At 40.3% G+C, this 144179-nt stretch overlaps 7 protein-coding genes across 11 annotated transcripts in view; 4 read left to right on the forward strand and 3 right to left on the reverse strand.

The window, feature by feature from the left end:
- Positions 1–20072: 20072 nt before the first annotated feature.
- On the forward strand, positions 20073–82736 carry si:ch211-130m23.3 (uncharacterized protein LOC558547 homolog). The gene is given in 16 exon segments (XM_039803297.1): positions 20073–20282; positions 45148–45220; positions 48898–48959; positions 49312–49396; positions 74894–74983; positions 76499–76558; positions 76673–76736; positions 78094–78164; positions 78265–78332; positions 78830–78878; positions 78963–78998; positions 79095–79149; positions 79336–79509; positions 79658–79686; positions 79800–79898; positions 80697–82736. Coding segments are annotated over 16 exon segments (1101 nt in total). The 5' UTR covers positions 20073–20226; the 3' UTR covers positions 80727–82736.
- A 5983-nt stretch (positions 82737–88719) lies between these two features.
- LOC120560622 lies at positions 88720–91311 on the forward strand. The gene is made up of 6 exons (XM_039803300.1): positions 88720–88918; positions 89744–89886; positions 89992–90059; positions 90319–90447; positions 90595–90690; positions 90799–91311. The coding sequence occupies exons 1-6, from the start codon at positions 88808–88810 to the stop codon at positions 90885–90887; spliced, it is 636 nt and encodes a 211-aa protein (XP_039659234.1). The 5' UTR covers positions 88720–88807; the 3' UTR covers positions 90888–91311.
- Positions 91312–91449: 138 nt separating this feature from the next.
- Positions 91450–93595, forward strand: LOC120560621. Of its 2 annotated transcripts, none has more exons than XM_039803298.1 (6): positions 91450–92087; positions 92202–92347; positions 92508–92569; positions 92725–92835; positions 92910–93011; positions 93180–93595. In XM_039803298.1, the coding sequence occupies exons 1-6, from the start codon at positions 91752–91754 to the stop codon at positions 93332–93334; spliced, it is 912 nt and encodes a 303-aa protein (XP_039659232.1). In that variant the 5' UTR covers positions 91450–91751; the 3' UTR covers positions 93335–93595. The 2 variants fall into 2 exon arrangements, with proteins under 2 accessions (XP_039659232.1, XP_039659233.1); XM_039803299.1 differs by having other exon boundaries at positions 93290–93358.
- f2r (coagulation factor II (thrombin) receptor) lies at positions 93066–96943 on the reverse strand. 2 transcript variants are annotated; one of them, XM_039803295.1, is made up of 2 exons: positions 96695–96943; positions 93066–95030 (listed from the first exon to the last, which is right to left on the reverse strand). In XM_039803295.1, the coding sequence occupies exons 1-2, from the start codon at positions 96762–96764 to the stop codon at positions 93856–93858; spliced, it is 1245 nt and encodes a 414-aa protein (XP_039659229.1). In that variant the 5' UTR covers positions 96765–96943; the 3' UTR covers positions 93066–93855. The 2 variants fall into 2 exon arrangements, with proteins under 2 accessions (XP_039659229.1, XP_039659228.1); XM_039803294.1 differs by having other exon boundaries at positions 93066–95075; positions 96695–96940.
- Positions 96944–97157: 214 nt separating this feature from the next.
- On the reverse strand, positions 97158–134130 carry iqgap2 (IQ motif containing GTPase activating protein 2). 2 transcript variants are annotated; one of them, XM_039803292.1, is made up of 39 exons: positions 133812–134130; positions 130931–131030; positions 124240–124396; positions 122974–123051; positions 121684–121760; positions 119399–119466; positions 118459–118572; positions 118159–118337; positions 117185–117272; positions 116802–116965; positions 116025–116112; positions 115592–115755; positions 115273–115433; positions 114803–114927; positions 114457–114620; positions 111327–111353; positions 110936–111026; positions 110115–110282; positions 109822–109964; positions 109503–109673; positions 109052–109135; positions 108720–108791; positions 108558–108627; positions 107711–107919; positions 107364–107513; positions 107078–107241; positions 106652–106876; positions 105743–105883; positions 104661–104745; positions 104260–104492; positions 103389–103521; positions 102057–102159; positions 101827–101968; positions 100414–100501; positions 100061–100273; positions 99782–99942; positions 99467–99610; positions 98110–98218; positions 97158–97749 (listed from the first exon to the last, which is right to left on the reverse strand). In XM_039803292.1, exons 1-39 carry the CDS (start codon positions 133855–133857, stop codon positions 97636–97638), a joined length of 5013 nt encoding a protein of 1670 aa, XP_039659226.1. In that variant the 5' UTR covers positions 133858–134130; the 3' UTR covers positions 97158–97635. The 2 variants fall into 2 exon arrangements, with proteins under 2 accessions (XP_039659226.1, XP_039659227.1); XM_039803293.1 differs by lacking the exon at positions 111327–111353.
- f2rl2 (coagulation factor II (thrombin) receptor-like 2) lies at positions 112098–114479 on the forward strand. Its single transcript, XM_039803296.1, has 2 exons — positions 112098–112360; positions 112771–114479. Exons 1-2 carry the CDS (start codon positions 112297–112299, stop codon positions 113811–113813), a joined length of 1107 nt encoding a protein of 368 aa, XP_039659230.1. The 5' UTR covers positions 112098–112296; the 3' UTR covers positions 113814–114479.
- A 3640-nt stretch (positions 134131–137770) lies between the features above and the next one.
- Positions 137771–144179, reverse strand: part of sv2ca (synaptic vesicle glycoprotein 2Ca) — a 33254-nt gene continuing 26845 nt past the window's right edge. Inside the window, exons 6-13 of one of the 2 annotated variants that reach the window (XM_039803301.1) lie at positions 143672–143761; positions 143121–143231; positions 142904–142992; positions 142325–142489; positions 142096–142229; positions 141690–141896; positions 141331–141490; positions 137771–141148 (exon numbers count right to left, since the gene is read on the reverse strand). In XM_039803301.1, the coding sequence (XP_039659235.1) occupies positions 140965–141148; positions 141331–141490; positions 141690–141896; positions 142096–142229; positions 142325–142489; positions 142904–142992; positions 143121–143231; positions 143672–143761 (1140 nt within the window). In that variant the 3' untranslated portion in view covers positions 137771–140964. The remainder of the gene's footprint in view (positions 141149–141330; positions 141491–141689; positions 141897–142095; positions 142230–142324; positions 142490–142903; positions 142993–143120; positions 143232–143671; positions 143762–144179) is intronic. The other variant, XM_039803302.1, reaches the window with a different exon arrangement.

The following is a 144179-nucleotide window of genomic DNA, read 5'->3' on the forward strand; positions in this document are numbered from 1 at the left end:
CGCTGAGGCTCACCTATAGTAGACATAATCTGATAAACAGACCAATCCAAAACAGATATAAGAATTATAATCAGCTTTAGATGTATTTAAAGTAGCAAAAACAAATCCAGCATCATATAGCTCTGCCCTCATCAGACCACCAGACAGTCGTTGGTACCAACCTGAATAAAGTAATTGACCTCCATGATGCTGCAGTTATAGATGGTGAGCATGCTCTCAGTGTGCACGTCAGAGGTGTGAGCTCTGTTGGGCTGTCCAGTCAATGACTGCATATTTTTTAAAGCCACCATCTTTTAGTCTGTTTTGTGGCTGTAGAAAACCTGTTTTTGTTGCAGTATCTCCTTTGGAGTAGCTGTTCGAGATGAAGCATTACTAAACTCGCAAATTATTTTGGCAGTTTCGCATAGAGGAAGAACAGAAACCATTTTTGGATGTAGTTATTTCCAGCAAATTTGTTAAGCTTCAAACATCACTGTTATGATTATACAGATGTGTTGATGGTTAGAAACAGTACCAATGATGAAGGCCACTGAGAAGTAAACTTCACGCAAAAAAGCAAAATGGTTTTCCAAATATTTAATGTTTTATTTATTTAGATTTTGTATTTTAATGACAGTGCCACTTTTCATTTCCTTTCGGACGATGTGTCACACTTAATGAGGCCATGTCTTGAAAAAGGTCACAGTTTAGCAGTGGAATGTAACTAAGACCATTTCCTCAAGTACTGTTTAAGGACAAATGCAAGGTAAATGTACTTTTTTACTGCACTAGATTTGTCTGACAACTATAGTTACTTTTCAGATTACAATTTTCCATCCCCTTCCTGTCAGTAAAAACCACACAACAATTTGGTAAATCTTTTTTTGTGATACACTGAAGGATAAGTGTTCCTTTATGAGTTGAGGAAATTGTCCTACTTCTTAAGCTAAATAAACTATTTAATCAGGATCAGCTGGAAAATGCATCGTCACAAAGCTGGAAACAGCTGTTTTAGTGACACCATGAAAAGTTGACTTTTTAGAGATACGTGGTTCTCACTGGACAGCAACGCTACAAACATATGATGAGCTTATAGAATTTCATGCATTGCTGTAGATTAAACTACCCAACCATATATAAAGGAGATAAAATGATCACAAGTTTGAATATCTACAAGTGCAACATACACATTACTGTAATGCAGGAGTAATATTAATCCAAAAACATAATGCATAATACTAAAATAGGGACAATTTTACTGCAGAATGAGTACCTTTACTTTTCATATTTTAAGTAAATGTTGCTGATAATACTTACCTACTTTTACTAAAGTAAAGTAGAATGTAAGACAGTGGTATTGATACTTTACTTTAGTAAAGGATCTATATAGCCATTTCTTCCATCAGTTGTATGCTTACATATTCCTGAATTAATGCATTTACTTACCTGCAGTCCTGGCTGGTGGGTATTAATGCGGTTTACAAAGTTCATCCCTGTCACAAAGTCCTTGGCCACATGCCAGGGTCTGTTGATGCCCACTGTCAAAGTGTACACTATGTCCATGAACTACACGGAAGGTGGAGGGAAAGTCTCTGCATTGATACAAAATAATAATAATAAATAATAATAAGATACTGATGCAATCACACCGCCTATGGACAGCGCTCACACACAAACCTGTGGGAGCTGCCATGTAAATGGGTACATATGTGTGCCAGGCTGCAATGTTTCTGTCCCACCAGAAGCTGCAAGGGAAAAGACAAACTGATTGACAGTGACTGATTGTTTGCAATGTTGTCGTCCATCTAAAGCGCCTCTGCGAGCGCATACCACGGTTTTCTTGCACAATGGCGCTTTTGAAGTTAAAGAAGTCTAGTTTCGCCGAGTGCAAAAATCTTCTTACCACTGTATGAGACTATACAAGTCTATACAAGCAATTCACTGTTCAGTTTAATACCAGATTTGCATTTAATATTTTTATTTATTTATATTTTTATTTTAATTATATTGATCATTTCATGACAAACTGGTAAATTTGGTATTTTCTACATGAGTAGGTAACAACTTGACAGAGACTGAAGACAGTAAACGTTTCAACTACACTGTATAATATGTGGGATATGTTCTACGGGGTATTCATCTGATGACATCCATGAACATGATTTGTTTTTATCCTTCTATTCTTCGTCTGGGCAAAAAAAAATTTTTAATAAAGAATAATTTTATAATAATAAAGAATAATGTGCTGGTCCGAGGGTAGTGCATAGTATGTTTCTAAATTTTAAAAACTCTGGTAGATTTGGTATAGGCTATCACAAAACATATGTGAATGGGATTTTTTTTTACCTGGTAGACATTTATTTTTATTTTATTTTAACCTATCCTGCCCCGCAGCCTGGTATACAGTATGGGGAGCTGAATACCTTGTTGTGCCAAACATATTTTACTTTAACAAGAGAGTTTTAATATACTCCTTTGTCTGTTTTATTATTTATTTAGTTATGTTATGATTTGTCACCGGGACGGCCAGGGGGACAGAAATGGGGATGGGGGCTACAAACACCACACAAACACACACCACAGAGAAGGGACCATACCTGCAAGGGGGGGTGGGGACAAGAGAAAACAACAGAGGGAGACAACAATTGCACAAAGCAACGAAACTTGCAAAAGAACGGGGAGGGGGATTTAGGGCGGATAAACAGCTGATATACAGTAAGAAAACAACTGAGGGAAAATGAAAGGAACAGTCAAGCAAAAGAAATAAACACTGCACATGAGAACTACAATGAGAACTACAATAATAACAATACATTTAAATAAATAACTTCATGAAAAGCATAAGCAGTAGTTCTACCTGTTGATAACCATGGACAACCTAAATTTGTTTGTGTGTATGTGGGTGAGTGTGTGTGTCTATGTGTGGGTGAATGTGTGTGTGGCAGGGGAAAACAGCAGCTGTTGTGTCTTGGAGTTGCTATGTAACAACAACAAAAAAGTCCAATGATTTACTGCGACGAAGATGAGACACAGCAACATCTCTTAAAGGACTGTTACAGAGCAAAAGAAGTCTGGGACAAGTTAAAAGTGTATGGGGTCAATTTTGATCTTTCATATAAATCTGTAATGTATTGTATTATTGATGAGACTCTACCAGAGAAACACAAGGAACTGATACAAATAATCATATGTATTGTATGCTTTAAATTGTGGAAAACACGAAGCTGTATGATTATTCAACAGCGATGACGTGTGCAAACAAGTGCTCACTGAGCTGAGGAGAAGAAGATCTCTAGACAAAAAACAGCTTCTTCCTTGGAACACTTTGACCCTGTGAATTACAGCACTTTACGAAAGACTCTTTCACTTTCACTTTAATAGCCCATCTTTGCACTGGTACATCTCATTAATTAAGCTTGTTATTATTATTAATTATGTTTGCTTTGTTTTTTTGTATTGTTTTTCTGATATGCTATGTAGCCTACTGTTCATAAATTGAATTTTGTTTAAAAAAACAGCAGTAGCCCCACCCCTGTCAAAGAGGGCCCCGGGCATAAGGCCAGGTTCCTGAATGGCCCCAGCATTCAGCCCCGTCCCCCGCCCCCCTAGGCAAGAGGACGCGCAGACCCGCCCCAGACCCAGAGATCCAAGGCCCCAAACCACAGGCCCCCGCCCCCACCCGAGGCAGCCCAGCAGACGCACCCAGCCCCTAGGACACACCCACGGACTGCACGGGGCCCAGAGCAGCAAGGCCGCAAACACCCACCCTGACTAAGTGATAGAGTTGATCAAGGGGGACCAGAGAGACTGGAAATTTGTTTTGTTGGAAAGCAGACATTCTCTCCATGCTAATGCAGTCTATAACGAAATTCCTGTATTGGGTGATAGTTAAATTCTTTTTTGCCTTCCAGTTCATGAGGATAGTTTTCTTGGCCCGGTAGACATTTCTAAATCACGATAATGATCATTGTGAGAATATTGTAGAACATTTTGTTTTATCATCAAATTTGTTCAAGACTTTGGCAGCACATTTCCATATTTCAAAAGTAATGCCGTTTTACACACATGGCTTCATGGCTTTAAATGATCATAATCAAAATTTAGGTCTTGGAAATGAAAGTTAAGATTTTGGTGTAAACAGTGAACTTCCAAAGCATCTCATGCTGCCAGGAGGCTTACTGAAACAACCACTTAAATATTTTGCTGAAAAGATATTTCTGCTGTTATAGCAACAGGATTCTGTGTATCCAGTGTTGCTAAATTCAACACTAAACCGGTTTCATCCAAATTGCTGTCTACGGTGCCCTGCGATCAGTCACAGGACAATGGACTTTCATCTGCTTTTGATGGAGAAAAAAAAAATGTAATTGTGTTATTGTGGTTTAATAATGAAGTGTTGGGTTTGTTTACCCCAATCACAAAAAAACACATTGTCTTATCTCTTGCTCAAACATTTTTATAATTCAACAGCAATATCTTTTTCCAAAATAATGTCCCTGTTACTGTTAATAATCCACATTACATCCTGTCTACCATTTCCATAGGGACTATTTTTTTTGTAGAAAGAAGTTCCAAAACTGTGTCCAGTGAGGTTTGAGGATTGGGGACATTGATTCAGAATTTTACTCACAGCATTTTTTCCAATGCTTTCAGTACCACAAACAAATATACATTTACATGTTATTGGCATGTCAGAGATGAAAAACAAGGCATACCTTGGTATCACTAGAATATGATTTTTAAAATTTGGGTGAGCTGACCCAGTACTCATTTAACCACTAGATGGCACTCAATACCTTATTCTGATGCCCACTATGCATTATACAGTATAAAACATGACTATACAGAACTTTCTAACAACATAACTTGTCATTACAAACCCAAATGTCATGTCTCTTCAAGATGCAGATCAATTATTTTACAACTACACTTCACGGTGGCATTTTAAACATAATTTTTGGAATGCTTTAATAACAAGTGGTTTAACTGCACTTTGATAGGTTTACAGTGAACAATGCAGCCATAACATGCTGCTAAATACCCATTAAAACTGACAGCACAAGGCATATAAAAACTCCTGGCACAAGTTAACTTGACCACATATCTTTTCATCCCTGCTGTCTTGCTCTATTTGAGAGGGGAATTAGACCTGCCAGCAGTTTCCTCTAAAGTACGAGATTTTCTTTGGAGTGTAGTGAGGCACAACATATTGTAAAAATGACTTGTCAGAGATTATATTTGGGCTGTTACAGATGTATAGAAGCCGTGCATTGCTTACTAGGCTATATTAGACCCACCAAAGGGTGGCATGGCTCTACTGTATGTTGAAACTAACAGACACAGGATGGGGTTTTGTAAACACTAAACCACACAGACAATAGATACACAGCGCTATAAGTAGTAACTTTACTTTGAAAGAATTCAGCTCAAGAACTTTACAAAGTTATTTTGGAACTATTTCCATTTCACCAAACCCCTGGGACAAAGTTTGTAAAACCATCCGTTGTTTTATGGTTCATTTTCTGTTTGCTAAGTGGAAGTTTGTGTGGGAATCTATTAAGTTAAATCTTTGTCATGACAGTTTGCGATATTTAGGTCAGAATCTTATGTAGCACTGTAACTGCATTTTAAAACAGAAATAGCTCAAAGCTGAGGTCGCTTCAATCAACAAACTTTAATCATCATCATCTGTTATTTAATCTAACTGTCCATTAGCTTCACAAAGACTTAACATTCAGGCTTTTAAACAGTGGAAGGAATTTATTGGCTCAGTGGTACAGGGAGACCGATAGCACCATTTACAAGAAATCAACATCCCAGCTGTTTTGCTCAGATGTTGTTAAGTATTACTTGTAACACTCCTGGAAAGTTAAGCCTATTGATATATATTTATATACATTATTTACTCAGGAAGTCACATTGAGATTGAGATCTTATTTACAAGTGAGACCCCAGTCCTCAAAAATGAAATTACATAAAAATGAATACTAATGGTTAGACAGAAATAGAATAGTAAAAAAGAAAAAAAAGAAATAAACATTTATATAGACAACAGCGTGACAAATTATAAATGAATGCTTTCTGAAATATCCTTGGCATGAGTATGCCAAGGAATAAACGTACACATATTATGTAATCACACCTAAAATCTATAGAACCTCTAACTACAGTTTTTAATTCCCTATTGATGGCTGTAATGACACTGTTGCTGCACTTTTTACCTATATATGGTAAAGATGTGACATCACAACTGCACAGAAATCCTGACGGTTCGTTTAAAGGCATATGAATATGGGTTGTGTGCATTTATCTGTGAATTAAGAGTTTTTATACTTTACAGATAAATACATGCATATCTTACTAATAATACTAAATATGATCTTTGAATGCAATAAAACACAAATAAAAATGACATGCATTGATGGACATGCCAACGTTATTAATGTACATGGTGAATAATACTTTAACTAGGGTGGAACCCCGTGGAACTGGAAAAAACTCACATTTAATATGACCTGCTTTTGTACGTCTGATAGTTGCTAAACTACCTCAGTGTTTAAGTCCATGCGAATATCTGATGGTCTTCGTAGGACTGTGAGGCGATCATCAGTGTCAAAAGCCTATGTTTGACAGGTCGAAAAAAAAGAGCTGCACAATGCATCTTTATTGTCTACACATAACCTTTTTTGCATTTATTTACTTGCATTCATTAATAAGGGCAGATTAAGATGTAAGAAACAATTGACAACTTGAAATAATACATTGTGTGATGATATTTGTGTTGTCTTTATGCCTCCATAGCAGATTTTATGTCAAATGACAAATCTTTGACTTTGACAAAACCCTGAGTTGTTATGTTATAGTGTGACATGATGATGAAGTCCTGAAGTAGTGAATGTTTCTTTTTGTGCTGTGAGAACATTGGCTCCTGAGGGGTAATGGGTAGCATGGTTTTGTGAAAGGCTGCTGGTTGTTGTAAATGTGGAAGTCTGATGTTGTTGAGTGTTTGGCACATTTTGCTATCAAGTAAGAGTCTTAGCAACATGATCTTTTGATGCAGATCTACATGCTGGACATTAACGTGTGTGAGTAACTTTGGCCGACTGCACTCACACACACGACCATTTATAATAGGCTTTGGCTTTAGCTGTCTCTGATAAGGGCACCTATCAGGTTTAGTTGAGCTCACAGTGACTTGACTTTGCCTGCCAACTCGGTAAACCAACCACACACAGTATGACGGCTGCATACACACACACACACACACACACACACACACACACACACACACACACGTTTATCTCTTCCATCTATCTCTTTATCTCATAGATATCACATCACATTGTTAATTGGATCATCCAGACAGCAGCGGGGGTATTTTGATCTAGCCGTGTCCAGTACTGGTGGGGTTTAACCTTATTTTTCGGTGTCTTGGTTGATTTCTTCTTCATGTTGTTTGTCTTTATCGCAAATTACCAAATGGATTTTTGGACTTTCTGAATCTCTTCAACAGTCCTCATCAGCTACCATAAAGAGGCAGCTGGTGTGTGCAACATGTTTCCCCCATCGTCAATGTTTCTGTACCTGTCAATTCTTCATACGAGCTCAATTCCTGTTTTTTTCCATCCCTTAATCAATCTTTGCGTAACAATTCATATTTTCACTATGTCACCCAGGTATAACCCTATTGTTTGTTGTACAGGAACAGAGTAAACATTTCACCTTATCAGATCTACATCCAAAGTGAAGTAAAAGAACCCAGAGGATAAGACGCGTTATTGATCTGTAGTTTCTACACACCGCCTCTCTCCTCTAGTTAATCCACAGGGTCAGCTCTAATGACATTGAGGAGCTCCTCTGGCAGTCGGCACTGCTGCCATTTGCAATTTAGATAGAGAGAAAGGAGAAGAGGAGGAGAAGGTGTATGGAGTTGAAAATGAGTGGGGAAAGTGAAGGAAGAGGGAGACGGGAGACGAACAGGAGGGCTGAAAAGAGTGTCAGGAAAGGAGGCAAAAGAGATTATGGATAAAAAGAACAGGCGGAAGAGAGACAGCAAGAGGATGGGTGCACTGCAGTAAAATGGTTTTGAAAAGGAAAAAAAATGAATAAAATAGAGTAGGTGGATTTGAATGAGAGAAAGTGAGAGACTCTACTGATTGGGTAATGCTGTGTCTCACACAATAAATACAATAAATACATTTGAGAGCTTTCGCTTAGTGCATAAATGAATAGTTTGACATTTTGGGAATTAACCTTATTTGCTTTTTTGCCAAGGAATTGATGAGAATATTGATACTTCTCTATGGCCCATTTACTGTAATAGCTATGAAGCTACCAGCTTAGCTTAGCATAATGAATGGAAACAGGGGGAAACCGCTAGCATGGCTCTGTCCGAAAGAAAAAGACTGCTGGCTACCTGCACCTCTTAAGCGAACAATACATTTTTCTTAATCGTCATAGTCAACTTCATGCTCTAATTGTCATTCATCTGGCATCTCAATAAATCTTCCTGGATCTCAAAGTCCGGACACCCTACAGCAGGCCAGTTTGTCAGTTAACCAGTTTATTAAGTAGTTTTTACATTTACCTTATAAGACAGAAGCAATAGTTTCCCCCTGTTTCCAGTCTTTATGCTAAGCTAAGCTAACCAAGTCTGCTTGTGGTAACCTCATATTTACTGTAAGAGTGCTATCAATTTTCCTATTTAAAGGTGCTGTATAGGTAGGATTGCGAAGATCCAACATCGACAACTTCTCAGTCCCTTCCCCCCTTTCTGCTAAAACCCAAAACTGTCTCCTAAGCCCCTCCCCCCACAATGGAGAATGAATGCATGTGCATGAGCAGTGATTGACACGCAGTTAGACACCCCGGCCCCTGATTGGTGCATCTGAACAGGGAGCGGTGGAGTTTTGCAAATCACACTACAGGTTATAGATGGTGCCAGAGGAGCTGGATTATTTTATTTTTATTACCTGCTTCATGTAGTTCTACTTGAACATATGGTCAGTTTACAAATATGACAGAAAATTAGTTTTATAAGTCTTACCTGCTGCACCTTTAACTCTTGACAAGAAAAGAGATAGGCTAAAACATTAAACTATTCCTTTACCCAAGATATGCAGGAACCTTACAGTAATATCTCACTGATGGAAACAATAAAGTTCAGAATGAAGCATCTTTTGATACCCAAAGTAAAACACTATACTATCTTGTGTTTAAATATTCAAGTCTTCCAATAAGGAGTATGTGAAGAGGAAAGGGTTAACTATGTCAGATTTGTGCAGTTATGTGCTTTTTTTCCCCTCGCACCCACTAAAAGAATTCCTGCAGCCAAACAGGAAGCCACAGAGGGAACAGTTGGCTACCCTAATCTTGTGCAGATCCTCTGATAGCTTTCTTCCCCACAAACAATACCAGTCAGGGCTGAGGAGGCTTTAGAGGGGTGTTGAAAGACCTGACAACCAGGCAGAGCCAAGATCTTTGTCACCCTCTGATCAACACTCAGACATGTTCATGTACTATCAGGAAAATATTTTAGTTTCTGTAAAACCGTCATGCCTCCCAATGTTTCACATCCTCCATTGTTTCTTTTCTTTCTCTTCTTCTCTCCTTTTTATGTAAAGTATGTAAAACGATTCTCTTTCAGGAGCACAGCATTTGTAATCTTTCTGTGTATCATCTGTTGAGTGTGTGAGAGAAAGAGTGTCTCTATTATTCTAAATCCACGTCTGTCTGTATGTTAATTCAGTAACAGTCTGTCCATCCATTAACTGCTATATACAAGTAAAACAATAGGAGAAGACATTTTTTTGCCTTAAAAATGTTACCACATGATGAAGTCACAGTGTAAGAATCCTTTTTTAAAAGAGCATCATAGTTAACTCACCCTTCGGCCAGACTTTAAAAGCTAATACTGCCACCATGATGTCATTACCACAGGGCCAATCCTACAGCTAATGAGTCAGGAACAGTATGCAATCTCAAAATATAGTCTACAAATCAGTCTCTGTCTGTCAGTCAGTCCGTCTTTCTCCCTGTGGTTAACACACAAACACCCCGACACACTAACACAAAGTGGAACCGCCAACCCACATGTTATATTCATGTCTAAGTTCATGTCTAAAGTAGTGCTCCATCTCAGAGTATAAGAGTTACCTCAGCCAAACAAAAGAGGTGCTTTGTTCCATCATCAGGCTAAATCCTCCCTCAGCAATTACCGTTCACCTTCCAAAGACCTCAGCCAGGAACAGAGCCACACTCTCTCTTTTAAAGCAGGCAGTGGAGCATGAAGACACAGGCGCTCACTCTTCTCTTTCAGTTGGCTCTACTGTAAGCTTTGAACAAAATGTTATGATTCTGCACTTCTGTTGGTGTCTGCAGCGGGTATTTTGTCCATGGAGAGCACATGTCGCTGTTGGATTAGGATTTTTGTGAAATATAATTGATACTTTGAGACAAATCTGTATTTGACTATGAGTGTTTGGCATTTAAAATAGAACAGTTAATGAATGGTGTGACATGACAGCAGAGAGAGAGAGATGTTGATTCACAGACATACTGGTATGATTTCAGGCATTGTGTAACTCTTAACTGTTGCTTTAAATTTTACACTCTTTCCCCGGATATTATTATTGCCCACTTAAGCCTATATATAAAATGGACCTTTCAAATAAATGTAATGTGAACTGTGATGTAATGTAATGTATGAAATAAAGAATTTATTTTCCTGATGCTGATCTCACAGAAGACCTTATTTATTTTGAGTATATATATATATATATATATATATATATATATATATATTTTTTTTTTTTGCATTAACATGACAATAATTTCCCTTGGCAGCAAAGCTTCCTACTCTGCACTTGCTCCTGATTGGCTACATGAATCTGTGTGCTAAGAGATTTGAGATGCCCACATTCAATACGACTAAATGCTAACATGCTAACTGTGACACTGCTAACTGCTAACTGGTAATATTTACCACGCTCACCTGTTCGCATGTTACATTTGCTAGCATTAAACACAAAGTAGCTATTTTGTCATAAACAAACGTAATGGACAAATAGACATTTTAAAATGATGGTGGTGCTAGATGGAAAGTTATGGGGTCATCAAAGTGATTACAAGTCATACTGAGGGAAACATTAATGTGTGTATGAAATGCAATTACAATCCATCCAACATTTCACTCAAAACGACAAAAGTCAACCTCATGGTAGCAATACAGGTAAAGTCATGAGGATTCTGTTCCAGATTTCATGGCAATCCATCTCATAGTTGTTAAGACATGTCACTCAAAAACAAAAAACCTACAGATGTAAAATGTGTCTGTGCAACTATCCACCCATGTCAGTCAATGTGAAATGTTAGAAAAGGTGTAAAATAAAGAATTATTCGTTAACTCCCTGGACTGCACTGATTGTGTGTGTCTTCCTACAAACACAAAAATGCAAGTGCAAAAAAACATGCACCCCATGCTTTAAAGTCCCAACTTGAAGCATTGCTACTGGAGAATTAGAGAGTTGTCTGTCAAACCTGGGTCAAATATTTGCCTTGAGCATATTTGCCTTGTTTCAAAACAAATCTTCCAGCCTATGACAGCGATCCTTGAAATCAAATCCAGTTGATCTCCCCTCTTAACTCCACTTTATGACCCAGTGAAGAAAGAGACGCCATCCCTTTAAGCCACTGTAGTCCTCCTGACTCTTACTCAACTTGTTCTCATTTCCTGTTTAAGGGGAATGCAGCTTGATCGCATTATGAGGCATTAAAACACCATAAAAGACAGGTTGTAATAAAAACTGAAAATGCCCTTTTTTTCCAGGAAACTGCCTGTGATATATATTTTGTCACATGATGTATGTTTGGGACCGCTCTCCCCTCCTGTCTCTCAACACACAGCCACTGTTCCTGCAGTTGTTTACATCAGGGCCAACGGGAGGCTTCCAGGCGCAAAGGGTCTGACAGTCCATCAGTGGAAGAAGGTAGTTAATATGGGCACACAACCTCTGTCCTGACCTTGATGCAGGACCATTCATCATCTAGGCTTAGAAAAGGGATGAGGTTGAGAGGTGTATCCAGATAGAGGACACTTTAACCCAGGTTAGAGCCTCTGCGTCCTAGCCAGTATACAGCTTCTGTCCCGACTTTCCTGAGTGAGAATCAATTAGTGCTGCTATTGTTATTTTAAAATAACATTAAAAATGTCAACACATTGGTGTAAAATGCATCAGCCCATTAAATATGTATCGGATTTAGTTCAGATTTGCATGCATATGAGAATATTAAAGACATATTATTTTGTAATCAGTTTCATCCAACCTCGCAAAAATGCTTGTTACTTTTTCCTCTTAAAAATGTATCCATAACTGCACTGTAACCTTACAATATAATTAGCATTTCATTTTGCACTACTTGCACTATACCTCACATGTATGTACAGTATAAAAAAGTCCCCCACTTCTGTTAAGTTACGTTAGTTAAGTGTGTGTGTGTGTGTGTGTGTGTGTGTGTGTGTGTGTGTGTGTGTGTGTGTGTGTGTGTGTGTGTGTGTGTGTGTGTGTGTGTGTGTGTGTGTGTGTGTGTGTGTACCACCTGAAGAATGCCCACAGTACTGTCTGTTCTTTCATTTAAGCATCTTTGGAGAAGTCTGGCTCGGGGTCATCTCAGTATTGCAGATCAGAGAGTGTGCTTTTGGCTGGCGGCATAAGAAGTGTTGTTTCTTTTGCTCACATGCACACGCATGCACACATACACACACATCCAATCCCCACGCTCCCATTTTGTTTTTTTGGTAGCACTCATCTGCAGCCTTATTACCCAGAGTCCTCTGCAGCAGCCCAACCGGCGCTCCGCTGCTGGAGTGTTCTGTTAGTCACATCAGCACCCAGCACACGCTCAACCCAGCTCAGATCATCAGGAATTTCACCGATGGAAAAGCTGCCCAGAATTCAGAAAAAGGCTGTGCATACATCTAATTGTGATGGAGTTTTCCACCCCGGCTAAACTGCTCTTTTTTATCTATTCAGTCCCAGGATGAAATGCTGTTTCATCTCACTAGTGTAATTAACTGCCGAAGTAAAATCTTCAATACATAACAAAAGTCTATTTTTGCATGTTCAAATCAGGCTGCTTTTGTTTTCTGCCCTCTTAGGTATATTCAATCATCATGACAAATTTTGACTATTTAGTGATGATTACAGTGGCTATAGGGCTTTTTGAGTTTATATTTACATCTGCATCATAACCATTAACACCACATCTCATTTTATTTATTCAGTGGCATCACTGCATATAACTCATCAAAATAACGTGATATCATCTGTATGATTTGTGAACATCTGTTTAGTAGGAATGCCAGAGGCCTTTTTCGGAATAAGCCATTTAACAGCTGCCTAATAGCTGTATGAATCATCATAGTCAGTAAAATGTCTAACAAATCTAACAAATACAGGGTATGCTCTTCTCTCTAATGTAGAAGTTTAATTTCTTATGTCTCTGTCTTTTAGAGGTGCTGAAAGCCTGCATGTGAACAACCTATTACAATTTTTAGTATGTCAGCCAAATTGAAAACAAATATGATTGAATCAGAGCCACATACGCAGAATCTTCAACACCATTATAGACACTGCTACTGTGTCTAAAAGTGACCAGTAGGCAATAGATAACCACTGAAAAACACATACAGTACACATCATTGCATCTCTGATAAGTTCCTTCTTGAATCGCAGTTCAAGTCAAACACACATCGGTTGGTTGATTCCCTGCAAAGAACTGACAGGCTATTTGCAAACAGGCATTCATCCTTTGAGTCAACTAGCATCAGGACAGAAGAGTAGGCACAGCAGGGCCTACATTTTCAGGACCGCTAAACTTTAGATGTCTGTTAAATCAGCAAAACATAGAATGTTACTAGACATGCTTATTAGGATGTTTGCATCTCTTGCTCTCCTGTTGCATCAGCGGTTGAAAGCAAACATGTTTTTTTTTTCCTTGAATGCCAAGTATATCTCACAGCCTAGCCTGGATGATCTTGAGGCTGCAGTATTTCCATGTTGATTCCTGTTAGATAAACTGTGTGACCAGTTTGTAAGTTGCTTCTCGTTTACACTGCTAATTCGATTACACCCAGAGGCAAGTTGCTTGTGTAGACCATATTAGAAGTGCCATTTTGCTTATGAAAGCAATTTCTAAATTGTGTAGCCAGTCTTAGGGTGGGATTTGTAACTTTTTCCACCATTAACAAAACCCCTGGTTGGGACACCCTCTTCATCAGCAGAGAGGAGGGGGAGGAGACAACAGCAAATGTTGTTTGGAGCAGGCAGTTTCAAGACGCCCCTGGACCAGAGGAGACTGGGACCAAAGAGTTTTATTTATTTTCTCCTGTCTACTATGTATGTGTTTGTGTTGTACATGTGTGAGCCTGCATGCACACATTTGACAATGTGATTCCTCCTTGGCTATGTGTATTGCAACAGCATGTGATGTATCTGTGTTGTGTGTGGTACTGTGTATACAGTGTCTGTCTGGCACTTGCAGGGCTGAGAAGACTGTAAATCAGCCTCTTCTAGTCTTTCAAGGTAGAGCATTTTCTGCAAGGGGGAACAGACGTGGTCCATTTCAGCGCAGGTCGAAGTGGTGCGGATGGTGAGGCGGTGTAAAGATCTTAAGGTGCAGAGGATACTGCAGCTGCATGCTGTGTGAAGTAGAATAACAGAGGGTAGTTTCCATATTTCAACCTGCTTGCAGCTCAAAGCCTGTTTACATATTACCGTATGCTAATAGTGAACCTGTGCTGTTTTATTTTTTTTTACTTTGACTGAAAAATAAAATACATCACATTAAATAAAAGTGGGCCACAGGCATTGTCACCATTCTATCATCACTTCGCCGTCCACTTTAGAGCGCCATTGTTGAACAGTGATATAGCCTCAGTCCTGACATCAAAAATGATTCATCTGCAAACAAAAACACAGTGTGACAAGGTGTACTATTGTTAATGCTAAATTATTTACTGAGCCACAAGCTTTTGTAAACTTCAGCGCCAATTAATCTCAAGAACCTCTTTTGTGTGAGAGCTTAATCGTTTGCTAATTAGCGTCCTTGCTAACAGACACTCTCAGTGGAAATATACGATTACATAGCCCATTGACAGGCTCAGTAAACAAAGGCTGTTTGCCAAACTGCCAAAGCAGTTGTTGTAAAGCTGGAGAGGGGCACATCTATCATTTGTCTGTGTGAGTGTGCATGCATTTAAGTGTAAAATGACTCTGACTCTGTGACAGAAGATACAGCAGAGAGAGAAAGGGAGGAAAACAAAGAAGAAGAGTGTGATTGTTGGGTGCATTTTGATTTCACTCTGTAGCCCAGAGAGATTGTGTGTTAACCTGATTTGAGTGAACGTGTTGGTTTGTTTGTAAGGGACAGTGCTGAGTCCGACGTCTAGACACACTGGAATAGGTGACCTCAAACAGATGGCTTGGTGATGCAAAACTGAGAGTGGTGGGTGGACTGAGAGACGGAGAGAAAGAAAAAGGAGAGAGGAAGAGAAGGAGATGGAGGGGAGCAGTAAGAGTGATGTTATCTGACAGATGCAGGTATGTTGTTTTTGTGACCAGTGGTGGAAAGTAACTAAGAACATTTACTTAAGTATGGTATTTAAGTACCACTTGTAGCCTACTTTTGAGTATTTCTATTTTAATGCCACTTTATTCTTCTACTCAATTTCATTTCAGAGGGGAATATTGGGCTTTATACTCCACAGCTATATGATAATCTTTTTAAATGCAGTGCATTTTAAAATTTTAAACCAGCTGTTACCACTCCTTTTTGATATGCGATATTTAGTAACTATTTGGGGGCCCTTATGTTTCAGATGTCAGTGAGTTGTTAGCACTTCCGCCAAAGAGACATTACCCTGGTTTCATTTAAATTATCGCTCGAGGCCAAAAAAAGGTAAAATGGTCCAAATATTTCATATCAAAACTTAACATTAGTAAATAGTCCAAAAAATTTAAGACAGTTTTGTGTTTTTGCTCTTTCTCTCCCATTTATGATGTCACAATCTCTCAGATTTATCCTTTAGAGGGGGTCTGTCCCCAAGGTTGGAAACCACGGCAGTAAACTACCTAACTGTATGCAAAGTAATCGAAAAAGAGCTTCCCCTTTACTAACTGCAACAGAAAAATGCTGCCTCAGATTGATGCAACAATATTAGTAATGGAGTAGTTTTACTTTGTAGTAATTTTACTGTAGTAAAACAATAATCCTAGCACTTTTTCCATCCCTGGCTAGAATAGTCTTTCTACTGATAAACAGAGCTACAATAACCAGAACTTCTTGCTTGTATCTGTTTCACTCTTCTTCTTCCTCCTCCTGCTGTTTCACTTGGTCCTCCAGTCTTTATCCTCAAGGCTTGTGAGATCGGAGAAAGAGGAAAATTATTAACAGAAACAAAGCATTCACAGTGTAATATACAGAGGTGGAGCTGGAAACCTAGATGTTGTAAAACATATTCTAAAATAACATTTGGAAAAATGAGTGGGATGATTTGTCTCATCCTCACTTTTCTCTCTCTCGCTCTCTGGATCAGATCATTTGCTCTCCTGACTGAAGTTGTGCTTTTCAGTGATGGAGTGTAACATGCTGGGGCTTAGTTCTGATTGTCACCACAGGCCCACAGATTACATGGGGCCACAGTCAATGGGAAAAGAGCTAAATCCCCTATGATGGAGTACATCAACCAGCCTGCCTTCCAGGCATCCAGCCAGTTAGGAAACCTGCTAGTCAGTCAATCCATCAGTAGTCAGTCAGTCAGTCAGTCAGTTGGTCAACGAGCCGGCCAGTCCATCAGTCAGCCAAAATGTCGCCAAGTTTATCAGTCAGTAAGACAGGTTTCACACCGTGAACTCTATAGTACTGCTTCCTTTCCCTGAGGAAAACCATGTTCAGGAAGATAGGAAACTGAAAAGAGAATGGAGAGGATGCAGATTCTACATCCTCTCCTTATTTATTTTCTTATTTATTATTTTTTTCAACAATGTAAAGTATAATGTTGTACAATGTAAAGAAGTATAAGATACTATATTTTATTTACATTGTTGAGCATTATTTTTTTTGTGAAAAATCCATTAGAAAACAGTCAGAAAACAATGCCCATCCCGAATCCCAGAGCTAAAGGTGATGTATTTTATTAAAATAAATTTTAATTTCAAATGTAATTTTTAATAATGATATGAACCATAGAAAGGCAGTGAGCAAGTGATACTAGTAAAAGTTTGCCATATTTGCTTGATGAATGAAAAATAATCCATTATCAAAATTGTTGTTGATACATTTTCTGTCCATCAACTAAACCATTTATCGAGGAATTATTTCAGCTTTTGTGATGTTCATTGATTTTTTAGTATTTCTCCTTGCCAACTGGTGTTGTTATCTGAATAAGCATAATTTGGGAGCAGGTCCCTGTCTTTTCATACCAAGGCAGCATGATATTTGATTTTAATCACAATTTTGCAGACAGGAATTAAGTGGATGAAGGAGTAGCAGAAATACGGGAGTGTGCGTGTGTGTGTGTGTGTGTGTGTGAGTGTGTGTGTGTGTGTGTGTGTGTGTGTGTGTGTGTGTGTGTGTGTGTGTGTGTGTGTGTGTGTGTGTGTGTGTGTGTGTGTGTGTGTGTGTGTGTGCAAAAACAAAGGGGGAAGGGAAGCTCTGTACTCAGTAGAGGCTAACTGTTCATTAGGATCAGAGCACCGTGTCAACTCAGCATAGAAAATGGGCTGGCAAATGATCTTTACCTCCTCCACTTACAACTCTCCTATTATCTGGAGCTATCTATCGATCTATGTATCTATCAACTATCTAACTATCTATCTATCTGTCTACCTATCTATCTATCTATCTATCTATCTATCTATCTATCTATCTATCTATCTATCGATCTATCTATTTATCTATTTATTTATCTATTTATCTATTTATCTATTTATCTATCTATCTATCATCTATCTATCTATCAATCATCTATCTATCTATCTATCTATCTATCTATCTATCTATCTGTCTGTCTATCTATCTATCCATCTATCTAATCCCAGCCTCTGTAATGAGGATGGTGACAGATCATTGAATAAATGCATATATGAATAACATGATATTACCTGAACCATCTGAGACATAACAACAAACAGGTGACCCAATCAGATCAGGTCTGATCTGATCTGATTTGACTTTTTTTTCACAACATAACCTGTTAACCTTTAAATTGTTTTCTCTCTCTCTCTCTCTCTCTCTCTCTCTCTCTCTCTCTCTCTCTCTCTCTCTCTCTCTCTCTCTGCTATCTATCTCTCTTCCTCATTCTTTCTCACCTTCTTTCTCCTCCTCCTCCTCCTCCTCCTCCTCCTCCTCCTCCTCCTCCTCCACCACCATCCTCTGGAACACATGGTTATCGCCTGCTAGTGGTTGTCATGGTGATCGACCCTGGGGGACTCATCCCAAAACCAAAAGTTCTGCTTGTCTGAAATAGAACCTCCGACTCTCTCCAGGGGGAAGGGGGTTCATTTGGCACATGGGGAGGCAGGGAGAGTGAGATAGAGAGAGAGACAGAGAGAGAGAGAGAGAGAGAGAGAGAGAGAGAGAGAGAGAGAGAGAGAGAGAGAGAGACGGAGAGACAGAGGAGCAGGAGGGAATGAGGCAGTGTGCATCCATTCCAACTGGGTCACAGCACGGGAGCATTGCGTAAGCATAAACACTGCTGCCCCTGTGCTATGCCCTTAGCACACGCATGCATGTACGCACGCTTGCACACACACACACACACACACACACACACACACACACACATACACACACGTACACACACACACACTGTGTCTTTCCAAAGCTTACTACTGTCTGGGAATCAAGTGTTTTGTAAGACAGTCTGTAGTGATTTTCAGGTCCTGAATGGCACCAAGCATTGGTCCATCTCTATTCTCTTGTGCTCTTTCTTATAGTGGATTTGCCATAAGTACATTGTGACAGTGGAGTGAACCCTCCTCTCTGTTAGCTGCCAGACTGAGACAGCAGCATGACGTAGCACTTCTTGCCTGCTGCATATCCAAAACACACACACACACACACACACACACACACAATGTTCTGTGAAGATGTTTTCTGCAGTCATGGTGACCTCTGTGTTTTTGTAAAAACCTGTGTCATTCCCATGATCATCAGCACTCCTATCAACGTGTGAGGCCTTTAGAGGATTCCACCTGTTGAAGAAACTTTACTGATCATCCTCAATGTCCTACTGCATTTATCTGAAACTGAAGTATCAGTGGTTTTCCCAAACATTTCCTCTTGGCGGTGGAGCAGCTGCACAGTGGCAGTGCTACAAGCATGTATGTACAGGAAGGCTTCTTTTGTGGCCACATCTTCCCACTGTGCACCCTCCCTGTGCATGCTGGGTATATTGTTTACAGGCCCTTAGTAGTGCTTGTCTGTTCCCAACATGCTCTGCTCCACACGTTTGGATATCTTAACACTTTGGTAAATAAAAAGTAATGCAAATGCACGTCGTATTTGCGAGACTTGTTTGCGCAGTGCGCTGTGTTTGTGTGTGTTTGTGAGTGTTTGTGTGTGTGTGTGTGTGTGTGTGTGTGTGTGTGTGTGTGTGTGTGTGTGTGTGTGTGTGTGTGTGTGTGTGTCGGTAGAGGGTGTGATTGTCTATAAAGGAACAGCCAAAGCCAGTTGTTTCAAATCCTAGTTGGACGGTTTCAAATCGCCCCCTTGCACTGAGAGAGGAGAATAGAGGGAGGGGGTGCAGATTGTGTGTGTGTGTGTGTCAGTCTGACTACATGTAAGGAGAGCTATTCCAATCAGGGAAGGGATGGGAGAGACGCTGACAGACAGACAGACAGATGACAGACAGACAGACAGACAGACTTCAGACAGACAGACTGGGAAAGCAGAGGGAAAGAGAGACAGAGAGACAGAGAGACAGAAAGACAGAGAGAGAGAGAGAGAGAGAGAGAGAGAACGAGAGAGAGAGAGAGAGAGAGAGAGAGGTGAGGGGTGGAGCTATTCTGTAAGGGGCGTGGTCAAGGAGCTGTCACTCACTTGCGGTTGCCATGGCGAGCGGGCGGTCCTGAACAGCGGGACATCCAATGGGAGACGACGCTGCTTGTGTCACCATGGTGACGGGGCTGTGCCCAGGGAGGTTGTGATGGGTTGACAGGTGCGTGACAATCGGAGCTCTCTGCAAGCATGTACGCCAAAGGCAAGAGTAGCAACGTGCCGTCCGACAGCCAAGCCAGAGAAAAGTAAGTTTTATTTATGGGGGAGGAAACCGCGGCTGTGAGGGAAGTTCATGAGCGGCCAGGGGCAGTCACACACGGAGCTGCGATAGGGGAGGGCGCACGGCGCTCCGCTCAGCCTCACGGAGCTCTCTGCTCAGCGCTCTGCGAGGCTGGAAAAGTTGACTGCTTCATTTATTTGAAGGAAGATCGACATTTCGTCGGCGGGTTTTTTACTGTAATTAGACCGAGTCATTTAGACTGTAACACGTCGTTTAACTGCTTAATCCTGCTGGTTAATTGAAGGATTTTCTTCTTCTCTTGTAATGTCTTGCATTTCTGTGCTTGTTGTCTGTTTCATATAAATATTCATTTTAAACACTGATTTGTAAACGTGCATCTGTTTGCGTGTATTTTCTACACGTGCAGACCTATTTAACTGTTCCGACTGAGTAGCCCAACGATTTAGCAGTTTTGGAAACATGCGGAGCGAAACTAGACATTCTCCACCGTGTGTCGGCGCAGTGGAAGCGGCAGCAAAGTCCCCGCATTTGACTGCTCGCAAGCCGCTGCGCGTTTTGAGGTGTCGCTTTTCAAAGAGACGGTGTTGCGTTTTAATGCCACGCTCCTTGAGTCCAGTCACCGCTACAGTAGATGAGATTTGTGACAGCAGACGGTCATCTTGTGTCCACATTTGGCGAGACATGCACAGTCGATTGTTTTTTTAAATAGCCTAGTTGGTCATATAGATGAGAAATCAGCCTACAGCAAATTCGTTATACATATCAAAGATAAGCGTTTTTAATGGAAATGTTTGTCATGGCTGTGCTGTGCTTTCTGACTATTGGCAGGGTTAACAGACAGAGAACAGAGTTTGACCCATAATGGAACTAATTAGGCTTTTTTCATATCAGACAGGAGCTTTTACATTGTAAAATTTAGGTCAGTTTTGGAGATGGACAGGTCAGTGACAGTAGAATATAGTTTAAATTGAATTATAAGGTTATTACAAATACCTAAATTCATAAAAATGTAAAATCTGTATACAATTTGGCACATTATCTGTTTGTGCTACTTTTCAACACTACACCTTATCAGATGCAATGCATGAGATGTGAAAACTAAAACTAGATGCACAGAATAGAATAACAGATCCTGTGTGAGAGCGCTTCAAGGTGAAGCCCCTGTTCAGTTGCGTTCAACCAGGCATGGCTGCTCAGTACTTTTTTGGATGCTCAGGGTCAGCTGGTCAGCGAGCAGGGACCATAGATCAGCACCCGCTGGGAAGGAGGAGCAAGTATTTATTGATGAAATGACTTTGACTGTGACTGATAAAGGATTCAGAGAGGGAGAGTCTTATAGTATGATACAAAGATAAACTGCATTAAACTTGTATTTCTCAGTTGTTGCCATCTATGAGAGTCATTTAAGATTATTTGTCCTGGTAATATGTCCATAAAAATAGATTAATTGTCTCTATTCTACCTCTATTCTGTCTTTTAAATCCAGTTCGCTTTTGTTTATCAACAGTGTGATTGAGTGTTCAGCTTCATCCCTTGAGCCCCATTCTTTATCCCCCAATCGATACGAAAAGGATAGGACTAAGCAGTGTGGCTCTGGAACTCTTCCTCCAGGCCTGGAAGATGCTCTTTATGAACACATGTAAGCATGTGTGTGTAAACATGTACTGTATGTGATAAGCTTTTCTGTTGGGAAACCACAGCAGATACGTATTCTGTAGAAGTGTTACTTAGGTGTCCCCCGACACCTATGATGTCAAGACTTCAGTTAAAATTTTCAGACGTGCTGTGTTAACATGGCCTATAAGTGGGTTGCCTGTCTTTAAAGGAAACTTCTTGTTCAAAGATGATCAAAGATCTGTTAAATGAGCAACTTGGGAGGTTTAACATGCAGGGACACCTGGCTTTGTGTGACTGAAATCATTTTGTGTTATTGAGCATAAGTCTCAATTCATTAAATGAACCATCTACAGTGGTATCTTATAATTTAATATAATAATCCAATAATATATTGGAGATTAGTCTTTGATATCCAAACAGGCGAGATCTTTCCTGCGGACACTACGTTTCCCACTTTCATATCTCACTTTCTGGGATCACATTACATTTAGACTTCTGTGTTGTTGCAGATCATCTTCTTATCTGTGTTTACATTTCAAGGCGAGAGTTGATGTTCCATTAGGTGTTAATGCCAAGGCCACAACAAAAGAAAGGACTGGGTGACAAGAAAACACCAGATAAGAAAGGCTCTGAAAAGGCAAAAATCAGGCGAGGCAGAGTTTCATTTGTCTCTTAACAAGCAGCCCTGTTTATCAGTGGCGTGTATCAGAGAAGCAGAGCAGGCCCAGCGCCGCCGAGTCTTCAGTTGTTTCTCATTTCTGCAGCGCAGCGGGGGATCAGCGAGTGGGAGAGACGGAGGGCAACAGCAGATTGAGGGGAAGAAGGAGGAGGGGAGAGAGCAGGACTGAGGGAATTTGCTGGATCATTAGTTTACATTGTTGTAGTATTGACCTCAGGATGGAACCCCGCAGACACGGGGCTCTGGCAACTCGCCAGTGTAGATGTAAAGGAGCTCTAAATGCAACTGACCTCTGTGCCACTGTTCACTGCTGTGTGTGAAACAGCAGAGATACAGTAGATAGTTGGAAGAGATAGACGTGTGTGTGTGTGTGTGTGTGTGTGTGTGTGTGTGTGTGTGTGTGTGTGTGTGTGTGTGTGTGTGTGTGTGTGTGTGTGTGTGTGTGTGTGTGTGTGTGTGTGTGTGTGTGTAATACAAATCTGTGTCCTTGCTACAGATCATTTTGGGAATGCACCTTTTTGCCTCAGCCGGTTAATATATCACCGATTTCTAAATGTTTATCTGTTAGTTTTGCAGTTTGCAAACTTGGAGATAAAAACTAATATAGCGGGATAAAAATCTTGCCTCAGGAGACTCACAATATCACTTTTTAAAAGATCCCACATTAAACGCTGTATAGAGGTGTTGACTACAGTATGCAGGATCTGCCAAAGGTTACCAAACTAAATAAAGGAAGCTTCATTTTCTCTCTCTGTAGAAACTGTGAGGACACTTCAGTTAAGTTCTTTGTTCTTGATATGAAAAACGTTCAGACATAGGTATAGATATTCTGCATGTAGAATCATTGTAACATACAACAGCAAAACATTCTATTTATGTTATTAAGTTATAGATTGTTATAAAAATATACTTTGATTGTTTTCTCCTTCATAGAAAAATGTTGCATGTTAAAATACACCAAAGGGAATTATGCCTGAAGAAAAAATATTTTTCTTAAATTATTATTAAGCCCATGTACCTCTCATTTCTCCAGATTATATATCCTTTGCTGCATAAATAATGTACTAAGAAAACACCTACTGCACAAAAATCAAAAAAACATGTGTCTATAGACACATGTTTCATGAAGTACACTAAAGACGTGGCTAAAGCTGTTATCACTTATTGATTTCCTTTATTTAATCCGTACCCTCTACAGAAGAGGATGTGCAGATGAAGAGAAGCAAGAATAGGGAAGTTATGTTTTAAAAAATGTGTTTACCCAAATCATGAATGCAAACACATTGTCTCACTTACTCCTAATGCTATCAATGCTACAGAGATAGTTCAGGTTGGACGGGCCACAGTTGTGAGATATCTGCTTCTGAAAAGTGCAGCGGCACATCAGTTCAATAAAGGTGAATGGAATTTTCTTTTTGTTGTTCAAAGCTCTAAAAACTCACCAGAAACATTTCTGTGCAGAAACAATGTCCCTGACCTAGCCATCAGTAGCTTTGATTAGGACCATTTCTTAAGTAATAAAGTAGTTCCAGTCACAAGCAGTTGGCAGCGAGATGTATGGATTATGCTTAGCTAGGTGCTGCACCACAAATATTTATTTGTTGACCCTTTTTAAAAGTCTAAGACAACATAGATATGCAGTCTTTACACCTATGTGCCTGTAGTGAAAACCCTATGGGTCTCAGACTGCAACACTGTTCAGCTCTCTTCTCTCTCTCTCTCTCTCTCTCTCTCTCTCTCTCTCTCTCTCTCTCTCTCTGGCTGTACCTGTGTTACGGTCTGCACTTGATTTTGATTCGGAGTGACAGTACACGACCACTGACTGTGTACTGCAGTTGTTCAGCGAGTGTAGGTTTCAGTCACTGGCAGTAAGAGGACGCATTCCACATAGTTCTGGGGTTGTGGTCCTGAATGAGTTGCATTGCAGCGCATAGTACACATTCCTTATTCTTTCTTTTCTGTGTGTGTAATGAATCATGGAACAAACACTGCCTAAAAATAAAACACACACATGCTTGCAAGTCTTCTCCCTTCTCTCGATTTCTCTTGGATTTAGACATACAGTAGCACAGTTCTAGTTTTGTGGAAGTTTTCCTAGAAAGTACAACCTGTGTTTTATCTGTTTTTTACTCATCAGATTAATATGCAGAAACTGTAAACTCACAGTTATGAAAAGTCCAACTATCATAAGTGCTGTTGTTGTTTAGTCTGTAGTTCAGGTTCCAACTATAAATCTGGTGCAGACTTAAGCATTTATAGTGCTGTCAGAATCACCATTCTGCACACATACGTACACACACACACACACACACACACACACACACACACACACACACACACACACGCACACACACCGCTTCTTCTGAACCGAGACACCTCAGAATCCTGCCAGGAGGCTGCCAATGCAGCATTGCGCAGACTGAGGCAAAGCAGTGCATGCTGGGAGTGTTTATCCGACAGAAGAAATTCAGGCTGCCACTCTGGCTCTGACAGTGAGTCGCATTACAGGAGAACTGCAATAAAAATAGAGCAGTATCTCACACACATGCTCACAATGCCTTGCATCGACTGTGCGGGGAATCTGATTTTGTCTGTGCCAGCTGCCACCTTATGAATGTAATTGATGAGTTTTTTGTTTGTTTACTACATTTCCGTGTCCTTGAGAAATGATAGAGGTGCACTCATTAGAGGAAAGAGAGAGTGGGATCATTTGTTAGAGCATGAACAAAGGAAATGTAGCCAGGGGATAAACACATGTTGCTGGTCAGCTTGGCGGGTGAAATGAGAGGCTGAGTATGGAAAATGAGCATCAAATTAACAAATGTAAAATGTGACTCAAGTTCAACAGTTGAGAGGTTAAAAAAGAAGGACTGAAGAAAGAAAGATCTAAAGGGAAAGGGAGAGGTTTTGTGTCCAGGTCTGACAGGGTCAGGTGACCTCATGGTCTAATGCTCCATGAGATGTGTGTTGGACCTCTGCACTCTACACACATCTCACTCTCTGTGGATCACTTACACTGGTAAGTGGCCACACCTGGTTCTGTTGGCCTAAGTCCAGCGACGGAGTAAAAAGCCACAGCGAGAAACCCTTAACCCAAACATAAGAACCACACGGTGGGCCTCAGCTTCAGCTAAGTCGACAGAAAACAATATAAAAGTGCCTGATAATGCGTGTGTATCTGTACGCTCTTTGCCGCTTTGGGGCAATAGAGAGCACACTGCGAGTATAAGTCTGTAAGCCCATCTGAGCTGTCTGCTTACAGCACTTTCCCCATATGTTTCATCCCTCAAAATCAACCTCCATCTGTCTGTCACGCTGCCTGTGTGAATGTGAACTACAACATCCAGCGATCATTATACGGCTAATAGCCTCTCTGGCTCTCATGGGATGCTTGTGAACAACTGAGAGAACACAGAGAACTGTCACTGCACTGTTGTCTCTCCGCAACACTGAGGGTCAGTAAAAGATATCGACTTAAAACTGCTGTTGATGTATTTAATCCTCACAGCATTTTAGATTAGCATCAGTCTGGGATTACAAGAAAACCGGAGAAGAAATGGAGCTCTGACAGGTTTTCCTTTTTTTCTTTTCAGGGTACAGAGCTGTCTTCAAACGAAAGTGATGATGACAGTTTGACAAGGCCCTGATAGAAAACACTTTTTAACTTGCTGAACACATAGAGGCTGTTAAAAGTCCTCTTTAATCTGCTGGCATCCCTCCTAGTCTCTCTCTTATCCCCGCTGCCAGAGATGTAACTTGCCACAGAACTGCTATCAAAGCAGCAGCCTCTTATTGAGCTGTGTGAGCCGGGGGGGAGACAGCCTCTGATCGACGCAGGCAGAAAGAGGGGTGACGTGTCAATCAACAGAGAGGACCCTGTAGAAGGCATTCTCACAGGACGTCGCCTTGGGGTTCTTGAGAAGGATCGACGTGACAAAAGGCCTCCGTCGGCATCAGATAGCATGTGGGAAAGAAGGGGAAGAGAGGAGGAGAGGGCACAGCATCCTCAAAGTCTTTTATCACTCCCTTCAAAAGACGGAGGGTACGGATGAGTGAGTTTATCACCCAGTGTTGGTCCCTTCAGACCCCATGGGTGTCCCTGAATGCTTCTGTTTTGATTAGGAACACACAATCACATCATACTTTTCTTTTTCTCGCTCTTCTCTTCTCTTTTGTCTTCTCTTCCTTTCAAGGGACCCACTCCTCCTCTCTGCAATAGTTACAGTGTATCAGGTTTATCTTTGGGATTGAGATACTGACATTTGGGGAGTGTGTGACATGAAGCAGAGAAGGGGGGCATTTCATCGTATGCTTTGTCGACCACGACTGTAAAGTGCGATCCATGCTGTCAGGCTTTGTTCACGGTGTTAGTGGTAGCACTTGTGGTTTTGTTAGGTAGTTTTTGTTGTTGCCCCTGGTGACACCAAATATGCACGGCTTTGCTCCAAACCACAGCACAGTGGAGACGCTCCCTCAAAGCGCTTCCTGTAACCTGAGAGTTCCAGCCAAAAGTAAATGCTGTCGGTGGAAACAACACTTACTGTCTACAGGCTCCGTTGAGAAAAGCCCTTCTTACTGCTTTTATTTTTCTCATTACTGAAACATAAATTAGTTTAGCACCCTCATTTATTTAATTTATCTGTCCAGTATGATAGTATGTTTGTGAAATAGTCATATTTTCCCCTATGTTTTTGGCCATAACTCAAGAATTCCTACACTAATTATGACAACATTCCACACAAATGTCTATTAGGATAAAATTATGAAGTGATGCCATTTTATATACAATAGGGTAACGTAGGAAAGCTTTTTGCACACCTCTTTTGTCGGGCATGTGCGTTGGATATGATCAAAAGTAGCAGATCAGAAGCTTAGAGTTTCGGTCTTAGACCTTCATCAGGTAAAAATATACGATAGGGTCAAAGGTCAACTTCACTGGGATATCATAATTCTTTGCAAAAACGCCTTTCTGGCCATAATTCACTGCCAGAACTCAGGAACAGAAGGGGAGACATTTAGTCGGATACTGAATTGGTGATACTAATCTTTGGTGTGTTTGATTGTATCTTTGATTGTATAGTCTTCTGTGCTGCCGGGTTGAAGATCGACATAACATGACATAAGTCAGCTGTCACACTCACTTTTACTGTATGACAGCTGGCCTTGTGTTCCCCAGCGTGGTTTAACTTGCATTGCTACTGTAAGGGCCATAGTGTAAGTGCAGATGCTGCTGTGCCTCCCCTGCCTGCCAAGTGTAGTGGAGGTTGGTTAGAGGCCTCTTTGCTGATATTCCTCCATCATTGATATGCAAGCTGCATCGCACAGGCGCTAGCGCAAGGTTAAGCATGCGTGACGGCCAGGCTTAGGAACTGCTTCAGACTCTCTTTCTCTCTCTGTATCCCTCTCGCTCCTGCACACACACATATTCTCTTAGTGTGCCGTCTCTCTGCATAGCCCTCAGTTCTTCTGTGTCTTGGCCTCAATTGTCCCTTGTCTTTTTTGTGAAGTTAAGCCACAGAGTTCTTCACTTTAATTATCTATAAATGTAACGTCCTTACATGACCACATACAGGCGGCCTGTCTTCTGATCCCTATAAAGTCGTCCATGACATCCCCCCCGCCCTGAATTCAAGGCAGTATATCCTCTCGCTTAGGATTTAAATCTCTGACATTGAGTTCTTGACTTTTTAAGGTCCACTAAATGCCATTTCTTAACCATAGGGAAGCAGGAAGTATACATGAGTGACACAAGGTGCAGAGCAGGCAACAGTGGTACAGTACATGTCTTTTCTCTTTTCCAATTGTGTTTTTTTTGTTATTAAATGGTATTATTAATTTAAAGACCTCTGCATAAATTTTACTTGTAATTTATACTTCTTCATGTTGCAGCACGATGTATTTCTTTGAATGCTTAGTCATTTATTTATACTTCCTCTCGAGCCTCTGTGCAGGCCTTAATAGCCTCACATTCTTCCCTAAATTGCTCTAGATTGCCTTCATCTATATCAGTTTCTTTTATCTTATCTCAAAGCTCTGTTGTTCAAAAGAATAGAGGCTCATTAGAGCCCATAGGAAGGAATTCTAATCCTATAAGATTAGAGCTATGCACTCCTCCCAGTCGTCTCCTTCTCTCTCTGGTTTTGTTGGAGTTGCTGCTGATTGTGGAATGTTGCATTGTGTGAGCTGAACAATGACGCTGTGTCGCTGGCAGGAGAGGGGAGTGTCCCGGGCCGTCAGATCCAAGGTCCCGCATACTACTGTACAGGGACAGGGAGGCGTGTTATGGCAGCTAGGAAACACCTCAGCCCAGGTGTGTGTGTGGTGTGTGTAAGAGAAGTAGATGGTCCTAAAGTAAAACTACTCAATCTACCTGAAAATGGTGTGCACAGCAACATGATTGTGTGAGGTAATCCCTCCCCCAAACAGTCATTGTCCAATCAAAGAACATAAAACTGATCTTACATGGTCCCTTATCAATGTTTTTATGCAGTCTAATACAACAGCCCTGCAGTAAATACTACCTGCATGAAGGTTACACTGTTCACTTTTTGTTGTTTTAGAGAGGTGCTGATTCAACTTGACTTGATTACTTTTGAGATTGTACTGTAGTTTGTGGTGCTCTTTAGTTTAGGTGTGGTTTCTAGTGCTCTGAATCGATTAGTCGATTAATAATAATCAACTTGTTTAAGTCATTTATCAAGCAGAAGTGCCCTGTTTTTTTACTGGGTCAAGCCTCTCAAATTTGAGGTTTTGCTGCACTTTCTGTTTTATATCATAAATCGTCCTCCAACATCATAAGGTCTTATGGCCATTTTATATACAGCTGGGGATTTTTTTTTGTCAATCGTATAACTGCATATACACTCACATTCTGTTAAAGTCCCCTCATCCTGCATAACGCTGGAAATATACTTTAAAAGAATACGGTAATTTACCTCATATGATCGCTTAGTGTTGTCATCAAACTCTTAAGTTCTCTCTGTAAACAGCAGTTTAATATTCTGGGCTTTATGGCTATGTTGCATTCAAGATTTACTGTAATAGCTTGTAGAGAAAGTTGAACAAGGAAAACACTCCTAAAAATCATTGGTGTTCTTTCAGCTGTGAAATTAAACACACTCCCCATGAGAGGTGACTCAATCTAAACAAATCACAGCCAATGAAATGGAACTCAAATTAAGAAAGTGATGGATTTGCCCCTGCTTTTATTTGATTTATCCACTTTACATGTGCTGCAAACAAATTCCACTTGTAGAAAAATCATACTGGCAGAAACCAGTATGTGTAAATGACTTTTATATAAAGGGCACGACTGGATTTCTGCTCAATTAGAGTGTTAGTAAACAGTGAGCTAGCCATCACGCTCTCTCTCTGTTTCTCCCTCTCTCTGATAAGCTGGCATTTCCTGTTATCTCAGCCCTGGGCATTGTTGTCTGCTCTGTGAGACAGTAGAGTCTCTGCACTGCTGACAGAACAAGAACTGTTTCACTTTTTTTTTATTGCCTGTTTCGGGGGGATGCTTCCTTTTGTTGTTTTTCTTGTCTTCAAGTTTTAGCGCGCTGCACTAATTTGCTGTTTCCAAGATGCAAGTGGGGGAGTGTATCCTGCCGGAGCTGCCACCAGTCAGTATAGTCTGGTACTAGGGCTGCTCGATTATGGAAAAAAATATAATCACGATTATTTCGGTCAATATTGAAATCACGATAATTTAACACGATTATTCATTGACTTCTGGAAAGATGTTGCAATTATTGAACTTAAAAAACAGTGGAAAAAGTTAAATAAATCAACAGTAAAAAAAACACAATTTGCCTTAATACTTTTCCTATTTAAACTTTATTTTTTTCATTCAGAACACAAGAGGAAATAAGAGTTTACTTGCAAAACGTAATGAGCTAAATAATTGTTTTTTTTGATTATTCTGTTTTTGTGATCATTGGGAGCCGAAATCATAATCCCGATTAAATTTCGATTAATTGCACAGCCCTATCTGGTACACCCCCCACTGAACCAAACCAATATATTATATATATATATGCAAAGCCAAATGATGAATTCATCAATATCAGAATCAGAATCAGCTTTATTTGCCAGGTATGAGGACACATACGAGGAATTTTGCTTTGGATTATACATTGCTCACAAAATATTCCTTTGCCATCATCAAGGCTTACACATTTGTTTTTACTACAGACATTCCAGTGACATGAAAAAGTACAACTAGAACTGTGAGTAGAAAAAATATATATTAAAGATTAATAATAAATATTACAATATTTTTTTTAACCATAAATACCAAACATGACCTAGTTCCAGCTCCTAAATGGGGAGGATTTCCTGCTTTACTTCGTCTTATGTGATAGTAAACTAAATATATTTAGGTTTTGGAGTGTTAGTTGGACAAAAATAGGGAATATGATGACAAAACGTTGGGCATCACTATTTTCTTATGTTTTAAGGACCAGAAAATAACCAGCAGATTAATAAATTATGAAAATAATGGCCCAAAATAGGATTAACCAATATAGTGAAGTCATATACCTGCTTAGAGATCCCACTTTTTTCTCACAATACTGATTTCGATACCTAAACTTAGGCTACCGATCCAACACAAGCGGTGTGATTATTTGCATTTAACGTCACATGAGACTATAACTACACATCAATTCTAAATTATAAATTGATACACACCAACTTTTAAAGTGGCTTGGTCTGATTGACACCAGTGTCAGGACAGTATCAACACCGTTACAAATCCAGCATGGCATTGTTGCATCTCACTATCTGCTGAACAAGGCTCTGTGCTCTACAGAGTGTTTACAGGTCTGAACTTCTCTACTCATTTTCAATTTCTCTGGATTATACTGTAGCATCAGCTCAGTCATCAGCTGAAGGGAAACACTCTTTCTCGTCTATATTGTGCTACATATTCAAATTTGTATTTAGAGTTATGTAACAATTATTTATTTAAACTGCTTCCAGAGAAATATTTCAGCAGTTTAGCTGAATTAGAGAATGTGGTTTACACAGTAAGTTTACATTTAGTTTACTGTTCTCTCTGCTAGACTCCATGTTCTATCTGTGTACTATTTTTCATGCCCAACATATTTGATGATAAACAGGTTTGGGTGTAGCCGTTAGAGTATGTGCTGTCCTTACAACACAGGGTGGAGGTTTGCAACTGCAGTTGGACTTGTGGTCAGAGTATCTTGATAAGCTGGCTGTTATCAGTCTCCATCCAGTTCACCATGTAGCTTGGGTTACTATGTGAGTTGACGTTTTTTTTTCTCTCAAAAATGATACAAAAAAAGCCTCTTCAAAATTGGCGACCGTTTGTTGCCACATTATAGTGCATTGTAGCAGAAACCGAGTAAAGATGTTGCATTTGTGATCTGGTGGGTATTATTATAAAACGTGTATTCCAAATAAATGAGGAACAACAAAGTATAACTCAACCAACTATGTTAATATAAATAAACAAAAAACAGAGCATTGTTGTTTCTCCACATCTATTGAACACTTCATAACTCAAACGTTCTTTGTTGCTTTACAATTTGTCTCTCAAGTGTGCATTTATGTTCACCTTGTATTGGACTGTCCCAAGGGTGGGGAGGGGGAGGAGAGGATTCTGGGATCTCTAGTTAATGAAAGGTAAACACAAGGTTTACACTGAGGTGAGCCAAAGAACGCAGGAGTCTTCCTCTCCTTCAGGATATGAGCTTCATTCTTTTGACTCATACTTTTACACTTCTACAGGCAAATTCCTTTCTTTGCAGGAGGAACATTTCCCTGAAAGGTACAGCCACATGTGTGATTTCTCGTCTTTATCATGTGAACTATTACAAATATTTTCTCTTAATGTCAGCTGATTGCAGGAAATACCATACAGTACAACGCTGCATGCCAACATCATTATCCCTCGAGTTCATTTAACTCCTGCGACAGCATTTATCAGCCACCTGTGTAATGTCATAGAGATTTTATTTGCGTGGCTGCCGGTCAACCTCTCACACACTTCTGAAGTCAGCCAACTCTGTTCCCCCAGGCTACACCGATCTTTGCCAAGCCCGTGGTGGAGCATTCAGGCCTGTCACCCAGCCAGTGCTCCACTAAGGGCTTTACTGTGTGTTGTGGAAGTGAGAGGGATAAAGGCTACAACAAACATTTGCTCAGCAAAGCAGCATGTAAGACAATCTCGGTGGTGACAAAACAGGGAACACAAGCAGATAAAGCACGGTTTATTTGAGTATGAGTGTCTCTCCTCAGGCTGCTTCCGACGTTGGATTATGACACTTGTTTTGTTAATCTTCAAAGCCGAAGTGAACTTTTCACTGCTCCTCCCAACTCTCAACTGTGCACCGAACCTGCGGCCGAAGTCTACGCAGAGGCCAGTCAGCGTAAGAGAGAATGCACTTCATATGAATATCTCAATGCAAGTGCTCTGCCTTTAGCAGGGGCCATTAGAGAGACCCCAGGGGATGCTGCGGAAGGGTAATGGAGAATATAGATTTAACTTGTGACCATCAGCAAAAATACCAATTAGAAATGCATCAGCGAGCAGCCAGAGATCCCCACAGCACACTGCCAGTTGGGTATTAATTGAAGGCATCTATTTGACTGAGATATGGCCAGGAGTTGAAGGAGTCTAATGGAAGTCTTTTTACAGTCTTGTCATACTTAAATAATAAATCTCAAGGTTGATAGTTATCTTTATAACTTTATCAGGTTTTTTATCATGTTATTTGATGCACTTGCAGTAGTTGTTTTTGTCTTCATGAGTTAAAAGTAGAGATGGTCCGATACCATTTTTTGCTTCCCGATACCGATTCCGATACCTGAGCCGATACTGAGTACCGATCCGATACCAGTGTCATATATTTTGTTATGTTTTAACAATTGTATACTACTATCCCTGTATGGATGTGACATTATTTCTATCTTTGTTGTCTGTCTGGCTCAGGTTAAACTTTTGTAAAACATTAACAAACACAAACAATGAATTCTACAGAACTTTTATTATCCAGTTTGACAGTCAGTTATAACGGAAAAAGAACATAAATAAACTAATTTAACGTAGATTTTCTTTAGGGGTTTATTACATGGTATTGGATCGGTGCATAAACTCCAGTACTTCCCGATACCGATACCAGCGTTTTAGGCAGTATCGGAGCCGATACCGATACTGGTATCGTTATCGGACCATCTCTACTTAAAAGGGGAGAAATTGTCTCATTCACCAAATGCAATTTAGTCTCCCAATTCCCATTCTCCCAAGGCCAGTTCAGTTCCACGGTAAATTTAGCGTTAAAAGCATGCGTCAGCCTAATACCAGCTCCCTCTTTCTCAGAGATCCTGCCTGATAAAGGTGTGTGACAGCAGCAGGCATGTTTATAATGTTGTCCTTTTCAATTTCGCTCACAGGCTGCAGCATCGCTCCTCTTCTGCTCCGTCCTGACCTCCCCTCGCTGCGCTTCCCAGCTCCTTTCATTAATCATTTACTCTCTCCCTCTCTCTGTCTCTCTTCTGTCTCCCCTTCTCTATACCCTCTAGTCCTCTTGTTGCTGCTAGTCTTTATCTCTTTATCTTTCTCTCCCTCTGCTACATCTTTTATCTCTTTGTTGATTGGTAAATTACCTATCTTTGTCCTTCCCTTAATACTATCAGTGTCATTGCCTTTGTGTTCCGTAATCTTCCTCTTTTCTGGCTTTTTCTATTCTATTCTATGAGTTTTACTGTATACGTATCCTTGTTTGTGTATGTATTGTCTGCAGTTAAAAGAATAGCTCAAACAAAGCATCTTCTGTATGCAGCTAACAGCACTTTCAAACAATTAATCCCCTCGCACCTAGCTGTCCAACACCAATCAAAGATGTATTAAAACTGTACTTTGTCCTAATGAAAATGCATCATGCGTGCATTAGTCTACTGGAACCTGATTTTCCAAATAAAGTGATTTGGCCATGATCCTGTCGCTTTACCTTTCCCAAACAAGGTGTGTGCATAAATAGCCCTGTTTTTGAAGATGTTCCTCACTGTATAAAGGCTCCATAATCCCCATGTTTGTTTGGGTTGTTGTTTTCCTGAAGCCATGCGTATAGGATGAATTATTCAGCATTGTAATGGGTCTATATTTGTCGTTGTTTATCTTGCCTCAGTGCCCCCACCATCCTTATCCCTGCCCTACCACCATCTCTCTCCCAGCTTTCACTTGTCTGTCTGTCTTGCAACCATAGCCCCTCTACCCACAGAGGATGCTCCAATTTAATGAATGAAGTGAAGTCATTTAGCAGGGCTCTTAATGGCACATAAAGCCCCGCTGCTAGGCTTGATTAATCAGGGAAAGTGTTTGGCTGTCACACACAAGGCTGTCCTCAGCAGGGGCAGCGGCTAGATCACTGCGCTCTCTTTTATAGCGGGGTCCCTTTCTATTCTCGCCAGAGCTGTCTAGAGCCCGAGCTGCCAGCGCTCTCCTCGTCCACAGGTGGCATCTGTTTGATGGCAGGCTTTCGGAGGCTTTATTGCAAGGCGAGTGTTCCCTTATTGACTGGGCGTGATGATGATGATGATGATGATGATGATAATAATGTTGATGATCATAAATCTGAGTCAAAGACCGATGTCTGGGATTAGTGTTGCTCTTGTGGTCTGCAGCTCTGTGTTGAGGAGTGGAGTCATGAGAGGACAGTGCTGTCAGTGGGCTAAGTATACAAAAATTAGTAAACCACTGTAAACAACGTGTCTTTACCGCTGCCTAGTGCAATAGAAGCCAGTCTCATCATATGAATACTATATGTTAACAGAAACACCTTAGAATACAGTTACATAGCCCAGCAGTGTAATGTTAAAACGGAAAACAATAGGTCCTATAAGGTGAGCCAGGCCAATATAGCAGCCTATATTAGCTTATTGCAGATGTATCTGTATTGGTGTATGTGTCGGCCAATAATTAACAAGAAATTGCAGTACAGCAATCCTAAACTAAGTTTTAGGTCATTTAGAAACACCTTTACGTAGTTTGTCTTGCATAGAGCACTGAAAATGTATTTTTACACTGTAAAACATCTGGATTAGTGTGTTTCTTGGTCACAATTCTTAAAAAAAAGAAAAGAAATTTATGGGCATCAAGATTGATTGCTTAAATTACTGCATTTATGTTAAAATATTACAATTGGCTGTTTATCGTTAAAATTGACTTGTTTAAATGCTGACTGGCCTAATAATGCTGACACATGTTGCCAAGTGATATTCAACTTGACTCAGTTTTGTAGCTGCCTTTGCACTTGGGTTACTGTTGTCACTGCCTGTATTGCATCAGTCAGATGCACAGGTAGATTCTCACCAACACTGAATGAAAGATACATAATGATTAACATCAACACAAAATACATTGAAAATGATGCTGTAAGGAAACTTTATGAGCTTTACCAAATTGGAGTTAACTGCAGGTTTAATTTTTTGTAAGGTGTAAGTGCTATTTCGTCCACTGGGAATGTAAAGGAGTCACTTGATTTCCCCCTTATTGCTTTATTTTTCTGTAGTGTTCCTTTCGCTTAAAAAGCAAAGTGCTTCAAAGACACTATAGCTCTCGGTGGATACTTCACAGTGTCACTTTTACTAACATTATTCTTTGCTGTGAACACACATAGCAGAGATTTAACACAGCAATTTAGTCTTTTTTTAGTAGGTAAGCACATCCAGGATATAATTAAAGTATTTCAACTTCCTGACATTGACTTAGTTCAATCTACAGTAGGATTACTTTTCCATTGTTATTTCCTCTCACACAGAACCCATTAAAATTAATTCATAAAAATGTAATCCAGTGCATACTCGGCATAGTATGCTTATGTATATTTCATCTTTTCTGTATGTTGTGTCAGCGCAGCATGTAGTTATTTGCTTTTTGTCTTAGAGAATGGTAGAAATCAGGTCTACTTTTTTTTTCGTTGCAGGGTTTTGTGTTAATTTGCAGAAGGAGGTCACAGCAGGGGGCTTGGCTAACCCCGACACCACTGAGTGAGAATCCTCAACATTAGAATATGAAAGTTTACAGATCACACGAGTATTCATCTTGGGACTCATCCGCTAGCACCCATCACCTCCATCCTCCCCATCTGCCTTTTTTTCCTGTCTCTAATCCCCCTTCTCTTCTCTTCACCAGAACCTTTCATCTCTCTCTCTGCTACACTCCCATCACCCCATCCCTCTCTTTCTCTCATTTCTTTCTCTTTCTGTAATTTTCTTTCATGGAGGGGGGGGGGGGTATGTTTCCCTCTCTGAGTGTTTGTTCTTTGTTCTTATCAAGTTATACCTCAAAAATCCCTTGTCAATTTGTTTACCAAAATAGGAGAATAAAAGGTGTCTTATGCTATTGTTTAAAACAGGCAGTCTGTGTATACGCACTCCTAATGAACATGTGTTCAACCCTGGTTGACATTCATCCAGAAACTCAGTCTGCACCTGTAATAGATATAACTACTAAATCTGGAAACCTCTTATTGTTTTAGACAACTCAGGCAGTCAGTACATTTCACTTCATTACCAATAATATTTAACAATATCCCCATCCCTTGTATAACTGCCAGTTCACCAGAGTAATGCAGTGATGACACATCAAACTGACCACAATTGTCAGTGTTACACATGTCACTGAAAGGCTTATATAGGGGCACTACATGAGAAATGAAAGCTAATTTGCTCTGGTTTTAAAACTTGGGGGAATGACCTTGCTGATGTGCTGTGAGATTTACAGTATCCTCACAATCTTTGATTTTAATGGAACATTCCCATATTGATAAATCATACTGATCAGGTACTTGGCAAGTAAAGTCACAAAGTAATATACAGTATCTGTATAGTCATAATGATATCATAAGCTTCACTTTGCATGTTGGTTAGTAGCAGCAGGTAACCGCTCTAAATTTATAGCTGCTATAATGAATATTTATATATTGGATGTGATGTGATTGAAGACGCTTGTAGTGATGAACCCAGAGAGAATTATCATCTGACTCAGCAGTTCTTTTTTTTAACCATTAATTGAACACTTGTTTTGGTTTTCCAGCCTGCAACTTGATTGTTGTTGTTCAGGCTCACTGCTCTTATCAGTGTCATTTCCAGGCAGTTGATTTTTAGTGAGAAAGCTATATGTATACGCTACCGTCAGTGACTAGCTGGTGAAGAAAGTTGGGCATTTAGCAGCTAAAGAGCCAGATATTCCTCAGTGGTAGGTGGAGAGCAAAACAGAGCTAAAAGAATTCACCAGGTGCAGAGAAACGAGACTCCAGTTTGTGTTAATGTTAATCCATGTCTGCCGGTTGTGTAACTAAGCAATTCTTTATAAGTTCACCCTGTCAACGTTATAAGGTGTCAATTTTGTGTTTACAGCTTGTTGCGCTGCCCCCAAGTGGCCAGAAAATCAATTATTGCAGGTTTGAATATCCAGAAGTCATTTAATTTGACATGCAACATTTAACAGCCCTCAGCACACTCTTGTACAGTTTACAGTGTGCTATAATTACATACTAAGTACCAAAAGTGACAAGACATCTTTTCCCCCGACTGGATTGCTCTCTAACTGCTGCTTACTGTGTAGGAGGCCATTTGTATTCATCACTTCCTGTGGGTACAGATGAGTTCCTGTCACTGCCCACACCCAACACCAGAATTTAATTTGGGCAAAGAAGGCAGATTCATAGCATCTTACTTAGAGGGGGTGAGACGCTACTGTCTCCCCTGTGGTTCTACTTTGTAGCAGATAACAGACAGAGGCGTCAAAAGTATTCACATTCATTACTCAAGTAGAAGTATAGATACTAGGGTTTGAAAAGACTTCTGTAGAAATTGAAGTATCAACTCAAGCTTTTTACTTAAGTAAAAGTACTGGTTTCAAAACTACTATAAAAGTAAAAGTAATGTAAGGGGAAAAAAATGCCATTAAGGACAAAAGCTTAGCCCGTCCCACAGGGGCCTATAGTGCACTACCCCACCTCCACAGAAAACATTTTTCTAAAGGCCATAATGACTATAATAATAAATATAAAAATCATACCTGCAAACTCAGAAGGGCTGAAAAAGGTGACAAATCTCCTCTGTGTTTTTCAGATAACGGCAGTTACAGTCTAATGTTACAGTCCTCTCCAGTGAAATACAGACACACTTTTACACCGTTTAGCTGTCAGCATTTTAACCGTGTTTACTCCAGCTGCTAGCTAACGGTACCTGCCGTCGAGTGTAGCGTTAACTAGCGTAACGTGCCGCGATGTTTCAGTTCCCTCTAACGTCCGTTTTCGGAGCATCAGAGAGAAAGCGCAGGCATTTAAGTAGCACCAAAATAAGGCACCGAAATCCGCGTTGCTATTCGGTCTGGTAGATAACGGTCGTTAAGGCACCGGTGCCGTATTAGCACCGGGTCTGTGCAGGTGCACAAACCAATAGGGTGTCGGAATGGTATATGTTTAAACTCATCCAACCACAATCAAATTCACTCTCTCCGGATGGCGTGATTTATCTGGATAGTTTTTTTTTGAACGATGAAGTAATGAAGCCAGAATGAAAACAAGCCGAACTGAAATAGGAGTAACGAGGCTATTTTTAAAATGTAAGGAGTAGAAAGTGAAGATAATTGCGTGAAAATGTAAGGAGTAGAAGTAAAAAGTATGCTGTAAAATAATTACTCTAGTAAAGTATAGATACCCAAAATGTCTACTTAAGTAAGGTAACAAAGTATTTGTACTTTGTTACTTGACACCTCTGATAACAGATGTAACAGATAATCTTACAGTTTAAACAGAAAGATGTGCAGCTACAAGAAAAATTGTGACCTGCACCAGACAGTTTTACCAATAATATAGTCTATATCGACGGCGTTTCATTTACGGGATTGTTCTGGTGCCGCCGGAGGTTCCGCCAGATGTCCCTCATTTTTGGCCGGATTTCCCTCACCCTCCGCTTTCTTTGTGTTGGCATTCTAAACTCCAGTCGTTTCGGGAAACATCCGCAGAGTAAAATACTCCACCCAAACAAGTTCCTTCCCGAGGCTATTTTGCAGAGGCACCATGGGCCCTATCTTGCACTCAGTGCAAGACGCATGTATCATTCCTACTTTGCACCCGACGCACAGCGGACTTTTCCCTCCACAGACGCACGTCGGTAAATTAGGGAATGTATTTGCGTTCCCGGGGGCAGTTCAGCGAAAAAAGGAGGTGTGTTCTGGCGCAAACATTACGTAGTCCTATTTTGCAGTTTCAGAAAACAATTCCGCCACTGACCAGGAAAAACCTGGTCTAAAGTCAGTGGCGCTAGTCTAAAGTCAGTAGCGCGTTATTCAGATGCTATTTTAGGGACGAATGCTTGGCCATAATGTAGTGTGTGCACAACGCGCATACACTTCTCTCATCTACAGCAGTTCCCATTTTTGAAAACCATACATAATTACAAAGAAAAATATTACTGAAAATGCGCTTCAGGTGTTTGGATAGATCAGGAGGCACTTTACAGTACAGTCCTCAAAAAGTCTCAGCATTCTTTGTGGCTTGTTGTGTTTTACACAACATTTCCATGAATCATGGATGTGTTGATGACATAAATGAGGAAATATTAGAGGACTTAAGGATACGTGATGTTGAACTACGGTGGGATTGGACACTCCGGCGGAATCTGGTGAATCTGGAGTAATGCGCGATGTGCTCCTAGTGGAGCGGGTGGATGGAGATGGAGTGGGGGCAAGAGGAAGGGGCACAACAGGAGCAGGTGGTGCGTTTGGAGGCCCACGCTCCATGGCTGCAGCAATCCTCTCCAGACTTGAGGAGATGTGCCCGAGAGGCCGCAGCAACATCGCCACCCGGCCAAGACGGGCATTTATTACTTTGCCGCATCCCGGACAGCTCCCGCTGGCGTGCGCCAGGCAAATCCGCCATCATAATAGCAATCCGCCACGGAACAATACGCCTGCTCTTAAAGGGAATGTGAGATGACGCTCTGATTGGTTATTTTCACGTTACGCCCAAACCACACCTAGCTACTTCAGACCAACCCATTTAAGATTTGCGTCGGGCGCAAGAGTCATTTATCCCGCCGGTATAATAGCAACAGCGCCAGAGATCCGCCCACAAAGCTACTTGCGTTTGGCGTTTCACACTTGCGTTTCAGATCGTTAAAATAGGGCCCTATATGTGTGTCCTGCACTTCGCGCCACCCAAGACGATTGTGATTGGTTTAAAGAAATTCCATTAAACCCGAGCACGTTTTTCTCCTGTCCCATATTGTTGTGTCGACTAGCCTTCCTCCGCAGCGCTCTGGAGGACGCTCTGGCAATGCGAGACTACCAATAATACAGTATAAATGCTTTATACAACTTAAGTACTGTGGGAGCAAGGTATTACTGTGTTATTACATCTGCTGGAGAGGTGACTTGTGCTCCACTGAAAGAGCATGTTTACAGTCAAGAATGTAGTTAGGATTTTATTGCTTTTCAAATATGTGTTATTAGGCTATGTCAGCATGGTAGCAAGTCTTGTAAATATGTCAATTGACATGCCGATTCAGATCAGCAGTATAATCACTTTTCCATTTCATCTTTAACAAGGGTGAAATAATCTGGAGCTAATCTATAACAGTCAAATCCAATCCGTGAAGCATATTGTCTGTTGTAATTTGAAGCTCTGCCAGTCTTTGATTGCCATGGCAGTAAATTGATTAGCAGTGATCTACTGGTCCCTCCTAAATGCTGATCTTGGTAAATCAGTTCATGCCTTTGCCTTAAGCTGAGGTTGTGGTTGAGCCCCAAGCTACCTTCGTCTCCCTGCTCTCCTCTCTGTACGGCTCAGTAACAAAGCAACATAGACGCTGTGTCGCTGTTTCTTCCTGCTGCCTTCATTAAGCTAAGCTCGATGTCTAACTGTTGAAGCTTGCAGGCTGTCTGGTCTTTTGCAGATTCACAGGAGCAGTCAGGATAGGTTCAATTGCAAATATGAATTTAATTAAATGTGACTCACAGAAGACAAAACCACTCGAATCTGAAGGAGAAAAGGGTCAGGTGTGGATCTTGAAGTCCACCCCCTCTGCCCCACCTTCTCCACTTGTACCCACTCACTACAACTACCTCACACACACACACACACACACATATATATACACACACACACACACACACACACACACACACACACACACACACACACACACACACACACACACACACACACACACACACACACACACACACACACAAGGCAAATGGGGAGAGGAAGCAAAGTGGTAGGCACCTGATCTCTTCAATCATCCTGGTTGCAGTTGTGATTAATATAAAGTGGTTCTTATTTACAACACAAATTGCCAGGGCAGACAGGTAGGAAATAAAAAATGTCTTTTCTTTTTTCTGGTGTATGTCCGACAGCAAGGGCAAACACCAGAAGAGCTTTAATGTGAAGTGACTAATATGGAGTCAAAAACCATTAGAAATGCATTGGCTGCTTCAGTTTGAGCACTTTTACCACAAATCCTAATGCAAAGATTATTTAAAGTGACAGTTTATTTAATGACACGAGAGTCTTTGTAATGCTTTCACTTTATTATGTCAAATTTAGCGGATTCTTAACCTTGAACAGTCCCCCGTGCTCTAATCCTCAAACCTTATCTCTGCTTAGTATTTTGACTGTCAGTCAGTCGAATTCCAATTCAGCTGAACAAGTGGTAACTGAACAATGAGAGAGCAGCGTGAGGGGGTTTTGTGTTTTCAAAGCCTATCACTCGTCTTTGAGGAAATTAGTAGTTTTGAGTTAAAGTTCAATAGATAGGCCCTATTGAGTGCTAACAACGTGCCTTCTTCTGCTGCTTTGCTGTCTGCTTATCAGTCCTGTTTCTGAAACAGCCTTGTGTTGGTGTGTGTTAAATAAATAAGAGATAGGATGGAGAGGAGTGGTTAAGCTGTTAAAGTCTGATTTATGTGTGTATTTTTGCAAGCGTCAGTGCATTTAAACTGTTCTGTTTAAGGTCAGGAGCAGTGAATGAATTAGCTTGTTCGTTTTTTTTTTTCCTTTCCTTTTATCTTTTCTCCAAAACTTGCATGAACCTGCTTACCTTTGCTACCCTGTAATGTTTTTCTTTATTTCATTAAATAACCTTTGCTCCCCACTGTTGCCTTGATGCTTCTATCTTCACTGGGTTTCCTCACTTCCTTCGACCCTTTCTCTGTATCAGGCCAAAGGTCACATCTTACAGATCCGGTGAAATCAATCAGGTCAAACCTTTCAGCTACTGAGCGAGGCTATGTTTATATGAGGTAATGAACAGCTGACTGGATACAGGCCAATGCAAGCTGAGGACAAGCTTTCATTTCTTTCTTTATTACCTCTGACACAATGAATTCATCATGCAGTCCATCAAGCTTGTCGCCATCGCTGTGAATGTATTCATTGCAGAGACACGAGATCTTTCACTGTTAATGGATAGTTATGTCCTGATGCTGCTGATGCTGATGTTAGGGTTCACAGGGGAGAGTGACAGATTTAGACAGGTTGACAGGAAAACTATGCAGAACAAAGGAGTTTTTGACTAGAAATGTTCAGAGTTGTACAGTGCCTTGGAAAAAAAAAAGGCTGCATCTTTTATTCATGTTCTGTTGTCGAGGTGTCAAGAGTTGTGTCAAGCGTCTCACTGTTCTGTTAACCTTGTCCCTGTGAAACGTTCTGTCTCTATCTCTTTGGTTAAACATTACTGCCAGGCCACGGGGGGAATGGAGAGAGAGTGAGGATGGGATGGAAAGAGGGAGGGGAGGATAGTGAGAAAGAGCTTTATGCTGCTTCCCTTCATCCTTTCATCATCAAACAAGCATGTCCTCTTACCAAAAAGAATCTAAGATGAACGCAGCGCCATCAAGACAGAAAAGGCACAGAAAGAGAGGAGGAGTAGGAGGAGGGGAGACAAAAAAAGTGATGAAGAAGAGAGATGGAAATGGAGGAGGGGATGGGGGAGGAGGAGGAGTCAAGACAGAGTACCTGTGTGCAGAGCAAAAAGGTGTGCAGTCCATCATCTTCAGACAGGCAGACAGGGCTGTCTGGGGAGTTTATTTTTACCTCAATATAGGAGCAGTGTGGATCGGCTACAGCAGGCTGGTAGTGCCTTTTCAGTGGAGGTTCGAGGACAGCTGCTGTCCCAGTGTGACCATCTTTAATACATGACAATACATAATCATACACATATACACAAACACCCACCGACACACTAGGTTTCAGGTCAAAGCTTGTGCTGTGTCATGCTTCATGTTTCAGTTTTCTGTATATTGGATCTATTGTATATACATAGCGAAAATTATTTGTCAAAGTAATCAATTTAATCAGAACTATTTTGCTGCCACTATTTTGATTTTAATCAACAAATAATCTAAGTCATTTTTAAAGCATACATGTCCAACGTTAGTTTCGGCTTCTCAAATATTTGGGCTTTTGACTGTTGGTTTGACAAAACTAGCAATTTCACCCTGTCACTTCTATATAAACAGTTTTCTGCCATTTTATAGACAATGACAAATTGGCAGATAATGGAAATAATCGGAAGTGAAGCCCTTTATGATCAAATATTACCAACAGTTTGCTAACATCACTTATGAATCACGCCAATCTCCCCCTAACCTAGTTAAATATTGATTTTAGGGGAAATGTGAGTTTTTTTTTTTTATTTTATTATAGAGTAAAATGTAGCATCATTGTTTATGTTGTTACACCAGACTCCTGTCCAAATCTACAGGGTGCTGTTAGGAGTCAGTGTGATCTGCTATTGATCTCTTGGGGATCAATGTTTATCTTGTATTTATAGACCCAGTAGATCTTCACCTTCTTCTCTAAGTTGCTGTTAGTACCAGCACAGACACACTGGGAGGAGAATTGATTAACAAATCAAGCCTGTAATTAATTCTTACTGCGATCAAAGACATGGGAGGAAGTCTGTGGAGAGCCCGAAGCATGAGGGTGAGGTGTTTTACAGTGCAGTCCCACCAAGGGTACTCTTATCACAATGCTGTTTGTTTTTTAAACAGGTGGGTTTTAGCTTTAGCATAATGCCGGGTGAATTTCAAATTTCTTAAAAGGTTGCCCTGGATTCGGGAGATGATTAGTTCTCCTAAGCTGTAGTGTGTCTTTCTGTTTCTCATGAGATTTGTAACGATGACGCCCTCACACATCACTGCACATCTAGGAGCTGCTTGGCAATTCGTATCCATGCGTAGGCTCCTTCATTTTTATTTTTAGACAATCCTGGGAGAAACTCCCTCTTAAATATGGATTTATCTTAAATAAGGAGTGGTATAATTTTTCTTAGGTCCCAAAGCAGTTGTTTTCTGGCCCCAAAGTTAGAACTTGAAACTCATAAATGCTTAAACTTAGGGATACGTAAGGTGAATGTTTGTCAAATGCTTATATTTCTTCTTAACTGTCTCGCTCTTACTGTACATCTGTTCGCGTCCACTCCTCATAATGTTCAATTTTCTTGTATTTGTAACCAGTTTTTTTACTCACCTAGATCTTAATGTACAAACTGACCATTTTCCTCCCACTGTGTTCTTTATCTGTATGTGCAGGTTAGCTCTGTATGTGTATGAGTACCTGCTGCATGTAGGAGCACAGAAGTCAGCACAGACCTTTCTCTCAGAGGTAAGTCACAAAGATGCTGCATGTATTTGTGTGTGTGTGTGTGTCTGAGAGTGCAGCCCATGTACTTTATGTGTCCACTCTAAAAGGTGGTCTGACACAGTAAGTGCTACAGCTAATTGAATTAGTCTGGCCTTACAGTGCTGAGCCAACAGGTTAGTTAGTTAACGTCAGTGTTGCATTTAGTGGGACTGGAGCCGGAGCACAGGGAGAGTTACGATGCTCAGCCTGGAGATGATGTCTGCGACTGACATCCTTCACTGATCCGCTCAGCAGCTCCATCTCAGTCGATCTCTTTCTATGTCATTGTCGTCCTCTCTGATTCCTCCACTTTCTCTTTGAGATCTCTCTGCTCTCTTCTTGATCTATCTGTCCACTACTCTTCCTGAGAAGCGAGCTTGTACTCACATTAATTCTGCAGAGGTTGAAAGGTGACAGGGTGGAAATGAGGTCAGCTGATTCTGGTGCTTCGCTGTAAATGACGGTAAATTACAACGTAGGAGACAGAGGCTGGTTGTACATCGGCCAGAGGAAGAGCAGAACAAAGAGAGGGGGATGGAAAAGGTTACATCATCAGCTGGCACCAATTCTCATCACTCTGACTTAGTGTGTGTGTGTGTGTGTGTGTGTGTTTTGTGTGTGTGTGTGTGTGTGTGTGTGTGTGTGTGTGTGTGTGTGTGTGTGTGTGTGTGTGTGTGTGTGTGTGTGTGTGTGTGTGCGCACACTGCTTTGTCTCCCTGACACCCTTTCCTCTCTGCCATATCACTTGCTCTTTCTTCGGCAGATGTGCGGATGAAAGGGATAGGCAATGTCGCATATAAGTTTGGGAACGCATTAGCTAAGAGTGCAACAAGTATAAACAGCCACTTGTCTACAATACACATTGGCGTGCATGCATGAGCACACAGGGTAAACATCATCCCATAAGGTAGCTCTTTCAGGAGTAGTTGGGTGGAGTAAAACCTGTCTTTAAAGGCCACTTTTTTATCATCCTCATCTGTTTACAGTTTTTTCTAAGGGTACATTCACACTAATACGTTACGCGTATCTTTTGCTATGTTTACGCCACGCTACACTACTTCGGCGTTTCCAAGCCCCTAAAACGGACGGAGCTGCTGACCCTGTTTTAGTTTGAAAACTCTGGGTTTGCGTTTTAGTCTCGACTGGCAGAAACAGAAACCTTTGGAAACGACGATGCAAGATGTCTTATCAGTCAGGTAGGCTTTACCTTTACCTTTTAGTAACAGTTCCACCTCGCCGTCAGCCACAGCAAATAAAACCCTGGTATAATTTTTTTGTCATTGTTGTTCTTTCTTCAAAGTATTTTCTGTATTTTCAACGTATACATGCATGATTATCAAGCACAGAGTAACATTAGACAATCTGCTTGGCTGAATGGCTTTGTGATATGCGTTTTGAGATGGACGGAGATCATTTCTGCTACGACCCTTAACTCTTTTTTTGTTTCAAACACCATGTAAAAACACAGGTAGCATGGCAGGTGTAGGCTTAGGAAACAAGAGCCCAGAAAGACAAGTCACGAATCAGAGCCGAATACCTAAACGTAACAACCAAATCAGACAGACAGCTCAAAAGAACCTGCAACAAGAAATCATGCTGAAGGCATGTCACTGAAGCACGGTGAAGGTAAAAGAACGAACCGTCCGGGAGTGCAGACCACAAGAAGACAAGATATGCGGGCGCAGTCAATCCTATTTTCTTCTACGCTTTCCAGATGAAAGGGGGAATAAAAGAACATGCTAATAAGTGTCCTGGCCCAAACTGTCTGCAATCGTGTTTGGTCTGAGCTACAGCCAATTAAATGTGAGAAATGAGGGATGTCATGCCCATTCTGCATCTTTTGTACAATTTGAGCAATTATGAGAGGGTAAATTCTTATTTGTCATGGTTTATATGGAAACTGCTGGCTGCCTATAATGTTTCAAGTTACCCAATGGCTTTACTAGAACTGCTAACATAGATTGAAAGCATGTGGGATAAACAAAGAAAGGCAGTTCCTGGACTTCAAAGCAAAGCATTCCTTCTAAAAGTCACTGTGTCTGATGTGCAGCTGAGGTCAGGACGGAGATTGACAGTGATTCAGTTTTTCCTGTTATTTTAGCACTTGCACACTCTGCTAGTAGAGCAGGTGGTACAATAGTCTCATTCTTTTACCCGTATGAAACATTTCAATGGAGGGAATTAAAAAGACGATTGTGAGATCACTTTAAAAGTCAGAGTGATGTAAGTCTGTTTATAGAGAGGAGAGGCAGACTAAACAATAGCGTCAGAGTTTGATAGGAGAAGCCAGACTGCTGCCCACAGCTGTGTGTGTGTGTGTGTGTGTGTGTGTGTGTGTGTGTGTGTGTGTGTGTGTGTGTGTGTGTGTGTGTGTGTGTTTTTTTTTTTTTTTTTTTTGTTTGTTGGTGTGCGTGGTCGTGCGTGGCGTGGGGCGGCGCGTCGTGGCGTGTGCACATCAGTTGACATTGTCTGCGAGCATAAATCATTCCTACTGTGGGTGATGTCAGTGCTCATGTCAGTCACTGACTTTGACCAAGGTGTTAAGGTGTCAAAATGATTCAACTGAAGTGTTTGTCAGATGGTGTCTTTTTCCCCTGCACCTTTTATTTAAACTCAGCATTGGAATTGACCATTTGCTAAGTCCCACCCCCTTAGTTACTGCTACACCTGTCAATCTTTCTGTTCTTACACAGGCCATTATGCAGTTCACAATGATAACGGTGGCAGATTTACCACTCAAAATGAATTTAAAATTTTGAAGCAATGGGTCCTTGACTTCAGACAATTACCGCATTTATATGCACAACCTTATTTCGGAATCCTTATTTAACTGTAGTAGTGACAGAGGACACTGCTTCCTGGTTCATTTGTTTGCTTGCTTTGATTGTCTGGTAGACAAAAGTAGCTTCTCATTTCTATCCAGTTATCGTTCATTTTGCTGGCTGATATGACAATTGCCGCTTGCAGGCGGAATTTGAACTTGTCATTTAACCTTTTGTATACTCCACCCTATTAGTTCTGTCACTTTTTGATACGACAAGATTGTCCGCAAGTATGCACTGTAATGCCTGGCTGGTTTTTTCCCCACTATTGAGTGTGGCAATTCAGAATGACTATAAACACGTTTGTCTTGAAATGGAATGGAGGAGTGAATACAGGATATAGGGCAGTTAAAAGGAAAGCCAGAAAGAAGCAAAGAGTGAATGACACAGAAACTGCAGCAGATATTGTGCTGAAGGGTGTATGTGTTATACAATGGTTTGGTTGGGCTCCTCAGGCTGGTACATGTTTCTGACCTCAGACTCTGCACATCCCCTGACTCAGTAAACACACACACACTTGCACACACACTCATGTACTTGTGATTATACAGGCTTTCAGGCACACATAGACTCACTTACCTACTTATGATTCCATGGCATGAGAATCATAATATAATTACATAATGGCATGTGTTATAAGAATTCCCTTGCACCCTCTTCAACCTTGCAAAGCAGATAATTCAGATGTCAGTCATGTTTTTATGCTTAATATGTTTCAAAAGCATCTCTTTCTCTCTCTCTCTCTCTCTCACACTCTCTCTCTCTCTCTCTCTCTCTCTCTCTCTCTCTCTCTCTATCTCTCTCTGTCTGTCTGTCTGTCTGTCTGTGTCTGTCTAGATCCGATGGGAGAAGAACATCACATTAGGAGAACCTCCGGGGTTCCTCCACTCATGGTGGTGGTGAGTGTTTTTATGTCTAATGATTCAAGTTACATTCCTCTTCATGCTGTTTTTCTTCATTTCCATCACTGACAATATTAATTAAAATAATCATTCTCCCTCCTTCTTCTTCCGTTTTAATTTGTCTTCATCTCATTAATTGTCCCCAAAATCTCTTCCTCAGGTTGCTGTTTGCAAATTGTAACGCAGTCGCCTAAAGTTGTCTATTCCAATGACAATAATAGAATTGCACTTATTGCCTGAATGCTGGATTACCCTGCCTTTAAAATGGACTTTTATTTTTATCTGTCAAGCTTTAATGTTTCTGTTTTGTCATCATGCTTCTCTCTGGCTGCCTCTCTGTGTGTTGCAGTGTTTTCTGGGACCTGTACTGTGCGGCTCCAGAGAGAAGAGACACATGTGAACACTCCAGTGAGGCCAAGGCCTTCCATGATTACGTGAGTCTGCACTGATGTAGCTTTCCTTGCCCTTCCTGGCTTAATGGCACTCTCCGATTAACGCAGGAATATATGCAGGGAGCTGCATATTATATTGAAACACAAAATGTTAAATATTAGGAAACATGTTTTAAGACTCAACCCATTATTATGAAGTTTTTGCTCGTCATTTTTAAGTTTGGCTGTTGCTTTGGTCTGATGAGGGAAGTTACTATAACTGGCTCTGCCTTGTTTGTCTTGATTGAATACTCTGTGAGAATAGGAAGCAGTATGAAATAAGATGTTCTTAGGGGAAAATGGCATTGTGAAATAAAAGCAGACTTTGCAAACTGAAATTAAAGCTGCTGCTGCAGTAAACTTCAAAGAAGCAGGATAAAATAATGTGTCAGAATCAAAAAAATATTGGATTATTTCACAATTCCATGGTTATATATTGTGTCTGTATATATTCAAACAAATATTTATTACATAATGTATTTTTATTTATTTAATATTGAAAACTTTGGATCTTCATAGTATTAATACTGATGAATTGATGTCTTTTAAAATGCTACAATGACAAGACTGACCAATTCTCATCAAAGAAATGCAGATACATAACACTTCACTCAAGTGTCTCCATTTCCTACTTCCTAGTGTTTTTCTTACCACACACACACTCTCTAAAATATTTTGGCTTACTACTGTAGATCATGCAAAGAGCAATATGGATGACGGCAATGTCAACGAGTGCTTTGCTCCATTTTTTTTTAATTATGATAACAGCCTGCAAGACAAAAATACCGAGGCTAAGGATTTAGAGCTGAGGTGCAAATTTTGGTGCACTTTTAGGCCATAAGGTTGAGAGTGGGGATTCACCAACCTTCATCAGTTTCTCACATCTAATCCAAGAACAACATACTTAACACAGTTTGGTTATCATAAGTCTTTACAACCTTGTGAAATGGTTTTATGTAGTTCTCAATCTTTCATCTGAAGGGGTGTTTAATTGAATGCTTGTGTGATTAAGAAGTGTAGAGAACTGCTTAAGGCTTGTAGTACCTGCTAGTTATATTCTACCAGAGCGCAGCATCTATAAAACGCTGCAAGCACACATATCAGGCTAAAGTACTGTAAGCACATTATGCTGAAGAGAAGACTGGGCAGGCAGACAGTGTGGCGGAAACATTGTTTATTGCTGTGTTTTCGTGTGGCTCCACTTCACTGCTGTAATTCCCGCACATCAAGGCATTGGTTTATTCAGTCATGCACCACCCAGTAACCGGAATACAGTGAGCAGTGCCAGAGCTCTTGAAGTTTTAGATTAGCTGGTGACTAGGAGAGAGGAAGTGCGGCTCTCCTCGTGGGAAGTTGCCATGTGGAGGAGGACAGGCAGGAGGTGTGGAGGGGTCTTCTCTCTCCTGCTTTTTATGTTGTTGTTTTCCCACTAAGTCTGACTCATCACATTTGTCTGTGCTGTGGTTTATTGAGATGTATTGTTGGAAGTGCACAGGTCAGGGGTTTTTACCTACCCCAGCAGGATCGTCCCTCCTCTCCTCTCTCTCTCTCTCTCTCTCTCTCTCTCTCTCTCTCTCTCTCGTTCTCTCCCTCTTTCCTTGAGGCTTGCAATCCCGCAGAACCAATGGGGGCTCTCTTCTCTTTTATCTTCTCACAGTAGGTGTACGTGCTTGTGTAAATGTGTGCGCATACGCAGGTGATGCTGCTGATGCCGGCAGTGATGATCAGGGTGATGAATAGGCACTCCAAGGACGAGGCAGCTATGTGATGATGTCATCCTGGTGGCGAGGAAGGGAGCTGGAGGGCAGCACGACCTCAGCCCTGGGAGAGGGAGAAAAACAGGGGAACATGGAAATGGATAGAGGGATGAGAATGAGTCAAAAAGAGGACACACAGTGTCCAACACTTCTGCTTTAAATGGATTCATTAATCTCTTTTTAACACCAAAAACACGTTTACAGTGATTCAATTCAATTGTGCTCAAGATTGCAACAACAGTATCTTGTTGTTTCTTCTCGTCTGATCAGAATAAATTCAATTCAGGCATCATTTAGAATCTTAACGTCATTAGCAAAGGCCACCAGCAACATCTTATTCTAACATTTCCTGCATGGGTGTAATCAGAGAATTATAATTAGACTAATCGTAATTAGAGCAAGGTCACTTTCAATCAACTGTTCCAATGCTGCGCTGCATCTCCGATCCAATCAGAGGTACTACTACCCACATATCTGCCTCTCAATTAAAACACAATGAGGGTGCAACCGCGGTGTCGTTGGAAAACGTAGCACGCCTTAATTTGATGCTGGTGTCTCTCTTTCAGTCTCCTGAATTTGAGACTGATGGAGATTTTAATCAGACATTTTGATGGTAATTATTTTCAGATAGCTAATTACTGAGTGAAGTCCCTATTAATGCTGTGGAGGTGTAGGAGCTCATTCAAATCATCTTTGGGTCCCTTCCCTTTGATAATTGATGGGATTGGGACAAGGCTTTAGTCTTGATTTGTACAATTATCCCAGTTTGAACTACTGTAGATACAATTGCTGTTGAGTAAATCTAATTTAAAGAAACCGTCTTAACAGTGTCTTTCTGTTCTGTCTGTTTACATATGCATGAAGTTTTGCATGCGGTTATGTACTATATGTGTCAATCATATCACCAGATTTTAGTGAGTGAGGAAGGTCTTCTAGGACAGTAATCCAGTAATCTAATGTTAAAAGGGAAAGAAAGAAAAGACTGATGAACAATGTGAGGAGAGATGCAGTTATTGATTTCCATTCTCAGACGAGGCTTTTCATGCAGAAAGGCCGTTTACAGTTCTGTTAAGTGCTTTGTAAATTGTGTTCTTGATAATAAATGAGTGGTTTCCATTTGCGAGGGGCCATGAAGTCATAAAAACAAGTTATTTTTAAATTCTTATGCTTGGCCAGGAAATTGCCTTATTAGAGACATAAGTCAGCTACTGTTGCATTTCTATCTTTGAACAATAAGACAATAATCCTTTTCTCCCATTTTCTGAGGAAGATTGCTAGATTGCTTTCTGTCTTTTGCATTCGGATAGTCTTGTGGGTTTAAAAGTTAACTGCTGTCGCGTAGATGTAACATCTTAGTACAGCATGTACACCAACATGACTGCATTTATAATACAGATATTTTGCAATGGATCATGATAGTTCATAAATGGAGAGACATAATAATACTGTGTTTTGAACTAAGTGGTTTCTCAAACTTTTGTCCCAACTAATTTCTGTGATCTTTAACAAAATGTGGGCAAATTAAAGCGGAACGAGAAAGAATCAAGCCAGCATGAAATTGCTTGTAAGACCTGTGGAAACAATATTGAGTGTATTAGCTGCAATTCTTCTACTACATTATGACATTTAGACCCCTGCTGTACTGAAAAATGGTCCATAGTTACAAACGTCTTCATATACATACAAATTGTGTTAAGTGCATATGTGCGTTATTGTGTATTTATGTTTGGCACTTTAGGTTTGCAGAATAATTATACAGTTACACTATACATGTTCAAATTTGCCTCAGTGGATTATTCTTGCAAGCTCTGGAAAAGACAGTTTAGAGGTTAGAGCAGCAGACTGGTGGTAGAAGGGCTGAGGATTTAGAAAAAGTGGGGGAGTTTGGGAGAACAGAAAGATATCTCACTCCTGATTTCAGGAGATTATCAGTGTCCAACACTTGTACTGGTTGTGCTGTGCAGCCTCCAGATTAGAATTTGCTTATTAACTGAAGCAAGTCGTTGAGAAATGAGTCCTCCCATACGAATCAAGGGTAATTGTATAAAAAGTTATGATAAAATATGCTGTGAACTGAAATTTGCAGGTGGTTGTGAGTCTTTTGTTATGGTCTTCATGTACAATTACCATTATCTCACGGATTGAGCTTTTAGCTTTGCATGTTTACATCAATGTTAATGTGTGAGGAAAACCCCCCCAAAAAAAAGGGTAAAGATCGATGCTATGCTATTCAGTCAACAAAAAGACAAGTAGGCAAATATTACCAGGCAACACATAAAGAATCAGCAGGGCATGCAGCCTCACAGGGTGACAGGCAAAGATGGGCATTCAATTAGAAAAACTGTCTTCAAATGTCGTGTTTTGTCTGACCAGTCCAAACAGTCCAACACCCCCCCCCCCAAAAAAAAAACAATGTTTAATTTGCTAGGACATACAACAAAGAAGCTGAGAAGCTGAAAAAAATGAATGTCCATTATCCAAAAAGTTGTGGATTATTTTTCTGTCGATCAACTAATGGATTGATCAACAAATCATTTGAGCTCTACATGTCATGGCCATAGTGTGGGCCTAAATTATGAGCAGTTTTATTTTTAGAGGGATAAAGGTGTGTAAGTGTCCACAATTACAGAAGAGAAAAGGCAAAATATATAGGGAGACCTTTGAGGGGAGGAGGGGGAACAATCCCAAGTTTGTGTTTTTTGCTACTTACAAGCAAAACTAAATAGGTAAAACTGCAATAGCAACTTGTGTCATTGCACCTTGCTGGCTTTAGATAGGCACCAGTGTTACTGTACAAGCGAGTATTCAAGGCAAGGAGAGCCTGGTATCATTGTGTGGCATCGCTGTGGGAGATAGCAGGCACGCGGCAGTTAGAGGGAAAGAAGAGATCAAGAGGCAGCGCCAACAGCAACCCCCTTTGATAAAAACTAGTGCTCCGTTTCACACTGCCAGATTTAACATTCATAACTCTCTCACTCATGCATGGAAATGTATTCACACCGCTCAATTTAACAGCAGCACACGTATTCCGTCTTGATTGTACAGCTTAAGGATACACTTGTTTGTAAATCTGTAGTAATGAAGGACTTTTTTATTCATCTACATCATGATGCACTCTGGAAAAAATAAGTGCATACATATTCAGATACATAAAGTCTGTGTCTGACAGAAGGACATGAAGGTGCAGTGACCCTGGGGCTTAACTGAAAAACAGCTCCTGTGTGCAATCACAAACGCACACTGTAAAGTATGAATGTTTGTCTTTTCATTAAACAGAAGGACACTCAAACCCACACTTGACCATGGACATGTTTTTGCTTCTTGGTACAAGCTTTGTTTCTACTCATAAAACAGGTCTTTACGTCTGATGCACCCGGTCTAATCAACTTGTTTTCTGTCTCAAAACTCTTTCACAACTGGTCAAATTGAAAGAATGCTTGAATGCTTCAAATGACTGCTCCTTCCTACATTGAAATGATCCTGTTCAGAGCTACTCTTAGGAGCCCAGATCTAATAAAATCAATATTCCACCTCAACAATCTAACTTCCTCGCAGCTACATTATTGACTCTGGGACTTTCGTTCCCTCGTCTTCTCAGGCAAAGCTGCCTCCCAACAAGCTCCATCAATTCAAATCTCAGCTAAACTCCTCTAAGCGGAAGCATCTATAACTTGTTTTTCCAAGCCTTTTCTTGCATATTGTTGCAATTACCACCAGTTGCATGCAACCTTTTAAAGAGAATTTTACCTCTTACTGGAAGAAATTATGAACTGATTATGTGTTGGCTCCTAAAACTATTCCATTTTCAACCTGCAGGCATTGTATTTTAACAGGAAATAATACAAAAGTGCTGCAAACGGCATCACATTTGTTCAGAAAAGCAGTTGCACATTCAGTCATTCCTGACTGCAATAATTACACACAAAAAAACAAGGTAAGATCCTGTTTAGGACCGATGTTTTATCATCTGATTATGAATTAACATAAAACAAATCTGAAAATGAACGGCTTGATTCAGTGGTATAAAATGCGTACTTGAATTTTGAACTGAACCTGTGTGTTTGTGTGCGCATGCATATGAAGAGACGGAGCAAAACCGAGAGGACAGAGACAACCTAGAAACAGAGACTCTGTTGGCTCCAAGCATTGTGGGTAACAAGCAACCAGTTGAGAACCAATGGGGGTTGGGGAGACCCCCAGTCTGTTTCCAGGGAAACAGAGCCCTTTCTCCTCGTCTGTCTCCCTCCCGCTCTATCTCTGTCTATGTCTCTCTGTTGCTCTCTCACATGCTCCCATGTTCCTTCTTGGCAGTGTTGAGGAGGAGGGAGATGTGGAAGTGACTCACTGTAACATCATTGCCATGGCAATGAAGAGTGAGCCAAGTGTAGAGGGAGTGAAGGGAGAAAAAGAACGGGTATTTCCATAGGTTGAGCAGAGATGGAAATGGTTGTCACGATCTCCCAACATTAAATGAAACAAAACAAGGGAAATGTCAATGTTGAACACTTACTGTATGCCTACATATATGCTACTTCTCTGCATTTCTTTAGGAAAACATTACAATCACTCACTCTTTCTCCCATTTTTCCCTTCCCTCGATTGTCCCCCTCACTCTCTACACTGCTTCATCCTCTCTCTTTCACATCAGCTTCATCCCTTCTGCCTATTTCTGTCCCTGTTCTCTTATCATCTTCCTTCCTCTTTCAAAGCCCTCTGGTCTCAGAGGAGCGTGTTTCCCACCGGCGTGTTGCGCTGAGTCATGTCACATGCATGTTTGGACATGAACGAGGTGGAGTGTTAATGTGATGTTGACATATGCACGCCTTGCTGCTCTGCAGCAGGCAGGGCAAAGACGAGGGCATGGCGCAGAGTGGAGGAGAGAGGTTAACTGGGGGCAGGGGAAGTCAAGAAGGTTTAAGAATGAGAACAAGCTCTAACAGAGCTCTGGGCTACGGAAGAGTAGTTTCTATTTTGACTGCAGTTATTATTATTGATTATGAAAATAAGGGGCTTAGTCAGGAGCATATGTTGTGTGTCTGCAACAGTCTGACGAAAAAGGGGATATAGTGCTAAATGAGCTTTCACACATGCAACTTCACCTACAGGCTTCAAGAATATTTCTGTGAAATTCAAACTTGAGTTAAAGTTAATATTTTCTAAAATCTTTAAGAGACTGGGATGAAATATGTCAGTTTGAAATCAGTCAAAGGCCCCATTTCCACCTGGTATTAAAAGCCAATGTGGGTGATCCGATTACAAGTGTGTGTGCTTGTGTGTGCTTGTGTGTGTGTGTGTGTGTGTGTGTGTGTGTGTGTGTGTGTGTGTGTGTGTGTGTGTGTGTGTGTGTGTGTGTGTGTGTGGTGTGTGTGTGTGTGTGTGTGGATTGTTACTCTCACATAAATTATACATTGGAAACATGCTAATGAAGACCCTACATTTTCTGCCATTTTGCTGCTTCACAAAAAAATCTGCGGGGGACTTTTATTGTGAAGAATTTATAGGAAATAAAACCGCTTCAACATTCGACAGCTGCTGTTTTGACCATTCAGGCTTGTCGGTTTCTAAATAGTTACGCCAGCGCTGACACAGCACTGTGGAGACAGGTCTGGCAATGTGAGACTGCTATGTAGCAACAGCAAACATGTTGAGAGCAGAAATGTCTGTAGTAGTAGTAATATCCTATAGATACGTGAATTTGGGAACCGTTAATGTAACTGCCTTTTCCAGGTGGGGCACAGAGCTTCAGACAGCCGGAGATATAATAGCAGGCAGCACCAGAACAAAACCACCGACACATTACCGATGCCAATGCAAAGAACACAATTCACTCTCAGTGGTTTCTGTGACATATATCAAATGCTTTAATGAGTATGTTGTTCCGCTCACAGTTGAGTAGGCGGTCCTTAATGTGGCCCAGGACACATGCGCGTACACACTACTATAAGAATGTGGCAAGATGTAGCCCAGACCCCCTCCGAATGTAGTCTGAGTGGTCGGATCTCGAGAGCTATGTCCCAATGCTGGGGCTGCAGCCTTCAAAGCCCACGAAGGCCGAACCGAGCAGTCTCACAAATGAGACGGTAAGGTCTACAGAGCATTTCCTGTTTGCGCAAAAGAACTGCTCCAGTCGCCTCGAAACCTTTATAGCTGCAGCTGATAAGTGATCAAAACGTTAACTACAGCACCGAGTGGCCAGGTTGGATCAGTGGGTAGAGCAGGCGCACGTGCTGAGAGGTTTATGCCTCGATGCAGAGGTCCAAGGTTCGAATCCGACCTGTGACTATTTCCTGCATGTCTTCCCCTCCCCTTTCTCACCTAGCTGTCCTGTCAAAAAATAAAGGTGGAAAAGCCCAAAAAATAATCTAATAAAACTACAGCACTGAAATGGTGGCAGAAGTTGTTTGTTTTATTTTACCATTTGGTCAAGTGTCTTAAAGGCATACTATGCAAGATTTGTACCTTAATATAACAGCTTCGAAGTCATTTCGATGGTAAACAAACTCGTAGTAGGGTGAATCATCCCAATAGCAAAGCAGGGGACGGACACATATGAGAAAACCAGCAATGCAAGTTTGGGAGGTGGCGTCCCACCAGATCTCACCAGAATCACGAATTGCTTTACGACTGTTGGTTCTGCGAACATCTTCTATGCCCGCCAGAGCCTTTTGGACATCGGTGACCAGCACCAGATTATTTCGAGTGTCTTTCATTATACGCACAACATCCCAGACGACATAGCAAGACCGCCGGGCTCTTCGTGGATTGTTGTCGGGTCTAGGAGACGGCGCAGACGGAGGAGGGAGAGGAATAGCGGGGCCTCAGGTCCGGTGTTATGCTAAAGCTATCATAGCACACAAGCCACCTCTACCGAGCCTGTATCTCTCCAAAGCCAGATCCCTGGTGCATAAAACGGACGACTTGGAATTACAACTCGCTGGAAATCGCTATGTTCGTGACTGCTGTGTTTTGATTATCACTGAAACCTGGCTTCACCTGGGGATACTCGATGCTAGCATGCAGCTAGCAGGCCGCACTCTGCTCAGCTGGGACAGGACTGAGGACTCCGGTAAGGGAAGAGAAGGGGGGCTCTGTATGTACGTGCATGGGAACTGGTGTAATAATGGGAAAATTATAGATAAACTCTGTTCCCCTGACCTCGAGAACATGTCTGTAAGATGTCGGCCTTTTTTTCTACCAAGAGAGCTAACGGTAGTGATCGTTACGGCTGTGTTAACACGACGCTCTCTCTCCTGCTGGACACCATAAACGAACAGCAGCGGGCCCACTCCGACGGTGTTACACATAATAGTAGGAGACTTTATTAAGGCCAACTTCAAGACTGTACTCCTGACATTTTATCAACATGTCAAGTAAACTTGCTTGCGTTCTATGTTGTATGTTGTTGCGCTTGCTTGTTGTATGTCAGTTTTTACCACCACCTTTGTATCAAATTGCACTTTTCTGCTTTTTTTGCACTTCTGGTTGGACGCAAACTGCATTTCATTGTCTTTGTACTTGTACTCTGCACAATGACAATAAAGTTGAATCTAATCTAATCTAATTTACGAAGTTGTTGATTCATCTAGTGTTGATAATAAGACCAGTCCTACAGGGGAAGGGGATCAGGCCGTGAGGGCAGAGACAGCTCTGCGTGAGTGGTATTTACTAACGTTAAATACAAGTACTCTAGGGGTAGCTGTTTGACAAAAAACGGAAACCGCATAGTATGCCTTTAAAGAGAGAGGGAAATAAATAATAAACCCTCATGTATATGTGAACATCTCTTGTCTCCGAGATCAGGAGAGAGCTACTGTCCGCTCACAGCGGGCTCTTTGAGCAGGACCAGCCGGCCATATATGTAACTACCCCCGCAGAGCTAGCTGGCATCAAGCCAGTTTATGGAGCTCCTCAACTCCAAAGCAAATTTGGAGCAATGCCATGAATTTTCACAACACTGCCTATACCAGACATCTACACAGTTAATATCTTGCCTAAAACATTTTCAGAAGTGAATTTAATGATGAAAAAACAAAAATTGTAAAAATAAATGTTGGTTGTTGGCCGTTTGTGTTTGCCTGTGCTTCTGCTTGAATGCCTAAATGAATGCTGGGAATCCCAGGGCTGCGAAGGACACAACAGTTGGAGCCTCCAAATTCTGAAGTAGGCCGCATTTGTGGACCACATTTGCATTTGAAGGAGCCTTAGAAATTAAATAACAACAAGAACAGCCTTTGTCGCGCCGGTGTGACGCAATCGGTCTACAAATGCAGCCTCAGAAGGCTGCAGCCCCTGAATTGGGACATAATGCTAATGCGTCCTCAATGCATTCTGGGTTCATTCCCACCTGTACTTAGAGCTGTACACTTGTGATCGCATTGCTCAGGTCGAATTTTCTAAATTTATTTTTTAAAGATTATTTTTTGGGCTTTTCCACCTTTATGTGATAGGACAGCTAGTTGAGAAAGGGGAGAGAGAGGGGGAAGACATGCAGGAAATCGTCACAGGTCGAATTTGAACGCTGGACCTCCGCGTCAAGGCATAAACCTCTCAGTATATGTGCGCCTGCTCTACCCACTGATCCAACCCGGCCACGCTCAGGTCAGATTTTAATACCAGGTGGAAATGCAGCCAAAGTGACCGTATTTTTTGCACATTGTGCAGTGTAGCATCCAGTATTCCCTGACCCATCCGGGAGAGAAGTTACAGAAATGCTGCCAAAGTCTACACAGCAGCAACCTGTGTGTGTGTGTGTGTGTGTGAGGGATTATAGTTCGTGATCCAGAGATTGAGCTGTAGAAGTTGCGGCAGGACTACGAAGGGAGAGCATGAGGGCAAAGCAAGAATGCTGACATGTTCAGACCAGCATGTTATCTCTTTGACCCCCAACTAACCCCAGTGCTTTTTTTTGCTGTTGACACCCATATTCTTATCTTGTGCTGTCTTGTGTGTCTCCCCCTCTCTAGCATTATAAGGACTACAAGGTAAGACACAGAGAGTGACTTCTCACTGTTTCTTTCTGTGGCTTTGATGCCAATTTTCTAATTCCAATCCACTCTTCAGTCCCTGCAACTGCACTCTGATATATTTGAAATGAATTAAATCCATTCAGTGTTAAGGAGCACACGATCTGTGGATTCCAGGTGAATCGATTCACTGTCTTTGCATCGATCTGCCAGATAGAAAAGACCATGACATATTCTCCCCTCTTTGTCTCAAGCCGGGGCTTTTCAATCTTTCTCTGTGTCTCTCTACCCTTTCCTCTCCTCTGTGTTCAGTCCATCTCCCTTATCTCCCCCATGTCGTTGAACCAAGCGAGATAGTGGTGGGAGAAGTGTTGCTCCCCAGTGCCAAAGTGACTATCATTTTCAGCTCAGTGTGTGTATCTGACAGTGCATCAGCTCGCGGCTCCACCTCACATATTATATAGCTCCTCGCAGCCTCAGAGATGTCTACAGGGGTCAATAATGACACCAGTGATAAAGGAAACATGGCCAGTTGTTTCACTGTCACCCCCTGTGCAGCTAATATCACCCTACCTGTAATCACTCAATAAGACCAAGTAGATTAGTGTTGTGCTGCCATTTTACCTGGTAATCACCTGTAATGTTACACTAGAGAGTGCCTGGGTGCTGGAGGGAATTCTGTTGTGCGGGATAATGTGTAGCTGAAAGTGATAAAGATTGAAAAGATGTGGAAGGATGGAGAGGGTGAACATCGAGAGCCAAGGATACTATACAGGTTGAAATAGGTTGACCTCTTCCTCCTCCATTTCTGTCCAACTCAGATTGTCTTTCCTGGTTTATTGCAACTTGGGTCTTATTTTCATTGCTCCATATTACCTCTTTTTGGTAATGTTGCCACGTTCCCAGAACTCAGCAATTAAAGGATAAGGAGAATTTCTGTCAACAAATTCAATGAAAATGACCAATACATACAATATGTTAGTTAATCTCTCAAGACTGTACTTGCCTGGGCACCTGGGTAGCTCACCTGGTAGAGCAGGCGCCCATATATAGAGGTTTACTCCTTGATGCATTGGACGCGGGTTCAACAGGAGGGGTCTGTGTGACCATGATCAACTGTCCATTCTCTTTAGGGGGCACAGACTTTTCTCCCTGTGACCTTTCCTCTGGTGATGGTCTCACAGTAGTCTGGCTCACCAGGGGAAACTCTGAAGTGTTGACAATCTCTGGGCCTGTATCATGACGCAGGCGAATGTGGTCCTCATGTCTGCGGAACTCTCGTCCATCAGTTAGCTTAACAACAAATGAGAGTGGACCTCTCTGCGTCATGATCGCTCCAAGTAGCCATTTCTGATTTGGGTTGTTGTTTGCGGTCTCTTGCTTGCCTGTTTATCGTGACCCTACTTCTGCTTTTCCTGCTTTCTCAGCACTGTGGCCTTTATGTCTGGACACAACAGGTCCAACCTTGACTTAGGCCTACGCACCATCAACATCTCTGCTGGAATATGTGCAGTAGTAGTCTGTGGCGTAAGGCAGTATTTAAACAGGAAGCGTGAAAGTCTTGTGCTTAGAGAGTCCCCTTTCGTTTGCTTCAGACTCTCCTTCACTGTCTGGACAGCTCACTCCGCTAATCCATTTGAGGCCGGGTGGAAAGGAGTTGTACGAATGTGACGGATTCCATTCCTTCCATGAACGCACCAAACAACTCGCTGATGAACGTTGGACCATTATCCAAGACCACTGTGTCAGGCAACCAGTGGATTGCGAACACTTGTCTGAGCTTGTCTATGGTTATGGGTGCTGTTATGATGTGAGCGTCTATTAGGGCTGTGTATTGGCAAGAATCTGGCGATACGATACGTATCACGATACATGGGTCACGATTCAATATATTGCAATATATTTCGATACTGTGCGTAAGGCGATATATTGGGATTTTTTTTAAGTATAATTTTAGAAAAAATTATATTTAAAAAAAGACCTGATGTTCATAATGGTCAAAGAAGATTTCTTTAGGTAAACAATTCAGTACACAGAAAATCAAACTGCAGTTTGGGATTGTGGGTCACAGGTTCTTAGTGAGCTAATTTTTATATGCTAAAGTTGGCCAAGGTTCAGCCATAGCTACATTGTTAGCTTCTAGCACAAAGTCAGGCACTGCTAGGGACTGTTAGGCAAGGACACTAGTGATGTGTCTCAGCATAGCCATCTAGCGGTAGGGGGTTTAAACACAACATAAACGTGAACCACTGTCTTACATGAATATTTTTGAACATAAAAAAAAGTATTAAAATTGATAATGCCTTTTTGAAAATCGATACAGTATTGCAAAATAAAATATCGCAATATTCAAGTGTATCGGTTTTTTCTTACACCTAGCGTCTATCCACTTGGAGTGGGCATCCACCATTGTGAGAAACATCTGCCTCATGAATGGGCCAGCAAAGTCCAGATGTAGTCTAGACCAGGGGTGATCTGGCCACTCCCAGGGATGCAAAGGGGCTGGTGGCGACATGTGCTGATTAGACTGACATTGTGTGCATGACTTTACCTTCTTCTCCAGGTCTAAATCCATCTTTGTCCACCAGACATAGGACCTTGACAGGCTCTTCATTCTTGATACTTCTGGATGGGTCTCGTGTATTTCTTCCAAAATCTGTGAGCGACCTGGTGGAGGTACGACCCCCAAAAAATGCAGCCATCCTGTAGGCTGAGTTCTGTCTTGCGTTTTGCATATGGATTCAGTTCTTCACTGTCAACCACCCTAGGCCAGCCCTGCAACAGATCAGTCTTGGACAGCACTGGGTCTCTCTTTGTCCATTCCTTCAACAGTCACTGTTGCTTAATAGGGCATAGGCGGTTTCTTGTTTGTGTCCACACCAAACATGTTGAATGCACAGGCTGCATCTCCTTCGTGTTCTTCAACGTGATGTGTGGGCGCTTGAGCCTGCCGGGCTTTCCTTTTTTCATTCTTAGCCTTATTTTTAACACTCCTGCACATTTTCGCTATGTGTCCTTTTTTATTGCAGGCATGACAGACAGTGTCTTTAAATTTGTAGTCGTTTGCATAGTGCGCCCCTCCACACCTAAAACACTCCACTTTCTTTGCTGGTTTTAAAACCTCTCCCTTTACGTGGTGCACAGCCACCGACTGCGATCCTGCCTGACCCTTTTGAATGTCTTTGGCATTATTTGCAGCCATCTCCATCCCTTGCGAAATTTCTAGGGCTTTCTTGAAAGTCAATGGCGGAGTGTAGAAACGTCTTCTAGAGCCCAGAACTAGAGATGGTCCGATACCATTTTTTGCTTCCCGATACCGATTCCGATACCTGAACTTGCGTATCAGCCGATACTGAGTACCGATCCGATACCAGTGTCATATATTTTGTTATGTTTTAACAATTGTATACTACTATCCCTGTATGGATGTGACATTATTTCTATCTTTGTTGTCTGTCTGGCTCAGGTTAAACTTTTGTAAAACATTAACAAACACAAACAATGAATGCTACAGAACTTTCTTTTATTATCCAGTTTGACAGTCAGTTATAACGAAAAAAGAACATAAATAAACTAATTTAATGTAGATTTTCTTTAGGGCTTTATTACATGGTATTGGATCGGTGCATAAACTCCAGTACTTCCCGATACCGATACCAGCGTTTTAGGCAGTATCGGAGCCGATACCGATACTGGTATCGTTATCGGACCATCTCTACCCGGAACTAGCACACTCTTTTAGCAAGTAAACATTGCTTAACACAAAGTAGCTGAGGGAGTACTGAAACTAGTACCACATAATTTCGAGAGCTCCACCTAGTGGCATGAAAGATCACTAACATTATAAGCATTACAACAGCATGTTACGCCCAAAACACACCTATGATTAATTAAGACAGTAAGGGTGCTCTAAGCGATGTCACACGTTTTTTTAGGCTACAACATTTTTTGTCACATACAGCAAACATCTCCTCAGTATCTGCAGTGTCCCCTGAACACACTGTAAAAAAACACGGTCTCTGTAGACAGCCCAGGCTCCACAAACGCCAACAAAAACAAACTGTGCAAAACTGCACCACGAAACATAACAAACAGTGTTCTAGCCAATAACCGACAAGAAGGATTTGGGGGTGGGGTTGGGCGGTTAGTGCGCGGAAGGCAGGGGGAGGGGACGGGATGAAGAGGAGGGAGGGGCGAGCTAGCCTCCGTTTTGTTTGACAATACTTCGAACATCAACAAGAAGTGACATCACCCAACATCGCTTAGAGCACCTTTAAGTACAACCCTTTTGAGCCATGCGCCTGGTGCCTGGAACCTTTTTACCGCCGTTTAACTAGCGAAAGTGGATTCGTACACGCCCTAAACGCAGCTGCGCCAGGTACTTCACGTTAAAATAGGGCCCTTAATCTTTAAATATGGCTTACGCATTCTATCTGTTTTTCTAAGGATTAGTGATTACCGACCCTAGTTTTTTTACAAATATTACTCAAACAGCAGTAAATATTTATTGGGGACTAGTTTTAGCCATGGATATACTATATATACAGTATATATATATACACACACTTCATCCCAGATCTCTGCTGTTTAGAAACAATATCTGGCTGTGTGCAAGCTGCCAAGAAAAAAAAAAACTATATTATGTGAGTGTGTCCATGTATTTGTCTGTTAGTTGCATGTTAACATGGTACAAACCCAGGTTGCTTTGGCTGATAGGCCAATGTCATACAACTTGGGTCTTGTTTTTGATACAGATTATTATTCTTTAGCGTAACGAACATGGACATGGGCAAACCCACACTTCCCAGCTGCTGTGAATATGCACTAGAGTGTTAAATATATATATATATATGTTAAATATATATATATATATATATATATATATATTTAGCAGAGATCTGGGATGAAGTGTATGGATGGAACACTTTTTTTCCATGGTGTAACATATGGCATGTTTTGGTTAGGAAAGGGAGCTTTGAATGCCAGAGGGCAAATTTAAGCCTATCTACCTTGAAATTGAAAAGTGAGTTTGGCTCAGGATTGGACAGTGGAGCATGTTGTCTGTCTCTGGTCGCCACAGGATACTGTGAATAATACATGGTTAAAAGCAGAGCACACCCGTTCTCATCTCTACGCTGGTAAACACGCTTTTTCTATCTCTCTTACTTCTGTGCTGCCCAAGTTTTTTTCAGTGTTAAAACCCTTAGTTATAGATATAGATATGCAATAGTTATGCTTTAGACAGTGAGTGACAAACAAAGTTATTTTCTGGGCACATACACTAATGCAGAAATCAATCTTATTATTGTGTTTCCGCTCTCACACTTTAATGTGAGTATGTGAATGTGTTTTTGCTGTATGTGTGTGTGTGTGTGTGTGTGTGTGTGTGTGTGTGTGTGTGTGTGTGTGTGTGTGTGTGTGTGTGTGTGTGTGTGTGTGTGTGTGTGTGTGTGTGGGGTGGCCAGTCATGCAGACTGGTAGTATCTCTTCTTTCCATCCCCTCTCCTCCCTTGTTCAGGAAGTGGACTAATGGCATTTGAGAGGATGGAGGGAGTGGGAAAGAGGGAGGGGGGATGGAGTTCCTTCCTGTGTGGTGTGTCATTTGTAGATCCTGTTGTACTGCGTGTGGCCTTGTGACTCAGTGGGAACCCTTCCACACCCCGCCATTGTGGGGATTTTTTATAGAGCAAACAATTAATCGATTAATAGAGAAAATCTTAAATTATCGACGATGAAATAATGGTTTGATAACCTGTCTGTTGGATCAAGCCAAATCATTCCTGCTGGAGATATACATCTTTGAAAAAATTTCACAATTTGTGCATTTCTTGGGGACTTTTATATAAATACCTTATTGCCCCTAATGAGGGAACATGTCGCCGGGTGAAACAATGTGGCTCATTTGTGTGCATCTAACAGTTTTGGATAACAACAGAGGAAGGAGGTAACGATGGGTTTTGTTAACAAGAAAAATATAGAATATCACCAGCCCTATTCTAGTCTATAAGTCTACTTCCAGATGTGTGATAGAAAGAAATTGCTATGGGGTGGTACAAGAATACAAAAAATGAGACAGAGCAGAGATGTGCATGAAGCAAAGTGTGCCTGTGAGAGACCGAGAGGGGGAGAAAGCAGACAGCGGCCGATGCAGGTTGAGTCACTGTGAGAGAGACGGAGAGAAGGTAGACCCAGACAGCCTTTTGAGATTCCACTCACGCATCTCTGAGTGTCTCTCGGTCTCTGAAGTATTGAATGAAAATGACTCCCAACCTTCACACACACACACACACACACACACACACACACACACACAAACAGTATGCATGCATTATGTGCAGACATTAGCGAGGAACACAATCAGTAAACACAGGGATGAAAGAGTTTTCAAGTTATCTCATTAAGTATTACTGAGCCCTTTAGTCTGATGGGATTAAGAAAGTCTGATTAGGTTGTAAAGTAGCGAACTGCAGTGTAGTCTGCAGTTCCATCAACAGTGTTGGTGTTTTCTACAGGAAAGCACAGCATGTTTTGATCACTTTACATTGAATGTTTTCTATCTACAACCTACTGTACAGTACTGTTTTCTTTGTTTTGTCCATGATGAGTCAACTCTTATTTTAGCACTCATTCTGCAGTCCTGTAAAGCAAAGGATGCTTGATCGGAGAAAAGCAATGTGGTCGTATATCAGTTAAGTGCGTCATTTTGGCACACATTAGGTGTAGCATTGTTAAGCCTGATGTCTTCCTACTCTTGTTCTTTAGTCCTCACATGTCTCAACTTGTGCTTGGACAACTTGAACTCTCAAACTCATGCAAAGTCCTTTTGATATTGACATATGATACATTTATCACACTTTTTTTTCTTTTTCTTTGTATGTTTTTTGTTGTTGTGTGTATATATCTTGGTAATTCTTTACCATGAGGAAAAAGTTGCACACACATTCCTGCACACAATACCATGGCTATGCCGTCCACATGGGAAAAAAGAATCTCTTGCCTTTACCAGTTTTTTAAATCTTGGAAATCATAATCTTTGGCACAATTCCTTTTCAGGAACCAATCTTCCCTAATTTTTGGGGAGCATTTTGTCTTTATACTTTAGCGCACATTCAGTGATGTTGTAGTGCACTGTACTGAATGTCTTGTTTGTATTTTTGTAGGTATAATGTAGTCTGTAGTATACTCTTCTACTGGAGGGGGGGTTTGAATAATTTATGCAACAAATGAGTTTGCCAGGAGATGCAGGTGTTCCACTGCCTCAGGTTTCATCACAAACACCTCTTGGTTCCAACGCCAGTGACGACAAATGTAGGGATCATAGTACACAACAGGCCCGAAAGAGCAGATCATTTCACAATAGGATCCATCTTCTTTGTCCGCTTATCCGGTGTCGGGTCGCGGGGGGAGCAGCTCCAGCAGGGGACCCAAACTTCACTTTCCTGAGCAACATTAACCAGCTCCGACTGGGGGATCCCGAGGCGTTCCCAGGCCAGGTTGGAGATATAATCCCTCCACCTAGTCCTGGGTCTTCCCCGAGGCCTCCTCCCAGCTGGACGTGCCTGGAACACCTCCCTAGGGAGGCGCCCAGGGGGAATCCTTACCAGATGCCCGAACCACCTCAACTGGCTCCTTTCGCGTGCGAAGAGCGCGGCTCTACTCCGAGGCTCCTCACGGATGACTGAGCTTCTCACCCTATCTCTAAGGGAGACGCCAGCCACCCTTCTGAGGAAACCCATTTCGCCGCTTGTACCCTGGATCTCGTTCTTTCGGTCATGACCCAGCCTTCATGACCATAGGTGAGGGTAGGAACGAAAACTGACCGGTAGATCGAGAGCTTTGCCTTCTGGCTCAGCTCTCTTTCGTCAAACGGTCGCGATAAATTGAATGTAATACCGCACCCGCTGCGCCGATTCTCCGACCAATCTCCCGCTCCATTGTCCCCTCACTCGCGAACAAAACCCCAAGGTACTTGAACTCCTTCACTTGGGGTAAGGACTCATTCCCTAGCTGGAGTAGGCACTCCATCGGTTTCCTGCTGAGAACCATGGCCTCCGATTTAGAGGTGCTGATCCTCATCCCAACCGCTTCACACTCGGCTGCGAATCGATCCAGTGAGTGCTGAAGGTCGCAGGCCGATGATGCCATCAGGACCACATCATCTGCAAAAAGCAGCGATGAGATCGCCAGCCCACCGAACCGCAACCCCTCGCCACCCCGACTACGCTTAAACTAAGGCTTAATGTGATGTTTGCTGAATGGACAGACGGATGAAATGATCATCTTGTTTTCAAATTATTAAGACTTAAATCTTTCTGGGATCTCTGTTAAAAATAGGACAGGCATCATTGGCGAAGAACACAGAAAATCATTTGAAGAGGGAGCAAAACTCTGGAACATACAAGCAGGATAGAGTTGAACTGTTATAAAGAGAGCGATCAGATCATTTGGAGTGGTTTGGATGGGACGCTCCTTAACCTTCAAGAAATTAACATATTTCATTAAAAGTAATACAAATTAAAAACACTAAAAAGTTAGCTTTCATTTACCAGTTACCAGTGATGGGGAGGTCACTTTTAAAAAGTAGTGTTTGCTTGTTACTCATTACTTCTTAAAAAAGTAATCTGTTACTTTACTTACTGTACTTACCTGTGTAAAGTAACTTTTTACGTTACTCGTTACTTTTACGTTACTTTTAAAAGCAGGCGTTCCTGGCAGGGATTGAAGTTAATTATACAAAAACTATATTTGACCATAAAGCCAATCTATGGTTTATCAGTGAAGTGTATGAACTACACTGCAGACTGGATTCTCTACTCACGGAGTGACGGCTGATTAGTGTTACGAGTGTGACGAGACTGCGCCAATGTCCAAAAACGCTGACTAAGACTAAATTAACATGCATTATTGTTGACGAAAAAAGACGAGACTAAAATGTTTTGCATAAAATAAAAACTAAGATAAAATCTCTCTTCATTTTCGTCTACAATCGTCTCTACTTATAGAGATAGAATATTCAGCTGTTACTAGGGTTGGGTAGCAAGACCCGGTGCTAATACGGCACCGACCGGTGCCTTAACCACCGTTATCTACCGGACCGAATAGCAACACGGATTTCGGTGCCACTTAAATACCTGCACTTCTCTCTGATGCTCCTAAACGGACGTTAGAGGCAACCGAAACATCGCTGCACGGGACGCTAGTTAACACTATACTTGGCAGCAGGTAACGTTAGCTTACTGTTAGCTAGCAGCTGGATTAAACACGGTTAAAATGCTAACAGCTAAACGATGTAAAGTTTGTCTGTATTTCACTGGAGAGGATTCCAACAGGGGGACGTACGACAGTCTGCAGACTGCCGTTGTCTGAAAAACAACACATATGTTGCGTTCACTTCAAACTTGCCTCACCAGCCTTGTGCTGCGTTCAATGTTATTGTAAAATACCCTTTTCCTATTCAGTGGTTGTTTTTGTCGTTTAACAGGAATTTACTGGTGAAATAAGGAAGAGGCTCGATATTTATATAACTTTATATCATTTATTTTTATATAACTATTTGACTGAAATGGTTATCAGAAATAACCTCAGAAATTATTTATTTAAAAAAAGACTAAAATGTTTTGACTAAAACTTGACTAAGATATATTGAGTTCTCGTTTGACTAAAACTAGACTAAAATGACGAGACTTTTAGTCGACTAAAACTTGACTAACAAAAAAAGATATGTGAATGACTAAATATGACTAAAACTAACAAGGACATTTGGCACAAGACTAAGACTAAATTAAAAATAGGTGACAAAATTAACACTACGGCTGATTCATTATGAAGCATTATGCATGTCTAGCAAAAAGCCACGGAAAAAAAGTTGGCTACTTCTCGCTTGCCATGATTGCTCTGCTACCAGCCTGTCACGTATCGTGTGGAGCTTGTGAGCGCGCAGCTGAGAAGGCCGTGTCGCTGTCAAATCTGTCCCTGGGAAAAGTAACGTTGCACCGAATTGAAAAAGGAACTACGTTTCATTACCAAATTTTCAGTAGAAGCACGGTACACTACTTTTTACCTGAAAAAATAGTTACGTTACTGTAACGCGTTTGTTACACACGACACTGCCAGTTATAAATTTGTAAGATAACCTAGGTCTTTTAATGGGTCTTACAATTTGTTCTCAAATTGAATCAGCAATCAATTCTGTTAGGTCAAGTGAAATGGGTATTATCAGCAGTACTTGACACAATACATAGTTGACACACAATAATGTGATGCAATGTGTTAATGTGTAAAGCCACCAGCTCAGTATCTCATTTTCCTTCTCACTCGGCCTTGTCAGAAAAGTGTAAACACTGATGTGTGAGAAGTGTAAATGATGGACTAATTAACAGTGTGTAACTGTGTAACTGTGTGCATGTGTGTGCGTGTGTGTGTGTGTTTGATGTTTACAAAGGTTAAGTGCTAGAATATGTTGAGCTTGGCTGTGAATCATTATTTCAACAGAACTGGCCAACAGGGGTCCATTGAGTCTAATTCTGAGTCATTTAGTGTATTGTAGTAGTGTATTAGTAGTGTATTAATGACAGCCGACAGTAAACATTAAAGGTCCAATGTGTGGGAATTTCTCCCATCTAGCGTTGAGATCATATATCGCAATCAACTCTCTCGCACCACGCAGTTCAATGTACGTATTACAGCTACGGTAGCTTTTTTCAGATGACGCCGGTCTCCTTTTTCTTTTTCTGGGCGTAGAAGAAGACTCCTGTTCCTGAAATTTGGATTTGGAATACGTGTGGTCCTCCATGTTTCCTTCTTCAAACTTGCCGGGGGCCGGGAAGCTACAATACCCATTAGCAGCATTAGCAGCACCTGCGAGTTTATCATGTGACAGCGAAAACGCGAAAGGCGGAGCAGTATGTCCTGTATGTACCTTACCAGCTAACGTATTTCAAGATGGCGCATGAATATGGAGCGTCTACCCCAGTTCATGCAAACGCAAATGTAAAATTTCAAGCCAATAGGAATACTTGGAATTGATGGTGGTGGTAAATATTCATGAAAAGGAATTTTGAGAATGAACAACTAAACACGTTACACACTGGACCTTTAACGCCCTAGTCACTATGCTGTTTTAGCTAACTCGAGCTAATTGCACCCCACTGATGTGGTCACATTGCATCAGGTGAAGCCCTGCAATCTCACACAATTATCAACAGTCATGTTGTGTTAGTGTTTGAATGGAGGGGATGTACAGTAAAGGTCTTAGCACATCAGCATGTTTAATCTAACTTTCATTGACAGGAACATTAAGTCGTTACCAATAGAATGAACACTAAATGATCTTTAAATAATTCTCTATCAGCATCAACAAGTCAGCAGATATTGATAATTAGTAAACCGAGAGTCGTAAGCGTTTTTTTTCTTTTTATATTGAAATGAACACCAACTCTTCCCAGTCTGTAAAGATAGCAGGTTTTATGAGTCTGCAAATCCTTAACCTTTATCGACTGTTTGCCACCAACGCTTTGAATGAGCGCTCATATTGTTATCACATCAGTTCAATTGAATGGACTTTATAGATTATTTTCTCAGTGCTTTAGTACAACACAACTTTCAGGCTCTATGTGTTCAGCTACAGTTCAGCTGGACAGGGATTTTTGTTATATCCCAACAGGTACTGCTTTTTTTTATTAGGACGATAATATTTTAGAGGCTGGCTGATAATTTTTACATAAACCTGGACAGAATCCCTGAAATTCCTTGATGTGAACTCACCGTACTGTACTTAAAGGTGCAGTGAGCGATGCTGCGCAAAGATTGTTGATGTTTGAACTCAACTGCAAAACAAATACAACCACCATTTCAGAATCTCCGTCCCCCAGATATATGGACGTGCATTGCCATAGCGACCACTTCTGTTAGCGTCTCTGCTGACTAAACGAAATATGGCAGAATCTATGTTACCTTCGGACAGGGACATTCTAGCTGTTTCCTCCCGTTTTCTCCATCTTCTTCAGCTTCATTTTAAGTACGGGCATGAGAGTGGTATTAATAATTCCAAAAATAATACCAAAAAAAACAAACATATAACTCTTGGCAAGAAAGTTCATAGGCCTATTTTACAAAATGTCTTGTACTACAGAGGCTACTGCACAAAGCACATACAAGCATCACTATGCAAACCATGTGACTCGTCCGACTTTGTGGTGTCTTAAGAACCAAGTGGAAAAAAACTAAAGAGGCTTAGTGAATCCTAGTCAGTGTGATTCATTCTGATTTTCTAATGTCATTTGAGTCAATCTGATTTGTGATTCTTAATCAAGAGGGACTGTCAGCACCAGAAGAGTTAGTGTTGTTGCCAGTGTTTCATTTTCCGTAGATGGAGGGTGGTGCTGGTTTTGGGGCAGATATGTCCGGTTTTTTTTTTTTTTTTTTTTTTTTTTTTTTTTTTGGAAAATGCTGTTTTGTTAGTTTTTTTTTTTTTTTTTTTTTTTTTTTTTTTTTTTAAGGTCAGGTAGATTTTTTTTCCTCACTTTCCCACATTCCACAAAAATAAGATTTTTTTTTTTTTTTTTTTTTCTCTATTAAGTGCACTTTTTTTTTTTTTTTTTTTTTTTTTTTTTTTTTTTTTTTTTTTCTCTATTCTGTTTGTGTAAATTGAAGTAAACGGTAAACTCAGCAGACCTCCAGGCTGCCAGGGAATAAAGGCATTCTGGGTAATCCAGGGTGCGAGAAGGAAGAGGAAAAGAAAGGGGGGGGGGGAAATCACAACACACACTTGATGCTGTGCATGATGTTGTACACTCATACAAACACAGACACAAACAAACCAAATCCAGTCTCCCACCACTGAACCATAGAGATACAAAATCCATCTGTGTCCATCCATACAGTCATCTGCTGAGACAAATACAAGCTCTGTTTGCAGCAAAAAGCTGCATGGCATCCTGTTCTCTGTTGCCGAACATTCACGTTTGGGAGATATGAAGCAAAATGCGGGAGGAAGAGGGAATAGCGAGGGTGGTGGGGTGGAGCAGAAGAGGATACAGGAGTGTCGTCAGTCCGCTTTTATCTCAGCTCTGATTAAACCTTGTTCCTGTCTGACCTAAAAAGTCAGCTGGCGGAAACTTCAGAGACTGTGGGGGAATTTCACTGGAGCTTCAGAGAGGGAGAGAAAGCGAGAGCAGAGATCAGAGAAATAGGACAGAGAGTGGGCAGATACTGAAAAAAGAAAATACATGCAGACAGGGATGTATTTTCTGGCTTTATGTGCTTACTGTTCTTGGCATTTCTGCACTGCAATTTCTTATTACTGATCAACCAACATATGCAGATACTGATTTATATCTGCAATGGTCTAACGTCGGACGATATATTAGCCCGACTGATTTATCGCTCTAGCCCTCATTTTTAATATTACCCAATGGAGTATTGTTGCACTTACACTAGACTTTTTATATATATGGATGTACACTCTCCCACACTGCATGTTGTCTGGTCTGTTGACTTGATGAGGAAAAGGCTGGTGCTGGGTGGTAACTCCGGGTTAGTTAGTTGTACAATGCCACAGGAAGCAGACAATGGCTGTGCTGAAATATGCCAGCGCCGCCCGTCTGGGACAAGCACAACAAAAAACACAAGGTATAAAAATAAATGTGAGCCAGCATGGCAGGGTATCTGCAGAAACAGGAAATATCCCACTGAGGGAGAGACTGCAAGTGAGACATGGGGAAGACCCTCGTATTGTTTCAGTGGTGGCATGTTCAGAAGAGGTGCTGAATTATGCGTTGGCTGAGCATCTGTAGCAGAGAATTTATTTAGATCCTTTACTTAAGTAAAAATAGCAATTTTAACTTTAAGTGCCTATTAGGAAAATGCACCTGCAGGTATCAGAAGTAAAGGTTCAGTACTTATAATGCAAAATAAATGCCCCTGTGAGTGTTATACAGGTATATAGTACATTATTTAATCACTTTTACAGCACTGCATTGATGTGTAACGTTATTGTTATTTTAAGTTGCAGCTGATTTTTCTAACTATTTTATATTTTGTTGGGTTGTTTAATCCCGAACAGTGCATCATATTTTATAACTTTATCGTCATAAGTAAAATATAATTATACAATATATACGTACAATATATACAGATATGTACAGTATATACCTCTAAAGTGCAGTGGAAGTAGTTCAACTATAAAGTAGCATGAAATAAAAACACTAAAACTAAACTAGAGACCATCTTGCGATGGGATCACACTAGATGTTACTCCAAATTGGGCCAGGGACGTAAAGTGGGGGGGTTCAAGGCCCCTTCCCTTTCTACTCTTCTACTTCCAGCGCCCTTGTTTGGAATACACCCATTTTTTAACTTGGCTTTCATTTTGATCTTTACACACTAACACTTGTAAAGTTTCGTGACTGCATCTTGCACGGTTGTGACGCTATTGCGGTGACTGTCCACAGACAGAAATATAAACCCCTAGCAAAGTACTCCTATCCACTTCTGTGGTAGTTCCCGCTACAGCAGGTGTCTCAAGGACCACATTTTGCCATAATGAGATGCACACACACACACACACACACACACACACACACACACACTCACAAGGTGAACACAGTACCAGTGTTGCTGTCGCAGCTGGTAAATACATCAAATAAATTTTACATAATAAATAAATGTAAATGTACTTAGTTACTTTCCACCACTGCTGAGCAAAGAGGTGTTAAGTTTCTGCAGACTGGTTTGAGTTGTGAGTTTAACTCCGTTTCTTTGGGTGTGTTTGCATCTTTCAGAGTGCTGCAGCAGCTCCCAGCCCCGTCCTTGGGAACCTTCCCCCAGGAGAGGGCATGCCAGTGGGGCCGGTCCCTCCAGGATTCTTTCAGGTAAGTGGTAATCTACAGTACAGTGTGTATAATCTTCATTAATCTGTGTGTGGGGGGGCACCACTGTGTGTTTATGAAAACGGAAAGAAAAGATTCTGACAGGAGAAATAAACGTCTCGCTAACAAAAAATCAGACACGCAGCTGTGCCCCAGATCATCTCTGTTCTCCATCAGAAGGACTCTGCCAGTTGTACATTGATTAACCATCATTATCAGTCAAACTCAGACACTCGCATCTGACACTCAGATCGATATCCTTCATAGGTATTGCTCAGCTCCGCTTTCAAAAAATTCCAAGCATCCTTTTCCATCTCCTTCTGAAGATTGATTATTCTTTGAAGACAAGGTCTTGTCAAGACCTATCGGTTAGAGAAACGTAACAATTACCAGATTGCCAGTTCTTCATTCAGGCTCCATAAAATGATTTGCATATGGACTAGATCAGAGTATATCACAGCATGCGCAGGTGAATTTTGTGATTAATTGAATTTTATTGGCAAAATAAATGAAGATCACAGACAATGCACAGCCATGCGTGCAAAAATACATACGTGTTTTTAACGTCATTTGTTTATTTCAGTTTATTTAGTTTATTAATTTAGTAACTTTCTGTGTTCAACAGTTTGTATATATTTGTTCACGCATGTTTAAAAAAACAAGATTGTAAATTATTATATTACTTCAATAGACTTAAAATAGTGTAGCTGTTTGTCTTTGATGGACCTTTAGCACAGCTGGGAGATGAGAAGGGGGGTAATCAAAGAAAAGACCCTGATTAAAACAAGTAGGCCATTGCTCTCTAGTGGCAAGTTATTGTATTGCTTCTTCAACACTGCAGACTGGCTTTTCTGGCCACGCTGGCATCAGTTCAGCAGACATAGCAACAGCATTGCTACTGTCTGTGGTGAGGACAAGTGAAACCCCACTCACAGCTGCAAAAGAGCTTCTCACACATACTGCCAAACTGCACACAATTAACACATACACTGACATCATTATTAACCAACCTCATCTTTTATTCTCTCAGTCTTTTTCCATAAATCCAATCCAATGAAAATGTGGTCAGCTTCCCGAGTCTGCTGTCATGGAACTGTTGTTAAAGGAAAATGAGCCCAAAATTTAAAAGTTAGTTGTGCATTTCCTGTTTTGGAGAGTGGAAAAAACAACTTCCCATAGTGCTGCTCCATATAGTTTGTTTACCACTTTAGTTTCTGTGAAGGGGGTTATAATAAAAATGACCATAATTTGTCGTCTGGCTTGGCAACCCAGCACAGTATATTTTTCTTTAGTATTTTTAATCAATCTATGAAAGTATGTAAATACTGCACACCTTTCCCTTTTAAAATCTCTTGCATTAAGTATTGTGTTTTGTTACACAGTCTTCTTGACATGGGCAGCTTATGAAGACTGTCTTCACTACAGCCTTGTGTGACACAGCAGCCCTAAAATAGATTGTGTGAACAGAATTTATAACCCAGGGTGATTCAACCTGGATTCATGCTGGTTTTTTTTCAGCCATTTATGTCACCTCGATACCCCGGAGGACCCAGACCACCTCTCAGATTACCCAATCAGGTAAGAGCCACACTGACACCCGCAGGCAGCAGACAGTACTGTGGGTATTAGAAATATACAGTTTCTGTGTTACTGTGATTATAATGCTGGTGATGGATCCTCTTCCCTCTGTAGGGACTTGGAGTCCCAGGTGGCCAGCATATGTTACCCAGTGGAATGGACCCCACAAGACAGCAAGGTATGCAGAGACACACTGGCATGCACAAACAGCACAGTGGTGCTTTGACCTAAATGCAAACGTTGGCATGCTCACAATGACGCTGCCAACATGCCAATATTTGGTAATTAGCACTAAACTACTACAGTACAGCTGAGAATAACGGGAATGTCTTTAGTTTAGCAGATTTTTGGTCATTTACCTGATGATGGCGCAAGATTAAATGTTAAGGACATGAATGTCTGTACCAAAATGTATGCCTATCCATCTAGTAGATGTTGAGATATTTCACTCAAAATCACAAATGTGCTAAGGAAAAGCCAGGGTCACCAAGTCATTAGGGTTCCTCCTCTGGGGACCACGGATAGCTGTACCAAATACCATAGCAAACCATCCAGTAGTCCTCAAGACATTTCATTAAAAACCCAAAACTGTCAACCTCATTGTGGCACTAGAGGAACAGTCAGGTCACCAAAGTAAGTAGGATTCATCCTCATGGGACCATGAAATCCATCAAATAATTGTTGAGCTACTTCAGTCTGGACCGAAGCTGTGGACCGGCTGACATTGCCATTTTAGAGCCACGCCGTGGCTAAAAAAATAAATTCAAGAGCCAATCTGTTGCATTTGCTGACATATTTCATTATTACGATAAACTAATAGTTTATTTTGAAGTAACTGCATTTTGTTTGTGATAAGATGTGAGGAATAACACACATTAGCCATGTTCGTCGTAATGAAGTAATGTGTCACCCAGTGCAAAAGTATGGCATCTTTATGTTTTTTTAATAGTTTTTAAATGACAATGAAGTTGTACAGCATGAAGGCATAAGCTATATCAGACTGTGGCTACACTGACAACTGTTAGATGGATTCATTCATTGGTTTGGGATTTGTTGATAGTAATAAGAAGATATCTTCTTATCCTTGAAGTACACCCCCATATACACAAACAACTCACTCCTTCAGACAGCACATACATTTTGCATGTATAAAAAGACTCAGGATGTTAAGTTACTGTTAAACTCAACGTGAGAATGAAAATGTGTTAGAAAGCAATAGTCGTAAATGTTATATGATGGTTTGTACCAGACAAACACATCTCATCATCTCAGAAGTTGATGTCCTCTTGGGGTTTTGAAATACTGCAGTGTCCAGACAAACATGCTTGTTTGAAGAGAGAGTTCAGAAGACAATGACTAGAGTTGTTCACAGTAACAGATAAACTACATATAATCCTAGAACTGTTCCACTTCTTTTAGCTTGAACCAAGACGATAAGGCTAGACATGACCAAGAATGGCCGACTGAATAATAGAAAAGAAAACTGAAAGAAAACTGTTGGTTGGTTGTAGTTTGACTGTTTTTCTGTGTTTAAGGACATCCAAATATGGGAGGACCAATGCAGCGGATGACTCCACCCAGAGGCATGGTACCGCTAGGGCCCCAGGTATGGGACCAGATGATTTTTGGGGTTCTTTACAAGCATTGGTAGTGACAGTAACTCTCTTGTTGACGTAACTACGGACGTTTTGTTTCTTTTTTTTTAGGGCTATGGAGGAGGGATGAGACCACCACTAAATGCCCTGGTTGGTCCTGGGATGCCTGGCATGAACATGTGAGTGGTATCAACATAATCTAATCTGCACTCACACACAATTTAAATGTAAATGATCTCCCCACATTTCTCTCACTCGGATGAACGTTAAACTGCAAATGACCTTAATCTCTCACTACAGTAGATGCAGTCAACCATATCCTTTCTGTAGCTTTTAATTACAACTTTACTGTATTTTCTTGGGTCGGAAAGTGGAGCTAGAAGCCAGCTTTCCTCTATTTTGTCTTCTTTCTTTCTTTCTTTCTTTTCTTTTTAACTTGTTGTTCCCATCACCTCTCTCTGGCAACAGAAGATCTTGTTGTTGCCAACTCTGCCCAAGTGAATTGGAAACAAAGAAGCTTGCCAGAAGCTGAGAACTAAAGGTGTGTGTGTGTGTGTGTGTGTGTGTGTGTGTGTGTGTGTGTGTGTGTGTGTGTGTGTGTGTGTGTGTGTGTGTGTGTGTGTGTGTGTGTGTGTGTGTGTGTGTGTGTGTGTGTGTGTGTGTGTGTGTTTTGCAGGGGACCTGGTGGGGGCAGACCCTGGCCAAATCCTCAAAACTCCAATTCAGTAAGTGTTGTAACAAGGACACCCAACGGAAAGTTTACAACACTTGTTTCATGTCTTTCATGATTGCCTTCTGTATAATTGCAGACCCCTTACTCTTCTGCATCTCCAGGAAGTTATGTGGTATGTATGTTTGAGTTTAAACTGCCGCTGTTTGTTACATGCTGAAATTCATTAGTTTATGAATTAATCGTATGGCAACCCAAACTGTGATTTCAGGGACCTCCAGGAGGAGGGGGCCCACCTGGGACCCCAATAATGCCAAGTCCAGCAGGTAAGCTCTGTGTATTCATGTGTGTGTGTGTGTGTGTGTGTGTGTGTGTGTGTGTGTGTGTGTGTGTGTGTGTGTGTGTGTGTGTGTGTGTGTGTGTGTGTGTGTGTGTGTGTGTGTGTGTGTGTGTTTATACATGTAGGTTTATGCTCTTTCATCCTCTTATTGTTTCTCCGTTTGATATGTCAGATTCAACCAACTCTGGCGACAACATGTACACTATGATCAACGCAGTCCCTCCAGGTGGAAGCCGGCCAAATGTGAGACATTTCTCTTTCTGTATCTTCTCAGTTTTTCTATGTTATTAGGTACTCGATTTTGGAATGGCTGGAATGGAGCCCCATCACATGAATGGATCGTTAGGTACAGGAACAAGTAGCTTGTACAGTATGTGCTACATTGACACTACATCTCTGGTTATATTTTCCCCTAATTTATCAAATAATTTAAGCAAAACTAGCATTCATTTGATAATGGTGATTTGTGTTGATACTTGTGTTCCCACTCTTAGGGTCAGGTGATATGGACAGTCTCCCCAAGGTAATAATTAATAATATTTAGTAATATTGTTCTGCTCTGAAACTGCACTTTGCAATTGCACTGCACATCTGTCGTCCAAGCTGTGTTTTACATAGGCCTACTTTTTTTTACAGAACTCTCCTGGTAACCTAAGTATGAGTAACCAGCCCGGGACCCCCAGGGAGGATGGAGAGATGGGAGGAAACTTCCTTAACCCTTTTCAGAATGAAAGTGTACGTCAATTGCCATCTAGTCTATGTGAAGTATAAGAGTGAGGTGGCTTAGGTGGCTGGTGCTGAAAACGCCATACCATATAAGTTAACCATAGAATTAGGTTAAAAATGGGTTCACAAATGGTAAGGCTTTTAAAAAAGTATTTTGACATTTTGGCCAAATAGACTTATTTGCTTCCTTGCAGAGAGTTACATGATCTGTAAGGTAAATATGAAGCTATAGCCAGCAGCTAAATGGCTTAGCTTAGCATCAAGCTAAACAGCTAGTCTGGCTCTGTCCAAAGGAAAAAGAGGCTACCTAATAGCGTCTCTTAATATACTAATTAACTCGTTTGAATAAGTTTCCACTGGTTCCCTGGCAACCTCATTGTTACAATACTCAAGGGCATCACTTTGGATTAAATAAACAATATATAACCTGTTAATTAGTAACCAGTTATTAGGTGCTAGTAGGCAGATTTTGTTAATTCTGACAGAGTCAGGCTAGCTGATTCCCCCTGTTTCCAGTTTTTATGCTATGCTATGCTAGACTAAAGTAAGCAGATTCTACTGTAGCTTCAGTTACTGTACAGACATGTAAGTGGTATCAATATTTTAATCTAACTCTGGGAAGAAATCGAAAAAGCATGATTCCCATAATGTCAAACTATCCCTTTGACGTTTGATAGTTAAGCGTTCATGACAATAATTTGCCTTAATTCATAGCATTTTGGAGGGATTTCTAAATCAGGATACTGGTGTATAACAGTGAAAATTCTCACAAACTCACACACTTATTTATCCCCATGTTATCTTTAGTATTCTCCAAACATGACGATGAGCGTGTGAAGGCTCTGGGAGCAGGTTTGGTTCAGTCGCCCAGTAACCTGGTGTGGATCAGTGAAAAGCAGAGAGACCGGATGTGATGTCATCTGGGCCAGTGACTCTTCCTCCACCACCACCTGCCTAGCCAGGACAGTTGCCCCAGGCTCGGTCCTACTACTACCCCCTACACCCCACCCCTCCATTGTTTCTGTCCACGTCTCTTCTCTCCTGTTTCTTCTCCCGTTCTAAGTGACTCTGCTACATTCATCAGTTCTTCCTCTGCAACTATGAGACTGTACAAAGGAACCAAATTGAAACAACCCGGAGGAGAACTCTTTGTATATTTGCATATAGTGTGTATGAGACTGTCCACACACTCCAGTCACAGACAGACGTGTCTGCCTTTTGCATCATATTACAGAGTTTATGCCCAAAAACCAATGGTCAGTATCCGATTCATGTTAAAGTTTAAATTTTCAAGAATCTAAAGAGATATAGACACTTTTTGATTGATGGTTAAGTCTAATCTAACTGGTTGGTCACGTGGAACATCAATTGTCTTCAAAAATAAATTTGTCCATTACTGAAGATAATTGACATCATAATCATATTACCCCGATGTTTATTTGAGGCTTGTGCAGATATTTGGCTATTTGTTCTATACTTTTGGTATTTTTTTGAATTTCCATTCCCAAATCCAGCCAGAAATGTGGAATAAGATCTCTTCAAAGTCAGCTCTTTAATCATGATTTGCCGAAAGGCTTCAGGACAACCTGAACTATTCGTCTGCGTTTGAATTTGAAGTTACATAGCATGTTTTTTTGGGGGAAAAAGAGCTTTGTTCAAGGCTTCAAACGAGACCACGTACATTTTGAACTGTGCTACTAGTCATACCAGACCAAGTAGGCTGTACAAACAAAATCCCTGAGTGTACTGCATTGAGCGATGGTGAGTTTTAGTTATTTCAAAAGTTATAGTCTCGCTTTAAATCATATCCGATATGCTGATTGCTGAGAGCAGTAAGGATACCACTTGGGAAGAAGGTTTGCACTAAAGTTGATTCCCAATAGTACAGATTAAAAAGTAATAAACCTTTGTTGCGATTCAAACTGTTAGACTCCCCAGTATGAGTTTCCCTTTAAAGGATTTTACATTTTGTTAACTGTACAAGCATAGGGCAAAGATTAAAATGGGAAGAAGCAAAAGATGAGCAATTGATTTTTTTTTGTTTTAAATATATAACTATGTTATCTAACGAGGGGACACTGAACCTGTGCATGTAGTTATATGATTTGTTTTGAGTGTTTTTCCTAAGGCTGGTCACACCTCTAGTTCTTTGTCCAAATGATTTATCAGTTTATGTCCTAGAGCCACAGTTGCAAAATGGATACAATGGCCCACATTCTTTTGACATAAAATGTTAAAAAGAGAGAGAGAAATCAAAGACAGATGACCAGTATGAGGGGTAAACTGCAGGACACAAGCTTATAAAGTCCCTTTGGTCACTCGTACTTTATTGCCATCTGGATAAACTGTGATCACAGTGTGATGTAAAGGGTTGGTTGGTACAGAAACTGAACAAGTTTGTTTTTAATCAATGTTTTAAACGTTTTTCACTGCCCAAGATGTATTGTCATCATGTGCAAAAAGGTTGATATGCCTGTGAACATTTACCCCTCCCTTACTGCAAAGTGTACAGCTTACAAATGTAGCTCCTCTGTCTTGTATGTGTATTTGATATTATTATTATTTAAAGAAAACTCTGAAGAGAATTATTGCAAAAGGGAGGGATGGACTGATTATGCGCCATCACAACTGAACAGAGATATTTTATTTTGTTTTTGTGTTAGATTGAAGCCATAAGTTGGGAGTACAAGATGCATTTGTAAATTGAACCATGTTTTTCTGTTTCCTGGGACTCCATTTGTGATGTGTTCATTTTCTCTTTTTTATTCTTGTATTATGTTTTTGTAAATACACAGAGAAGTATTTCATGCGTTTTGAATATGCTACTATAAATCTTCTCTTCCCTTAGTCAAAGTTTAAGCTCTTTTCATTAGTGAGGACTGTGTGTATGTGGAAATGAATGCAGTCATTTCAGGGTGTAATTGAGTGTTTGCAGACAAGATTATGTTATCACGAGTCATGCCTCTGTGATTCAATCTGCTCCCTGTGTTGTACAGTACAGCAGTTTCTCCAGCAGGAGGGGCACCACAGTAAATTAGCTTTAAAATCATATTTAGAAATGTTGGGAAATTTGGGATAAGATGATGACAGCAGTTTCTGAACGGCAATCTGCTCACAATCCCGAAATACTATCCATAGTGGAAAACGAAATACAGAAAAGGACCTGGTACCAAAAGTGAGTAAAGTCGAGCCGAACCATGCAGTTGAAATGAGACATAAAATAACCGGCTGCTAGCTATAGTCAGCATACAACATGATTTCTCATGATGACAGTGGTATCAGTCTTCTCTTATCTACTGTAACTCTGCCAAAAAGCAAATAAGTGTATTTCCCTAAATGTCAAACAATACCTTTAAAGCATTGGTAGGCAGTTTTCTGGAAAAAGGAGAAAAAAAAGCCACAATTTAAAAATACCGCCCTCCTCCTTCAGCTCTCTGTCCTAAGCCCCTCGCACCAGATGAGCACAGGCATTTGCATGCAAGTCATTCAGTAACCTGTACAAGGACTAGCCATTTATTTCAATCATCACTATCGTGATTGTGATCCCGATGTCCTTATACTGTCCTGTTTTCTCTGTATAGCTCTTCCAGATGACATACAGTGATTCAAGGCTCTAGCTCGCTACATAAACATGAACTTGAATTAGCCGCAGCCGTGAGCCTTTGGCTATGGTTAGCAGAAGGCTAAACAATTTTTTACTTTACTATTATACTTTTTTGGGTTTCTCTGCAGTGTAGGTAGTTGTTGCCAATGCTGGAATAGCACTTTTTCGGCAGGATGTTCCACCATTGAATCAGGCTTTCACCATCTGAAGGGACATGCACGTGGATCTGTATTTGTAAAAAAATTCAATAGGAACGCAATCTCTCTGTAATAACCTGTGATTGGCCAACCACAGTCATGGGCTACAGTTTCTAAAGACAAAACAGAACCAAGATGAGGTGCAGAAGACTATTTCTCTCTCAGACCACTTGAATTACAATACGCTGAAAGGTTATTGTGGAATTCTTGCCCAAAGATGGCAAAGAAACCTCCTGGAGCCCAGCCCTTGTTGCCTCATGTTTTATGGGCTCATTTTAATCGATGGAGCACAAATCACAGTAGCAGGGGGTATCAGTGTGGTAACAGTCTTTTCACAAATTAATTTACACTGTGGCTCTGACCCAGTAAAAGACGGAAGATTTAAACTATGCCAGCTTTCGAGGTGCACTCATACTGATATAAGAACCAACTATATAATGTAGCCACATTATATATCCAGCAGCACACTCCTATAAGTCAGAGAGTTCAAAAGAAATGGTTTCAATAAAGTTTTAATGTGACGGCTTTAGTAAACAGCACTGTCAGCACTGAAATACTTATTTACTCACTGCCAAGTAAACTCCATGTGCAACCCAATTTACAGCATGTCAACACTGCATGTAGATTATTTTCCATATGTATCCCTATCTTCTGCACAAGAAAACATAATAGAGGAGTAATCTGCAAATAAAGTGTGTGTATTACATCAATGCCAAACTTCCTCTGTACATATAGGCTACTCTTTGAACTATTTAGTACACAATTCCCCCATTTCACAAACATAATGTAATCCGCCCACCTCCCTATTCTCGCCCTCTTTTAGTCTTTGGGGTGGCCTTCCTGCAGAACTAAAGCTTTCCTGTTCTTGTTGTGATTTCCAGTTAACTGTGACTTTGACTTCTAATCATGTCTATTCAGTTTTGTTTAGCCTTGCTGGCTCTCTCCTCTCTGACTGCTGCATCTGATCCAGGCTGTGAAGAGCTGCTTAAACCTCTGGAGGATCGAAGCCGGGTGTGTTGCCCTCAGCCTTTACATTCAGGATGAAGCAGAATCTAGTTTTACTTTGTTTTAAAAGGGCCATGCTGGTGGTTTAGCATGATTAACCTAGCTTAATTATAACTTGCATTGTTATTTTTGGGTAATACAACTGAAAGTTTGTTTGGTGATGTGTTCAAGATGCTCCAACATGTGGGGTTTGAGAGCTCCAAAATCTTCTCACTGAGACTTTTTATTTGAGTACAAATTTGCAATCTGTCTAGGTTTCTGGAAAATGGATATATCAAGTTGGAACATCAGACGATGAGGAGCAATTGAAGGAAATTAGAACTTCAACTGTCCACCAATAGCCGACAGTGATGATATGACCCTTCACTGGGGAGACAGAAGTGTTAATCATCTTTTGAAAGTGAATGCCTATACCTTTAAGGCAATCAATGCATACGGTGGAGGCGTTAATTCCACATTCTTGGGAAACTCCACCAAGGTGACATGTAACTAAATTATGATACATATAATCATATGTGCTGTGACCTAAGTATAACGATATGTTAATCCTCTGTTTATATCTAATAGTTTACTATAACCTTAAAGGAAGTTTTTTTCACCACCAGAGGTTTCTTCCTAAAAGGGAGATTTTCCTCGCCATGGGTGAGGAAAATGGACTCACTTCAGTGAGTCCACAGTTGTCTGTAACAGCTTTTCTGTAATAAGTAAAACACCAAAAGTCTACATTTTAGCACTTTATTTTGTTACCATTAACTTTTTCCTCCCTCCCTGCCCTGCAGCAAGTCTGGCAGATTGGATTACTCTCATCTGGAAGATTGCAAGAAACAGGCTGCATGCCTCAACTTCCCACCAGAATTCCATTTCGGAGAAATCACAGATAGGATGCTGATCCACTGCTGCACACACACCACAGTAAGGAGTATGTAACTTATTGAGGCACTTATCAACTTGATTCCTTTTCTTTCAGACCTGTGCCCTGATGAGAAGGTGGTCAGCCACAGATGTACAGTAAAGGAGGAAGAACAATAGAGACCAAAAGTTACTTTATGACTGTATTCAATTATGGAATACATGTGGGTTAACTTCCAGTTCCACTTGTGTGTAAAACAGATGTCTTGATAGATGGGATGTGTTTTTTAAGTTTGTCACTGCCTTGCGAAAACAAATAGCTTAGCCTGTTGACGGTATTCCTCATGCCGGACTCTGTAAATTGCTGTATGAAAGAGAACTGAATAGACTGATTTCACATTCAATGTCAGTTTAATAAATCATGATAGATACCGCTATAATGCCATTTTCTTTTAAGTGAAGTGCAATAAAATAAAACAGTGTTTGTTTGCATGTTTAAAGGGGATTATATTAACTTGGATCTGATGAAGAAGAAATCAATCAATCAGGCACAAGTCCATTCTTAGTTGAGCCTGGTTTATTCAACACGTCGGTCAGACCCTAAAGTAGGACAAAACTACAACTCTGAGTCTGTCCCAGTTCAATGCAGACGCAGCTTATGGTTGTATGGAAATACACGTGATAAGGGTACAAGAATTCTTATTTCATTTCAAAGTGTAAAACATGCTCCAGCTCCAGCTAGACAGAGGGGGCCTTCTAGCCCATCCACATATACTTCCATAGTAGGTGAGAAATACAGACATACGTAGCAAAGTTACACAAGGTATAAAAAAGTTGACATGGAATTATTATAAGCATACAAAAGCATATGAGTATGATTATGTGATGTCAACATACAAAAAAAACGCCTATCAGTATGTTTCTATTTATATAAATGCAATGTGTTTTTACTTTACTTTTAGCCTCCAGTGATCTCTGCAAAACATTGTCCAACATAGGCTGCAACAAAGTGAGAGTTTTTATCACTCAAAGCAATATTGTCATGGACTGTTAGTAAAATGTGAGAAGTTGAAAGATGGCAATACTAAGCCAAGCTGTGGATTGGCTGTCACCTCAACACCAGTGTTTTCATGTTGTCTAGGCCTACTTGTCATTAGGCCCCTTGAAGGATGGACAGCATGGCTGTGAGAAACTTTTTAGCCCTTTCAGAAGTTGTTCCTCACTGTGTGGTGATTTCTATGAACGAAGAGATAGATGGTGTCTTTTTAGCTTTTTTTCATCCTCAAAGGGTTGTGCAACTTCATCTTGCTTACTTCACCAGTCTCACTTTTAACTATCATTCATCCGAAACGTTTACGACAAAATGAAACTGTAATCTATCACTGACTGAATCTATGGCTTGAGAATCAAAACTTGGAAACTGAATGAAGTTTTTAACACAGTCTCAAACTATTGAAAGTGAAACACGCACAAAAAGAGACACAAAATTGACATACTGATATGTGTGAGTTCAGCCTGGTCTCATGTTCGAAAAGCTACGAAAATGTAAGCATTCGTTATTCGTATGATTTACACGGTTGTTGTTGTTTTTTGCTGTGTGCACCACACTGCTGCTATATAAGAACGCGGCTGGCAGCGTAGGCGTTAAAGCAACACTAAGCTTCAGTTCCCCCTACAGGTTGGAAGCGGAATTACCGCTGTCGTAATGTCTCATTATGTCTCGTTCGAACTACAGATCCGCTACCCGATCTGAAGCGGGAAAAGTGCTTTAGTGTTGCTTTAACTTTCAGGATTTTCAAGCCAGGGAGCGGAGTTCAAAAACAAAAGACTTTTAATACAAACAACGATCTTTTCCTAAACTTAACTATTCATTTTGGTGCCTAAACTTAACTTTCGTCGCCTCATAACGCTCACTTTTTCTTGCATTTAACTCAGGGGCGACAGGTCATCTCTGTTGTCAACAGAAAGAAATGCAAGTAAATGTTATTTTTAACTAATTCAAGATTGCTATCATCTATAATTAATTATCTTACATGAGTAGGCTATAACACGTCATCTTCCTACATTGCCTATCATTTGTGGTAGGATTTTATTTCACATTCTGCCCCTGCCTTGCTGCTTCAGACTGCGTTGTCCCGTGTGTCACCATGGGCCTATACTAGGAATTTGAGCTCCAGGATTTAAAAATTAAAATGTGCAATGATGCATGCCAACATAATTTTGTGACAGAACTTTCACTTCAGCTATATATTTTCGCGAATACGGGGTCGAATAATGTGACAGCAAACTGAACAACTGCAGAACATGCCGAAAACAAACTATGGCAAACAAACTATTATTATTGTTGACTGTCCTCGTCTCAAGGTCTTTGTGTGTTGACCTCAGATAAGGACTTTTCCAGATGGAGCTGACCAGCTGAACCAGATCGACATGTGGAACGAGCGTGTTTGTCCCAGTGTTTCATAAGAGGCACGTGAAGTGCGTTGTTGTACTGTGACTAACACATCGCATTTACCACATTTAGCAAAGATTTCTTCCCCTTGAGAAACAAAAACAGAACGGCCAATCTCGGAACTTTGTCACTGGGGAAACGGAGGCCATACATGTTATGTAAGCTCTCACCCTCCCTGAGGATCAGCATCTTGTGTGTTCAATAAAATGGCAAATACATTATTTTATAAAGATATTTGAAATGTTTTCAAGCCATTGTTTAAATAAAAGAAAAGTATTATGGGAAAACTCAGGACCAGCTCAACTTTATATAAGTGAAGAAGGTTCTCATGCTGAACACATGTAAGTTTTCCCCTTGTCTCACCACAACATGGTGTTTCTGAAAATTCAGAAAGTGTGTGTGTGTGTGTTTGTGTGTGTGTATGTGTGTCTTTTTTATAGTTTGTGCCTCTGTGCCTATGTGTGACTCTGTGCAGCGGGGTGTTCACATATTGAAAGATGCAGGGGTCTTGCTATTCAGACTCTGCCAGCTGGCTGTTATGTAACGGGATAAATGGGACACAAGCCCTGCTGACTGAATGTGAAAAAGTGACAGTGTGTGTGTGTGTGTGTGTGTGTGTGTGTCTGTGTGTGTGTGTGTGTGTGTGTGTGTGTGTGTGTGTGTGTGTGTGTGTGTGTGTGTGTGTGTGTGTGTGTGTGTGTGTGGACCAGCCCACTGTTACAGAACACTTTCCCTGGTCGCTTTGAGAAGGCTCTATCTGGCAGGATCTCTGACATTAGTGTTGCTCTCTGGCTGCCTGCTGTCTCGAACCATGGCTGCACAGCTGGTTGTAGCTCTGCTGGCTCTCACCTCCCTGGGTGCTGCATCTGAACCGGACTGTAAAGACCTGGTTAAGCCTCTGGTACTGGACAGCCACAGCCCCGTGAGTATCAGCGATCATGTGTTACTGGTCATATGTAAGGAGCTGTGTGTTGATATAACTTCAATAGCTGACTTTTGTTTTAGTGTTAACTTTACCCACATTAAAACATGCTACATTGAGATTAAAAGTAACTAAAACTGTTAAAAAAAATTAAACAAATGTTATGTCTATGGAGTCTTAAAAAACACAGTTGGTCATTAATTGCATGTTAAGAATAATAATTTACAGTACTTGAATCTGAATCTGTATAGCTATTACAGTCTGTTTTATATATTATCTTTGTCATTTTACATTAGTAAAGCTCAACTAATCCAATTTCCCATATTAATGCATCTTGTGTATCAACATACATCATGTACCCTCTTTAGCAAAGAGCGTTAGATCTTTAGCAGAATTTTTTTAATTAAATTGCAAGTCTTTGCAGATAACAAACCAGTCTTTTTTCATAGGAAATAAACCAATGTTAAGTAAGCTCCCCACAAGATCCATAAAGCTGTTCTGGTTCTGTTCCTGCTGCTCAGCAGATTCACTTGTCATGGGAGTGTAGACATTAACATTTTCATTTTTCTGAGCATTTGAAGGATTTCTTATCTTCTCATCTATGCTGGCTAAAACATTTTTTGTAACTTTCAATCTCAACAATATGAAGCCCTTTTTGAGTAGATGGAGACAACGTAGAAAAACGATGGCAAGACAAACACATGATATCTCTATCTTTTTTGGTGTTTTCCTTACCTCTATCACAATTCTTATTCTATTGAAAAATAAAGTATAATCACAAGCAGCCCCAGTCATGTGAGTGAGTTGTGTGAATGTTTGTGGCAGATCTATGGGAAGTGGGTGCTTCATGTAGGGTCATGGGACCAGCCTGGCCTAAAGAAGGACCTGTTGACGGTGAACAGCTCCTGGGTGGATCTGTCGGCTTCCTCAGACAGCGGAGTCATCACCATTTACTGGTCCGACCGCATGTAAGGACACTGCAGTGCAGACATGTTGTTATGTTCCATTTTCACTCACATACAAACGATTACAGTTAAGAGTGTATATTTAAAGTTTTTTTTTTCTCATTACAGCAGTGAAGATAAATGCCTTCAGGGTCTAGCCAATGCCACCGTCTCAGGGATGACCAGTCACACCACTTGTATGTGTCTCTATAGATATTTTTTATTCATGCCCTGACTTAACACCTCTCTTTTATGCTGTGTAATGTTACGTGGGTGATGCATGCAGAGAAAGCACATTAGCAAGGTACAGGTATATTTCATAAGAAATCAGTCACACAAGGCTTCAAATAGACTGTCTTAATATTTTATATGTATTATTAAATTTCAAATAGATGGAAAAGTGAAAATTAAAATAACAACTCATATTTAATATCTTGTTTTCCTGATGTGTCACAGTTAATATCAACGGTCACACTTCATATCATGATGGGAAGTACTATGAGACTTGCTCCGACTGCCTCCTTTCCGAAGACACCACCCTCCTCCCTGACGGCAAGTCAAAGGGACGATACCTTTTCCTCTTTAGTAAGGCTATTTTTTCCCCTCCATTGCTGATTTGAATAAAACTGTTTTTGTCAATTTTTTGGACAATTTTTCTTTATTTGCTGTCCTCTCTGCCCTGGCTTCTCTTTATTCTCACCACCTCACCCTCCCCGTTTTATTCTTTTAAAGCACGGACCGGCGCTCTGGAGCCATCTGAGTTAGAGACCTTCAAGAAGCAGGCTGAGTGTCTTAAATTCCTCCCAGAGTACCACTTTGGAGGAACAGGTCAGCAGCCATTTAAGCTTTGTAGATTATACCCAATTAAATCATCAATGTACATTTTCTTCAAACTACTTTCTTCGCTATTCAGCCATTTTCCCCTTGTTATTTCAGATCTGTGTCCAGATGACAGGGAGCCAGCTGCACCTGCTGCTGAGAACACAGAGAATGATGAAATTGATGTCAAGCCTACTGCAAAGTAAAGCAGATGTATGTCATAGCCCTTTGAACAGCACACACACATCCAAACGCATCCATCTTAACATGTACTAAATAGTGTTGTAATGAGATCTGCACGTGCTGTGGAATACCTTTTCATTAGCCGTGGTACAGTTGGTTTTAGCAGCAGCAATAAGTTAAAGGTCTGCTGGTGTGATGTCACGTCAGAACTGTTGCTTGCAATGTGTAGTCTTATTACTGAGTGTCTCTGTCTGCTAAGCTGTTTGACCTTTCATGATTTAGTTTAGGATGGAACGGCTGAATGGCTCATGGCATATTCTGGCAGGTACAGCAATGGCTGAAAAATCCACTGAAAAGCCTTCTTCAAATCAATTTAACATGTAAATAGTTGAGTATATAACTTGATTCAAGTGGTTGTGTGAAGTAAATAAAACGATTTTCAGTCTCCCTCTGCGTGGTGTTATTTCTACCCTTATTCAGAAAAGGTCTTTGGCATCTTCTGTTGAACTTGGTAAAGGTTAAAGAAATGCTGGAGCTCAGAAGGCAGACACTCGTCTAACCCATATGTCAGGATCAAACGCTTCATCACATGTACTACAGCTCTTCTCAAATGCACTGCTGTTCCCAGAAACTTCAACCAAGACTGTTGCTTTGTAACGCCTCTGTTAGTGGGGGGGAGAAAGAAGACGTCAAACTTTTATACTGTCACCACAAGGAGTCCACTCAGACCCGCAGGGAAACAACATTCATTCTATTGAAGAAAAGCCGCTTCAGGTCCTTTTTTCTTTTTTTAAATGTCTCCACAGTCAGAGACAAGTCTTGGCACTTTGCTTGAGTTCATTCAAGGGCAGCTCTAAGGGCAACTGAGTTGTCGGGCAGGCCATTCAATGCTAAACAAAAGAAATCTGCATGGTCATCAAAAGACCTTCACTGGTGCATCTGAGTTTGGAGAAACCCCCTCCTCCCCATTATTAGCACTTGCACAGCAGATCTTTTTATTTTTTTTTATGAAATCCCAGAGGGCAAATAAATCAGCTTTAGAAGTTTTCTGTTGCAGCTTCAGCGACATGCTCTGCAGTGCTGCAGACTCTCCCTCATCCGTCTGTCTGACCATGGCTCTGCCTGTTGTTGTATTTCTGTTGGCTCTCACTTCCCTCAGTGCTGCATCTGCACCCGACTGCAAGGACCTGGTCGAACCTTTTATACCGGAGGACCCCAAACTGGTAGGTTTTCTCAGTCTTATTTATCACAAAGATGAATTTGAAAAAGCATATTATCAAAAAGCACACTCAGATATTTTTAATATAGTTACATAAATTGTGACTTTTTATGTGAAGGTTTTTGGAAAATGGGTGTATGTGATGGGAGCTGGTGACCCCAAGCCGTACCACAAGGCACTGGAGTCTCTGAAGAGCTCCTGGATTGACTTGTCTCCCACTTCTGACAGTCAAGTTGTGACATTACGTTGGGGAGATCACTGCTTGTAAGTTTGGTGATTTAGTTCATGAAATATGTTGGGCAGAATCTTCCTTAAATAGAGCCTGTAACACAATATAAGAAAGAAGGTTTACCGTTTCAGACAGCATGGTAAATTTGAAGCATGTGAAAACCGAATTCTGTCACAGCCTATTCTTGTTTCTCAGTAACCGGTGTATCTTGGGGGAAGTAAACGCAACAGTCACAGGAATTGCCACTACATTCCGCAGTAAGTATAGCCAAATACATGCGATGAGATGAATCAGCTTATGTATTTAGCATGATATTACCAGGATGAATAAGAGCATAGTATATCCACGACAACAGACCTCCATATAAATAATCTTGCGTAATAATCAGTCTCTCTGCTGTCCGCTTGTAAAGAAAATCTGTCAGACCACAAAGGACACATTCTAAAGACTTGCTCCGACTGCCTGCTGTGGACAGACACCTTTCGGAACGGGGACGTCACCGGTCGATACATCCTGCAGTTCAGTAAGTTCCTCATTGGTTTTAACACATTTGGTCAGAATGTGGTCACTCCTTTTACAATCTCCCTTCTCTTTCAGCGAGGACTGGAAAAATGGATCCCAAAGATGTTGAAATTTTCAAGAAACAAGTTGGGTGTCTGAACTTCCCAGATAACTTCCACAGCTACGATGGCAAAACCGGTCAGTAAGACTTCAGTAACTTGTAATGACTGCAGCTAAAAACAAAGCTGAACCTGTCGGTCTAGTTCTTTATTGGACACAGCAACTTACACAAGTTACCACAAGGTGGAGATGTTGTGCTGTGAAATGCATAATGTATGACCTTCTGATTACATTGTTTTTATACAGCAAACTTCAAGTACAATGCACATGGTCAGGAAATGGAAATGCTGCCAACAAGGGAATATTTGCTCTCTTCTCTTACAGTTTGTCTTTTGTTATGTTCTCCTGTGTTTCAGAGCTCTGCCCCGACGACAAAGAGAGCACAGAGTGAGCAGCAATAAAAAATAAAAAAAGAGATACAGCAACATTTGTATTAAGCAATATGTGTAATGTAGTAGTTTTGTTTTGATTGAATTATTTACTGTACGCTATGAATGCCAGTGCATAAGTGATTCATGATTTTACTTTTTTTTTTTAAAACAGATGGTGATATACTGAATTGCATTAAGAAAAAGATGTCAAAACCGAAGGTTTTTGTCTTACAATAATGCAGTTACTACATCACATGTAATATTTTTCAGATTAAAACTATATCATTGTTATATGCTAGCTGTTTAACTCCTACGATTCCTTGAAAAACAGAAACAAAAATCTGAAAAGAATGGCAGAAAAGTTTGTGCTATGCTATCCAACTAAATGAATCAAACATGTCACACAATCCCACACTGGTGGATAAGTCCAGCACTACCTGGACACACACTCTTTTGATCCAACCAGAGCATTTCTTTAGTAAGGATTTAAATGATACTGTGTGTGCAAGTTTGAATTGTGTCTCAGAAGCAGGCTCCTCATGTCCATGTAGTTAAGCCACCAGCCTGCTGTAATGGCTCCCCAGGCCAGTTTGAATGCTCTCCATCTTGCATGACCTGCCGCTGTCTCTCCGCCCACTGGTTCTTGTACTCTGTGTTGCTGAGCTGCTGTCTGCTTGTGCCAGGCGCTTACATCTGAGCAGTGCCGCCACCTGTTTCTGGCACTGAGAGGAGGCAAAGTAATAGAGGACTGGATCCAGACAGGCGCTGAGGCTGCCAACACACATGGAGAGCAGGTACGCCTGGTAGGAACTGTCACTGGACTTGTGAGACAGCTGAACATAGTGAACCATCAGGATGATGTTGGTGGGGGTGAAGCAGACCACAAACACCACCAGCACGATCACAGCCATCACCACAGCTCGAGTCTTCCTGGAGCGGTTCTCCACGTTGGCTGCTGCCAGAGCCTGAATAATACGTACGTAACAGACGGCAGTGAAGACAAGAGGGATGAAGAAGAAGACGGAGGAGTAGATGGGGAAGAAGTAAAGATAGTAGGCTTGTAGTTTATCCACATCCTGCACATCATGGCAGGTGGTGATGCCCAGGTCTGGCAAATAGATGGTTTGCCCTGAGATGAGGAGAGGGGATACTCCTCCGAGGGCCAACAGCCACATGGCAGCACACACAGCTGTAGCTGTCTGAGGGCTGCGCCACGTCAGCGAGTTCATGGGGTAAACCACAGCCAGGAAACGGTCAATGCTGATACACGTCATGAGCAGGACAGAGCAATACATGTTGCAGTAGAAAGCTGCTGTGACAACTCTGCACATGAAGGAGCCATAGATCCAGTTGTTGCCATTGTAATGGTAGGCGATCTTGAAGGGAAGGAGGAGGCCAAACAGCAGGTCAGCGCAGGCCAGGTTCAGCATGTAGATCACCGCCGGTTTTCTGGGACGGACGGGATGCACAAACATCACCACGGCAACAAGGTTGAGGGGCACACTGATAATGAAGATGAGCATGTAAACGGTCGGGACAAAGCTTGTTGCCAGGTGACCCTGGAGAAAACCTTTAGTTTCCTCGGAGACAAAATAATGCTTCTGGGGATGGCGGCGTGGGCCGTGTGTTTTCACCGCATCCTGCTCCGACCCTGAGCCAGACCCATCGCCATCTCTCAAACTGTCCAACACAGGCAGGTCAATGTAGTCGAAAGGCTCATCAGTGACTGTTACAAAGTGAGCAGAGAAAGTCCGCAGGAAGGGCACGGAGCCTGACACAGAGACACAGAGCAGAATACGTTGGTAGAGTTCAAAGTTTCTTTCAGGTGACACATTTTTTTGTAAATTGGCTCCATTAGTGCATATACATCACACGGTTACCCACACATTCTAAGTGGTAAGGTTGCCAAATTTTCACTAACACTTACATCTGGTTGAATCTAGCCATGCACATTTGTTTTGTTCACATGTATATGTGAAAGGTCTCCGTTACTTTGGATAATCAGCACATACTTTAGTGTATACAGTTTATTTATTTTCATTTCTAGAAGATAAACTGTTGTTTTTGTAATTTGGGTAACCCTTCTCTTTAAAAGGTCATTTCCTGTAACTTTTTACAAATACAGGATGAAGCACTGCACATCTTTTAACATGATAGGTTGGTACAGTTATAGAGGTATTTTAGTATCAATCATCTTATTTTAAGCAACACTTATCTCAGTTAGCTTCCCAGGCTTAGAGCGAGATTTGTTTTTTAACTGGTGACCTGTTCATAATCTTCCACAACCAGTGGTAATGGAAGAAGTATTTAGATACTGTATAGTAAAATTAGTAATACCACATGATAAAAATACTCCATTACAAGTAAAAGTCCTGCCTTCAAAATATTACTTATAAAGTATTAGTCTTCATGTAGAATGGCTACTTACAAAGTGTTATTTTATTATTCGAAGTATTATTTTAAGAATGTTGTGTCATCGGGGAGCTGATTTTAACTACTTCATATAGTTGCTTAGCAGAGCCGTCTCTAGCCATTGAGCAATATGAGCAGTTTCTTAGGGCCTGGTCTAAAATATTTAGTTTTTAATGAACAAGAGACAATAACAAAATTCAAATTCCAAAACAAAAAATGACATTTCATACAATTTTTGCCAACAAATAGTGACAAAGCAATAAGCTCAGAGAGGGGCTGAAATGATAACCTAGGTAGGCTAATTGAGTAATTTACTGTCCCCTATGAAAAAAAGCACTTGTCTCTCACTTTAGTCTTCACATGCTTGTTTGTACATGATGTATACTTAAACTGATAATTACAAAATACACAAGTTGGTTCGGTGCCAAGTGGCAACACGTTACAATGAGGGGGGCTGCCAAACCAAATCCCGCTTAGGGCCCCCAAAAGGCTAGGGCCAGCCCTGTTGGTTAGTCTCGATATGAATCATATTACAAGCTAATCTTAACCTGCAAAATAACGTATCTAATAAATGTTCTGTGTAGTGGAGTACTGTAGATGTATTAAATAGCATAAAGTTGAAATACTCAAATTAAGCCTACCTCCAAATTGTACTTAGTATGCCTATAGTAGTCAAGTAAATGTATTGAGTTATTTCTACTAAGGTCCATGTTCTACAACTTACTTGGAAATCATTTAAAGTTCTAAAACAAATCATGGTTTAAATAAATGATTACAGCTTCGGTCACTAATTAGTTCCGACATGTTGGAAAGGTGAACGCAGAATCATTCCTGCGAACAAAGCACTTCCATAGTCCATTTGTAAAACCCAGCTGAGAGTACCAGCCTGTACTAACTGTAGTCATATAAAATTACACAATAAAATCAGTTATGAACTATTGCAGTTTTATACAGTTTATGGTTCACAACGCAACTTACCATTTTGGGAGTTGAGTGCTGAGCTCTGTAGAGAAAACAATACCAGCAGCCCTATAGACCGGTGAACCATGGCTTCACTGTATATCCTCCAAATATTTTACACCTACAAGTGGGTGGAAATTATCGGTGTGCCTGTTACTGAAGGGTTTTCTGCCAGCAGCATCAAACGCGTTATTACAGTGCAGAGTGGATATATACTCCGCCTCCCCCTCACTGCACATCTCCTCCCCATTACAGAGACGTGTGTACCAGTGACCTTAAACTTCACACAAAAATATTTGTCCTAAATGAAATGGAAGATCGGCAGATGTTACAGCTGAGAAAGTAGTAGTTGATAAAAAAAAAAAAAAAAAGTTAAATAAAATACCGATAAGGCTCTACAATAATTGTAGACGTGTAATTTATTATGCACATTTTTTTAAACATTAGAAATCGCTTATAAACTGACAATATAAAAAATATATCAGTTGTAGCTCTTACAATGTTTTATTAATTAAAACATCTTTCTTTAAATGCTTTAATTAAAAGGCACAAGTAAATACAGTATTTCATATAGCTATGCAGGGCAGTGGAAAGTTGCTCCACAGCTCCATTTCTATACTAATATACTAATAGTTGTTTCAACATACAAGGTAACAATAACAGTGTTTCTGAGCTTTAACATACAAAACATGAATATCATTACGATTTCATTCTTAAAAATACATTACATTTACAATCACCACGTGGAAAAATACAGAACGGATACATTAAGTTGGACAAGATCATTTCATTTTGGTGTGATCCATCAAATTATAAATAAGGTGACACAAAACACTGTTGCTGATGGTTTTTTTCTAAATTAATTTGGTTCAACAAACTCAGTACTGTCAGAAGGCACAATCTGTTTCCCTTCATTCCCTGTTGTTCCCCCCCCCCCACCCCCCTTGTTCTTTACTTTCTCATTTTCCATAGAATTTTTTGTTTAGGAGGAAGATGAGCAAATTGACGTTGACTTTGGCTTTGTCAAACATCTTCATGACGGCCACGCCTTCGTACTGCAGCTGAAGGAGGTCCTGGACACAGAACACAAATGCATGCAATGAGAAACACACGCAAACATGCACGTTTTGCAATTTTTGGCCCTGACTTTACAGCCTGGTCAATTCTGTACACACCTTTATTCATACACTATGTACTGTATATCTAATATGTGTTCAATATTGATACATACTGTAAGTACATACATACGGAGACTCCACTACAACAAATGTGTTCACTACTGTAGTCTTTAGGTTTGTTTTGGTTCTGTGTCATTTCCTGCTACTAGTCCGATGACAGGAAAAGGACATTTAACCATCTGTCACCAAGGATTAGTGTTGACTAGTGAGCTGCTTTATTTCAGGATATTGCGACACACTTGGGGAAATGTTTACCTGGAAATGAAGCTGGACTTTTTCCATCTCAACTCCCATAAACTTGGCCTTCACCTCAAAATCCCCAACTTCCTCAGAGGGTGAAATGTCAAACATGACATTTTTGAACCTGAAAGAAGAGCGAGACAATAACATGAGATTAATGACAAAAACCATGCTCATCATTTTCACAGTTTCTTTTGTCCCATTATTGCAGAAATACAAAAACAAAAAGATTGGTGGTTGTCAGCATTTCCACAGTAATTGGAAGAACTGTCAATAGGACTGAAATCTGCTTACATTTGCTAGATTTAGTTTATTAAGGATCCCCATTAGCTGACGCCTTGACGACCAGCTAGTCTTCCTGGGGTCCAACACCACATTTAGTCAAACAATTGTGAAACATTTCATAACATATTGCTAGATGGATTTGATGCGTCTGTTTGTAGTAAATAAGTCATAACATTTTTACATTTTAGTCCCTTTCTTTATACATTATTTTGATCATCAAATTATATACTGGTTTTAAGAAAAAGAAATATAAGAATAACAATTATGTTCTAAATATGTTTGTATTGTACTTGAGTTGTTGAGGACCTCCTTGAAAACGATGGGTTCATCTCAAGGGCTTATTCCCAATAAAGAAACAATAACAGATGAGGGACAAAGACAGAGGTCATCTCACTAAACAATGCCTCCAATAATATTTTTCTTTCCACAAAAAGAAAGCTGACAAGGCACATCCTACATTTTGTGTATCAGAAACCAGTTCATAACCAATTCTCATTACTGTGAACAGACATCTTTCCTCTTCTAGGGAAAATATAATCATATTCGGAAGTCGGATGGGACTGAACTAATGGAAACTACAGATTATTGTGTATAAACCCAAGTTATATAAATTGGTAAAAGATGGTTCTGAAAATGGTACTGCCTAACGTGTAGTTTTCTTGTTTGATTGTTTGTTTGTTTTTTTTTAGCAATGTTGAAAGGTAATCCACACTCATTTGAAACAATGATGTTGGTGGGCAGGTGGGTTGGAAACTTCACTTCGCTTTGACATGGTACAGGAACCATTCACCATTCACACACATTCATACACTGTGGCCGAGGCTGCCGTACAAGCTGCCACCTGCTCATCAGATAAACACTCGCACACATTTACACAATGAGCAGCATCGGGGGTTCAGTGTCTTGCCCAAGGACACTTCGACATGGGACTGCAGTGCCAGGGATCAAACCACCAACCTTCCGATTGGCAGGCGACCGCTCTACCAATGAGCCACAGCCGCCCCATAAACGTAATGGTGTAAATGTTAGTACAAATCCAAAATCTGACCAGTGGAAAGGAGTAACATCAAATTGCAGCTCAACTCACTGGTTTGTCTGAAGTCCTTCAATCTCCAGGATGACTCCTTTCTCATGCAGCCTCGCTGCAGTGTACTTCAGAGACTGTGGCTTCCACTTCTTACTGCCCTTACTTTCGCCTTTGCTGTCCAGTTTTATAGATTTGCGTGCATTCCTGGACACACAAAACACAGTAAAACAATCAGTAAAGGTCACAAGAACCCTTGCCCCATCCATCTGCACAATATAAATAATATGAGGCAAGATTATTATTTACACAGTGAGAAAAAATATTTTGAAAAACTCTTCATCCACTCAAGGTTTAAGACTGAAAGGTACAACTTACTTCCGGTTGAGGTTATCCAGGCAGGTCTTGATGTAGGTATCATAATAGTTCATCTGGTCCTGGTAGAAGGCGGTTTTTGAGTTGAGTGCTGTCAGTGTCTGCTGGAGCTTCACAAGCTCGGCCTTCCTCCTCTGTCTGTAGCGTCTTTGGTAGCGAATGTCCTGTTTATTACAGGTTTTAGCGGCACTTTACAAATTCAGAAGCTGAACAGACCCAACAATACATGTAACATTGAGGAGGCATGCATCTTCCTGTGTGGACCAAGAGCTGCTTATGTACCTTTGATATGTCATTGATGAGGTCCTGGTATTTGTTACTGGCAGTGACAAGGCCAGCCTGCTCCAGGTTACGGAGGTTCCTCAGGATCTTCCTCTTCTTCTGCTCTAGAGGCAGCTGGCTGTCCTCCAGTACGGCCGGGCTGCTCTTCAGACCTTCTGGTGTCTGAGCATCCTGGACAGCCCGGCGCTCTACAACCTTAGTATGCTCCGACTCCTTCAGGAGCAAAGGGATATACAGACGTGCAAAAAAATGTTAGAACTCTAAATAAAAAAATTTTAAACTTCAGTGCATATGTAATCATTTGACATGAAATGGCTGTTGGGTATATGAGTAAAGGTAGAAGAAAACATCACCTGTGGGACAGTAGCCGGGGTCTCAAGAATTTCAGGCAAATTGTCTCCATGTTGAATCCGAACCACGTCCACTATTAGCTTTTTTGTCCTGATACACACACAGAATAAGATCATCATTGAGAGACGGAACCTCTTTGGCAGGCAGATTTTTATTTTTAAAGGCCAGTTATTTCATGGATCCAGGATACTATGCATCCTGATAAAGTTCCCTTGGCCTTAGGAATTAAAATAGCTCCACATCATCACATACCCTTCACCATACCTAGAGATTGGCATGGGGTACTTTCCATAAAATCATCTCTCAATGCAAATCAAACCAGCTATTAGGCTAACTGAAATAAAACCATGCCAATCTCTAGGTATGGTGAAGGGTATGTGATGATGTGGGGTTATTTTAATTCCAAAGGCCAAAAGAACTTTATCAGGATGCATAGTATCCTGGATCCATGAAATAACTGGCCTTTAAAAATAAAAATCTGCCTGCCTCTATGGGAATTTAACATAGGGGTGTACTTACTTATGCCTCCTGTATTTTAAGGAAGAATATTTATTTATTTACGATACCATTATTCATTCACAAAGAAAATTGGTGTCCTTAAAAATTTTTCCTATTTTTTTAACTTAAGGAATTAAGATAAATTTCCAAAAGATGATTTTTTTTATTCCTCTTTTTACTCAACTTTAGCATGGGTGTATTCACTTATGCTGAGCACTGTAAGACGAATGTATCAATATAAACCACGCATATTTTTGCGAAACAGTTTGTCACCATTCCCACGTTTGGAAAATCCTAACAAATTGTTTTTTCTTTTCCCTTTCAATGTTCCAAGCTGTATTCCTACAACTGGTGGCCAAAATCTTGCTAACTAGGCCAGAGCACATTATGCAATTACAACCAAATTTAGAAGACAAATGCATACATATCAACTTAAAAATTGTATATGCCAAAAAATAAATAAGAGACAAACACTCCAATACGGTCTCTTGTAAGAAGCAGATCTAGGCGGATACGTGTTTGTAGGCAAGATAACCCTAACCACCAAACCCCTTTCCTTTTTGGACAGGAAATGATAGAAGAGCAGGAAAGGCAACAAAGACACGCTACTGAGTGATAGCCACAAAGTAACACACACTGTGTCAAGAAGGGTTAAGTACAGTGCATCACATGGCATTCATAGCAATCCCAAAACTCTATATTACTGTAGGTACGTCTGAGTACATGTGATTTAGGGCAATGGTTTAAAACGTACATCAAAGACTAGATTATGGCACCTGAAATAACGGGTATACATTTATAAATGCTCATACTGTGAGCATCCCAATGACTGCAACATCAATTAGCAATATTTGACTGGCTAGACAACAGACTTTACATAAGTGATTTGTCTCAGCATCCACTCACAGTAAACTTACTTTGTCATTAGAGTCTTCAAGTCTTTGTCATCTCCTTCCAGGAGCTCGAACTTGCTGGTTAGGGTGAGGGAGATCTCGGTCTTGGCCAGCTGGCTGAGAGCACTCTCTCTGTTTGGGTCATGTGGGTCTACTGCTCCTTCACCTGAAATAGAACAGCACAGCTTGTAACATGATACAGTAAATACACTATAGACAACTTGTGATTATATATAATGTTTGTTTGACAGTACCGAGCAATGTCTCTACATCAGGGACGTCTCCCAGGTCCTGCAGCAGCTCATGCAGCAAGTCATTGTGGTCAGGAGAGATGGCCTCCAGATGTTCCAAAAGCAGCTGAACAATTACAGATGTGATTAGTCCTGTACAAGTGAACTGTTGACTATGCTCATGGCACACAAACACAAAGTAAAGGCCTGCAGATAATACAATGAAGAAATATATAGGTAAAATGAATCATGTGCCCATTTAAAATCATGCTTTTGTTCTTCATTCATCAAGGTAACCGGCAGGAGATCATAAAATGAGCTTAGTATGCTAAATGAAGGTTGAGAGAGCATCTGCTCAAACAAACATGCACGTCATCTCCATGGTTAGTCCTTGCGTAAATAAGTATGTAGTGAAACTGATGACAAAAGGACACAGATGCCTTTAGCCTAGTGATGTCCTCACCACTACCCTCTTTCCAAGGAAGCGGTCTGGAAATATAAAGAAAGGAAATGGGGGGGGATGATGATGATGTAAAGAAAGTGGCTGTGTGACAAACAAGCGATAAAGAAGGAAGAGAAAGGGACAAGAGATGACTATACTGTACATCCTAATAACAGGGGGTTATTAGGATGTACAGTTCTATAAAGTTAGGATATCCTACAAAATAGGCGACTGGCGGCTGTGTGATGACCGGTCACATGACAGTTAAGTTTAGCGGTCTTTACAGCTGAGAAAAGGTTTACTGTGAGCCGGGTACCGGTGGCGGTTGTTTTGGAGGCCGCTGCAGTTAAGTTTAGCCAACAAAAGAGGACCGTCTTGCGGCGACGACAACCGTTAAGTTTAGGCATAAAAACGACTGGAAAAAGATTGTGGTATGGATTAAAACACCAGTCCCCTGAAGTAATACTCCCGGGACACAAACACACATTTCCTGGATGAAAGTCTTGTTTGTGTCGTGTTTTTATGACCCATCCATCCACCCCGACCTCCTCCCTATGTGGACCAGAGCGGTATTATACACCAGCAGCCAATATGGTGCATACAGCAACAGATCCGTGGAAGAAATATGATACAGGGCATTACTTTAGTAGCTTTATGTAGGAATGGCTCGTGAGTGTAATAACATTTAATTAATATCAAAACGTTACGCACTAAAGCTTTAAAATACTATACGTTAACTGTAGTATTAGTACAAACACGCCATTGACTGACCGAAGGATAAATCTTTAACAAAAATTATGAATCATAAACCGGTGTATGTGCGCACGTTGCAACACTGCATGTCCTCAAATGACACCCTGAGGCAAGTTCATATCTGGTCTTAAGAATGTTAGAGTCATTTTGCTTGGGTTTACCGAGTGGGTATTGATGATCTCATCTATTGAGATGTAGATGATAGGCTTGCTTAGAGTCACCATGTCTGAGTATTCATCGATATTAAACTTCTCCTCAGGTTCAGGGACATCACATGCTGACTGGAAAAATTCCCTGGAAGAGGAAGAATATCAGTAGTAAGTGGTTATTAGTCTTAAATCTTGACATAGATAAAGGCCAGCATTAGAAAAAAATCCCCATAACATAAAGTGTTCAGTCACAATACTGAATTTTCTTCAATGTGCCTATGACTTTTTCAACTTGGGCAAATTGCTCATGCTGACTCGTTTCCAGAAAATGAAGTACTGTTTATGTGGATTTCCAGTAATAATAAGTCAACCACTTTGACAATGTGGGGCAGATAACTGCCCACATCCTGGCCCAGCCCTTCTTACTTATGAGATTGTACAGGCCTGTCTGAAGTTTAGTAGATTTTAGTGAACTTGTATCCCAATTGGAGATACAGCAGATAATAGCTTCTTCCTTTGTCAGGATTACCTCTACTTCCATCTTGTCGCCTTAACTGGTTCCTGACGAAGTTAAACATGTTTATCAACAGGATTTACTTTATTTTTTTCATACTCTTAACTTTGTAACTGGAAGGAAAATATATTTTTGCATTTGCACATTTTACCTCCTGGTCTTTTTTCCTATATCATGTTTTTTTTTTTTTTTTTTTTTTTTAAACCAAAACTGTATGTAATTAAGGTGTCAGGCAAGACTTGCCTACACTCAATATTGCCCTGAAATAAAACAAAAAACAGTTGAACAGAAAAATCAGTTTTTTTGTACCATTTGTACCACCTACACAGCATATTTGTTTTCTGTCAATATTAATTTATCTTTTCTTACCTAAACTTCTCATATGTCTGAGAAATGTAGTTGTTCATTGACGTCATATGTGCATTCTCGCCCTCAAACAGCTTATTGGCAGCAGCATGCTGTAGCATCTTTGCAACAGATCCCAGGTTACGACGCTGGTCTACGTGAAGCTGCCCTCCTGCTGACATGTCGATGATGTCGAAGCCATCGGGGGCCACGATGGCTGGGTTCATGTAGCGATAGTACAGCAGGTTTCCTACAATCTGTCATAAATAGAAAAGAACGCATCATTAAAAACCTTTTGTAAAATAAAATTGCACTGAACTCAGCACGCTCACAATAAAGCATGCAGAGAGAACTGTGTGAACTGAATCTTAACACACCGTACTGTGAATGAAAAAAAAACTATGAATACATCCAAGGGCTTCTACCTTCATCAGCTCATCCTCTGAGGCATCTGGAAACTTTTCATGGAGGCTGTTCTTCAGAACTTTTGCTATGTATCTCATGCCATAACTACATGCAAAACAAAAAGCATTGATGGGACATCAAACACAAAACATGCATGTATGTATTATAGGACAACAAGCTCATGACAGGAAAACTAGAGGATGTATTTGAAGCACTGCAACTTGCATTATGACTTTTGAGTATTGTGTCTCTTTATATGTATACGTACATAACATTAGCACCATCTAGTGGTATACACAGTCTTCAGAAATTTGGGAATTTTTCTTTTTTTAATTAAAGAAATAATCAAAAGATGAATATTTATGTTGCAATCACAGAACTGGGTTACATGGGTGTGGCTAAGCACAGAGCAGAGTTCTTTTTGTGTGTTTGAGCAGCTGATCAGATGGCTGCTTGCTCCAAAGCAATAATAATCTAGTAATAACCATGTCCCAACAGGAAGCTGAAACCTTAACAACCAGAATGAGATGCCAAAGCACATGATCATATGCTGTCAAGCCCTATTTTAGTCACATTGCTCTCATTATATTGTTCAATAATGTAAAAACAACTAAAGAGATAGACAAATACTCAACAGAAGGATGAGAAAATAGAATAAAATTGCTAGATAGTAAATAAAAGAATCATTGCACAGAGAGAAAACATTTTTGTATCCTCCAATTACTTTCACCACATTATTAGCCACACCACATTTAAATAATCCAACTGCACTTTGAAAGCACCTTGACTCTCAAAACATTTACAAAAAGGTATTATTTATTGTATTGCCTTGTATTAGATTGCATTATACTGCTGTTATTTTGTGCAACCCTGTATAACCGAAAGAAACTGCATTCCATCAAGTCTTGGATAAACTTTGTTCGAACACTTTGAATGAAAAATGTCAAAAACACATTTTATTCTTACAAATAAGCTGGTTTAAAAAGCAGAAAATGACAGAGTCAACTAAATAATGCTGACCAATATGCTCAGGCATTGACAAGCATGTCACAGAAAACAAAGGATAAGTGGACACTGACACTTAACAGGTCCTAAAACTTACGGGATATTATCCAGTGAGGACACAATGGAGTTCAAGACCTTATCTGTAGCAGAGCGCAGAGCCAGACTGGATGCCTCCAGCCGGTTGCGTACTTCCTCATGTGACATGGCCTGCTCGGGAGTCACTTCATAAGGCAGCTTGCTGATGGACAAAAACAACAGTGGGGATGTTTAAGTCTAATTTTTGTCAGTTTTCCACACTAGGTAAAAATTCTGTATTTTTTTAGATTACTGCAAAATAATTTTTAAAGCATACCATAAACTAGAGCTGGGCAATATATTGAGATTATATTGATATCGTGATATGAGACTAGATATCGTCTTCGATTTTGGATATCGTAATATGGCATAAGTGTTGTCTTTTCCTGGTTTTAAAGGCTGCATTACAGTAAAGTGATGTCATTTTCTGAACTTACCAGACTGTTGTAACTGTCCTATTATTTGCCTTTACCCACTTATATCCACATTACTGAGGATTATTTATCAAAAATCTCATTGTGTAAATATTTTGTGAAAAGCACCAATAGTCAACACTACAATATCATTGCGGTATCGATATCGAGGTATTTGGTAAAAAATATTGTGATCCCTGGTATTGGTCATGTCAACACGGTGTGAAAAGGAAAGACAACGAAACATTAAATGCTTTGGAAAAGGTTAGCTAAGTATACCAAAGTTATAGATAAAGGGATACAACATGCAAAACTATATTCAGGTCCTGAACAGAAAATTATTTTGGTAATAAAACAATAAAAATGAACCCCAAAAAAAAAAAAAACATAACAAAAAGGTCAACACAAATGACGACTGGGCACATCATATACATCTGATCCTATATAGCAAACCTTGGACCATATCAATGGACAACCAGCCCTGTCTGCAAGTTTTCGCCCACTGCATTTATTCCTACCTGGCCTCTCCAGTAGCCGTCTCTAGCTGGTTGACCCAGGCTTTATACACATCCACTGGGTTGGTGTTGATACCCAAACTCTTGTCCTCAATGATGTCTTTGACCACTGGAGCCAGCAGCTGCCGGAGTGTGTTGTGGCCACGTGCACCTCTGTTGAAGCTCACCACCATCTTAATGACTGTTGGGTTCCCCGTCACTATGTCCTGGATCTGGTCCACCTTCGAACTGAGACACATGGAGAAGATGGTACAGTTGATCAGTACTGTCCGCCGAACAACAAACAAAACACAAAAACGTTAAGTACATGGGTTTTAGGAATTCCACACTATTTGAAGGATCCTTTAGTCAAGTATGTAACTTTAATACATTAAAACCAACAGTGACTTAAGATTATGGCACAGTATTGATTAAAGCTGCAGTGCTCACTTGATTTCTTCCTCTAGAGCAGTCTTGAAGAGTTTGAGCAGCAGGTATTCCTCTCTCTGGTTAGAAGCGTAGTTGTACAAGGTGAAGACCACAGTGTCCATAAACTTAGTCGACTTGTTTTGAGGCATCTGGAAGATCAGCTTTGCCAGGTAAGGTGGATTGGTCTAAAGTGGAGGGAAAGAAAAGGAGTAGCATACAGTGTGTCTGAAACTGCACCTTGACATCCTATTAAACCTTTTAAGCTGAGCAGCTGCAAGTACTAGTTTTAGACATATTTTTGTATTACCTGCAGCAAGTAAAAGAGATGTTGGTAGGCCTCCAGCTTCCTTCTTTTGCCTTTACTTAGACCCTTGATACCCAGTCTGTCTCCTGTGGTCAAGTCCTCTTTACTCGCTTTATTTTTCTTGTTCATTTTCTTATTATGGGACACAACATCCTTTTCAAAGAAATAAACACCAAATGAGTTAAGCAACCACTGGACAGAGACATTATTAGAGGAATTTAATAACAGGTAAGTGTTACTGTAAGAGCCTTTACCTAAAACGTGTGCCATTACCAAGCTATAAATGATGTCAACCAACATAGAATCGTGGTAGATCTATCCTTATACACATAAAAGCAAGGGTTGCCAACCTGCAGAGTGATTCTGTTTTTCACCAGCAGTCCAATCTTTATGTCCATCAGGTTCAAGTCTTTCTCCATCTGCTGATTGGAGCGAATATTTGTGACCACTTCTTCCCTAAGGCGTGTCACTTCCTGCTCTTCCTGAAGGTCCAGGGCGCTCTGCTCCAACAAGTGAACAAACTTACGCACCACTGACAGAGGAGGATCCTTGGCCCCAGCTAGGATTTGGCATATAAGAAAATCAGCTAAAGCACTGGTATTTCATACATTCACACACATGTAATGACATTTGTTTTTTATAATTTCCCCAACAAGTATTATATTCATTTTAATTTTTATATTTCACTATTCAAATTTTGCCATTTTATATTTTGGTTTGTCATTCTTATATTTAACTATTTCAATTTTGTTATTTATACTGTCAACTGAGAGCTGCTAAGCGGGTTCATTGTTGTGAAACAATGACAAAGATTGTATTCTACATTTGTATTGTGGCCTGGGCAATACAGACAACATCAAAAATCTTAGAATTTTTGGGCAAATACCTTAATATCAATATATGTATCAAAATACTGTGACTTTAATTTAGGAATGGTAATAGCGGCTTTCAGACAATTCACATATACATACAGGAGGAAAATTTTGTAAGTAATGCGAGTATGATGACTAAACTAGTAGAGCAAACAGACCAATAAACTCAAAAAATAGTGACACCTAACTATAATGCATCCTTTAAACCAGGAAAATACTCATTAAAACTAACGTTGAAATTTGCACATAATCAAAATCAATAACAATATTTATATTATATCAATAAAACTCTGCTGCAGGAGTGTACAATGTTTTTTTGACTCACTTAGGGTTCTGTAATCATCTCTGGCTTTGTTGGCCTTTAGAAAAGCCTGGATTTTCACAATTTCTTTTTCCTAAACACACAGATAGCAGTGAGTCTTACACAACGTGGAACAAACCCAGAAGATGCTGCTCAGTGATGTAGTCTGACTGAAGTGGTACTCACATGATCTTTGAAGAACCGCAATCTCTGATTGTATTTACGTTTGGCTTTCCACATTTTCACCAGAGCCTGGATCTAAAACACCAGTGTTTTATGTCAGGTCTTTGATACGGTAGCTGTGTCATTAATGTTAGGTACATGCAAATTAATTTAATAAATGTTTACAAACGCCAGCTAAGATGGTTATTGTAGTTTGTGGCGGATCATTTTCAGAGACTGGTGATAAAGCACTCATTTACAAGAAAGGGGTGCATAGCTTCAGAGTTGTCTAGTCATTCAATAACTATACTTTTTACCAGATTCTTTTCATAAAAAAAAGGAAAACAATGTATTACCTTGACAACAGAAGCAACATTTTTCTGAAGCAAATTCATCCTGTTTTTGTACATTTTCTTCTGTTTGTAACCTCTCCAGGAGGCCTGCAAAAAAAAGGGAAAAAATGTGATCAAACATTTATGCACATGCTACAAGTTGTGTTTTACATGCATGATACCGGAGCATGGATTATTAAACTTGGGTAGTCAATCATTTTCCAAGGTGTTGTCTTTGAGGTATTGTTACTGCTCTAAATAAATATTTTACGTGCTTTTCTGATTTTTGGATTTTCTTTAAAGAATGATGCAAACATAAAAATATAAAGTCAGTATACAGTTTGTAAACTACAGTACATTTTAATCTTTTTGCATGGCCATCTCTATCAATTTATTACTGCTGACCACAGACGCAATACGGATCTCTGAAGTTGATCTGATTTCTGACATCAAATCACTATTCACAGTTCACTACCTGCAATTTGACGACATGCGGTTCTTGCTGGCGTAGATACTCCATTCTCTGGGCGTGCTTTTTCCTGACCAGGTAACCTCTGATCCTCGCCTGCAGCTGGGTCACCAGGGATTCATTGGCCATCCATAGTTGTTCCCGGTTATATTCTGCAGTCAAATAGCTGACAACACCCTAAGGGGAAAAGGCATATTTTAAATTGGTTCAGGTTGAAAAAAGCTTATATAGTGGAAACATTATCTGGTCAAATTAATAGTCATTTCAAAAGTAGGAAATCATCCCACCATTGGGATACAAGTATGTTACATAACAGCAGGGGTACCTGGATTTCATCTTTACTGAGCTGGCCACTCTTGTGTTCAAATCCTTCTGGCTCCTCCCAGGTGCCCTGTCCAGTCTCCAGGTTATAGTAGTAGTCATATCTGTCCTTGATGTAATGTTTTACCCACACACTATCAGTGGCGCCTGGAGGAAAGCAAAAAGTGCTCCTTTAGACACAGTCAGACAATGTCATATTGAAACCCGAATCTAAAATTCAGGTGACTTCTCACTGTATGTATCAATTTCAACACTGAGCTTCCTTTCTTGTTGTACTTGTGAAGTAAGTCAAGTTACCTTTAGAAGCACTGTTTGTTTGTCTCTGCGCCAGTTCAGCCTGGTATGCGTCAGCACATTCAGGGAGCACCGCTCTCAGTCCTGCTCTGGGAACTTGCAAAGCCTGTAGTGTATTCTGAGAGTCCCCCTCGGCCACTATCACGTTAAGATCAGCAAGTGCTCCTGCCACTAGCAACGTAAACAAGATTGAACCAAATGAGCAATTGTTGAGTCAAATATGAAAACAGCACAGTAACCGCAAAGTAAAAACTAGTGAGCGAGTAAGGCTATATTGCATCTATTCCTTAGGTTATGAAGTGCTTTCAGTGTTAGTTTTATAAAATAAATAAAAAACAATGTGAAGTACATAGTCTTTGAGCCATAACAACATTTCATTATATGTTTTATATATTATATTTTAATATCAAACATCCATAATAAATGACAAATAAGCTGAACTGCCACATGGCAGAGCAGGTCTAAGAGAAAATATCTGCAGAAAAGGAAAAATAAATATTGTCACATGCCTACATGCAATCAAAATGCAAGTATTGTTTACTCATGGTTTGGGTCATTATGCTCTTTAAATAAAACCATAGTGTTGTTGGCAATATCAACCTTACAATAAAATCAAGTAAGTAAGAGGCGCTGTAGTCTAGTGACAGCTGAAAAAAGCTACTATCAGAGATGCGTGGTAATCTAAAACATAACGCACATGCTCTGGACAATCAGAATCTAGTACTCAATCAGCTCATCGTTTAACAAAAATTAACCAAACCTGAATCAACTATTGTTGAATTACTTATGTTATGGATGAGTGAATTTAAACTCCGGTGACATACATTTGAGAGCCTCCTCTTCATCCTGATTGGCTGTGTGTATGGCCTCTTGGATTTGGTCCAGCCACAGTACTGCAGACTCGTCTCCAGAGCTCTACAATCAGGTGAAAGCACAATATGACTTCTATGTTTTTATATTAGTAGAGTACACCTCAGACACACAAGGCATTGTTCATGCATAGTCGCACAATACTAACGTGATATCAAATTACAAGTCTTTTGAAGCAATTTTAGTCAAAACATTCATCATGGCCAAGGTTAGAAATTCTTGTAGTTCCAGTTACATCAACAAGTTAGTATTGTGGAGATTTTGCTCTGCGGCAGTAGCACTTTATAGCAACACTGATTACCAACACTACACAAGCTTAGAGCAATTGCAAAGAATAGAAAGTACCATTTCCCCTGTGTCCAGAGGTAAGATCTAAAGAAAAAGAAAAAATGTCAATGGTTGACAATAGTTATACTACAAACATATCCTCGCCCCCACTCAATTAACCACTTTGTACTAAAAAAACAGACCCTGACAATATAACATCACAACAACTACAAAGAATGTTTATTCAGCCTGACTGTTGTATTCCTTCTCAGGCTAATTTTAGAGAACTCTGGTGTGGACCGGGGAGTATCCCTGACCACAGGGCTAACAGGAAGGAAGTCACCCTTAAAACACACTGAGCAGACTAAAAGCAGCTTTCTTGTTTATATCTGCATCTGACCAATGATTTCCCATGGCAGGGTCCGTCTTGCTGCCCAACAGTTATGTGAATCACAGTACAATTACTATAACACATCCATGATCTAATTCCTGTATAATATGATAGTGTTAGAAAAATAGCATACATTTTCATACAGATGCAGAATCTTACAATATCCCAAAACACGTGTGACTACTCAATTCCATAACCAGGCTGATCAACACGACAATCACCCTCAAATGACTGCAAAAGCCAAATCACCTTTAATACCAAAACCAAAATAAGCTAACCACAATACAATACTTATTGTAACAGCAATCAGTGGGATTTCATATGAATCACAGCTGCATAAACCATTGGGCAGTGTCCTCTCGCCCCAGTGAGTCAGTGGTGTGTTACTGACGCAGGCAGAAGGGAATTCAGTTTTCAAGCTTGGACAGGAAACGTGCTCACTGCACCGTACAAACAGACAAGCGCCCCACATACAGTACACTAGCGGGAAGCTAGGCTTGAGTACAGACCGTTATCAGTTCTACTTTCGCACTGCAGAAATGCAAAACAGCAAATTTCACAGGTGGAGAACTCCTACATTTCTTGAACCGAAGAAACAGCGAGAGGGGTGAAGGCAAGAAAACCTTTACAACTCTGGGACACAGACTGGAGGGTGATATGGCCGACCTTGTGCCAGGACTACTCATTTGTTTGATGGCAGTTCAGACCATTCAGCATGATGGTAAGTTTATTAAATTACTATAAGTTTACCAAAAGGATAAACACATTTATTTTTAAAGTCAGGGTCCAAAATAAGATATGTATACTTAAAATATCAAGCTTTTTGGTTAAGGGTTAATTTCCCAACTCAAAGTTAAAAAACACAGGTTTAACTATTTTAGTACAGCTGTAAATAAAATACAAACTGGCAAAATGAAAAACACTGCAATAAAAACATTTAATGATGCAAAAGTTTATGATATAATTTTTTTTGTTGCAAAAAAACAAGATATAAAACTAGAAAATCTTTAAATGACAGACAACAGATAGCATGATTAACTACAATTTCTGTTTTAACATTGTTTCAAATTTACTCTTATTAAACTGAAGTTCCTTTAATGCCAAAAACATTGTTTTTCTATCTGTTTATAGGAAATGGGACCAAAACTAATATGCCACCTGGTGTGATACCAAAAACCTTCAAGGGGAGGCCGTACAAACCCAATCAAACAAACCAGCTCTATCCCAGCACAAACCCTTGGCTCTATGTGAACGAGGACGACCCAGTGACAGACTATACCACAGGGGTCCTCAGCACCAGGGTCATACCTTCATCATACATCCTGGCTATGCTGGTGGGTATCCCCTCCAACGTCTACATTCTGACCTTCCTCAGACTCAAAACAAAGTCCTTCTCCACGGTAGTTCTTTACCTGAACCTGGCCTTGTCCGACCTGCTGCTGCTGCTTTCTCTGGCGGTGCGTGTTCACTACCACTTCAACGGGAATAATTGGATATTTGGGGAAATCTCCTGCCGGTTTATCACAGCCTTGTTTTATGGCAATGTTTATAGTTCAGCTCAAACTATAGCTTGCATCAGTCTGAAGCGCTACCTGGCTGTGGTCAGACCGTTTTTGTACAGAAGGCTGGCTAAGACTACGCTGGCAGTGTGGACGTGCTTGGTTGTTTGGTTCCTGTTCAGCGCTGCTATTGTGCCAGAGCTCCTGGTCAGACAGACCTACCACATTACCCAACTGGGAGTCACCACCTGCCATGATGTACTTCCCCTAGAAGAAAATTCCCATTCCGCGCTGGTGCCATACAGGCTCATGATGGTTTGTATGGGCTTCATAGTGCCCTTCCTGATTTGTATCTATGCCCATGTGGCAGTAGTATACCACCTAGGGCAATCTCGTTGTGACTGGAAACCTTTTATCAGGGTCAGCACTCTAGTTTTCATCATCTTTGCGGTGTGTTTTTTGCCAAGTGGTATCCTGCATATCGCCCACTACATCCGCCTGTTTTCCGGTGGGGATGACAGACTGTATGGATACTACAGAGTAGCGGTGTGTCTCTGCTGCTTCCATAGTTGTCTGGATCCCTTCCTGTGTATGCTAATTTCAAAGATGGCAGCCTCAGAACTACAATTCATCTCCCTCCGCGGGATACCTCAGAGGTCAACTGTTACGGCGTGAGACTGGATGTGTTTGCACAGAAAAAAAATTCTCCTTGCTGGACCACAGTTAGGAACAAGCAAGGAAACGCAAGCCTAGATACACAGATAGGAAAGTTAAAACTAGGAAAGTTAAAACTGTGAATTTAACATGGTGATACTGCAGTCTCCAAAACAACACCAAGCTCTGATAAGTTTTAGGAATATGAGGATCAGGAAGGGAACATTTAGATGGTGAATATACAAGACTATCATGTCAACCCAGCCAAACCTCAAATCGGGAAACCGTTGGCTTGATGACACAGAATCAGGTTGACTACAATAATTTTCTCTTTGCCTTGTTACAACTCAGGATCAAATAATAAAAAAAAAATCCCAGTTTGTAATTACATGTATAATATGTACATAAACGTTATAGATTAACATTAAGCTATTCAGGTCCATAATGATGCAGTAATGTAATGTCAGGGATGAGAGGCTGCTGTGCAAATCCAATATAACTAGTGATTAGAATGAGATAAAGTTTTGACATGCATTGACAACACTGTTTTATTCAGCCATTAAGGTTTTGTTTTTCATATTTTGCACTTTGAGGATGTGAGAGGCAGAAGAATTTCTTTTTTTTTTTTTACATAAATGTTTGCAGAAATCTAGAGTCACAATACCTGGCAGATGAGTTGCTTGGTATATTGTAGGACATCATGGTAGTGTTTGGCAGTGGCTGGGTTCACCCCTGCCAACTTGGCCGTAGGGAGTAGCAAGGCTGCAAGTGTCTGCTGATGATCACCGGAGTTGAGCGCCTCATTGATTTCAGCTATAGCTATGACGCCTGGAAGTAAAAGACAAGAACCATTTGACACTTGAGCCGTCAATGAGTTTCATTTATGTGTGGTTGTAAAAGAAAATCTCACACCTAGAAAAAAACCTTTTCCAAGGTTTTAAACTGATCGCTTAAAAGACAAGTTATAACACAATGTTAAACATAACCAGAAATCTACAAGACTTTCTTACGTTCATGCTCCTCGTGGACCTGAACGTTGACTGTATCAATGCATTTCTGAACGTCATTCCAGGTGAGGAACTCTTGGCCCTTGGCAAGAGCCTCGCCTCGTAGTTTGATAAGAGTGTCAGCATACCTGAGGGAGAGGTCCATGGAGAAGTTCAACAAAGTTTCATGACATTTAATGGACCACTACACGTCAGCCCATTCTAGTGCTAGCAAAGTAAAAGTGGAGAGATACCTACAGTGGAGGGATATGCAACCTTAAGACATGTAACATGCCTGTAACTTTTTAATAAAATTAATGTGTTGCTTTTCATTGCTTAATCTACCTCCATACTTCAACTTCAATGAGACACAGTTGCAGAAACATCAAAACAGTAATCATGAAAGAGAACAAACTTGCCACCAGCATCAATAGACGTGACAGTAGGGCAATTCGGGTTCTAAGGTTAACTAGAGAACAACTTAGCCATTTTACCTGTTTAGGTTGTCTTGGTCCATGTTGGTGAAGCCCAGAGGAGAGTCGGTTAGTTGCTCAATCACAGCCTGGGGATCTTTGGTGTCCAGCACCTCATTCAGCACTGCTACAGCTGACAGCATCTCAACAGCTACACTCAGCTCCTCGTGGCTCAAGCCAGACTAAAAACATACAGTAAATGTCTGAATCACATGCATGAAGCGACATTTAACTGCAGTATATGTATAACACTGACCTCCCCTATAATTGTAAGCATATCTGTATCAGCATGTCGGTCCACACATGTTAAAGAGTCAAAATTGCAAATATGATGTCTCACCCGCCCCCCTTGTAGCTGCAAACTGAAAAGCTCAGTCTGATAGAGGTTGGCAGCAGTTTGGTAGACAATTGGCAGTTGTGCCTCAGGGTTCATGAGCTCCTCCGCCGTCTCCACTGCATTGCCAAGACGAATGGCTGTATTGATCCCTGCAACTGCCTTGAGTTCTGATCAAGAAAATCAAGGCAGGTCAAGAGAGTCATGTCTTGCAGATAACCCAAGGCAAGGCATGTCAGTATTCAAATTACTAAAATGATATGCTGAAATGACTTTGGAAACCCCACATTAAAAGTTGTATCATGAACTGTACTGTGAAATGGAATATAGACTCTAGATGTGTGCTTTGAGAAGCTTGCTAGCGGGTACATATGTGATTTTCAACTGACCAGTAACTATGTGTTAATAAACATCTATGGTAAGTAAAATAGGTGCTTACTTCGTTTCTCTGCCTCAGCAAAGTCATTACAAGAGCTGACAACTCTCTGAATCTCCTCTTTGTCCATCATCACGGCCCTGCCTCCATCCTGCAACACAAAGATGAGAGTACACTACAGAGATACCACTAAGATCCCATGATTACTCAGCATGTTTTAATGCAGGGCCATGGGGGGCAAAGTGTCTGTTGGTGTCCATTCCAACTGAAGTTACAGTGGTTGATGAGTATTTCTCCAAAGGTGTGGAGGTTTCCCCCCCTCCTCCCTTTCTTTTCTACAACAGCTGGGTATTTTTGGCATACTGGGGATTTTGCTTTTGTTTGTATACTGCATACTACATTTTGATCAAATTAGTAATTTTGCTAGTATGGTAGGCAGTTTCAAATACAGCCAGTGTCTTCACTGCCTGAGTAGTGAAAGCAGCTACAGTCCTTCATCAGCCAGTGAAGTGCTGTGTGCTCTCAGCAGTATTTAATTGAAGTTAGTCCGCTTTGTCAGATGGACAAATGAAAAACAGAAAAATGTCCAGTTTAGAAAGCCAATACTGCAAATGGGTATGATTTATTCCTACAGTATTCCACACACTTCTTTAAACACTTTTCTCTGAGTGAATAAATATGTACTTTGGCCTGTAAGTAATTTTCAACTATGCCCTCCCCCAAGTACCACTTTTTGTCATTTATTTTATACCCTCAACAAGTGCAATTAAATGACTGCTTGGAAAGAAAATCGGAGGTGCTCTGGCTCTTAAGGCCCTGAGTTGGAAACAATCAGTATACCTTGGATTTATGTTGGCAGTAGGTGGTAAAATGTTCCAGGTACCAGCGACAGTTTGACTCCTGAACACCCAGCAGGGCCAGAGCTTCAAGCCTTAGTGCAGCCAACAGAGCAGCCTCATCCTGGGTCGACACCGCTTGATTCACCTGCCTTTCTGCTGCCTGGACTGGAGACAGGAAAAACCAAGACAGATGTAATTTAGGGATATGTTTTTCTTTTAAATAAGTACTGAAACAAACCAATTTTATATAATTTCTACATATGCATCAAATGCACCAACGCGGTACAAGGAGGGTTTTTTCCATGCCAAAAGGAATGCATTCATGTTACTTGTCAGCATTTTGGGAAAAAGACGCAAGTGTCATGAGGGAGGAAAAGTCCTTACTGTTGACAAAGTCAATGCAGCCCTGGATCTCCTGGTGAGTCAGCAGCTCCTCATACACATCTCTTTCTTCGGTAGCAATCGAGGCACGCTAATTGAGGGAGTCAAAGAAAAATAAATGCATATATACTGTACATATATATGTATATTTGATATTAATTTCAAATAGCAATTGTAATTCGTTCCTGGTCACATACATTTTCCCCCCACTCCTACTGATGAAGTTGCATATTTTACATATCACATTTCAACCGTTAAGTGGAAATGAATAGCTCTTGTTTGTACAGTATTTGTAAAGAGAATGGGAGGCAAGATGCTGGATGGTGCGGAGGGTTTGTGTTTGGTGAAGTACAGCTGACAATGCAGCCAATGGAATGTGCTGGCAAAGGCTTGTGGAGTGAGTCAGTGCAGGCAATCCCTTTCAGACCTCAGTGTAGATATCTCTTCAGTTGTTATAGTTGTCAGTACCTGACACTGCAGTCAGAAACATTGGTTCAGAGCAACAGTCAAGTTTAAATTATGTGCATCACTCAAATTTGGTCTTCATGTTTTATATTCTTCTAGTTTGTAATTTCAGTTCATCGACACCACTTTCAGACGCAGAAGGCCAAACATCTGTTTGTGGTCAACCTGAATACATCAACACATGCTGTTAGAACAGGCTTTGCAACCCTGTTCCCACCAAGGGTGAATACAGCCGTGACACTGCATACAGTAGCTTAAGTGGAGTCGTGTTTTTTATTTTTTATTAGTGATGGCAATTTAATGTCACTGATGTTTAAATTACATTTATGTAACGGAATATCTGACTGTCGATTGGTGAGTAGGTGAGCAAGAGAGCAAGCAAGCAAGAGAGAAACTAAACAAACTGTGTTACAAAGACTGTGAAACTCTAATCAAGTCATTAATGAACCAATCATTAATATATAAATAATGACACAGACATAGGTGGTCACTGAAGTGTTTGTTAGGCTCACCCTCCCTGAGGATTGATCTTGCTTACGAGCCTTGGCCTGGCTCAGTGTGTCCTGGTAGTCTTGGGCTAGAGCTTCCTGGGTATTCCGCAGCATTGCATTAGGATTATTCAGGGCTCCCATTGTCACAGACGTCTGACCTCTGTCAATCGCCTCATTTATGGCAATCACAGCAGCATGCACTAAGAACAACAGAGTGTTTGTGTGTGAACATTTTAGTGTTGGCAACAGACATTAGGAAACAGACATTAGGAAACAACACAAAATTAGTCAGAGATTTAGTGCATACGTCAGAGGACTTACAGGCAGCTTCATCCACTGAAAGCTCATTGGCCAGGATTCCTCCAATCTTACTGAAAGCTGGCATTTGAATGCCATACTTTTCCAGCTCACTCCTCATGTTACTGATCTCTTCCTCTAAAAGACAGATATAAAGTCATTGCATGGAAAACTGTGTTACAGAGCATAGCATAATAAAGGCTCAAATATCCTGGATAAATTTATTCATTTTTTGCTTCAGCACAATCATCGAACAAAAATCTTGATTTTCAAAGCCATTTAATTCTAAATCTTTTGTTTATTTTTCACAACAGTATATGCTGTTTTTCTGACGATCTGTATAACTCTCAGACGTGTTCATCGCCATGCTCACTGTGTAAATCCTCACAAACGCATTTTCCCAAAAGTTAAATTAAAGTTAGTTAAAATTGGGAAAAAACAAAAACTGTTCAGAAGGGATTGAAAAACCCATGTGAGTAAACCCTGAGGCTTACTCAGGACAAATGTCAAAAGCTTTGAAGCTTGGTAGTTTGTGTGTCCTAATCATTTAATCAGTCATTTGAATGGCTGCAGGGGATATTTTTATGAACCGAAATTTTGGATAATTTAAACATCTAAATCACAGACTAGAGGTTTATACAAATAGTCATCAAATCATTCATGCTTGAGAGCACATGACATTAATTTGTGTTTCTTAATTAAATCCCAACAAGTAAAAAAAAATAAAAAATTCCTCCCACACAAAGAGGATTCTTATTAAATGAACACATGCACAACTAGATGCGTGCACATCAGTATTTCAAAAAGCCCTAAGGCAACATGTATCCTTGATTTTAAAAGCAATTAATAACTTCATGGTTTCTTCTATTGTTCTACAGTAATAGAGGTGCATTTATACACATTCTATATAACGTTTGAGCTTTTGTTCTATACATAGGTTTCAGGAGAAGCTTTTTCCTGTTACCTGTGAAGGCTACTTTCCCCAGCAGGTCCTGGATCTGCGGTGCAATGCCCAGTTTGTACAGGTACAAACTGAAATGAACCATAAGATTTAGACCATAAGATTTACACACAAAAGGATAAGGAAGCAATGAGAAGCTTGGGACATTCTGATATTGTACAGCCGGATATCATGAAACTAAAACTCTAGTGTTTTGAACATGCAGGATTGTTGCTCCTGATGGCCTTTAGTTTCCACCCATGCCAAACGTACACCACAGGGGGGTAGTGTTGGCACACATTACAACAAGCAGATACTGACAGCAGGCTCAGTCCACCACTGAGCATTGAACTCAACGAGCATGTGGCTGGAAACTTCATAAAACTTTCATCTTCCCGCGGGTACCTGATAAGTGGTAATGAATTATAGATATTTAAGGCAGATCTGGCATTAGCACAGCTCTGAATGGAGCAGCTGTACTAGCTGCCTATTCTGCCCTTTAGTCACAGTGTGTGTGTGTGTGTGTGTGTGTGTGTGTGTGTGTGTGTGTGTGTGTGTGTGTGTGTGTGTGTGTGTGTGTGTGTGTGTGTGTAAACAAGAACTGCACTCTGTCCTTGGGACACAGAGGTTTTTAGACAACTATCTAAACTCCGCTTATACAAAGGGTAATGTTTTAACATGCAGGCAGCTGATTCAGCCTGAGATACACACATAGTAACAGCTGATCGGGATTAATGAAGGTGGCTGATTACAAGCCACAGGGGTTACTGACCCCCTGATCACCTGACTAGCTTGGAGCAAATAGCTCTCTGTGGATTCCCCTTGTTTATTTTCATGTTGTCCTCTTCCTTTTAGACAACAAATTAAGCCATACATCTCTACCACTTTGTCAAAAGTGTTTTAAAATGTTATTTCCCCATTTCATTGTGTTCCCTTTCAATTTTCCACCACACTGAATGTGCAGGAGCATCCGGTGCTTTGCCACCATTGCTGCATTTGTTTGTATCCAGGGAAGCAGTGTATGCACTGGGTCCTTGTGGGACGTAAGCTGGACAAGCAGGAAGGAAGAGCACGTGTGTGCATAAGGAGGGAAGGAAACCAATTCTCACAGGACCCGACTGAAACACTACAACAAAGAAAATAATCCAAACAGCTCACATAACCACTCCCTAAATTTGTGTTTGGCTGACTGGACGGGTCAGATAGATAAAATTGACCCTTCAGTTCATTCAAAGTCAACTCAACTGAAAAAGCAAGGGCCTGAAGTTGAAATTCTCCTGCCACCCACGTTATAGTTAGACCACAAACTTTTGCATTATTACAATATCTTTCAAAAACACAAACATGCCCTTTGTGATGAGACTACATGTAAAGAGTTGAGCACTGGAACACCACATAATGATGTACCTTGAGGAGTTTTACATAGATACTGTAGGTTTTATAATGATGCACCTTACTAGAGTGGCTCTACAATCTCATTGTACGTAAATGCAATGACAATAAAGGCATTCATTCATTTAATTTACCAGAAAGCCCCTCAATACATGCAGTATAGATGTTTACAGAAGCAGTGTCCAGAGAGTGGTTATGCTCATCAAAAGTGGTAAAAACAAACATATCAGAGTCTAGAAAATAACAATGCAGCAATAGTTGCCTATAGCTAAATGTGTATGAAATGGCTTTGACCCACTTAGGAAAAACCATTAAAAAGGTCTGTATTTAACAAGAAGCACTCTGCCGTACCCAAGTAGAAATAACATTTTCCAGTTCCCGTTTCATATCACTTACTAAGTACTATTTTGTTCTCAACATTTAAATTAGAGGTTGAACTTAATGGGAAGAAAAATACATTTGTCATCCTACATATGAGCGGTCCTTAAATGACGTAACTTGAGTACACTGCTGTCTGGATGGCATAACAACCACTCAAACCTCAAACCTGTCAAAGTCAAACCAAAGAGTGTGACATTGTCTGCCATAACCATTGAGTGAAAGTAAATTAACCTGTCAGTGACAAAGATTATGACTGGACAAAAAAACATTTACAGACAATTGCAATGCTTGCTAAATCTAAACATCCTATTAGCTCATAGTTTAATTCTAACTAACTAACTAAATTTCTTTCTTGGAAGTGAAATTGCACGCGACATTCAGGTGTGGCACCTTCAGGAAAAAAAGCAACCAGGTACCCTGCCATTGGGAAAACAAAAGACTGTAGAGACAAGTCAGCAATGTTGCTATCAGAAGTGAGAAATGCATGAAGACTGTAAAGTGAAAACTCACTGTTTTTGGAACCCTTTTATTCTTACCTCAGTGCGTGTATGCAGTATACCACCTTAGGCATGTTTTTGCGATCGTACACATCTGTCGTTTCGGGATAGAATATCTGAAAGCAGAAACCACCACATATATTGGTCACTTTTCTTTTATCAGTGCTCTTTATTCTGCTGCAGCCAAACAGGAGCACAATATTGATAACAATGTTTCATTAGATTTTAACCTGTACATCCATGACAAGTTGCAAGGGGTGGACATAATAAAAGGAACAGCTGTAAAATATAATGCAATTCCAGCACTGCAATAAATGCTGCCTTTGTGAAGCACATCATTTTCATTACCACATAGTTCAACACCAGTCACTTGCATCATTTCCAAAATACAGAGGTGTAGTATTTATTGCAGTGCAACCGAATTGTCCTGCATTTTAATTTATTGGTGCTTATGATGTTTCTCTGTACATATTCGGTTGTCCACGCTTTATTTCAAATCGGCATCTTACAAATATTTACTTAATGCCAAAAAACTTGGCTAGCCTTTCCTAACAAATATGTGACATCATACACATATTTACTATAAAGTAGGACACTGTTTTCAAAACACTGGGCCCGCTTTTGCCCTAAAATGTTAGTTTTTTGTTTTTAAATCATGTCACAGCACAGCTGAATAATGCTCTCAACAGCATAGTTTTGCTCAAAAACATGGATGGTATAATAGAGAAAGCTATGGATAAGGTTACGTTATCAGAGTGACCATTCCTAAAAAGGCTATTCATAAAGAACTGCTAAATAAATTACTATAAAAGAGGATCCCAAAGAGCCGCACAGAAAAAAGTGGGTATCAATTTTACCCCATTTTCATTTCCAGGATACACCTCAGTCAAGTCTTTTGTATCTTATGAGGTTGATACCGTTATAATTTCATCTGTCAGTGCTTACATTCTTACAGGTGAATGAATGTGTGTGTGTGTGTAGTATGTGAATCATGTCACCAAGATTACATTATTATTATTATATTTTCCAGTAACATTTGAGTGTGCAGTACCACACTTTTTGTAGTTGTATCTAATCATGCAAATTATAAAATTAAATTATATACTCTCCTAGTTTAAGATTCTACTGGTGGGATGGATTCTACTCCGTCTTAGTTGTAGCTGTAAGATGGTTTCTGACCTCTAATATCAGTGATTATGTGCCAACCCTGAGCCAATGAACACATGACAAAGTCAAGGCATCCCAATTCCATAGTTTTTGTTGCAAAGCATCAACTTGAACGGGACCTCTCTGTCAATTTTGTGTGCGTTTGTTGTGCAAGCCCCTTACCTTGGGTAGACCTACTGACTCCATGGCTCTGAGCCACTGCACTGTGTTGTCGGTGTGTCTGAAGTGCAGCCCTTTGCTCTGAAGATAAAAACAGTAGCACAGACATATAAAGTAGCCATATTATGGAGAAAGTGCAGAGAAATGGTTCAAAACTACCACTGCAACCTGAAAAAGATGCACAGATTTATCTGCAGAACATCGGTGTTGGCTGATATTCGCCTCGTTGACTGTGGCCGATGTTTGTGTTTTTTTGCAGTCGGACTTGGAACAGTCCGCTAGCATATGCTACTACTGCAGCTGCTGATTCGGAGAAGAAGCGCTGGCATGACGCATGACCTAAGAGGTTAAAGGGTGGCATGCACACGTGTAGTTTGTTTACAGTACAAGAAAATGTCGGCCGTGTATCGTATTACACCATGTCAGAGAAAGATCAGCGACATAAACCGCTACCAGCAGGACTCAGTCCTTGATAACCACAGCTTTTGAGAAAGGGAGATAATTCGAACAGCGCAAAAGCTGAAGAGATTACTAACAAGGAGATGGAGTTCATGGCATTAGAGATGACCAGCCGTTTCGAGGCCTACATACAGCCCAGTCGTTGTTAATTTGCTAACGTCTGTCTCCCCGAAATCTATGTCGTGGCCACACACATTAAAGAGCTACTGGCTTGTGCGAGTATGCTTAGCCTCACAGCACAGTGGATTGACAAAGATTTTTACTTGATAAAAGCAGTGTTATACTCCCAGGATAATATAGAATCAGAATCAGCTTTAATGGCCAAGTAAGTGTAAACACATACAAGTAATTTGACTCCAGCTTTTCGTTGCTCTCAAAGTACATACACCGATATAGACATACAGCTAAAAACAAGGACAACAAACAATATATTAGTATTATTAATATTAACAATATATTCATATTTCATTGCTTTTGTAATGGCTTTTACATTTAATTTACATTTAAAATGTTTTGTTGGGCTATGTAGCCTAAGTACTGATAAGGTTTGTTAACAAGTTGTCAAATATAAATAAAGTCAAGCTCAAGGTCAAGCTAAACATTTTGTTCAGACATTTTTGTAGTAGGCCCTAACACTTGCCTGACACCTTTCTCCCTTTCCTTTGGAAAAGTGTCAGGGATTGCCTTTAAGATCTGGATCTTCCCGTCTACTATGATGTAAGCTGGTGGAAATTCAAATGTAGTACAACTATGACCTCACCTGAAGAGGGAAGCTAGAAGGAGTATAAATGCAAATGGATGAAGGTGTACCTTAAAGCGGGCCTGATCTCTGTCGTAGATCCTTTTCTCAGACACCATTTTGGGGGCAAAAAAGTTGGCAAGTTTGCCAAGGTAGACACCATTCCTCAGTCCCTCCTCCAGTTCTGTGGTAGGAGGCAAGTCCTCCTCTAGGCAGGCCTCCATCCATCTGAGTACACAATATCAACTTCAGAGCAGGCACAGGATTTTCATAAGCATCTCTAGTGTTCAACTCTTTCAAACCAACTGACCTCAGTGGAAAAGCGCTTTCGAAAGAAGTTAAAACATTCTGAATAAATTACTAATTAAAATCTAAGCAAGCATGTTCATGGCATTAAGCTGAGAAGTGGATAACATTTTTAACTACTGCTCAACTAGCTTATATGAATATGAATAAAGAGGAGAAGAAACTACTCAACAGTATTGTACAGTAGGAGCTCAACTCATCAAGTGACTGACTAGATTTCCAATGAAATCACCAGGATCATTAACATGTCAGGCTTCTCTATAATACTAAGCAGCATGCTATGGTTGCATTCAGAGTATAAACAAAAATCAGTCCTCTCCGTTTACCCTGCCACCAAGATTTACTACAGAGTGCAGTGCAATTTATGAGGTGGCTGAATGCCTGAATGTAGTCAGCAAGTCAATATTGGCTTTTCCAACACCTGCTGCCCTTCCGATCAGAGCAAAAACTAAAGACAGGCCAAGAACACACAAATTATAGGATTAAAAAATAATGCCTTGCTGTTATTCATGGCATCTACATTACAGTAGCATATGAAAAAAGCTCTGCATGGAAATCTTATGACAACTTTGCCTTTGATCTATATATTGTTGAATATGAATGTGATTTTATTTCAAAGTTAGTGAATATACAACCTTTAAACACATTTCTACAGGATCAACTATAGATACTGATACACTCTGTGAGACACTGTCCACTGACTAACAAAATCAGTGAATTTATTAAAAGAGCAAAAGTGTGTGTAAACAAGAGCATTTCAGCTTTAGCCTGAAACCCATAATAAATAAACATTTACCATTAAATGCCATGCTTTCATTTCATTAAAAGAATAACACAGGGCTAGCCAACTCCAAATGTAAAATATTTATTAATTGTGTCAGCGCTGCTATTAGTAACTGAAATGTTTTTTGGTTAAACAGAGCAATGTAGGCCAATGTGAGAACTGGGCATTGTTACAGGCAGCACCCACACTGAGCCCAGCATGCTTTAGGAAGGGGGCTGTGGACAGACTTACAGTTTGAGCTTCGGGACCACATAAAGGTTAAAGGTTAGGCTGTTAAGTGGACAATGTGAGGTAAATAGAGGTTAACAGTGAGTGAGCAAGATATGTAATACTACTTCCAATAGTCTAAAGCCTCAGTGATCACTGGTGAAGGTTTATGAGTTTCACTTCTACGAGATATGGAGAAAATATCAAATATCATGATATTTTTGACCAAATACCTCGAAGCGATATTGCGGAGATATTGTAGGCTTGACAATTGGTGCTTTCACAATGAAATATTTATAAATAATCAACAGTAATGTGGATATAATGACTACGTGGGTAAAGGCAAATAATACAGCAGCTAGAACAGTCTGGTAAGTTCAGAAAGTTACAGCACTTTACTGTAATGCAGCCTTTAAAACCAGGAAAAGACACCACTTATGTCATATCACAATATTACGATATCCAAAACCTAAGACGATATCTAGTCTCATATCACGATAGATATAATATTGATATATTTCCCAGCCCTAACGTCTGCAAGACAATAGACCTTTTTCACGGCAGACATGTTGACATGTCATAGTAGGAAAAAGCACAGGTGTATTCCAAACCATTAATGATGGCTGCATTCCACTTAGGAGAGGCCCTGGTATTGTGCATGCTGACTCACTGGAATAGCTTACTGGGACACTTGATGGAACTGAGCCATCGTTAAGGTTATCAATTTCAGCTATGCTTTTCCTACTATAACAAGTCAAAATGTCTGCTATGAAAAAAGGTCCATAAAGCGTTATGAGAGAAAAGGTGATTTTTACCTCTACATGGGATAATCACAGAAATGTTGGACACACTTGAATAGAGCATATCTGGTGTATGTTAAAATAATGTTGACCTTCTTTCAAATGTATGCAATTCCCTTTGAAAGGTTCAGGAGTGGCTTCATAGCAGTCTCTGTCAGACTATTTCCAGAGATGTTAGGAAAAATCTATTCCAAAGAGCTAGTAAATGATTTGTGAGCATGGTGAATCATCATGGTCTGAAAATCTGTTACACATTATCTTACTGCCTGGAAGTGACAACATATTTACTATTATGGCTACACCTCTTTTCTAACGGTTCAACCCCAAAAACACAAAACTTGTGTGTTAAGTTTTTACCTTTTTGCTCATCGTCCTTCAACTGAATGTATCCTTTGCCAAAGACAGTGTACAGTGCTTAGTGATTTAGCTTCCTTATTTTTGTTTATGGGTTTCATTCATACCAGCAGCTTCTACATTTCCATCTGTAAGCAATATAGCTCTCCCTCCCACATGCATGCACACAGACAACTTGTTTAGGTTAATTAAGGTTGTGTGGGTGCTCAAAGGATTCAGTCTGCCAAAATATGTGTCAGCACATTGAAGGGCAACCACAACACATCATGCACGGTCAACACAAACCCAGGGGAGAGGGTAGGTTAGGCACCTTAAGGGAATAAAGCATCCTCGTAACCAATTATGTCAGCTGATCCTGTAGATAATGCAAGAAGAACTCTGCCATATTTCAGTGTTTTATTAAATGTTAAGTACAGACAGCCACTGCATTTTGCTGTACTATTACACCTATCTCCAACCATAAATGCTGTTAATATTAGAAATGGCTGAATAAGCTGCTTTTGTATAATATAAAATAATTTCTTCCCATGTGAAGAATGGATTAGTTTACAGGCTCTGGTCAAAGCTCAGGTTTATGGAATAGGGAGCAAGAAATAACTATTGGTCGATGGTAAACGTAAATAGAGCTGCATCAATTACTTGATTAATTGTTAAGTCGATTGACAGACAATTACAATTGTTTAAGTAAATAAAAAAAAATGAATTGAAAAAGAATTGTGAAAATGTGCTGCCTTTCCTAGTCATTAGGTATGTAGTGTATGTAATGTCATATACATTACAGTACATTTTATATTTTGGGGTTTTGGACTATATAAAACAAGACATTTAAATCATAAAATATTCTGTAAATAATTGATAGAGAAAATAATTGTTAGTCTAAACTTAAAGAAGCAGTCATTTATGGCATGTTTTGGCCTGCTATCAAGCAAATGCCATTATTATATCAATATCAGTTATCCCTTAACCCGTACACAAGGTTGCATGTCAGAAAACGCCTCTTTGGCACTAAATGACTATGAAACTGATTCAGACAGACACAAAAGCGTGCTCACACAACCAGACATGTATACGCAACATAGCTTAGTGGCTAAGCCCAACCATGGCAAAGCAGTAATGCAGATCAAAATCCAGAAAACATTTATCTTATATTTTTACTTTAATATCTCCATATCTCCATAGAAGTCACATAGAAATGGAGAGGATCAAATGCAGAGGATAGTCAAGATAACGGAGGGGAAAAAAGATCTCTGTTTGGCAGGAACGTAGTCAAAGGAACATCCTGCAGGGGTAACAGAGCTCTTCTGTGAAACTTCACTTCCTGTACTTAAAACAATGTTGGGAGAACTTGAAGCAGGACAGGCTAGCACTCCTGTTTACAACCCTCCAAAGCAGGCCTTCCTGTCATTGTCCAATCTGCGACTCACCGGGCAAAACAAAACAGATTTCTGGACTGATCTACACTCCTTTGCTTTCAGCTACAGTATTTCAGACTACATAGAGTGTCTTCTGAAGTCTTGCGTCATGTAGCTTAGTCATGCTGGTCATGAGTTTGTGTTTGCATGGGTGCCTGTGTGTGTTGAATGAGAGAAATTTAGCATTGTGGTTTGGGTAGGGTGTGTCTAAAAAATTATGATAATATCCTTGACTGAAAAACACATTCTCTAGATATTTTGGGGTGGACCTATATCAAACTGAATATTTTTCTTTTTTTCTTTTTTTAAAAACACATTGGTATCGGATCTGTACTCAGTATTGGCCGATACCCAAGTTCAGGTATCGGAATCGGTATTGGGAAGGAAAAATTGGTTTTGGAAGTTTTTCACAGAAGACATTTTGACATGTCACAGTAGGAAAAGCACAGGTGTAAACAATGAAATAAATAATGTTTGATTTCATGTAGCTGCTTGAGTTTAGGGTCTTTGTATTATGAATTGCAGCATTTCTTCATCATGTTTTTACTCATGTTAAAGTGCTCATATTATGCTAATTTTCAGGTTTGTATTTGTATTTAGAGGTTGTGCCAGACTTGTTTTATATGGTTTAATTTTCAAAAAAAACATATTGTTGTTGTACTGCACATTGCTGCAGCTCCTCTTTTCACCCAGTGTGTTGAGCTCTCCGTTTTAGCTACAGACTGAGGCATCTCACTTCTATACCATCTCTTGGGAGTCGCACATGCGCAGTAGCTAGGTAAGGACTACTAGCTAATCAGAAGCAGAGTATGAGGACGTGCCACGCTAGCAGCTAGGCGAGCATTATAACGTGTGTTACAAAGTGACGCACGTTTGACACGGAAGTAAAGGCTGGACTACAATAGAGCTGTTTGGAGCAGTTTGTGAACAGCGTTTTCTGTTGGAGATGGTAAGTCCCTTTGTGGTGGACTTTGGGCTTTTTCACTTTGTAAAACTATAACGTGCAAAAAAAAAAAAAAGATATATAACACAAAGGAAAGGGAAAAAGCATAATATGACCACTTTAACAAAAACATAGGTGGATAATAAAACTATGTCTCATGTAAGATCGTAAGCCAGGTGTACTAAAAAGAGTTACTTCTACATAGTTGCCTTGTTTCAGTGACTGCTGACCAGCAGAACCTAACCCCATGCGCTCTCTGGTTGACAGCTTCATTAGCAGCTGTCTTAATCCTAATCTAACTTGACACCTTTCCCAGAATAGAGGTTCCAGTCCACTACTGTAAGTGGAGGTGTTGAAATTAATCAAATAATCGATGCATCGAATCGTGGACATGGACGATGCTGCATCGATAATCAGCAGGTTCATAATCGATTATTACCGTTTACAATTTCATGTAGGCCTAACAACATTTCTGTTTACACATTCTATTGTGTTTTGCACATTCAGGAAGTGCCATGTGCTCAGTGTTGTAGTTTTATGTATCCAATTTATTTAGTATTAGAGCACTGCAGAAGGTTTTGTTTTTGAAGCTTGAAAATCTATGAATTAAATATCCTACATGGCTTTAATAGAAAAATGTATTTGACGCATCGAGATATCGACATAATGATATTCGTAATCGAATCGGGAGATGAGTGAAGATTCACACCTCTAATTGACAGGAGTGTCGAAAAGTCAGCAGCACTGGGATGGATTAACAGGAAGCTAGAAAGTGAAAGTGTGAACATGTTTTGTATAAGAGTTAAAAAGCAGTCATTTTGAGGTTGCCTGTGGAGGCATTCTAAAGCACCTGTTCCTTAAACAGCCTCAGTGCAGGTGAGCTAGCCTTCCACTAAAGATTTTGAGCATGCTACAAAAAGAAAAATGTGTGTTAATGTAGGCGTCGCCCGATTATTATGGCTGACTGAATCTGTGCTTAGTCTAGCCTACCTGCCCTTGTATACCCTTATTATCCTGTGACATAAGTAGATATTGTAGGCTATGAAATAGTCTTTACTGAGTCAAAGTGCAAGTTCAGTTGTCAAACAATAATCTGTCAGGAAATGCTGATGTAAATGAGGCTGCACACACTCCAAGAGTGTCCCAAGAAGAAGCATGATTGCTGAATCACCACTAGGCTACAGAGTGCTACAGTAGGTTCACACACCAATTATAAATCCTGGAAATCAATCTGTATGCGACTGGGTGAGATTGTCACAAAATCAGTGTGTTAAAAGAGGTACGATTAAACTTTCTGTTCCTTCCTGCTCCGATGGATGCCCTTGTCGAGAAGGCAGGAAGTGGTTTTAGTTTTAACTTTGCACAGGCACCTCACAAGAAAGTCTTCATCAGGTTGCCTTTTTTGAAAGAATCTTGTGAAAAGCATTGCAAGCAATTGGAAACCAAACTAAACCTAATGTGAAAATGAACATGTATTTGATTATTATTTCAGCAATTTAGGACACAAGAGAGCCACTCTTTCCACTCAGTCAGCGGCTCCCATATATTAATCACGCACAGTCTCATGAATGCTAACAGCTCTGTGTCATCATCTCACATGCATGTGTCATTACAGCTCCATGCTACTACAAAAAAATGTAATTGCACACTGCTTTGTTCCCGTATCAATCATATTCCCCTCACTTTCTCTCCACCACTTAATTTCTCAACCACTCCCTGCCGGTTTTATATCTGCATAACGATGTTCATTAAACACAGTTATTATACAAAACTGTTCTACATGATCAAACATTAAACAAACCTAACCTTTTACCCAAGAACACGCCTAATGCAATTCCTTTGAGCTCTCTGAGTTGTAACAAAGTAAACAATAAAGGAAAGTGGTTCCCTTTAGCATGTTAAGCTCCTCTTATCTTCAAGGTTCTTTCCCTTCATCCCTTCATCCTGCCGTCTTACCGTTTGGCCTCCTCCAGATGACACAGGTACTCGTAGGCAATGTTCTGTCGTCTCCTCTCATCCATCTCCTCTGCTGACAGCCTCTCATCATCCTGAATCGCTGGGAAAGGCATGCAAATTCTAAATTATGTCACGGTCATTGTTTCTCATTAGTCAACATACTAGTGTGTTGTGCTTTCTTATTGGTCTTAATTGCACCGATTACAGCAGGACTGGGCCAAACGATTATCATGATATTAAAAGTATATTTTATGATATTGATATGTGAGATGATATGTCACACTATGGCAAATGAACTGTAAACTAAAAATCACATAATATGTACAAAGCATCACATGAGACTGAACCTTTTGTGTGTGTAGTAGAAAAACTTAAACAACAAATTAAGATATTCTACGTCCATCTTATTCATCTAAACAAACATGCAAGACGGTTAGGTACAATACAACCAATTCACAAAGACAGAGGATCATTTTTGTTGAAGGGATCTTATTTTGACAGTTGACATTCTGAATGCCCTTTGGAACCTGTACTACATCCCATGCCCCAATGAACTCTTGTCTGAGGCAGATGAAACGGCCTTGTCAAAGTGGCCTTAGGGGGGTTGTCAGTCGGGTGACTGACAAATGACTTCTGCTGAGAGTTGACCTTTACCTGCAGCTTAATGAGATCTCCTCCCCCAAACACTTCTTACCCTGCTCTAATCCAATCAAATCTCTTTATTTCTGGCTGAGTGAAGGGACAGTCTCCGTTTTAAAACCAAGTTTTCTCCCACTGGACCAAGCACCATGTCCTGGGTTTTATTACAGCCGGCTGAGGTTTCACATTCTGTACTAGGGTGTAGGACATCAAGTAATACTGAAAAATACACATGCCGTTGTGTATACACATGAGTCAGAGTCAGTCTTATCTTCTCTATGTGGATTATATCAATATTACTACCTCCGCTGTGATGCTGTGAAGTTAAACTCGTTAAACCAGTTGATTTATTAGCCTAAACAATCTAATCCCAATGCCAACGAGGATGGCAAAAAATTACTCTAGCCTCTGATGACACTGTCTGATATGGCCAGTTTAAAATAAACTCCATAAATGAAGTCAATTCAGCTGTTAACAATATTCCAATTCATTAGTTGGACAGATGTAATTCTAATTTAGTGTGGATGCCTTTTGTAGCATTTAATCCGTAATATACTGTAATAATCTATATCTTATTTATTGAGTTTGGAACAGCAATCTGGAGTCCAAGACATCAAGACACAAGGGAACATTAAAATACATTCAACTCAACTTCGCCTCTACGGGGCTAGCCTGAATCTTTTAAACCTCGCAGGCGCTCTCGGTTAAATTCTGCCTATTCATCATCCACCTGTATAGACATCCGTTCACTAGGTCTCAATAGAGGCTTGACATAATACTCACGTGTGAGAAAACACACACACACACACACACACACACACACACACACACACACACGTGTCTATTGGGTGAAATGCCCTAACGCCTGATGAGCACAATATCTGGTCATCCAACCATAGATCAGTGGCCCAGCTGTGCAGCTGTGCCATAGATGCAAATGTGTACATATGAACACTCATCTCAGAGGTAGAACAGCCCCAGTGCAGCCATTACAAACTACCTCTACTGACTCACTCACACACTTCCTGGAAGAGCCTGTACTGCACTGAGCGTTATATTTAACCCTCAGGATGGCTTTGTTGCTTTGTGTGTGTCACAGGATCACCGGACCGGAGTTATGGGCTCCATGATTAAGTCTCATGCTTTTGTTTGGCTGCAGGGTTATTCCATCTAACCTTCTTTTGCTGCTTTTGGGTTGATCCATTTTATAGGCAAATCCATAAACTAAGGTTAGTCTGAAATTTATTGAAAATAATTCCAGGGAATGACTTTGCTTTGGTCCCATAACCGCACTTGCAAGTTAAAACGCTTGCAGTTACTTATGTGGCTTGTTTCACACAATGACAAGGCCAACACATTAAAGACAGCTTGTTGGTTTCTGAGACTACCCTATCTCAGTCTTTGCTACAAACTTCAATATTTGTGCTCCATTTTATATATATATATTTTTTTAGAGACATCCACCTATAAACACAGCATAAGATAGAGTGGCCTCTGCATGCGGAGTAAGACAGAGTTGGTCAATAAAATTCAGAGGCAAAAAGATTGCATTGATGACATCATTGATTGGTGGTATCTTTTAAAGTTGCACTTTGCCCACAAGTCAGTGACAAGATACAGTTAAGTATTTAGCAGACTTTAGATGTTTTTTTATATCAGCTCAGTGACATTCTTAACATACTGATGGAGTAAGTTATTTCTCAACAGCAGCAAAAATCACTGGTTAATGGTTAACCTATGAGAAAATGTCGTGTGTGTAGATAGGCTGATATGCTAGCTACCGCCATTAAATAAATAGATGAATAATCACCGTGGTGGACTTGGGGGCATTTTGAGGGACAAATACAATTCATAAACGCCCCGAGACCAATTTTAGGAGAGTTTGCAACCCCCAAGCCCCAACATACAACTTGGACCCTGAACTTTACACGGTATAGCTTCAATTAAAACAACCAGGATGGGAGTCCTTCACATAAAAACCTCTTTCATTGACAGTTTGTTCACTCTCGTTCTCGACTACATTTCGTTTCAATTTTGCCATATTGTCAGGGATTGACACACCTATTAGATATATGCTGCTGTTCAGTGGAGCAGCCAGGTGCTGCTGAACCACCTGTTGCTCATCAAACATCCACGTGAAAGCACCTTACGTTAGCTTGTAACTTTCTATAACCAAGCAAACACAGGAGTTAACGCTACGCTTACGAGAGAAAACCGTTAGAAAAAGTGTTAGGCTACTTACTTCCATAGCGTGGCTTGTGTAGAGTTGCGGTTTCTTCATGGTACATCTTGCGTCGTTTCCTCCACTTGTGAACTCGTCTGAACTGGAAATAACTTCAACCTACAAGCTAATGTTACAGCAACCAGCCGCGCCTCTCGGGATATATTGATATTAATAAAATAACCGGTGTAACGTTAGCTAAATGACAAAAATGGGGAACAACAGTCTTCAAAAGTTTCATTAATACGCCAACTGTCACTTGCGGCAGACAATCCCCATGGTGTGCACTTCTTTGGCTTGACTCCTGTACAAAGTGTTGGCGTTATCTTGCCCCCGCTACACTCTGAAGTGAAATGATTGACGGGACATGAGATGGAGATTTAGCACCTTGCACCACCTGCTGGTCAAAAGGTGGCTCATGCTGCATTCACTGCCACTGGGGAAATGGTGTACACACAATAGCTACTGCACTAATATCTCGCACTGTAACTTTATTCTTTTGTTCTATCTGTTTTATTTAATGTCTTACTTTACTATGTATGCATATTATTTGCATGTGCCTTTTTATACTGCCCTGTGTTTCTTTTATATGTTGTCCTTTTGTGCTTTTTTATTTTACGTACTTGGCACTTTGGACTACAAGGCTGTTGTTGAAAAGTATAAAAAATATATTTGTCTTGCCTAATAGACATCAACGTGTCTTTATTTGTCAGAGAATGTTTTTTAGTCAGTTAATCATTTCAATACCTAAATTAATCCACTAGATGGCAGCATTAGTTTGAGATTATGAGTGGAGTTACCACAGGGAACACAACTATTCTCTGCATATACTTAACTCAACTACCTAACATACTGAGGTGCTTCTAATATTTTGTCTACTCTATCTCTGGTATACTAAATATTAGAACCCTTTCTCAGTATTGTACAATACAATTTAGTAGCACCATAAACTACAGCCTCCAAAATTACCATAAATTTGAATCAATACCTACTGTTATGTTATGTTTTATTTCTGTGTCATGCCAAACATTTGACACCACAAATGTACTTATTTAACAAACATCTTCCTGTCGCATATACAAATCATTCGGAGAAATACATGAATACAAATACATATACACACATATACACATACATATATGTATATATATACATACATATACTATTGGTCAAAAGTTTTAGAACACCCCAAGTTTTTTAGCAGTTCAAGTCCAATGAATAGCTTGAAATGGTACAAAGGTAAGTGGTGAACTGCCTGAGGTTAAAAAAAAAAAGTAACGTTACCCAAAACTGAAAAATAATATACATTTCTGAACTTTACAAAAAGGCCTTTTTTCAGGGAACAAGAAATGGGTTAACAACATAAAGCTGTTCTGCAGCAATGGAGGTTGATCAAGCTTTGAAAGTTGGTGCTACCAATTCCCACAGGTGTTCCAACTTGTCTGGATTACTTACAACCCCCTCTGTTTATATAAAAGTATTGTTGGAACACACTGTGGTACCATACCCTCGTGAGCATTATTTGAACAGTATTGTACTGCAGAAAGTAGTGTGTTGCCATAAAAATGGTGGGAAAAAGGCAATTAACAATGGAAGAGAGACAGACCATCACAGACCATTTCCTACAGAGAAATTGCGAAGAAAGTCAAGGTGTCAGTGAGTACAGTATTCTTCACCATCAAAAGGCACTTAGAAACTGGGGGAAACTCTGACAGGAAGAGGTCTGGCAGACCCAAAGCCACAACAGAATCAGAAGACAAGTTTCTGAGAGTCAACAGCTTGCGTGATAGGCGGCTCACAGGACAGAAAAGTGAAAGCAAAGCAACCTACACGTGCCACACGTTTATGGGAACTTCTGCAACAGAGTTGGGAAGAACTTTCGGAAGAATATTTGATTTCCATTGTAGAAAGAATGCCACGAGTGTGTTCAGCTGTTATATCTGCCAAAGGGGGCTACTTTGATGAGTCAAACATTTAGAATACATTTTGGTTTATAAATTGATTCCATGATTTCTTTTTTAACTTCAATTATTTATTTGTTCTATTCTTTCATTTCAGAGTACAATAAGACATTGAACTGCATGAATTTCAATAAAAACCTGGAAAAATTGGGGTGTTCTAAAACTTTTGACCAGTAGTGTATACACTCACCTAAAGGATTATTAGGAACACCCTACTAATACCGTGTTTGACCCCCTTTCGCCTTCAGAACTGCCTTAATTCTTCGTGGCATTGATTGAACAAGGTGCTGGAAGCATTCTGTAGAAATGTTGGCCTATAGGGATAGCATTCTGCAGTTGATGGAGATTTGTGGGATGCACATCCAGGGCAAGAAGCTCCCGTTCCACCCCGTCCCAAAGATGTTCTATTGGGTTGAAATCTGGTGACTGTGGGGGCCATTTTAGTACAGTGAACTCATTGTCATGTTCAAGAAACCAATTTGAAATGATTTGAGCTTTGTGACATGGTGCATTATCCTGCTGGAAGTAGCCATCAGAGGATGGGTACATGGTGGTCATAAAGGGATGGACATGGCCAGAAACAATGCTCAGGTAGGCTGTGGCATTTAAACGATGACCAATTGGTACTAAGGGGCCTAAAGTGTTCCAAGAAAACATTCCCCACACCATTACATCACCACCACCAGCCTGCCCAGTGGTAACAAAGCATGATGGATCCATGTTCTCATTCTGTTTACGCCAAATTCTGACTCTACCATCTGAATGTCTCAACAGAAATCGAGATTCATCAGACAAAGCAACATTTTTACAGTCTTCTACTGTCCAATTTTGGTGAGCTTCTGCAAACTGTAGCCTCATTTTCCTATTTTTAGTGGAGATGAGTGGTACCCGGTGGGGTTTTCTGCTGGTGTAGCCCATCCACCTCAAGGTTGTGCGTGTTGTGGCTTCACAAATGCTTTGCTGCATACCTCGGTTGTAACCAGTGGTTATTTGAGTCAAAGTTGATCTTCTATCAGCTGGAATGAGTTGGCCCATTTTCCTCTGAACTCTAGCATCAACAAGGCATTTTCGCCCCCCAGGACTGCAGCATCCTGGATGTTTTTCCTTTTTCAGACCATTCTTTGTAAACCCTAGAAATGGTTGTGGGTGAAAATCCCAGTAACTGAGCAGATTGGGAAATACTCTAACCAGCCCATCTGGTACCAACAACCATGCCACGCTCAAAGTTGCTTAGATCACCTTTCGTTCCCATTCTGACATTCAGTTTGGAGTTCAGGAGATTGTCTAGACCTGGACCACACCCCTAAATGCATTGAAGCAGCTGCCATGTCATTGGGTGATTAGATAATTGCATTAACAAGAAATTTACAGGTGTTCCTAATAATCTTTAAGGTGAGTGTATATACACATACACACATACACATACACACACACCACACACAAACAACAAATTCTCATCTACAATTCATCTCGATGAAGAGCTTTTTTCCTCTTCTCCCAAACTTTAGCTAGATAATTGGCTAATTTATATGTTTCATATGTGAACAGCCATCTCATACCTCCTACTAATACCTCTCTATCACCAACATTATAACCTTCATGAAGATATTTCACAGTTTTATATTACATGTTTTATTATACTGCAATAGTTTATGTTAGGCATACCTAATAAACTGACAGCTACGTTTATGTTATATGTTTAACTTATATGTTTTGTTCACATATGAAAGTACCCATGAACTCATTCAAACACAATACTAGAGCAAAGGGAAAACTGTGCAGTCTGTCCTTGTATATTTTCTCCACAAGATTATATATTTGTTAGAGAATGATGCAAAATTAGGACTCAGTCTTGGTGCAAATGTCTATACAGCAGGTAAGTGCAGTAATGTAGACTAATTCCGGTGTTTATTAATATAGTATAATAGTAGGCTATAATAAATATATATCAATATGGAGATTCATTTTATTCTGAGGTTTGAGATAAGGGTTGTGAAATAAAAGCACAGCATGATTTGCTAGAGAACATAGCTTTTATTGTATATATGTTCAAAAGCAGCACAGTCTGCAATCCCTGCATTTTACGTTTCTAACAATATTCACAGGGGCATCTTTTGGCAAATATTTCTTCATATATTTTCCCACTTATGGACCTGGCAGGCCCTTCACAATAATATACACATCTTTATTCTCCACATACATTTGATTACCTCCATAAAATGGATGAACAGAACTTACAAGAGTGATACATTCACATTTTTCTTCAACAAAAATCTAAATATTGCCATCATTTTCTGCCAGAACAATTTACAGTAAGAACACAAAGTTGAGCACAAAAGAACAGAAGTTTGCTCACATACATGCAAGTTTGTGTGTACACACACACACACACACACACACACACACACACACACACACACACACACACACACACACACACACACACAGAGTAGCAGGTGAATAGGGGCTTAAAGCCAAGGACACAGAGATGTACAACAGAGATACAGTGGATGGACTTATAGCTTGGACAAAACAGGAGACACATGAGTCAATCAAGGAGCTTGTACACATAATACCCAGAAGTCCACCAATATCAGCTTTGATATCTACATTATTTACACTCATGCATCCATATGCAGGCCCACACACATACAGTACTCTCTCTTATACACACACACACACACACACACACACACACACACACACACACACACACACACACACACACACACACACACACACAAATACAGTACATTTAAGCAATATCCCAATACCTTAAACATAACAGATAATATAATGTATCCCCAATATAACACAACAGGTGGATCTGCCACTAATTAAGGTTTTAGCTCATCCAGAAACTTAACTTAACAGAAATTAATCCTTCTATAAGTCTTGCTACAGACATAGCATTGGATTGACACTGGGCAGAAGTCGTTACTTTTAATATCAGTGCATTTATTTAGAATATGTGTGCTATAATTTTGTTTTAAAAATATTGAAATCATATTGACAAAAAACATCTGTTGCACAATAGCAGCACACTTCATAATATTTCCAACTGAATTTAGAAAGTCTGAGAAAAGGTTGTGTCCATGGAAATGGATGCACAGTACCACTTTGGAAGCCTTTTTGTTGTTGTTGAGTAGCCTTGACAGAGCCAAATGCAGTGCAAAGGGTAAACTACTTCTACGCTGCAATAACACATACCACAAATGCAGAGAAAAGCAGGTCACAGGCTGTTAGCCACAGAAAATACAATCCACGGGCACAAATTAAATGTGAAAAATGTCAATATCAATTAAAATTTTTAAAGGTATTGTAACACTTTCAATATAGAAACGTGATGTTATCATTATCTTTAGCAGTATGCATTGAGGTTCCAATGTTGAAAGACAAGAGACATAATAACTAGTATAAGGTAGGTCATGTTTTCAAGTGTGAGATTATGGCAATAATTAGATTTTAGACAAAAGTGTTGCTAAATCACAACAAATGACAGTGCTTAAATGTATTATTTGTTTGTATTTGTTTTACTTCAAATGTAGCAGGTATGCAGACACAATTTCAGTTGAATTTCTCCCAGATGATTCAAAATATAAAGTAAAAAGAGAGCCAAAAAGTTTCCTTAGGAGACATTTTCATCATGGGTGGCACCAATTAGCCCTCATAAAGAGGTGGTTGTTATTTACATTATTACTTTGTAGTCATGCTTGGTAATTTACACCATTTAATCTTGTTATGAATCGTTGTTTACCTGTTGGTAACAATTTGGTTGGTAACAAAAAATTTCTTTTCAGGAGCACAGGAGGCTTATCTCGCCATAATAGAAGTTTTATTTGAAAAAAATATTTATGTCTAACAAAAGGGATGAGGTTTAAACCAAAAATGAATTCACACTATAATAAAATACTGTATTGGCCACATATTACACACACAAAATGGCATGATTATTGTATCTATTTACTTCCTGTTCAGTTTCTGTCTGTTACTTATAACCACTGGACATCACATGACTATGGGCAGACTGCTCCAGTTAAGGAGAGGCACATTTAAAAAAAAAAAGGCCATTCAGTATTTTTAAAAGGAAGCAACATGACATGTCATTATCAACGTCACTGCCACAAGCAAGATCCAACACCAAGCTAAATTGGAAGGAAAGCTCATCAGAGAGCCTTTGTACAATAATACAACACATGGATGGGGACCTGGAGTAACAACATTTGGATAAAATGAATAATTCATCATTTCATCTTCCACAATAACACAAAGCATAAGCAGAAAACAAAATAAGCAGCATCAGATTCAACATACCATACAATTATTGGTACAAGAAAAGTTTTTCAATATGGCCTTTTTGAATTTTGGTTGGGTAGGTAATGCAAAGGGCTTAGCGTCATAACTGAATTATCTAGTTTGAAAAGGTTGCAGATGTCTGAGCAAATGTCATGTCGAGCAAAATACAGTATCGTGTGTCCAGTATGGTGCAAGTGTAGAAAAAAAAGAGAAGGTATATTTGAGTATCAGTCTATTCTAAGACATGCATTTGCACATATATCTATGTGTGGGGTTTTACAAATTGGTATTTATGTTGACTTTGTACACACTGTCTACAACATGTCCTGTGTACGTGAGTCTTGTGGGCAAGACAGCTGTCACACAGCTGTGTCGTGTGTCCGCTCTGTCTGATCATCTATTCCCTACTTAGTCAAACAGAAGGTTGGCTGTGCTCATTACAACTTGTTTTTCACTCTTCTCCCCATCTGGCTTGTCTAAATAAGACTGTATTAATATTAAAAGCCTTGAGCTCTAACCAAGCAGTGACTCCACACAAGGTTTTGGCTGCAGCTGGAAGGGGCAACCAGTCACTGAACAAAACTCCACCAAAGTCTCAGTACCAAAACCTGTGCAAACTCTCACCTCTGTCATGTGAAATCTCCAGATAATATATTCACAAAATGGCTGAGCTTATTATTGACTAACAAGGAATCTAATGATTTTGAGTTGTATGATAAAAGTAAAACACTGTGATAAAAGGTGGCTTGCTATCCAGCTTTACATAAGGTACACTAGCGGAATGTGATTAATAGTGTAGATTCAGTATGTTTGAACCAAGCCATTTGCACTCCTTGCTCAAAGCTCCCGGGGCTTTCTCTCGGATTCACCCAGGATTTATCCAGGTTTTATCCCAGCTGATGAATGCCAAGCCAGTGTTACATGAGGACATTCTCCCTGGTATCAGGCAACCGGAGTGCAACCAGGCCTCCCCCGACGAGCACAGACGAGGCCATGAGGATGGGGATGGCCTTTGTGATGCCAACAAGAGAACCAAAAATCAGGTTCCCCAAGACTGCAGCCAGCTTACACAGAGCATTGCAGAATCCAAAGCCTGTTCCTCTGAGGGGAACATAATCAGGGACAGGAGGAGGTAAAAGGTAGACAAGAGAGAGAAGTGTGTTAAAGTTGACTGAATCACCCCTTTGTGTTATGTGTATGTCTTTCCACTTTATTTAAATCCCTCCACAAGTCTAAACAACTATGTAAACCAGTATGCACTCATCCATTGTTTGTCTTCTCACCTCCTGACAGTAGGGAATGATTCAGTCGTTACCACATCCAAGGAGTTCCAGGCAGAGATGCTCAGGCCGTTGTAAAGGCACAACATGAAAATCATCATGGACTCACTGGTGCCGAACCACAAGAAGAAACAGCTGATGCCTGAAAGGACCATGGAGCCACCTGATGGACATACAAACACACAGAGCAGGAGTTAGTGCACGTGAAACTCATTTGACTTTCAATGTTCCACTGAATTATAGGGCCTAATTAAAATTGCCTCTCATACTCAATGATGGATGCTACATCCACACCATGAATCATTTCAACATCCTTCAACAATAACATCAACATGAACCTCACTCTTACCCTCCGTTCTTACCTAACATGGACAGACGCCCAATTTTGTCCATGAGAAGGGCGGACACAATGTTCCCGGGCAGAACAGCCAGAGTCCCCAGGAAGTTGATGAAGTAAACCCAGTAGGCACTGTAGTCATCATCAAACGTCATCTGGCATCCTTTCTTGTTGTGTGTGAATGTGCTGTTGATCAACTCTGTGCCATCTATTAACTTGGATTCATCAATGTCTGCCCAAAGAGTGCAAAAAAATTACATTTCGCAATAATAAAACAATCACAACGCAGTATATTGTTGTCTTGTCTATGTTTTGAAAATTTTATTTGACACGATTATACCTGATGAATCTGAAAATGACAAAACATCCCACTCTAGCTGTGTATTTATTTCAAATAAACAATTTAAGAATATTGAATCCTTATATCTCACCTGTGTTGAAGAAGAAAGCGTCACTGAAAGTGCAGTTACGGAAGAAGGAGCCCACCGATGTCACATCATCAAAGTAGCAGTTACGAAAGGTAGAGTCAATGAAGGTGACGGACCTCAGCTTCATACTGATGAATCTGAAGAAGTACAGTTAAATTCCGCTTTAAATATTCTATCATAGTACAATAGTCCATCCATCCAATAAGCCTGCTGGTAAGTTTACTTATCCTACCGGTCATTGATGAAGAGGCCATTTTGGTGTATCTGGTTCTCCAAAGTGAAGTTGAAAGTGAAGTCTTCAATGTGTTCATTATTGTGCAGCTTCACTTTGGAGGCATAATCATCTGCCTGAAGGTGTTTGATGACATCAGGGAACCAGACTGACAGGCCATAATACCTGCAACCACAAGGATACAAGGATATCAGGATATCAAAAATTGATACATTTATCAGCCAAAATATGTAGATTTTTTATACTGAGATCTGACGAAAACATGGACAGATACACGCATACATGTGCGATCAGACAGTAGAAAAGCAGGATACACTTGTGGTTTCTGTTTTTGTTTCTGTTTTCCAGGGTATTTTTTTAATCTCTGGCTGCTTTCACTCCTTCCATCTTTGCTCGCCCTGCCCTGAGACACCAATGGACCAGTAATTGATCCACAGACTGTGAATGATTTCGAGACCTCGCAACTTCTGCGCAGCAGAGAAATCAAGATGACAGAAATGCCTAGTGCTATTCTCTGACCGGAGAAATTAGCCTTGAATGATTTTTCTATGACACAAATGACATCAGGAGGAAGCTCACCCGAATGACAGCGTGAACCACACTATGGCTAGTCTCATCATGTTTTCTCGCATAGGGTAGTTGAAGCACTTCATGAGATTCAGATAGATCTAAAGAGAGATAAGAGACTTAGGATACATCATGTGAACAAAAGACAAATTGGTTGAGGCAGTGGATAGAAATTAGCCTAAAACAAAATTGCTTTCTGCTCCAATTAAATAAAAAGACAAATATTTACCCCATGTATTTCAGTCTTTATTCTGAAGAAAAACTTGGAAACTCGGTTGGCAGACTCTGACTCCATTTCCACCAGTTCATCCAGCTGTTTGGGGATTTTGATCCTGTTTACCTAACAAAGTAATCAAGAAAGAAAATCATCATCACAGTATAATACAATACTCACATTCAACATTCATTTTTTTGTGATTACGTAAGCAATATCATGGATGTTACTTGTAAGATGGTTTTTCACATATTTATATTTGATTTTCACACAAGATTGAAAGCACATAACTGTAATGTAATGAAAATCAATGTAAACAGTGTGTACTACAGTACATGATCAATTCAAGAAACGTGTTGACTAAGAGGCTTTCCCAAAGTGTAGCTCACGAAGCAAATAAGCCTGAACGACACAAAACAGCTTTCAGAACCTTCCTAATTCAGATATGATCCTGCACTGTCAAAGCGTTAAAACCTGTCCCAGTGGTGGCAGAATATAAGCCTCTTTGCTTCCTTAAGCATCAGGAAACCCAGCCAAGACATTGCACAGCAGAAACAAACACTCACTGTGAAGACTTTCTCCGGTTGCCCACGCGCTCGCATGTTGGTGTCGTGGATCTGTTTGAGGATCATCCAGGCTTCATCATGCTTCCCCACCTGACAGGAGGGAAAGCGGAAAAAAAGAGAGAAGATAAAATTCATAGGATCAGCACTGGTCTCGCTTACTCAGGAACAGCAACACATCCACATTCGTATATACTGTACATAAATATATTCCTTTTGATTTTTCCAAGATGGGCCAAAATGATGAAAGTCACGACAACTGTGACTCATTTTACTTCAAAGGGTAATTATCCTGCAGCAGCGAACCTACTGTCACGAATCTCCAGGCTTTTATTTGCACATGTAAAGCCTCCTCCAGGAGTTTTAGATGACTCACACTGTTTGATCTGATTAAACATATGTTGGGAAATGCCCAAATGCCCTCAATTTACCTGATGTACTATTCTACAGACGTTGAATGTAAGAACAGATAAGCACGGACAGCTGGCGACAATTACACAGTGTTCTTGAA

The sequence above is a fragment of the Perca fluviatilis genome, chromosome 6 (genome assembly GCF_010015445.1).
Source record: "Perca fluviatilis chromosome 6, GENO_Pfluv_1.0, whole genome shotgun sequence".
In the NCBI taxonomy this organism is placed as follows: Eukaryota; Metazoa; Chordata; class Actinopteri; order Perciformes; family Percidae; genus Perca; species Perca fluviatilis.

Bases quoted from the DNA above. Each gene is read 5' to 3' on its own strand.
- f2r (XM_039803294.1), bottom strand. From the start codon at position 96,764: ATGGTTCACCGGTCTATAGGGCTGCTGGTATTGTTTTCTCTACAGAGC. The intron at 95,076-96,694 runs GTAAGTTGCGTT...TCTCTGTGTCAG, and splicing joins AGCACTCAACTCCCAAAATG to GCTCCGTGCCCTTCCTGCGG.
- f2rl2 (XM_039803296.1), top strand. From the start codon at position 112,297: ATGGCCGACCTTGTGCCAGGACTACTCATTTGTTTGATGGCAGTTCAG. The intron at 112,361-112,770 runs GTAAGTTTATTA...ATCTGTTTATAG, and splicing joins TCAGACCATTCAGCATGATG to GAAATGGGACCAAAACTAAT.
- LOC120560622 (XM_039803300.1), top strand. From the start codon at position 88,808: ATGGCTGCACAGCTGGTTGTAGCTCTGCTGGCTCTCACCTCCCTGGGT. The intron at 90,448-90,594 runs GTAAGGCTATTT...ATTCTTTTAAAG, and splicing joins ACGATACCTTTTCCTCTTTA to CACGGACCGGCGCTCTGGAG. The intron at 90,691-90,798 runs GTCAGCAGCCAT...TTGTTATTTCAG, and splicing joins GTACCACTTTGGAGGAACAG to ATCTGTGTCCAGATGACAGG.
- LOC120560621 (XM_039803298.1), top strand. From the start codon at position 91,752: ATGCTAAACAAAAGAAATCTGCATGGTCATCAAAAGACCTTCACTGGT. The intron at 92,570-92,724 runs GTAAGTATAGCC...CCGCTTGTAAAG, and splicing joins AATTGCCACTACATTCCGCA to AAAATCTGTCAGACCACAAA. The intron at 93,012-93,179 runs GTCAGTAAGACT...GTTTTTATACAG, and splicing joins CAGCTACGATGGCAAAACCG to CAAACTTCAAGTACAATGCA.
- iqgap2 (XM_039803292.1), bottom strand. From the start codon at position 133,857: ATGTACCATGAAGAAACCGCAACTCTACACAAGCCACGCTATGGAA. The intron at 116,966-117,184 runs GTAAGGACTTTT...TCCTGTCTCCAG, and splicing joins CTGCATTGACTTTGTCAACA to TCCAGGCAGCAGAAAGGCAG. The intron at 98,219-99,466 runs GTGAGTTGAGCT...CTCTTCTTTCAG, and splicing joins GAAGGACTTCAGACAAACCA to GTTCAAAAATGTCATGTTTG.